Source organism: Ahaetulla prasina, chromosome 13 (assembly GCF_028640845.1).
Source record: "Ahaetulla prasina isolate Xishuangbanna chromosome 13, ASM2864084v1, whole genome shotgun sequence".
Classification (NCBI taxonomy): domain Eukaryota; kingdom Metazoa; phylum Chordata; class Lepidosauria; order Squamata; family Colubridae; genus Ahaetulla; species Ahaetulla prasina.
The window spans coordinates 21,512,639-21,640,752 of record NC_080551.1 but is presented as its reverse complement, the minus strand read 5'-3'; the positions used below and the strand labels follow the sequence as shown (position 1 = coordinate 21,640,752).

Sequence of the window (128,114 nt, the reverse complement as noted above, 5' to 3'; positions counted from 1 at the left end):
ATGATTCCAATAAACACCCCCAATTCCTCTCATTTAACCTCCTTCTCCCCCACCTCCCAATTTCATTGTATTTGGGGTTTTATTATTGGCTTGTAATGAACTTCTAATGAGCCAATCCATCTTAATAAGCACTAGGTGTTCCAACATTCACTCTGCCATTTTAAATACTGTTTATTCCATTTTGTTTTAACCTCCCACTTGTCAGTCATGCATTTTTAATTGGATGTTGGCTTTTTAATAGTTGCCGACAATTCTGGAATTCATTCTGAAGGACAATGTGTAAATATTTAAAACATTTAATTGGTTGTTTAGATTATTCCATGGTGATCACCCAGTCACGACCTCTAGTGAGACTGTACTGAAAACCTAAATCGGTATTTGTAAACGAGCACCTGTGCTCGGTAATTAATATATGCAGAATTTATGCAAATCTGCCTCCTCTTTTGAGTTGCATTTATTTACTTTCTTTCACAATTCACACGTGGCTAAATCCCAGTCAAACCAACTAGGTCTGGCACAGGTGTATTTCTTCCCCTCCTAAAGCTGATTTTAGCCTGTTCTTTAGAAGAGGCGAGAGGTTTTTTATAATTTCTTTTTTTTTTGCCTTTTTTTAATATAAATTTTATTCAAATAATACAAAGGAAGTATAAAAGAAGCAAAGATAATACAAAAGAAAGAAAAAAAGAAAGAAAAAAAGAGAAAAGGTGTAAAAAGAAACAATAAAATCAGAAAAGGATCCCAATTTCTTTGCCACGAATACAAGTACAGATAGTTCTCAATTTACAACAGTTCATTTAGTGACCAAAGTTACAACAGCACTGAAAAAATAGAATAGAATAGAATAGAATAGAATAGAATTCTTTATTGGCCAAGTGTGATTGGACACACAAGGAATTTATCGGTGCATATGCTCTCTGTACATAAAAAGACAAGATACATTCATCATAAGGTACAACACTTAATGATAGTCCTAGGGTACAAATAAGCAATCAGGAAACAATATCAATATAATATAAATCGTAAGGATACAAGCAACAAAGTTACAGTCATACAGTCATAAGTAGAAGGAGATGAGTGATGGGAATGATGAGATTAATAGTAGTGCAGATTTAGTAAATAGTTTGACAGTGTTGAGGGAATTATTTGTTTAGCAGAGTGATGGCGTTTGGGAGAAAACTATCCTTGTGTCTAGTTGTTCTGGTGTGCAGTGCTCTATAGCGTCATTTTGAGGGTAGGAGTTGAAACAGTTTATGTCCAGGATGTGAGGGGTCTGTAGATATTTTCACAGCCCTCTTTTTGACTCGTGCAGTATATTCAATGGAATTCAAGGTTGGTAGCAATTGTTTTTTCTGCAGTTCTAATGATCCTCTGAAGTCTGTGTCTGTCTTGTTGGGTTGCAGAACCATACCAGACAGTTATAGAAGTGTAGATGAGATTCAATAATTCCTCTGTACAACTAGATCAGCATCTCCTTGGGCAGTTTGAGTTTCCTGAGTTGACGCAGAAAGAACATTCTTTGTTATGCTTTTTTGATGACGTTTTTGATGTTAGGTGTCCATTGTAGGTCTTGAAATATGATAGAACCTAGAAATTTGAAGGTTTCTACTGTTGATACTGTGTTGTCTAGTATTGTAAGAGGGGGTAGTATGGGAGGATTTCTCCTAAAGTCCACCACCATTTCTACGGTTTTGAGTGTCTTCAGTTCCAGATTGTTCCGGTCACACCACGAGGCTAATTGTTCAACCTCCCATCTGTATGCGGATGCATCATTGTCTCGAATGAGACCGATCACTGTTGTGTCAGCTGCAAACTTCAGCAGTTTGACAGATGGATCGTTAGAGATGCAGTCATTGGTATACGGAGAGAAGTGGGGAGAGCACACAGACTTGTGGGGGCCCCTGTGCTAATTTTATTTATTTATTTATTTATTTATTTATTAATCAAATTTCTAGACCGCCCTTCTCCCGAAGGACTCAGGGCGGTGTACAGCCATATTAAAATACATAGATAGACAATGAATTTAAAATAAATTTTAAAATGAAATATTTAGCCGGCCAATTGAACTAAAAATAATAAAACCAATTAAAATCAGTATAAAATTTAAAATTTAAAATTTAAAAGCTAAAAAATCTAATCCAGTCCTGCGCACCTGAATAAGTGTGTTTTAAGTTCACGGCGGAAGGTTCTAAGGTCCGAGTTGGCGAAGTCCTGGGGAGCTCGTTCCAGAGGCGGGAGCCCCGCAGAGAAGGCCCTTCCTGGGTGTCGCCAGGCGACACTGCCTAGCTGGCGGCACCCTGAGGTCCCTCTCTGTGAGGCGCAGGTCGGTGAGAGGTATTCGGTAGCAGAAGGCGGTCCGTAAATAGCCCGGCCCTATGCCATGGGCGCTTTAAAGGTGATCACCAACACCTTGAAGCGCACCGGAAGGCCACAGGTAGCCAGTGCAGTCTGCGCAGGATAGGTGTCACCCGGGAGCCACGAGGGGCTCCTTCTATCACCCGCGCAGCCGCATTCTGGACTAACTGCAGTCTCCGGATGCCCTTCAAGGGGAGCCCCATGTAGAGAGCATTGCAATAATCTAGGCGAGATGTCACGAGGGCGTGAGTGACCGTGCATAGGGCATCCCGGTCTAGAAAGGGGCGCAACTGGCGCACCAGGCGAACCTGGTAAAAAGCTCTCCTGGAGACGGCCGCCAAATGATCTTCAAAGGACAGCCGTTCATCCAGGAGGACGCCCATACATAATTGTATAGGTACCTGATGTGATTCTGCTTAGCTTCACCTGCTGTGACTTAATGTCACTTAAAAGTGACTTCAGGACCATTTTTCACATTTATGACCGTTCCAGCATCCCCATGGTCATGTGACTTACATTGGAATGCTACGCTACTGGTTTCTATTTATGACGGTGACAGTGTCCCGGAGTCATGTGATCCCCTTTTTTGACTTTCTGACAAGTCAAGTCAACAGGCGCCAGATTCACTTAACAGCTATGTTACTAATTTAAGAACTGCAGCGATTCACTTAATAAATGTGGTGCGAAGTCATAAAACGGGGCAAAGCTTGCTTAGCAAATTTCTCACTTAGCAACATACATTTCGGGCTGTGGCGTTTCTCGCGGCCAGCGGACTCGCCACGAGAGGGTCCGGGCAGTCCCCGCGCTGGACGGAGTGAGAACGAAGACATGGAGTCCTATTCTCCTCGGGGTGAGCGAGCCCCGAGCTAGCTCGAGACAAACTCTTTTATTGAGGTTTGTTAGGGGTGGGTTACAGAGATTCAGAAGGCAAGCATGTGATCCTGATTTAACCACACATAAATTGACACATTGGCTTGGATATGCATATTATGGCAATATGTTTGCAAGCACAGCTGAGCAGGATGAATATTCTATGTGTGTAAGCAGTTTTCTTATCATGTCCGGTGTTACCCGGACAGGCTCTGTGGTTAGCGTTTCTGAGCAGTTTGCAACAGCAAGTGCGGGCACATTCCTACAGAACTTTTCTTGTTACAGAATGTTAAAAAAGTAGCGAGACATGGAAACATCACAGTTAATGGTTATGTGGTTGGAACAGGATTTGCAGAAATACACATACAGTGCAGACTTTGTCTGCTTGCTACTTTTTCTTGTACGTGGTCCGATTCTAACAAGAATCTACATCTACAAGTTTTATATTTCTTATCTAAGAGATTATATGGCTAATGCAAAGCAGAATTATCTGACCATTGCCATAATGATTCCCAACATCGGGCGCAAACAAGATCGTAAGTCAAGGCCTCCCTGTATAATTACACAGTCCTCTCTTGCTCTATGGTTACTTTTTTCTATTATCCATTATTCTTTTTTCTAAACATCTGCACTACTATTAATCTTCTCATCATTCCTATCACCATTTCTGCCCACTTATGACTGTATAACTGTAACCTTGTTGCTGGTATCCTTACGATTTATATTGACTTGTTTTCCTGTGACTATCATTAAGTGTTGTACCTTATGATTCTTGACAAACGTATCTTTTCTTTTATGTACACCGAGAGCATATGCACCAAGACAAATTCCTTGTGTCTCCAATCACACTTGGCCAATAAAAAAAATTTCTGTTCTAGTCTATTCAAAGCCACAAGTACTTTTCCCCCCATTTCATGGCTTTGCTGTCCAGAGCTCTCAATGTCCCAAAGGTGCTTTTTCAGGAGGCACCTGGACTTTCTTGTTTTTTTCGTTTGAAGACGTTTCGCTTCTCATTCAAGAAGCTTCTTCAGCTCTGACAGGATAGTGGGGAATGGAAAGATTTATATTCCTTGCAGACAGCTGGTCATTTGCATCCTCAAAAAAGAAAGAAAAAAAACCGAGAAAGCCCAGTTGCCTCCTGAAAAAGCACCATTGGGACAACCATGACCTGGATGACTGAGAATCTCTTAGAGCTCTCAAGGGTTAACTCGCAATTAGCCGCATTCACAAGACCAGCAAACCACGGTTGAAAAACCTCAGCCCTTCCCAGCACAAGCATGACCCCCATCCACCTACCCAGGTACCACACTAGGGCTTGCTTTGCCGCACCTCCCTCCTTATCCACGCAACCCCGGTACACGCAAGCCACGCAGCTCCCTGCATTCCCACGACCCACCAAGCCGGGGGGGGGGGAAACCGCAGGGAGGCGGTCCCTTCGCGGGACAGCGGGAGGAGGACACGCCTTCCACGGAACCCCGGTGCACGCAAGACCTGCAGCTCCCTGCATTCTCACGACCCACCCAGCCACGCTGCACTGCCTCCCGGGGAAAAACCGCAGGGAGGCGGTCCCTTCGCGGGAACAGCGGGCCAGGGAGGAGGAGGAGATTGAGGCCACGCCCTTCCCCGTGACGTTGCCGCGCGGGGTGGGAAGGAGGCCACGCCCTTCCCCGTGACGTTCCGCGCGAGGGGGAAGGCGCAGGCCACGCCCTCCCCCGTGACGTTGCCGCGCGAGAGCCGGGCGTGTGGGCGGTGCTTGCTGGCTCCTCCTCCTCTTCGTCGTCCTCTCCTTTCTCCGCTCTCGGCGGCCGCCTCCGGTGGGCTGGCTCTCGCGAGAAGGGAGAGCCTAGTTCTCGCGAGACTCCGGCGCTGCCGCAGAAGGAACCCGCTCCGCCGCCGTCGCTGAGGGGAAAAAAAAAAGGCAGGCGAAGGCGACGCCGAAGGGCGCCGGAGCCTTGTGTCGCCCGCCTCGTCTTCCTCCTCCTCCTTCCTCTTCCTCTCGTTCTGCCCTTCCCCTCACCTCCCCTCCCTCGCCGGCCGCCGCCCCCGCGCCCCCTGCCCGCCCTTCCTCCTCCTCATCTTCCTCCTCCGCTCGCGGACCCGCCGCCGGGACGATGCTGCGCGGCCCAGCCACCCTACCCGCGGCCCTCTCGCTCCTCCTGGCCACGGCGGGGAGCCTCTGGCCGACGCCGGTCGGCGCGCAGAACGGTGAGGGAAGGCGGCCCGGAGGGTGTGTGGGGGGAGGGGGGGAGGCCGTGAGGGGGGGACGAGGAGCAGACCTGAGGCGGTGATTGACAAGGGGGCGGGGCTCTCCGGGTGGGCGGGGCCAGGAGGGCCCTGATGAATTCTGCCTCTCGGCTCCTCTCTGGAAGGCGAAAAACCAGGCCGCCTGGATCTGGTTGGGGGATGGGATGGGATGGGATGGGAGACCACCAGGAGATCCCAAGCCTATAAAGGATAGGTTGGGAAAGAGAAAAGGAAGCCAGGGGTTAGGAAAAGCTGCAGGGAAGGCAGGTTGTCATCATTTCCCTCCCTTAGGCAATGGCTGAGGGTGGATCTGTTGCAGCAGAGGGCGAGGAAGGATCTGGAGAAATCTACCCAGGGTTTTTCCGGCAGGGAGCAGCTTTCTTTTTATCTTTTTGCAGGAGGGAAGGATAATGTCCTTGAAGCTAGCCAGGTTTGGGGAAGTCAAGGGGCCCACGTCATCAGAGCCTTGCACATTTATCTGCCCTAATCTGAGGCCCTCCAGATGTGCAGACATCTAGACTCTCCTGGCAATATCAGCTAATAGCTAAGGATTCTGGAAAGTGTAGTGACAGCACGCCCGGATGAAAAAGGTGGGAGGAGGTTTGGCGTAAGATCTTGGGGACTAGAGCCATTGGATGCCAGGGTAAATTGCCTTGAAGGTACTTCACTTCATCGTTTGCTTATTAGCTGGGAGAAGATTAAAGGGATGTGGAATACAGGAGCAAGAATGAGGAAGAGCTCTTAAGTTGTCTCTATTAGGGAAAGTGCTCTTTGATCATTGACAATAAGCCTGACCACCAAAAATCCAATGGCATTTATTGCTGTAGGGTTAGTAGAATAATAATAATCCTATACAGGTAGTCCTAGACTTGTGATCACAATTGAGCCCAGCATTTCTGTTGTTAGGTGAGACATTCGTTAAGTGAGCTTTGCCCCATTTTACGACTTTTCTTGCCACAGTTGTTAACCGAATCACTGCTGTTGTTAAATTAGAAACATAGTTACTAAGCGAATCTGGCTTCCCCATTGATTTTGCTGGTCAGAAGGTCGCAAAAGATGATTACATGACCTAGGGACACAGCAAAGGTCATAAATATGAGCCAGTCGCCAAGCATCTGAATTTTGATCACGTGGATGCTGCAGTGGTCGTAACTATGAAAAATGGTCGTAAGTCACTTTTTTCAGTGCTGTTGTAACTTTGAACGGTCACTAAATGAACTGTAGTAAGTCGAGGACTACCTGTATTGTTTTTAGTGACAGTCTGAAATTTGATTGAAAACTGCCCTCTATTTATGCATGCAGTATGTGAGCTCTTTAAAAATACAAAATTACTTGAATTTTCTTTAGAGGTGGTCAAGAGATTTTTGACCTGAAAGGCAGGAAAGATGTGGAAATCAGATATACTTGCTAAAATTTGCTACAGGGCAGTGCATAAAGCAGTTTCAGTATGTTCTAGATGTGTTGGAACTGCAGTTCCTTAGATTCCAAGCATGGCCCCAAAATGCAAGATTGGCTATTAACTCTGCAGGCCAGGACCAGGTCTCTGCATTGCCACAAAGCTGACTTATTAACCTCAAAATGGCTGGTCTAGCTTAGAATGTCCCTGGAAGCTGATGAAAGGAAGGCAATAAAAGATAGATAAAAATCTGTGGCAGTATCAGGAGAAGAGTTAGGGCAATAAGGAAACGATTAATGTAATAGTTTTATTTAGGTTTAATAATATGGATAGGTGGCAGCAAGGAAAGGACAGAACAGAAGTAAAGGGTCAAGAATCTAGAATACACAAAATATATAGTTATCAGCTGAAAAATTTGGAGAAAATCTGCTGCTTATGGACGACCAGAAGGTTTAGAAAAGATTTACAAAAAAATGTATTCTATGTGCCTTTTCAGACCGAAAGTCAGCCTTCTATCTTCAGCTGTTTACCAAGAATGAAATTAATCTATTGTAATGAACATTTTATAGCTTTTCTGCAGCCTTTCTCTTCATTCCCAAGCTTCTCCCTCCACCCAGCCCAAATGCCTAAGAATAGTTTAAGTATAAAGCAAGGAAACATGGCAATGAAAATGCTTAGAGAGGTCTATGTTGTAACTAAAGCATGCTTTGTTACTGATGTTAGTGGGATTCCTAAAGGAGTCTATGACACTGCTCTTTCGAATAGTGGGTGCATTCTGTTTGATCAGATAGAACGTCTGTATGCTTTGTGCTCCTTCACAACACAAGAGAGTTCTTCTCATAGGTTTATTATGGAAAATCTTTTCGGCTCCAGAGAACTGTGAGAAACATGAGTTTGCATTCGAGTGAGTGACACTTGTCAGTAGAGAGAGTATAAAATGAATATAGGAAAGCGCAGCATGTCCAAAGAAGATTCAGGAAATATTTTTGAGTGAGAAATGTTTCAAAGAGTGAGTCTTTTACCTCAGAGAGGAGATGAGCATATAGGAGCAATATCACAATTGAACACTGTAATAGAAAATTGATTTGTTATTTTGATACCAAATTATACCCTTTTTCCCCCTTCATTTTCTTCCCAGCATGACCAGTATTTTCCAAAAGACAGTTCTGAAAGTTATAGAATGTAGATTCCTGAATTCTTAATTTCAAACAAGAAATTAAAGGGGGAGTTGCGAATGGCTTTCATTTTTTCTTATACTTTTAGTAATTTGTAAAATTATATCAAAATTTGAAATGCTTTAAGTCAAGTTGATTGGAAAACAAGAAATTACTAATAAGGGAAAACCTGCAGTACTTGCAAAGAACCAGTTTGGACTGTTTATTTCATGTGCTATCATGCCAAATCTGAATTAAATAAAAGCAGAATTAGTACAGTAACAGAATTGTAGAGTAAGTGTTTAAGTCTTAAAATTGTGGTCTAGAAATTCATTGAACAACTTTATATGACTGATCACTTACAGGCTTTGGATATATTCCAATTTTCTGTAGATCAATAAAAGAAAGCCTTGTCTAGTTTGCCTAAATTTGGCAGTGTAAACAAGGAATGTTTCAAATCCTTTACGGTAGAAATATTCAGACTTTCCCTCTTTAGTAACATGGCAATAATTGGCTTTGATAGGATGAAACAGACTGAATTAGTGCAAAAGCTTTAGCAAAAGCTAATGATAATAAGCAGGTATCTTTAGAATAATAACTGATTTACATTGAAGGCCTTTCTTTCCACGCATTCATCTGACCTTGAAAATATTATTAGTGTGGATATTACTAATGTTGAAAAGAATAAAGATTTCCATTTTGGTCATTGTACTACAGGAGATTGCTATTAAAATTAAAATCTGTATTGTCTTGAGTGTAGCTGTTATAAGAGTTGTGGTCTGAATCAAAGAAAGGTTTAAATTAGGAGATTTGCTAAGTAATGTAAATTTATTATGCACCTTTCACAAAAGCTTCTTGATAGAAGTGGTTAAATATAAATTCTATTCATTCTATGACTTATATTTCAGTTGTGCTGGTTCATAAGCACCAAATGTATCTATTGCTCTCGGCTTCCCTGTGAAACCATATTAAAGGATTAGCCTCCCAACTCATTTTGAACAGCTCAACTTCCTGCTAACTGATGTAGGATACACAAAGCAAAGGAAGGGTTGTGTTTGCATTTTTATTAAGGCTATGCATATTTTAGCAGGACCGTCAGAACAGAGGGATAATGGCTTAGCAGGATCGTATAGCTACACACAGGCCTGTATTATGATTCTGCAACATTAACATTATCCAGCACAGCTTTTAGTGAGATGATGCCTTTGGTCACATTAATAATTTAGTATACTGACTATAGCCCATTTCATGACTTTCTGTACAGAACCTGCAGACAAAACTGCATTAAGATACATCATGTTTGGATTTGGATTTTTGTTAGAGGCTTTTTTTAGAATGCTTTTCTGCCTGTAGAAATTATTCATCACCATCTTGAAGAAACTAATTGAAGCTAATAGTACAAACTATCCAGAGTATTCAAAATTATTAAATAGGTATAGCGCTAGTCAAGATTAGAATACTCAGAAACATTTACCTTACTTACATTTGCAGCATTCTGTTCAATTGCATTTGGCAGAGTTTTCTTTTTATCAAAAGAGAATAAAACTCTTATCATATCTAGGTGGGGTTTCAGAACCATAAAAGCAAAAATGTGGTGGATATTGAATATTACAGCACAATGCATATATGTGTATAGCTGTACCGGTTGAGTTTTCACCAAATTAGGATTTAAAATATAGTTCTAAAGTTTTACTGTAATTTTTTAAGACCGTAGGGTCCCATCCTTCACTAGTTAGAAGACCAGAAATTTTCCAGCAGCTACATTATTAAGAAGTTATCAACAGTGTGGAATTAAATCAGCAAATTTCTTATACCTTTCTTGGCACCAAATGTGAAACTGGAAATGTGACAGGAATGATTCCTGATCTCACAGGGAGATGCTTTGTGAAATGGGAGGCAAAAGCTGAGTTCTCCCTTGGCTGATATATACTCTGTTGATTTCCAACAATGCTTGGCTTACTTCATGATTGAACACATATTGGAATATGAGGAAAATGACTGTCTTTAACTCTCCAGGGTGACTCCATGTATGAATAAGTAGGTAACACCTTCTACGTTATCTTGAAATATTTTGCCATCTAGTTTAGGTGGTGTTTGACTAACAGAAAACTAATCTTATAACTTAGGTAATTGGTAATCTACTGTAGGTGTAATCTAGCTAATTAGATGAAGTGAGAGCTAGTTGAGTGTAGCGGTTAAGGCATTAGGCTAGAAACCAGTAATCCTTGAGTTCTGATCCTGCCTTGGGCACAAAGCTAACCCACCTGGACTTGGACAAATGAATTCTTAGTCATTACAAAAAATCCCACTTGTACTATTTTGGCTCCAGAGCTTGAAAGATTTAAAGGAATTGAAAATGCTGATTCAGTTCTTGAGGGGTAGAAATAGAGATCTACATGGCGTGGGATCATTATTTGGTGTGTGACTATAACAGTAGCATGATTGCCTAATTTTCACATCTTTGTGGTCCATTTGTTTTTAATCAGCCTAAATTTATGGTAATACAGCAATTATTGCAACACAAGAGTTCTTTAACTGTTGGCTGCTATAAGATGTTTAGGACAATTTATCTGACCTACCATACATCCCTCTGGGCTTGAAATAAGAGGCGATCAAACCACAAGCATTGTGGAGCAGTGGTTATAATAGAGAGCTTTTTTTCTAATCCCAGTGTTAAATCCAAAGGAGATAATAAAGGAGAATTACTGAAGAATTATTGAAAGAATTATTGAAAGGGAATTCCCGATAAGACTTAAGATGTCCACCCAGTTTTTAACCTCCTCCCTTGGAACTATTATTATTATTATATGGAACTAAGAAAAAATAGACTCACCTCTCTTTCTGTCGCAGACTAAAAATCTGTAAAATTTGATGGCTTGTCTCCCTTAAACCTGGCTTTTTTGCCAATCTCACTTTTCTTCTTTTGAACTCACACTATAACCACTGTTGTAGATGGGCATGTCTCTCTTTTTGTTTTTGTTTTGTTTTTTGTGTTTTCTGCGATTTCATTTGCTTTCTTTATAAGATCTGTTTTTTTTTCCCCACTCCCCACCCCCACCCCCGTTCATCCATCATGGCATTTCTGCTGCCCCTTTTCCTCTCTAGCTGGGTTTGTCAAGTCGCCTATGTCAGAGACTAAGCTCACAGGGGACGCCTTTGAACTGTATTGTGACGTGGTTGGGAACCCCACCCCAGAGATCCAGTGGTGGTACGCTGAAGTCAACCGGGCTGAATCTTTCAAACAGCTGTGGGACGGTGCTCGAAAGCGCCGTGTCACCATTAACACTGCCTACGGGGTGAATGGCGTGAGCGTGCTGAGAATCACTCGTCTTACCTTGGAAGACTCTGGGACATATGAGTGCAGGGCGAGCAACGACCCCAGAAGGAATGACTTGAGGCAAAACCCCGCCATAACGTGGATACGAGCCCAGGCTACTATAAGCGTCCTTCAGAGTGAGTTCAGTTCCTCAGAGCAGTAGTGCTGTAGTCTCTAGAGGCACTCCCAGAGATCCTCATCCCCCTCCAACCTCTCTTGTGACCCTTAGTATCACCACTGATTGTCTTTGTTGCGTGTGTGTGTGTGTGTGTGTGTGTGTGTGGTGGGGAAAGGTGTGTTGATTTCTTCATTTGTGGACGTGTCAAGTGTGTTTTTGCCACCTTCTTAATGTGTCTCCTCCTTCCTAGGATCAGAAATATTGAGGAGAATCTTTGAAACTGTCTTCTAGTTCCTCTGAAAACAAGCTGGTATTGGAATGTTTGTTTCCTTTTGCTTTTATTCCTTTTTATTTGTTTATTTTTACCTTTTATAGTAGGCTTTGTGCTCTCCTAGTTTCTCCATGAGTGCCTTTTCTATTTTGCGTTAATTCTTAACCTAACAATTTCTTTTTTATTATTATTATTTCGTTTATTGGGATATCGTGGAATTGCCTTCCTTTTCTTCTTGGTTTTCAATCCATAGACTCTCTTCTGCAACCTTTATTGCCTGAAAAATGTTGAATTTTCCCTTTAAGTCAGAAGTTGCTTTTTATTAACAACATACATACCGAAACTTCCCAAATGTTGAGTCTCTGCTTATAGTACTGGTACTTTCCTTGGTGTATCTGAAGCCTATTGGTTACTTACAAATATAAGCCTTTTCTTTCTCATCCCCTTCATGTAACACTCAAGTTATGTCTCCTCACATATAAAGCTAAATTGCATGGGGTGATCTTGTAAGTGACTTATTTATTAAACCATTGACTCTATTAGAAGGCTTAGAAATCATGATTACATTCTAAAGTGTTGTCTGAGGTGGTTTGCACAGAGAAACAAGCCAATGAATCGTACTGCATTGCGAAGCAAGCAACAATAAAGAGTTAATACGTACCATCACAGGAGGATTTTTATTATGAAAGGCGGCATATAAATTCTTACAATAAAGATGAATATTTGGCACACATTAAGTTTCACGTTTAGGAAAGATTGGACAATCTCTTGGGGGATTAGGCAATTAACATCTACTAATGCTAATGGATTACTTCCTGATTCATAGGAAAATTATCCTAAATACTGGGAAGCCAACAATGGAAGGAGAACTATTTCCTCTAGTTGAGGCCTGTAAGCTTCCCAAATATCTTGATTCGTTTTGTGTCCATTGTACAGATTTCCAACAAACGATTTCCAACATCGTTTTGTTCCCTAGAGCTGCTGTTAGAAACCTTTCTGTCCTAACATTTATGCTGGTAAATCTGGCAGTTTGTTTGTTCTGAGGCATACATAATGGATCTGCATCTGCCTTTTTGAGATTTTTATCCATTAGAATAGAATAGAATAGAATAGAATAGAATAGAATAGAATAGAATAGAATAGAATAGAATAGAATAGAATAGAATAGAATAGAATAGAATTTTATTGGCCAAGTGTGATTGGACACACAAGGAATTTGTCTTGGTGCATATGCTCTCAGTGTACATAAAAGAAAAGATACGTTCATCAAGGTACAACATTTACAACACAATTGATGATCAATATAGCAATATAAATCATAAGGATTGCCAGCAACAAGTTATAGTCATACAGTCATAAGTGGAATTAGAGTAAACCCATTAGAGGAATGAGACTTGTAGGACATTTTACAACATGGTTTTTAATACGGAAATGGGTCCTTTCTTTCTTTCTTTCTTTCTTTCTTTCTTTCTTTCTTTCTTTCTTTCTTTCTTTCCTTCCTTCCTTCCTTCCTTCCTTCCTTCCTTCCTTCCTTCCTTCCTTCCTTCCTTCTTTCTTCTTTTGCCAGGCCCATCTCAATTGAAGACAAGGCTTGCAAGAGACATTGATCTTAAAAAGCAGGCAAGAATATATGGGAAGTAACCTTGATGATTATTATTATTTTTACCTCTCAGTGGTATCAATTCCCTGCTTTCTTTTACTATAACACTATTAATCAGTTAAAAAGATCCAGAGGAGTCTGGCAGCACCTTTTCCAGCAAGGAGATTTTATTTAAAAACATATATTTTTGTAAACGGCAGCTCCATCAGATCCATGCCTTGGCTAAATCAATCTAATCATAAACACCCGGTCTGTAATGTCAGCACTCATCAAAAGAATAATGTCAAAAGTAAGGCATTACTTAACTTTTAGAAGCTTTTAGAAAGATAACTTTTTTCTGCAATTTACCTTCTATATTGGTATGCACATAAAAAAATAGTTACATTGAGTAGGACATATGTGTATCAGAGTGGAGTGGTACTGTGTATCAGAGACTGATGTGTGAGAAAAAATTGCCCACACAGTATAGGAAGTATTGGGTAAATGAAATATTCAGTAATAAGGTGGAATTCTTTATTTTTTCTTATTTGTTGTGGCTTCCAGCCTTCTGGGCCATGCAGTGAAAATAAATCTGGTAACTTAATCTGGATTTCTGATCATAATGCTGTACCATAAATGTTTTTTGTGTGTGTGTGTGTATAAACAGAATAGTACAAAGTATCCATTTATTAGGATAGAAATGCTTTGTGTATGATGCTTTGTTTGCACAGCATACAAACTCCTATTATAAAAGACTTAAAGAATTTCCTGCAGTATGTAACTACAACTGATGAGGAACGCATACAAATCCTTTTTTTTTTAAATGAGACAATGCTTCTCTAGTTAAGAATTGACAATAAGAACAGCTAACAGTAGAGGATTATTTTATTAAAAATCAAGAATCAGTTATGGGTAATGCTGACATATACCTTATATGCAATTATTAACACTTTTAACAACTAAGAGAAATACTGGATGGTAAGTGTGATTTTCCAGTAGTAGTTGCATGCTTATCTTACTATCAGTTTTATATTACCATTTTGCTAAAATGCATCAAACGGGATGCAATCTAAAAACTAGTTTTCTGAAAGCAATTTTTTTACAATATAGCAGAATAATTTTTTGAAACCCAAAATTCTTAAAAATACAACTGCTTCTATTGCCCATTTCTAGGAGATAAATACTCTCTGGTCGCAAAGTCTTGTGTAATATTTTCCCATTTACTTCCTTTTGCCTTGTTTCTAATTCTTATTTTAATAACTGATAGGAAAATACAATATCACTCTTACCTAGTCCAATGTCCTTCAAATATATTTGGACTATAATCCTCCTCATTTCTAGCCAATATGGTTCTTGGCATCAGGTTAGAGAATGCAAGGCTGATTCATACATTTCTATGTTGGGTGGAGTTGTTTGTGTTCTTGACAAATATTATTAGGGGCAGTATTTCATATTGCATATAGACACTCTTCATCAAGTGCCTCTGTCTACCTTGCATACTTATTTAAATCAGTTTAATCTGAATGGTGAGTTTATGAGGAAATGTTTAACTCATTAATGGAAAAGTGATGGAACTTTCCAGATAAATTTGAGAGGAACTCTAGTAATGTTTTCCACTGAGGGTGAGATTTCCTAGTGTTCAGGCTGCAGTGAGAACAAATAAATGAATTGTTCCATATGGGCAACTTTGGGAAATCATGTTTCCCTTTTCTGGACTAATTGAAGAGCTGCAGTTGAACATTTTATGATTTAATTAAATTTGCTGATTTTTTTCAGTCTAGAATAAAGCCATATTAAACCTGAATATAACTTATGTTTATGGAGGATAATTCTCATTTGAGAGTATTAGTAGATAAAGATTTTCGTGGATTTGGTCACATAAATTCATGGATTTGGTAATACAGGTACAATCTTATGCTACTAACAAGACATGTCTAAATCTCTCCTATTCTCTATTACAGTAACCAGCATGTTTATCCTGCCACTATTTTCTCTTCCTGAAGATAATACGTATATGTCAAGAGCACCATAAAATCAAATATATTTGCAAAACATTCCATGCCAGAAGTAAATCATGACAAGTCTTTCAAATTCTTACACTATTCCTTTATGCAATTATTTTTAAATAGGGTGGTATGGCTTTGTATTACATCTTTTGAGATGCTGGCATGGAATAAATGCTTAGCAATGGGTCTTTTAAAAAGGAAAAAAAAAGAATGTTCAGATATTTTTGCTCTACCAGTACTTGGTTTAATCCCACAGTCTGTGCCTGAACCCATGTAATTGCAGAACAAAGATTATACTGTTGGATTGGATGGATTCCAAAGATCTAAAGTATAAAACACAGCATAAATAATAAAGGAAGGATAGAAGATTGCATATCCTGATACACATGAAGTACATTTTGACCTGCATGGTGATATGTTCTTGCTTCAAAGGGATTCGTGTGGGACTGTGTATCAAGATAACACACGTTCCTTAGTTGAAGGACATGGGAGTTTCGGTTGGGATAGCAATCCATTAGGAATGTGACCACTTTCTACCCTGGAAGGCAAAGTGGCTGTGTACATTTTCCAAAGCACCCGAAGGCCAGACAAGGAATAATGGATGGAAACTGATCAAGGGGAGATTCAACCTAGAAATAAGGAGAATTTTTCTCGCAGTGAGAGCAATCATGTCACATCAAATTTGTTCTTTGAAGCGAAGCAATGCCTCGGAGTTGGATTTATGATGGGTGCATTTACTTGGAGCCTGACAAATCAACCCATGGAACAGAAGTTGCTTTCAGAAGTTGTGGGAGCTTCATCACTGGAGGCTTTCAAGAAGAGACTGGAACAGTCATCTGTCAGAAATGGTGTAGGGTCTCCTGCTTGGGTGGGGTCATCCTTGTAGATGACCTACAAGGTCCCTTCCAACTCTGCTAATCTGTTGTTGTTGTTGTTATAATATAACCCCATGTAAACATCCAGGAATCTCTGCCCAAGCCTTGCAAAAGACCTTGCTGCTTTAAGGACTTGAACATGTAAATTTGGTTTGCTTCCCTGTGCAGTTCCTCTTTCAAATACTACATAATCTGAATATAGATCACAGGAAAATCCACATGTTAATTGGGGGAAGGGTTTCAACCTCTTTTCTTTTTTTTCTTAGGTAAAGGGGTTGGTAGAAAAGGGATCCCAAGGAACACAACAGGGCTCTAAGAAGTTAATGCTGTTAGGGGCAAGGCAAACTCTAAGAAAGGGGAGCAGGTGGGTTCCTTACTCATCATTTTATATAGGAGTCCTCTGTAGCACAGAAAACGAGAAGAGTAGATTGGCTACAAGACTTTATGGTTGCTGCTGATTCCAAAATGGTACCCGCTCTAGTTTGGGGCATTAGCTAAATAAACTTTGTTTCCTGTCTGTTTCATCAGAGCTCAAAGTCGGTGTTATGCAATTGGTGATTTGAAATTGTCTTCCATTATTGAGAGGCTGAAGAGTGTAATGGCATGGTTTTCTTTGCAAGCTTCCTAGAAGACTGGCCCTGCTAATACCTGTTTGGTGGGGGTGGGGGGGAATTCCACATACAGCATTGTATCCTATTAGATGTCTTTCTCTTGCAGCAAGATTCTTCAATCTAGAACGATATGTGAAAGCACCCAAAGATCTGATTTTTAAAACGGATTAGACTGAATGCTTGCTATGTGTTCTTGTGCTATTTATTTTTAATTTCCCCTTAGTTAGGCTAAAAAACAAAAGAATACCAAAATATATTCCTTTCTTTTCTTTTTTATTTATTTATATAATATTTTTTTTTTTTGCCCTTTTGTATCAGTAGACTAGTCCTTGTGTTTTTTTTCCCCTCCCTTACTGGTCAGCTGTTCATTGTATGCCTTGATGCCATCTGAGCTAGTAAAGTTGTTTTCCACGTGTAGTTCTTTTCCTCTCCCAACTCCTCTGCCATTTAATTGTGCCACGTATAGGACATTTGAGCCGGGTGAAAACTGACAGCCCTTTTAATGTGTCTCTTTTCCTCTAGAGCCCCGGATCAATTCCAGTAATGAGGTCACCATTAGCTCCCCTCCAAGTCCTATCATTCTACAGTGCAACCTCACGACCAGCCCTAGCCCCCTCGTTCACAGCTACTGGGTGAAAAACGGAGAAGAGATCCCAAGTACCATAAAGAACACAAACACGACAGAATACAGGTAAGTCTGGAAAGCGATTTTTTCCATCTCTGAAAATTCAGTGACGCTTCCGCGGAAGCAGCTGAACAAAATGTAGTAGCCGAGCACCTCTTAAGCATCAAAACTAGCAATTTTAGCTAAGGAGGTTTAGATGCTGTGCTTATCCAATTCTTCAAGTCTTTCGTAGAATGACATTAAGAAATAATATCCAAAACTTTACAAGGTGGGGATGAAGCCATGAATTATTTATTTTTTTAATCCATTAACAAGCAGAATACAGGTTCGACTTACGACCACAACGGAGCCCGAGATTTCTGTTGTTAAGTGAGACATTTGTTAAAGTGAGTTTTGCCCCATTTTACGACCTTTCTTGCCACCGTTGTTAAGTGAATCACTGCAGCTGATAAGTTGGTCACACGGTTGTTAAGCAGATCCGCTTTCCCCATTGACTGCTATTCAGAAGGTCGCAAAAGGAGATCACGTGACCCAGGGACACAACAACGGTCATAAGTATGAACCAGTTGCCGAGCGTTTGAATTTTGACGGGGATGCTGCAACGGTCGCAAGTGTGAAAAATGATTGTGTCACTAAATGAACTGTTGTAAGTCGAGGACTACCTGTACATTAAGGATACGCTCACTTTAAAGTCGATCCATCCCAACCCAACTTTTTTTTAAAAAACAGTTTTAAAATAGTTCAGAACTTGCGTTTCAAAAAGGGAAGATCCTATTTAGAGTCCCCCTTGGCTCTGTAAAATATTAGGGAAAGCACTCTTTTCAGCTCTGAGGCTTTATTCCAAACTTCATTTGGAAGTTTTCCAGCAAAGAAGCTGATACAAGATCTTGAATATTTTGGACTGCTTTTTATTGTGTTACCCAATAACCTGGGAACAACTGAGCCTTGATGTCTTCGTAAACCTGACTGATTTGTCCCCAGCGATCCTGATCACTATTTTTTTTTTCTTTGCAGAATCTCAAAGGCCAGAGCTGATGATTCAGGGGAATATTGGTGCGTATTTGTATTTGCTGGCTCCCCAGTAGCAAATGCTACAATAGAAGTGAAAGGTACCCATACTTCTTAATTCATTTCCTTTGTCTTCCTCTTTAGCTTGGCTTCTAAGATCCTCCTCCTGCAATTCCCCATGGAACACTTTTATTTTATTTAATGCTTCCAGGTCACAGTCTTCACAGCTGATGAGTGCTTACCCCATCCTCATAAATTGGAACGTCTAAGAAATTGTTTTATCTCCTGAATACCGCCAAAGCCAAATGTAGAAAATGCAAAATAATTCTAGATGTGTCAGTACTGTGCCTTCTTTCTATAGATTTTTATTTTGCTTAATGAGCTACTTGGCCGTGTTCTAATCTAACGGATCTTTTGAAGCTGCTAAAAAGGGTATCCCAGCTGCAACTTCCTGCATTTTTCTGTAGGAATAAATGCAATGTCTTCCAGCCTTGTCCTAAATTGTTCAGGACTTTCTGTTCAGGAGAAGATGTAGAATTATCTTTCTTTTCGGAATGAGAGCATTTTTTTGGCTTTATTGCTCCATACTGTTGTGCTGTTCAGTACAATCTAATTCCACATCTGAAGGCTTTTCCCCCCAAACTTTTTTAGACACTGTTGGGTTACAAAATCCAGAATTGGACACGAATGTTCTGCGGATTCTCCCATTACAGGAGATTTACATAATAGTTCAATATGAAATGGAAGGAAGCTCTAAATAAATAACCAGTGGCAAAACTGAATATATTAAGCCACCGGAAGGCCCACCGCTGTGCTTTCTTGAATTTTGAACAGTGGGTGACGATTTTGAATTTCATGATACAGGGTTGTGACAGTTCTATAGAGGAAACAGATTGAATTATACACTGCTCTTTTTTCTCTCCCTCCCCCCCCCCCGCTTTTTTTTTTTTTTTGTGCCTGTTAGCTTCTCCTGATATTACTGGGCATAAGCGAAGTGAGAACAAAAACGAAGGGCAGGAGGCAATGATGTATTGCAAGTCTGTTGGCTACCCACATCCAGACTGGACGTGGTACAAAAAAATCAACGGAATGTCTGTGGTGAGTAGAAGATCAAACTCCACTAGGTAAGCTCAGCTGTTGGCTGAAGTTTGCAACACGTGGCCAAGGAATGAAACTATTCCAGTATTTTTGCCTCCTAACCGCAGATACTTCTCTCTTGTTCTGCAAATGGCTTTTTGGAGGGTGTGTGTTTGTTTCTATTTGTTTATTAAACTTGAGATATATAAAGATCAAAATCGGAGAGGTCTTAAGAGCAAAACCAGGTATGGTCCCTGCAACAGATGTTTAAAAAGTGTTATTTCTAGGCAGGAAATTTCTTGCAGATGACCCTGCTTTCTAATGCAAAACAAGAATCCAAACATCCAATCGCATATAGTTTCCCTCCAGCCTTCTGCATCCTCTTCTGACTAGCCTACTGTCTTTTTCGGAGTATAAGATGCACCTTAGTTTTTGGGGAGGAAAATAAGAAAAAGGCTGATTGGCAGGTGGATTGGTCTCCCAGAATACCCCCAATCAGCTGTTCCCAGAGGTGAATTTTAGCAATAGGTTCCTTGGTTGTGAGCTCTGTGCCCTGCTTTTTTTTGCTTCTTTTTTCCTGCCTCTGAAACTCTGTTTCAGAAAAAACTTTTTTCTGCTTCTGAAAGCCTCCAAAACAGAACTTCAGAAAAAAAGTCTCTGAAGCTCTGTTTGGGGGCTTTTTTACTGAAGCTCTATTTGGGGGCTTCTTTTCTGAAGCTCTGTTTGGGGGCTTCTCTTCTGAAGCTCTGTTTGGGGGCTTCTTTCAACTTCTGAAACCTCCATTTGAGAAGCTGGGCGGGGCTACATTCAGAGTAGAAGACGCACCTAGATTTTCATCCTCTTTTGGGGGGGAAAAGGTGCGTGTTATACTCCAAAAAATACGGTAAGTTTGCTTGCCCCCCCAGAATTGTTCCTCCATGGCTATTTGAAATACAGGTAGTCCTCGACTTACGACAGTTCGTTTAGTGACTATTCGAAGTTACAACGATACCTTCCAAAAAGTGACTTGCAACCATTTTTCACACTTAACAACTGTTGCAGCATCCCCATAGTCACATGTTCAAAATTCAGAAGCTTGGCAGCTGACTCATACTTATGACAATTGCAGTATCTCGGGGTCATGTGATCCCCTTTTGTGACCTTCTGACAAGCAAAGTCAAATTCACTTAAAAGCCACGTTATTAACAACTGCAGCGATTCACTTAACAACTTGCTTAGCCACACAAATTTGGGGCTCAGTTGTGGTCGTAAGCCAAGGACACGGCTCTATACATGTCATCTTCCACCACAAATGAACTTAAGGCAGGAGAGCCTCAGCCAGTCGAATGATTATGCGAATGAGCTTGCCACGCTTCTCTCATGCCCAACTTACCAAGTTTTCAGAATGAAGAATATTAAGCTCGTACGAAAGACGGGATGTGGGCATATAACAGAATAACTGGTAATTTTGCTCTGGATTACCCTTTTCTCATTAGATCATTGACAATTCTTCCGGTCGCTTCTTCATTAACAACAAAGAGAATTACACCGAACTCCGTATTACGAACCTCCAGATCAACGAAGATCCTGGGGATTACGAGTGCAATGCCACCAACTCCGTGGGCACCGTCGCCGAAATTACCATCCTGCGTGTACGCAGCCACTTGGCTCCTGTCTGGCCCTTCCTAGGAATTCTGGCCGAGATCATCATTCTTGTGGTTATCATAGTTGTTTATGAGAAAAGGAAGCGGCCAGATGAGGTTCCAGACGGTAAGTTTCTTCCACACCGCTGTGTTTGCCGGGAACCAGGCTCTTCTTCTTTTTCCTTGGGGAGCCTTCCTTTTAAAAAAGTTGGTGTTACCAACCCATACTTCCAAATTTCGGGCTGCTGAAGACTACTGGGAAATCCTTGTCCCTCAGTCCTTGACAGAGGAGGTACTGAAATACTTCTGTCTTTGAAAAGGCTCTGTCAAATGAGGGAAAATCAGGAAGCCCAGGCAGTTCAAATGAATATAAAAATTTGTTGCGAGCTTATGATCTCGACAAGAACCTGAACAACTAACGGTCAAGGGAAATCAGTGGGAATGAAAAGTAGAAGGAATTCAAGGTGGGCTGGAGTTAGCAGGTCTCTTGTGGGCATGAAGGGACTCGAGACTTATGATGTGTTTGACTCCTCCCTCCCTCGAGCTCATCCTGGTCCTGTCCTACGGACTTCTTTCTAGCATGTGAGACATTTTAAAACAACGTTGCTTGTTACTAAATTCACCCTGCCTAAATGTAGCTTTGGTCGGATACATACTGTGCTGTCTTGCTAGAGGGAAACCAAAACAAAAAAATAAGTATTTTTCAAACTAATTGATAAAACTTTTTAAGATCTCTTGACTGCGGATACTTGCAACCTGCCTTTTGCATGAGTAAGATCTAATGCTTTAAGTGACTAAAACACATCGTAATGGAAAGCTTTTGCTCATACTTGCATTTGAAATGGTAGAGATGGGTAGGTCCACTGAACCCCACAGACATCCCATAACTATGCCGTAATCTTCTGCTTGAGACACCTTGGAGGGAGCGAAGCTTTCATCTTAACTTTCTTCCCCCACTGAACGTAGCCCATTCTTCTCAGTATGATTGTTTCTTTCCTATTATTATTATTTGTGAGGGAATAGAGGGTCTATCCTACCTTCTAACTCAGTGTTTCTCCAGCTTAGCAACAATAAGATAGGTGGACTTCAGCTCTCAGAATTTTCCAGCCAGCTTTGTCTAGCTGGGGAATTCTGGGAGTAGAAGTCCACCCATCTTACAGTCACTAAGGCATAGAAACACTCCTAGCTGACAACTAGCTGCCTCTGTGGACCTTATTGTCACAGGCCATAGAGCACCGAAAATAAATGGCATCTTTCTTTTAAATGGGGAAATTATTTTAGAGATAAATTGTTGTTAATTCCCATCTAACATCTTGAATAAGATGTTCATGACGTAAGGGCTCATGTAGGCAATACAAGACATTAAATTGCAAGTATACAGAAATGAACACTGCCTAAACAGTGCGATAATTCTGGACTAGCCATTTAAGTGAAGAGAAAATTTTTAAAAGCCTGATCCTGCCGATAACAAATGCTGAAGGTGTCATAGTGGATTCCATCTGACAGCCCTGTTTTTGCACAGCCACCTTGGCAAAGCTTTTTGAAATAAGCAGGTCAGAGGGAAAGCTGCTTTCGTATAAAAATGGGCCAGCATTTTTATTATATGCACAAAGTCCAGTAATTTATTTATTTAGGAAACTTATATTACCTCCTACTCGTTCACAGCGACTCTAGGAGGTTTACAAGCAATAAAAACATAGTAGAGAAAATAAAATAAAATCAAACAATAACCCCCACTTCCAATAATGGCAGTTTTTGTTTTTCCAGTTTCCAAAAGTCTATTCCGGCTTGGCTATTCATTTTAGCTTGATCAACTGGAATATAGTCTATATTCAGAAATATACAAGTCAATCTTTTAAACAGTTCCCAATCCCTCTTTTTAAAAAGGCCCTTTTCTATTTTATTGTTCTGCTTCTCTAGTTCATCCAGCAGTAGCATTAACCGTGTTAACCATGAGAGCTTATACAGTGGCTCAAAGAAGATTGCTTGCTTGTATGTTTGTCTACTACTACGGACCAATGCAAGTTCTTTCCATTCAGCCAAAGGAGGTGGGTGGAAAGGATTGTCTGTTTCTGCCACAGCTTCCTGGGCAGACAACTTCTTGATAAGAAAGGATAGGGTGTGGGCTGGCTGGTGGGGATGGGGAGTTGCTAAGCCTCTTCACTTGTTAGAAGACGCAAAGAGAATTGAGTTGGCGCCAGCTTTCAATTCGGCATGAAAGCAGTTGTGCATGGTCTTCTTTTGAAGTGATCGTTTGGTTTGGTTTGACAGCTGGATAAGCATTTGCTGACGCTGGACTGGTCTCCCGTTTGAAAACATTTCTAGACAGATGCATGTGCCAGGAATGTGTGTAGACATTCTTGAGAGTCCCTTTGGTCTTCTCAATTGCTTGAAGAGTTTGCTTCCTGACTGTGACAGGGATCTGGTCTTGGGACAATGGGGATAGCCTTAAGGGATGTATTTTCCTCGCCTTTGCCATTGAAGCTTCCTTCTAAGCCTTGGAACTTACCGGAACTTCCTTCTTGAGTTTCTGAAGAACTTAATTTCAAGCCTTCCTATCTCGGGAATGAATGGCTGTTTGTTTGTTTGTTTGTTTTAACCGTTTCAGTTTTTGCACTAACTGTCGGAAGAGAGAATATACTAACAATCCGAAGAAGCCCGCTGGGTCAGTACTCCCACACAATGATTAAAGCCAGGAAATGCTGAAGGAGAACTTAAAGCCTAAAGCCCTCACTGGCTCATCCGTGGGTGTGCTTCTTTAGGTTTAAGGCCACACAATGCATCCTTGAGTCACTTGTGGAAGCCAAATTCTAGCCAGCAGATGAACATAGAACAAAGAACTCGAGACAAACATGCACCCATTTGTCTTGTTTTAAATTTATATGTAATTAATTCAGAGAAAGATGATTAACAGGACCGCTCCTGATGCATTATGATTTTTTTCCAGCTGCAGTGGAGGATATCTGAATCGGGCATCCCCTACGTAGATGGGGGCACATGATTAAACAGAAATGATTTGTGAATAACAGTTACGCGTAGCAGTTAATTCATTGTCCGACTTTGTCACAGTGAGCAATTAATATCAGGTCCAGGCCTGCCATCCTCATTGCCTGCAGGATCCCATTTTGAGCATCAAAACAAAGAATAGGAAAGCTAGAAGCCACCCACGGGTAGACCTCGACTTGCAACAGTTCATTTAGTGACCATTCAAAGTTACAACGGCACTGAAAAAAGTGACCTGTGTCCAGTTTTCATACTTACAACCATTGTAGCATCCCCAGGGTCATGTGATCAGAATTCAGGCACTTGGCAATAGACTCAGATTTATGACGGTCACAATGTCCCCGGGTCATGTGATCCCCTTTTTGCCACCTTCTAACAAGCAAAGTCAATGGGGAAGCCAAATTCACTTAACAACCATTTGATCAATTTAACAGCAGCAGCGATTCACTTAACGGCTGTGGCAAGGAAGGTCATAAAATGGGGCAAACTCACCTAACAAATGTTTCACGTGGCAACAGAAATGTTGGGCTCAATTGTGGACTTAAGTCGAGGACTACCTGGATTAGACAATGCAATTAAACAGATAATTTACTATGGATACATACACGATATATTAGTGATTCCGAGGGTGTGAGGTTAATCTCCTGGTTTAATCCATCTATGGCACCTATGTCTACTCCATTTTTTTGGAACTGCAGCCTCCAAAATTCACAGCCAACTTGCTGAAAAAAACAATAATAAATTTCCCTATATAAATGGCCAGGACTTGACTGTAACTCTATTTTGAGCTCAGGGCAGCATCCAAAGGCACCTCCATCTCCGACAACACCAAATCAGCATAAAAATCTAAGGTTGCTTTATTCAAAAGGAATGTTTCGCTTCATTGTTGACATATTTATGCTTTCTTTCTCTTTGTGGCATAGTTGCATGCCATGTGTGGAGAGTATTCTTCGATTTAGCTCTGTTCTGATGGTTTTGAGAATCAGGCTGGCCTCAGTCGGTTCCTTCTGCATTCCCAATGACAAGGCAGACTGAATTGGGTCCAGGTGCACCTGAGACATCCTATTATCACCTGGGTTATTCTCAGTGTAGTTGATGTTCCCTATGTGAAAACAGCCATTCATTCTTAACCTTGACTTTCCAACGTCCCACATTTTGCTGTTTCTTGGAGCTACCCTGAGGAATTTCCTTCTTGGCTTATCTTACGTGCAAGTCAACAGCCACTGATTCAGAGAGCACAATATCCTGCAAATTTTGATGTATATAACACATACTCGCTGCATGCTTTTGCTATGTTGTGTTGAAGTTTAAAAAAGCAGTGATGCGTTTCTGCAGTCATTGCTTATGAGACAGGCAGAGCAGGTCTTTGTGATCGTTTCCAATAGCTCACTGGGCTGTAGCTTTTGTTACACAAACAGGGACATGCTTTTGTGTTGCAGTCAAGTGGTTACTTTCCCTTCCTCTGGTCCTGTTCCTTTCTTCAAAACAATTTATTAAATAATTTCATTGTATCAAGTCTAGTGTATGTATGATGGCTTCAGTGGGAAACATAAATCTTTCTATTGGATTAGTGATTAATCAACAAACACGTGCTTTTCTAGACGATGTGTGTACGAGGAAGTAAAAACTTTAGCTGGTTTTCTTCCAGCTCCTCTCTGTGTTAATTTTAACCCAAGCCAAGGTAGCATGTTGTTTTCCTGTTTGAATTGTTTTGCAAGTCGGAATAAAATAACAGAATGCAGGATTTTCTTTTCTTGGCAGGGCAGCTATTCCATTTTTACTGCATTTTGTACTACGATTTTTCTTGGCTTAATCCTGGTTATAAATAATAATATGAAGAAAGCAATTTAAACAGTCCTCTTTTCCTTCCTTTCTTGTCACTTTGGCACTCATCTAATCGCCTTAGCAAAAAAGTAGGTTATGCTTTGTGCTTTGCTTGCCTGAAAGCAGAGGAATTGTTTCCTGCCACTGAGGTTTTCTTATATGCAAAACGCACAAAAAAGCCAAAGCTTCATGAGCAGCTTTGCCCTTTATCCCAGATGTTAATTTTTATAGACGTTCTTTCCAGTCACTCGGATTGATAATGGCCAGAGGTTGCTATTGTTAAATACCAGTAATGTCTCCGGTGTCCCCATAGGCAGATTTCCACAGAAATCCTGTCCTTAAAAAACATATTTTCTAAAGGTTCTGCATTCTTGCCCAGATTAGTTGTTATCTGTGGAGTCCTTGGTGCTTGCTTGTTTTCTTGCAGACATTTCATTTCCCAACTAGGTGCACTGAAAATGTTATCCAGTTGGGTAATGAAACGTCCTCAAGAAAACACCAAGCCCAGAGAGCACCAAGCACCCCACAGTTCAAACCTGAGCCACAGAATTCTCTTGCATTGGTTAGTTGTTACCTTTTACCCACAGGGTCCTGTCCTGTGCTAGTCCTTACTCCCACCTCACTGTACCCGTGAGACACTCTGACACATGAAGAGTTGGCTAGTTCTCAAAAGATCTTTTCTGGTATATCGAAGTCTGTTGCTAAGGCTGCAAATCTCTCTGTTTTGTTAACTCTTTCCTTTTAATCTCTTACTAACAACAGCATTCAAGCAGGGGAACGCTCCTGGCTAGGTTTTATGATGATGTTGGACCAGAGAATTCTAAATGCAATTCAGTCTTAAAAACACATTTTTAAAAAATATTTTGTGCCTTATCCTATCTGTGCCTTACCTTATCCTAAAGAAATTGGAAACCAAGTTGCCAAGGTAGAAGACTTAAATGAGTACACACTCCAACAGATAACTTATTAGAATTCCTACAATATTAAATCTGCTAACTTTCACCTGAAAGCCAAATCCTTTCATTTATTTATTTTTTCTTGGGTTCAGGCTGTTGGATCAACCCTCCCGAATAAGGCTTTCTCCTTGTTCTCTTGTTTTTTGTTTTAATTTTGGGTACATAAGTGCAGTTACCAAATATGCTATGCTTATATTACTCCATATCTTGTTAGTTTATTTGAGTGCGGCAAGCATAAACATTAATATATTGTGCTCCTTATTGGTGTATTGCAGAAGTACTTACAAAGTGGAATACAACATAAAACCTGAACCACGCAATAAAATCTAGAGAATTTTCATCAGGCCTTGTCCCTTAATGCTTTTTCAGAATTGGTTGTATGAATTGATACCCGGCTATCTTCATTAAAAATACTATTTATGTATTCCATGCATTTCATTCTATTGATTCAATATGCCGATCCTAAACGCTGTTTATCAAATGTCACGTCAAAGCTTCTGTTTTCCGTTCTGATACCTGATTTAGAAAGGAAAGGAACGGATCTTTATAGAGTATCTTGAAAACCTAAAACTGAATTTCCAGTCTTGCAGTTGATATGAACTGTGCTTAGAAGTCATTTTTTGCCTATTTGATGTTATCTGGAATACTGTTTTGCTCTTTATATAAATGAATTCAGACCACTTAACTTTTTCAGATCTTTCTTTTGCATTAAAGTCATTTTTTTCTTATAAAAAATAAACGTTCATAGATTCCAGAAATACAAAAATGTGCATATTAGATTTTATATAGCTTTGTATTTTGCATGTGTTTGTCATGATATATAAAGAAAACATTTTGTTCTTGAAGACTTGCACATATATGCGCATAGCTAGTATGTTTCTTTTAAAGTCGGAAAAGACAGTTCTATAAAGATTTTAATATGTTGCACATATGTGCGTTGTAGCATACAATTGGGCCATTTATAGGAAATGTCCCCTAAATATTTTTTTTGGTATGTTTATTTTGTGCATTTGGGGCTATTGAAATGTTAATCAAATTATTCATAATAATTTCAAATGTTCTTGGCTTTTACAATAGTTTCCCCTGAAATATCTGTATTTTTTGCCTTTTGTCCGTCCTCCTTCTAAACAATAATATCCAATTTAATGTGATAGCATAATCTTCTGTAGGTTAGTTTTTACATGAAGTCCTCATTTAGCAACCATACGTAATATCAGCAACTTTGTTAAATACAGCGTTCACCAAGTGAAACCATAACGGAGCTTACAATCTGGCTTCTGCTTTCTTTCGCCATATATGCCTGGAAAGGCCACAAATGTAAAGATTGGTCCTCAAAGTACTTTCTCACCGCTGTCGTAACTTTTGAACCGTCGCTAAACGAGGCAGCCGCTAAACGAGCACTACCTGTCGTATTTAGGATCCTAGTTGGCATTGATTTATGGACCTCTGCAAGAACACCCACTTAGCAACTGTGCATGCAATGTGGCCTCTCTAGGAAAAAAACGGGCATTTGATTCCTTCTCTTTTCACGCCGTGGCTCTTTCATTGGGAAGGTGTTGCTAACAGAAGGAAGAGGTTCCTTCATTCATTTCCCCCCCACCCCCCACCCCCGTTTCTAATTTTTATTTTGCTCTTTCCTCATCAGGTCATGTGACAGGTCAGAAATAAGAGACCTAGATCTAGACTGAAGAGGGGTGTGGGGGGAGATTTCCAGATCTAGGTCTCTTGAGAACATCTATACATGTGTACAATAGCTCTTCTATGCTAGGGAAGTACAGAAGGCAGACTCCCGATTATAGATTCCTACTTTATAAGCCCTTCTGTTCCTTTGGCAGAGGAAAAAACAAAACAAAACCAGGTTTAAAATAAAATTACTGATTAGGCTGGTCTTAAATCTCTTCTACCTTCCCCTGAGCCTAAGCAAAGTTCCTAAACCTCATTTTTTTTGGAAAAAAAACCTGACTGTCCCACTTTTATACATATTTCTGTATAGGATTTCTGCTTGTCAAGTGCAAAAATTCAGCTTGAGTGGTGTGGCCTAGAGATGGAGCTCTCACCTCAGAATCAGGAGGTTGCGAGTTCGATCGTAGATTAGAGGCAGATATTTGTCTCTCTCTGGGCACAATGAGAATATATACTCAATGCTTGGAATGCACTAGCTGACTCTGTAGTTTCTTCCCCAAACCCTCAAAACTTTAAGCTTAAATTGTCCACTGTTGACTTCACCCCATTCCTAAGAGGTCTGTAAGGGGCGTGCATAAGTGCACCCGCATGCCCTGACCTAATATTCCTTTTTACTTACTCATTTCATGTATCCAAATTATGTTTATACTTTTACCTGTTATCTTATATATCATTGACAAAATAAATAAATAAATATTCTGAACAAAACTCCGCATTGGCATCAGGAAGGGCATCTGGCCAGTAAACGCTCTGCTAGCTCCATTCAGTAGCCCAGACTCTATCCCGCAAGGGATTATGGGGGTCCTTAAAAGAAGAAGACGACGACGATGATGATGTAAAAATTCAGCTTGTTATTTAAAAACAAAAAAACCCAAGATGGCTGCTTGGAAGGCTTCATAGAAGCCGTCCTTTCTTTGACATGCATGTGTTCTTCAGAGGTCCTGCATTTCGGTTGCGGACTAATTTCTTTTTGTATCCTAGAGCCGATGTGTAAAAATGAGAAGTTGGGAGTCTTTAACTTGATGACGTCAGTGGAATGAATGCAAGAGAGGCAACTCTGGTCTGATTGGATGGAGCATAGGGAACATTTCTTAACCATCCAGTTCAAATGCTAGCAAATTAGAGAAATTACTAGAACCTGCTGAGTAATATTGTGATTTGTCAGTTACTATGACTTCTTTTTTTTCCCCCCTTTCAATTGCATCATTCCTTTAAAAAATGGTGGTAAGTGAGATGCTTTGCATGCTTTGGAGTTTGTTTATTCTCCGCTTCAGTCTATACAATGCACAGTTCATGACATTAACACTTTTCCTTAGTTTTCTTCATTCCCACCCACCACTAATTTGGACTTCAGTTTGCTATCGAACCTCCATTTTTTCTAATTTGTTCCATTCCTTTTTTTTTTTTTATTGCTTTTATTTCCACCACCCCACCACCCTCCCTTCCTATACTTCCGTTTCTCCCCTTTTCTGGTCAACTTCTCTAGGGCTCTAGTCCTTCTTCTTTTTTTCTTTCTTTTTTTTTCCCTTTTTTTGTCTTGTCACGTCCTGTATATGGTGGGATCGGATTTTTGTAAAGGTGCCGTAGCTGACCCAGGAGCTATTGACCGAGAAAGGCTTTCTATAACAGCCACGCTTGACTTGACTGGACATAGAAAGGAGAAATGGCCATCTCGCCAGTCCACGATCAAAGAGTTGCATGTCAACCGAACCGCCCCCCCCTCCCCTCCCCCGAGCTCTGCCAACCTAATGCATTCATGTTAGAGCATCCATCTTGCTTTCTCATGTAAAGTCCGAACCCAGTCTTGTTCCATTTGTAAGCTCATTCTTGTCCCACCTCCGTGTTTGAGGACCGCTCTTGTCTCAGGTGGCATAAGTTGGAGCTTTGTTCCGAATGCGTTGGCCAAACGCTCCCTTCCCCTGCCCCCTCCCCCAAAAAACCCTCCCTTGTTTCAGGCTGCTGTGATTGAAGCGAGGTTTCGAATGGCAGAATGGTGGTTTTTGAACACGGAACTAACCCTAACCCTGCTAATTCCTGGGAAACGAAAACTAAGGATGTTCCTGAATGTCAGCACCAGCAAAGCTTCTATATTAGAGCGTCTCTCTAGCTTAGGCTGCCTTTGAGATCTTTGGGTGGGGGGAGGAATTGAAAGATGTTTGTCGGAGGGGCAGCTTAGTTCTTTATCGTAATGTGCTTTCATGTTTCCAAACCTGATGTGTCTCTGTATATCTCCATTGTATATACAGCACATTGATGTCTGATTGTCCTTACTAGTCCTAGTTCTCTGTACCTTGTTCTGGTAGTTTGCTGTGAGTAGCAGACTTCTGTAGACACTGGTGTGTTATTTTGACTGTCCAGCTGTTAGTTTGTGGTTAGCTCTTTTCTTTTTCTTTTGTTCTTTTGTTCTTCCTTTTTTCCCCGTTCTGGTAACTGTGCTAGCGGTGGCTTAGCCACTCCGTTGCCTTAAAGATACTGATGGAGTAATGTTCAGCTTGGGCCAACATTACTCCTAGTGTGTGCTCATGCAGTTGCTTACACTGTTAAAGACTGTAGTTTCCATAAATGCTTTGTGTGCCTTAAGTCCCCTTGTGGAATCCTGCTGAGTTTGTATCCAAACCACAAATTTATAAGAAAACGTCTTCTTTTTTTTAGCTTGCCAACTATCTATCAATAAATAAACTAGCAATGTATTGCAGAAAAGGTTGCCAACAGAAGGTATTCTTATGGATTGGGAGTTTTTTTAATTGCTTAAAATGTGCCTCTCTTTTTACTGGGTGTAAGGTAAAGTACAAATGAAATAAAGTACAAATGAGTTGATCACGAAGAAGCCTACATGAAAAAGGATTATTATTATTTTCCTAACTTCTAAAAATTTATAAAGGGACAAATTTCTGGCCCCCCCAGGTAACAAGCTGCAGTGTCTGTGATGTGTAATAACTACTGGGTAATATCGTTTGTGTATGAAATCACAACAGAAGCTTGCTGCTTTTGGAAGGGCTGCTTTGCGTCAGTCAAAATTCTGAAATATTTTATTCAGGACTTCGAGCAAAATGGCCGAAAGAGACAGGAATTCACACCAAAAAAATCATGTACCAAGCGTTTCTGGGGAGAGTCAGACGGTGGGAAAATAAAGCATTGATTTTAGAAACAAACAGCAGGATTTTACAACTGAAATGTTGGTTTGTCTTCTCATCTCTCTCGTAAGATTGAACCACTGGAATTTGGGGACAAGATGAGTTATATATCCACATTTGCAAGAATCTGTCCACTTAACAGTTGCATTTTTCAATGATAAGCATTCAAAAAGTGTTGACTGAAATGATTTTGAACCAACCTACTTTGTCATCTAAACTCAAATCCAGGAGAGAAAAAAAAAACCCTTCATGAAATCTTTGCAATTTCAAACGGAATGGCCTTTTAGATAAAGCTCTTTATTGGTAGACAGTGATCTTTTGTACTTATCCCACAAAATTTTACCTTAGAAACTAAAAGCTTTTTTTTCCCCTTCTCTCTTTCCTTCATTGGAACACCATCCATCCTCTTGCAGATGATGAACCAGCTGGGCCAATGTAAGTATTTAATGGACCTGATCTTCCTATCGCAGTCGGTTTTGTGCTCTTAAATGTTCCATCTTTCAGGCAAGTATATATGAAGGGAAAGCAAAATATTCCAAGGCAGGAATGAAATCCGGCAGGTTCTGACATGTTCTGGGGAACCGACAGCGGAAATTTTGAGTAATTTGGAGAACCAGCAGATACCACCTCTGGCTGGCCCCAGAGTGGGGAGGGAATGGAGATTTTGCAATATCCTTCCTCTGCCACACCCACAGAACCGGTAGGGAAAAATTCTGAATTTTACCCGTGCAATGAAGGATTGTTCTTTCGAGAGTTAGCATATAACGAACACTTCCACATTGCAGAGAAAAGTCCTGGGCGTCACCCAAAAGCACTGCTTCTCAATCTTGGCCATTTTAAGATATGTGGACTTCAATTCCCAGAATTCCCCAGGGATGTGACATTCAAGAAACTATCACGTTGGATCTTTTTGTTCGTTTGTTTTTGTTTGTTTGTTTGTTTACTCTGGCCTTTTAAATCTCATTGCAGATCAGTCGAGATGTTTTTGCATATAATCTTAACTGTCAGAAATGGGAGGAACAATAGAAGTGGGGATGTCAGTGGGGTTGCCATCTTGAACAGAGTTATTTTGGGGAGGGGGGAATTACATAGAACAAACTCTTGAGAGTGGTGCTTTTCAAAATAACAGTCTTAAAAAATAACTGGGACAAAAACCAGTGCCATTGTACACAAGTGAATGTGATTGTAAATGATGCATTCAGCTGCCACTAAAATGATTGTTCTGGGAAGCCATCTCTGTTCTGTCTACAAGGTTTTACAATGGTTTATATCAGTGCTTCTCAACCTCAGCAACTTGAAGATGTGTAGGCTTTAACTTCCCAAATTCCCCATCTTAAAGTTGCTGAGATTCAGAAACACTGATCTAATGGCTCCTTTCCTTTCCTTTCCTTTCCTTTCCTTTCCTTTCCTTTCCTTTCCTTTCCTTTCCTTTCCTTTCCTTTCCTTCCCTTTCCTTTCTTTCTATCTTCCCTTCCTTTCCTCTTTCCCTTCCCCTTCTTTCCTTTTTCCTCTTTTCTCTCCTTTCCTTTCTTTCCCTTCCCTTCCTCCTTTCCTTTCCTTCCCTTCCCTTTCTTTTCTTTTTCCCTTCCCCTTCTTCCCTTCCCTTCCCTTCATCATGTGGTAGATATTGTTTTGTTCACAACTTCATTTCTCCCAACTTAATTTGGATGTCATTTTGTTTTTGTAGGAAAACTAATTCCACAAACAACCATAAAGATAAAAATCTACGCCAGAGAAATACAAATTAAAAGCAGTGCTAATGTAAGTTTGTATAAAATGTTTCTCAGAATTGTGTTCTCATATTTATTTGGTTACTTATCCACCCCTGGGTTTTTGAAAACGCAAAAGGGCTAAATATAATTTGCATAAGTCTGGAGTTATCTGTATATCAGAAGTTATTTGCAGGTTAAGAAGCACTAATGCTGAATAGAGTCAGCCCTTCTCCTGAATATTTTTTTTTACACATTTTCGGCTGGTAGGACAATAAAAATCAGACCCACATCACACCCAGATCGGGCACATCTATACAGGATTATAATGATCCGGTGTGGGATGCTCTTTAAAAAATATTGGTGAGCCTTTTTAAAAAACAAACAAACAATGACTCCACCTTTTTCATATAAACAAAGAAAACCCATTATTTATGGTTTTTATAAACACTGACACAGCTTTCCTGACAACAACCAACTTGTAACAAAAGCTTGTTTTTACATTCTCCCATTCTCTCTATTTGTGTTCAGAACTCCTTTTTGCTGATTTCTGAGAAAAATGGGGAGGGCCTATAATTTTGTTCTAGCTTATGGCAATTAGGAATTTCAGTCATCGCTAATTTGTGATTTGTTTTTCAGAGCTTTACGTTTGAGAGACTGATAGAAATGCCACCTGCTAGACTGAATATCCGATGGTTGATTTACAAACTCCATTTTTCTCTGATGCTTTTCTTTGAAGTGAGCAATGGTAACTGTCTCAAGCATGCCTTATTTAGCTGATACTTTTACTAATGCTTCAGAATAGAGGATGTAAACTATTCTGGGCTTGATGTGCTGTGGGAATGTTGCTTTTTCCCCCCCTTCGAGAACATTTAAGTATTACAAGTAAGAAGTCCAATCATGCATGCAGCAAATCTCTTTTTTTTTTTTAATTTAACTGTAGCTGTTAAAAATTAGCTCTGAAATGCACCTGCTGCCATCTAGTGAAAACCTTTTGTAAAGTACAGCGAAACCTAAAATATATACAGTATATATTTATATTTGGAGGGTGGGGAAACCAAACTACAGTGAGTATTTGACTTTTAAGCTGCTGAATTCATTCCTGATATTGTACGTATGAGAGATTTATGTCCAAGTATGTAGGAGGAATAATGTAAATCTACATTTGTCCTAAGGGCTCAATCTGTACAGAAAGAATGACATATCCTATAATTATAAAGTGCAGGATTTGGGGGTAGTCCAGAAGATGACGAAAATGGAATACAGTGAGACGCTTTTCGTTTATATACATATTATAATGGCTTTAATTTTGTTTTTCCTTAAATTATGTATATTTCTCATCTTTTTTTTTCTTTTTTTTTGCACTGATGGGTTCACAGTCTTGTATATTCAATTCAGGCCGAATTTTATAATTTCTTCTCTCTTTTTTTGTTTGTTTGTTTTAATGCTGTTGGAAACAGCATCACGGCATGGTGATATTCTATGCAACTGGTTTGTTTCAGTTTTGACATTAATTCATGTTGATTTAGGATGACTGTAGAATCGCAGACATTACTGGGTTCTTAGACTATGGGCGTACTTGTAGATGCATGAAACTCGTGGTGTGTAAAATTGTTGAAGTGCAACAATAATGTATAAAAGGGATTCCACTGTTTTTAAAAATAAAACCTAAATAAAACCTTAGCTCTGGGACCATTTTTAAATTGGAATGTTCCTGATCAAATGAGGTGGCTTCGTGTCATTCTTAGTCCTTTACTGTCTCCTCAAACAGTTTTATCAAATCAAATCTTTCTTGTCAATGCACAACATGTGTACAATGAGATTGAATGAGACTCCCTTGGTAAAGGCCCCCCCCTCCCCCGAAACACAGAATATATCTCAATAACTCAATAAGTAAAAGAACCCAGATAAGTAATAATTAGCGCACATTCCCATATACATATGTGTATATAACATTATATTATATTACACTGGTATGAACATGTCACACTAGCCCTGCAAGTCTATCGTATTAAACCTAATTGTGGTGTTACGTTACGTTCACAGATAAGAGCTATTTTTCAGCCTATTTGTTCGGCTGGCTTCTATATCTCCTGCCTGATGGTAGGCCACAACATTGGCTTGCCTGCCATCCGGGATTACGATTGCAATATGGGCAAGTATATATATTTTTTAAAAATGCCTAAGGAGTCAGTTTGATGTTGTGGTTAAAGAATTGGCCTAGAAACCAGAAGTTGGTGAGTTGCAGTTCTACTTCAGGCAAAATCCCCTGGGTATTCTTTGGGTCAGTCTCTTGCTCTCAGCCCAGCCTACCTACCTCACAGTATTCTTTTTTATTTTTTAATATTTTATTAATAATTCAAGTTTCAAAAACAAAAACAATGGACATTGCTCGACGTCTCTGGTTTCTACCGTTCACGTCTAATTTGAATTAATAAATAATATATTCCTTACTCCATATACAAGCTTACATATATCCTACTTCATTACATGTCAAGTATACAATATTACTTTCTAAACAGCTATACACATATCCAATAAACCTATATTTCATTCACGAGTTCAATATACATTGACATATGTATTTCCAGACATTCACTAGTGCTAATTCTTCCTCTTGTCTAACCATTCGTAAAATTTACTCCAGATTTCATAATACATTGATTCGCTTTTATCTTTGAGTTCTAAGGTAAGTCTATCCATCTCTGCACAGTTGAAAATTTTACATATTACTACTACTTCTGAGGGTATTTCTTTACACTTCCATTTTAGAGCAAATGCTAGTCTTGCCGCTGCTAATACATGTAATGTTAAATAGGTTACATTTTTATTGTATTTACCATTTATCATTCCCAATAAGAACAATTCTTATTGGGAAAGGGTAAGGAAAGAGGAGTAAAGAAGGAAGAAAGTAGGTAGGTAGGTGGGTAGGGAGGAAAGAAGGAAGGGAGAAGAAAGGATAGGAGGAGGAGAAGAAGGAGATAGAGGGTTAGAAAGGATGGTAGTGAGAAGTGGGAAAGAGGAGGGGAAGTAGGAAAGCGAGGAGAAGGTGGTGGGGGAAGTTTAAGAAGGATGAGAAGGGAAGAAAGGATTAAAGGGGGGAGTGGCAGTCGAGCAGCCCTGACTGAGTATAATTTGAGTATAGGACTGATTGTTGGATAAGTGATTGTATTGTACACTGGTCAAATTGTGGGAATTATTATGGAAAAATAAAAAAAATTTGCAAAAAAAAAAAAAAAAGAACAATTCTGGCTTAACTTCTATTTTGACCATCAAAAATCTCTTCTAGCCAACTCTTTATTTGCTGCCAAACTACCTCGCAGGATTGTTGTAGGGCAAATAGGGATGGGAGCATGACTGCTTTGAGTTCTGTCTAAAGTGATATTCTTACTTTGGAAAACATCGCTTTTCAGAGCGGTGGGCAACAAATTTAAAAAAGGCTGGATAAAAGAAAAATCAAAAATAAAAGGGAGTGTATATTCATATTCCATTTCTCTATAACTGTCTGGTTTGGTTCTGCAACCCAACAAGAAAGACACAGACTTCAGAGGATCATTAGAACTGCAGAAAAAACAATTACTACAAACCTGCCTTCCATTGAGAATCTGTATACTGCATGAGTCAAAAAGAGGAGTGTGAAAATATTTACAGACCCCTCGCATCCTGGACATAAACTCTCAACTCCTACCCTCAAAACGACACTACAGAGCACTGCATACCAGAACAACTAAACACAAGAACAATTTTTTCCCAAATGCCATCACTCTGCTAAACAAATAATTCCCTCAACACTGTTAAACTATTTACTAAGTCTGCACTACTATTAATCTCATCTTTCCCATCACCCATCTCCTTCCACTTATGACTGTATGACTATAACTTTGTTGCCGGTATCCTTACGATTTATATTGATATTGATTGGTTCCTGATTGCTTATTTGTACCCTAGGACTATCATTAAGTGTGGTACCTTATGATTCTTGATGAACGTGTCTTTTATGTACACTGAGAGCATATGCACCAAGACAAAATTTCTTGTGTGTCCAATCACACTTGGCAATAAAAAATCTATTCTATTCTATGACTATCATTAAGTGTTGTACCTTATGATTTTTGATGAACATATCTTTTCTTTTATGTACACTGAGAGCCTATGCACCAAGACAAATTCCTTGTGTGTCCAATCACACTTGGTCAATAAAGAATTCTATTCTATTCTCCCCACCCTACCCCCTTTTCCAATCTCATCTAAGACGGTGCCTTGCCCTTTTTCCATGCGAGCCCTTCCCTTGCCCTTGGCTTGGCGTGTTTTGTTCCCTGCTGTGGCTCTGTCACATTTCTCGGGCTTCCGTTCCTCCTTCCACCCAGCTGCTGCGAATCCCTGGGGCCATGTTGAGCAGCCTCTTGCAAGCTGCATTGAAAAACTTCCCTCTGCCTTTGCAGAAAATGACATTTCGCTTCTCATCTTTCTGAATAGACTCAGCATGCATTAAGATAAAACATCTATTCTGGGTATTTCCAGGAAGCATTTGAAAAGCCAAGGCTAACATACTTGTAAATAGAGCATTCTTTGCTGCATGTCTTGCATGTTCGCTCCTTCCTTCCTTCCCTCCCTCCTTCCTTCCTTCCTTGCCTCCCTCCCTCCCTCCCTTCCCTCCCGCCTTACTTTATTCTTTCCCTCCATTTTTGTCCCTTTTTTCTTCCTTCCTCCCTCCTTCCTTCCTTCCTTGCCTCCCTCCCTCCTTCCCTCCCGCCTTACTTTATTTTTGTCCCTTTTTTCTTTCTTCCTTCCTCCCTTCCTTCCTCTAATACAAAAAAATAAGAGATGAGTATATATTTATAAGAAATAAAAGAAGACCTGTGATTAAGATAAATGTTCATGGGGGATCAAATTGTTTTTTTTTTAAAAAAACAACCCAGATCACATAGAATCACTCTTGCATCCATATAGAGATATAGAGGGTGTGTGTTTTATCAAAATGCATTTGCATCTTTTTTGACCAGTGAAATTTCAGAGATAATAAAAGTAGTTTAAGTAATCATGATTGGTGTTCCTTGTCTGGTCAACCTGGAAGGACTGACACAAAGGAAAACAGGCCAGTAAAGAATAAACATGTTAAGTTCAAATTTAGACCAATAGAATATCAAAGTGAGCTGAATCATTTATATCTTACCTTATTCCGGAAAATGGGCTGAAACCCTTTTAAGAACAGAACAGAATAAGAGTTGGAAGGGACCTTGGAGGTCTTCTAGTTCAATCTCTGCTCAGGCAGGAAACCCTATTTCAGACAAATGGATGTCCAATCTCTTCTTAAAAACACCCAGCGTTGGAGCGTTCACAAGTTCAGGAAATTCCTCCGTAGTTCTAAGTTGCTTCTCTCCTTGATCAGTTTCCACCCATTGCTTCTTGTTCTACCCTCAGGTGCTTTGGAGCAGGGGTCTCCAACCTTGGCAAGAACTCTGGGGAGTTGAAGTCCACAAGTCTTAAAGTTGCCAAGGTTGGAGACCCCTGCTTTGGAGAATAGCTTGGCTCCCTCTTCTTTGGGGCAGCCCCTGAGATATCGGAAGACTGCTCTTATGTCTCCCCTAGTCCTTCTTTTCATTAGAGTATAGATACCCAGTTCTTGCAACCGTTCTTCCTATGTTTCATAAAGTAACATAAGGGTTGAGCCCTGGGCTTGGCTAGTCCAGCCATCTGTTCTCCCAATGAACAACCAAGCTTCTCGGGTGGTCTTCAAAGAAAAGCCAGAAAGTTTGAAAAGAAGCAACTTTGGGGTCTTCCGAACAATTGCTTTCTCCAAGTGAATTCCCCTGCATGAAATTTCGACCAAAGTCAACACTGAATCTGGGAATCTGGCTCCCCCATTGACTTTGCTTGTGTCAGAAGGTCGCAAAAGGAAAATCCCTTGACCCAGGAACACTGCGACCGTCATAAGTCTGAACCAGTTGCCAAGCATATGAATTTTGATCACGTGACTGTGGGGATGCTTCAGAGGTCGTAACTCTGAAAAAGTCACTTCCCCCCCCCCCGCCTCGTGCCGTTGTAATTTTGAACAATGGTCACTAAAGGAACCATTGTAAGCCAAGGACTTATCTTCGGCACCCGCAGCTCAAACGAGCCAGATTCCCTTAACAACCATGTTACTGACCGATCAGCTGCAAGGATTCGCTTAACAGCCGAGGCAAGAAAGGTCATAAAATGGAGGCAAACCTTCACTTAACAGATGAGTCGAATGCAGAATGAAGGACAGCAGCTCCAAACCACGAGGCTCTTTCCTTTGTTTTGTTTGATTGACACACATCACAAAAGCTTCTCGTGGTGCCCAAAAGACACAAATTTGACAAATTTTCTGCCTGGGCTAAATCAGGAGTAGAGGACAGAACCAGCCTTCCTCGCTAGGTGGCGCTGTCGCATCTCCCAGGAAAATGTTATTTCTGCAGGCAACTTTTACCGCTAGAATAAATATGGAAGGGAAAAAGAAAGCTAAGTTTCCAGCTCAGGTGACTTTTGCTAATAACAATAACTGATGCGTTATCTTTTTTTATTTTTGCAGGTCTCTCCTTTGGCTCCTGCTTTTGCTGGTTGCTTAGCCATGCTAGGCTTTGATTTTAAGACATCCCACCCAAAGTGGTGTCCTCTTCTGGTCTCCCTGAAGAGCTAGGGTTAATGAGATCAGGGAAGAAAGCTTGGACGATGGACATGCCCTGACTTACTAAGATCACTACGTGAGGACTGTACCACACTGAAAGTCACTGGTCTCCTCTCCCTCCCCCCCTCCCCGTGTGTGCGTGTGTAAAGGAACAAAATCCAGGCTCAAAATACTCAGGGGAGAGCTTCATACTCCAGGAGATGGCAATTCTTCTTCCCTCCCCCCAACACACACACACACACACACACACACATTCCAAGCAACCAAACCATCTGATTGCTTCTATCTGGACAAGCACAGGGAGTCATTCAGCAGGACTTCCATTCATGCACTCAGCTTCTGCAGCTTCTGACAATAATGAGAGAGAGAGAGAGAAACATTCATATGCTTTTCCAAGATCTCTCCTCTCCTCTCATCCCTTCCCCTCCCCTACTCTACCTTCCCTACCCTTCCTTCTCTTACCTTCCCTCTCTCCTTCCTTCTATCTCTCCTTCCGTCCTTTCTCTCTCTCTCTCTCTCTCTCTCTCTCTCTCTCTCTCTCTCTCTCTCTCTCTCTCTATATATATATATATATATATATATATATATATATATATATATATAGGTCTTTGGTTGTTCGGGTTTTCTCCCGTGTAAAATTGAAGGTGTCTTGGCGACGTTTCAACGAAGTCTCATTCGTCATCCTCAGGCTTCAGCTTCGTGCTTCTGGGAGCAAAAGCACGAAGCACGAAGCTGAAGCCTGAAGATGACGAATGAGACTTCGAAACGCCAAGACACTTCCAATTTTACACGGAGAAAACCCGAACAACCAAAGACCTATATACAAACACCCGTGAAACCTCAGAAAACAAATATATATATATATATATATATATATATATATATATATATATATATATATATATATATATATATATATATATATATATATATATATATATATATATCTACTATCCCACTCTCTAATTTATTATTTACATCTATCTATCATTTATCTACATTCCATCCATCTATCTATCTATCTATCTATCTATCTATCTATCTATCTATCTATCTCTATCTATCTAATCATCTATCTACTATCACACTCTCTAATTTATTATTTACATCCATCCATCCATCCATCCATCCCTCTATCTATCTATCTATCTATCTATCTATCTATCTATCTCTATCTGTCTGTCTGTCTGTCTATCTATCTATTATCTCTTTTCTCTCTTCACTTCCCTTTTTGCAAAAAAAAAAAAAAAATTCCCGCACGCACACACACACACCTTGGAAAGCCCCTTCCAACGGATGGTATGATGATGATTCCACCAAAATAAACTGCTCTCTGATCCCAGGTAGTTCATCTTAAAATAGTAATTTATGCCCTGGTTGAATTCAGGCTCACGTGGGCTGAAGGGAGCTAATGCTTTCTTTTCACCCTCTGTTCCCGGCCCACCTTTCCTTTGGAGAAGTTTCCCCGTTTCTTAACTAGGTCGATCAATGATGATGTTTACTCGACGTGCTTGAATAGCCCAAATAAAGATTCTGTAGCTGAGTTTGCCCATCTCTTGACACTTGGCTAGGGCAGACCTTGATTTCCTTCTGTGTAGTTAGCCCAGGGTGCTGATCTGCTTAGCTCCATGTCTTGCTTTTCAACCATCACGTTAATCTTTGCAAACACCATCCTTACAGGAAAGGAGAAGACAAGTCAGAGAGGAAAAAACCCCATTTTTTCTCTCCAATGCATAGGGGTTGAAAAAGCAATGCTGAAAAGGGCCTTGTTTGGAGCGAGTCACAGGAAGCAAAGCTTGGAAGGAAATGTTTTAAAACAGATTATCTTCCTTTTCCTAGTTATTATCACCAGTAATGGTTCTGCTGCGCTCTTGGCGAACAATTGAAAGATGAAAAACCCGGTACAGTGTGCGGAGGGCTATTTCTATAAAGCCTTAGAAAATCGATAGATTGAATAGATGGCATAATGTTTTTTTTTAAAAAAATGATATATATTTTTTGATCATCTAGTTTCAAAAGCTACTTTGCAGTGGATTCTAATTCATGCTTAACAACGCTGGGCCTACGAAGTCCCGTCTCGCCTGGTGGCAACATGGGGACATCTAACAGGTTTTCATGGACACGATCATCTCTTGCCTTCATCCAAGGAGTTTTCTCAGCTTCCCCATCTGCCTACACACACACACACACACACACACACACACACACACACACACACACAGCCAGAGATCACCTAGTGGTGTCCCATCCAGGAAAAAAACAAACACCTCCTTTGCTTTTTCCAAGATGAAATAAGGTCAATGAAGTGCCGTTCCTTAGCTCGGGGGTGTTGTGGTCCGCCAGCAGCCTGTGAACCTGGCAGCGGAGTCAGACAGTAAGGAGGCTGGGGAGGATGATGGACCAGTCCTGGAATCGGGGGAAGGCTCCGATGAGGGATCTACCACTTTACATTGCTTTATACCCCACTCTAAGCAGTTTACAGAGTCAGCCTCTTGGCCTCTAACAATCTGGGTCCTCATTTTACCTACCTCAGAAGGATGGAAGGCTGAGTCAACCTTGAGCCAGTCAGGATTGAACTGCTGGCTGTGGGCAGAGTTTGCCTGCAATGCTGCATTCTAAGCACTGGGAAGGAAGGAAGGAAGGAAGGAAGGAAGGAAGGAAGGAAGGAAGGAAGGAAGGAAGGAATAGCACTTAATTTTATATATCACTTCATAGTGCTTTCCAGCCCTCTCTAAGGGGCTTTACAGAGTCATCCCCTTGCATCCAACAATCTGGGTCCTCATTTTACCTACCTCAGAAGGATGGAAGGCTGAGTCAACCTTGAGCCAGTCAGGATCGAACTGCTGGCTGTGGGCAGAGTTTGCCTGCAATGCTGCATTCTAAGCACTGGGAAGGAAGGAAGGAAGGAAGGAAGGAAGGAAGGAAGGAAGGAAGGAAGGAAGGAAGGAAGGAAGGAAGGAAGGAATAGCACTTAATTTTATATACCACTTCATAGTGCTTTCCAGCCCTATCTAAGGGGCTTTACAGAGTCATCCCCTTGCATCCAACAATCTGGGTCCTCATTTTACCCTCCTCAGAAGGTTGGAAGGCTGAGTCAACCTTGAGCCTGGTGAGATTCGAACTGCCAAATTGCTGGCAACCAGTGATCAGCAGAAGTAGCCTGCAGTACTGCACTCTAACCACTGCGCCACTGTGGCGCTTTTAATTTTAATTCTTAATTTTAAATAGTTTATATCAGTTGTATCAGACAGTTTCATATTCAGAGGGCAAGAGAATTAGTACTCACAGCTCATATCATTTTTTTTTACCTATGAACAATGGTGTGTATAACATCATTCTTTGTCTGATGTTTCTTGCATCTTCCTCCCTCTGAGAAATGAAAAAAATACTTACATTTTTCCTCCAAGTAACCTCATCTCAAGGATCTATTATACACTAGAGTGCAGAAAAATTACCCGAAGCCCATCAAGATATTAGCTAAGAATGGTAGCTGCTATTTTGCTCTCTTTTAAGGTATCTTTTTTTTTTTTTAATGGGATCTAATTTCAAACAGAGGCATTTATTTATTGCTTTTCCATAAGCTTTCTCAGCACTCTTTTCTCCATTTTCAAAATGTGTTTCAAAATGAGCTTAAAAATGTGTTTGGTGATGCCACCTTGATATCAAGGCAGAGAAGAGCAACCAGGATGATTAAGGGACTAGAGACTAAAACATATGAAGAATGGTTGCAGGAACCGGGCATGGCTAGTCTAATGAAGAGAAGGACCAGGGGAGGCAGGATAGCAGTCTTCCAATATTTGGGGGGCTGCCACAGAGAGGAAGGGGAGTCAAGTTATCTTCCAAAGCACCTGAAGGCCAGACAAGGAATAATGGATGGAAACTGATCAAGGAGAGTTTCAACCTGGAAATAAGGAGGAATTTTTCTGACAGTGAAAACAATCAATCCGTAGAACAGAAGCTGCCTTCGGAAGTTGCGGGAGCTTCACCACTGGAGGCTTTCAAGAAGAGACTGGACTGCCATCTGTCAGAAATGGTGTAGGGTCTCCTGCTTGGGCAGGGGTTGGACTAGATGACCTCTAAGGTCTCTTCCAACTCTGTTAATCTAATCTAAGCCTGTCAGGCATTTGCTAATATTTGAAATGTAATGTGGAAACATTCAAGATACATAGAACCTAACTTCCTTGATCATCCCATGGGCTTCCTACTTAAGGCAGGTCTAGAACTCATACCCTAGATTCACGTCCTGGTTAATAGGTTTATTTTATTTTTTTACCTTTTAAGTGGGACCCCAAATATTTTTCTTAGGAGCAGGGCAAAATCACTGGAATACACAATGGGTTTTGATCTCCTACAGTTTGAATCTCTTATCTTTTTTTTCTTTTTTTTTGGAGACCAGAATTTCCAAATTAAAAGAGAAGAAATAAAAGGCAGTTTCATTTTAGGAAGATTGCGATGACATTACCTCCTTCTTAAAGAGTCCAGAATGATACAAGATACCTTTCACCCAAAACCATTGGTCACATGGAGGGACGTGTAAAATAAAATAAAATAAAATAAAATAAAATAAAAATAAAAAAAAACTTGGAAGAAATACCATTTTTACAAAACATTTATCAGATGCTCAGAACTGTTTTGAGATGGCCAGATGGAGCTTCTGCTCGCTCTCTTTCTCTCTCTCTCTCTCTCTCTCTCTCTCTCTCTCTCTTTTGGTCTACAGAAGAAAGCAGATTTTTGAATCTGATTTCCTTTCCAGCCACTCAGAATGGTCATTCTGTTGATGTCCATGTTGTGATCTTATAAAATGGGCTCTTATGTTCATGGTAAGCAGAGATTCAAAGCAATGAGAATTTCCATGCTACCGTGTTTCCCCGAAAATATGACCTCCTCCGAAAGTAAAGTCCTAGCTTGGTTTTTAAACGTGCACTCAATATAAGCCCTACTCCCCCCGCCCCCCCCAAAAATAAGCCATAATTAAGATCCCACCCACTCCAGGGTGCATGGGTAAAAATTAATCTAGGGTGGGGATGGGAGAGTGGAGCTGCCCTACTACTTACCTTCGGATACTTGCGGCCAGGCCTCGCACGCCCTGACTCCACCTGCTTTGTTGGCCCATTTCTTCTGCAGCTGGCAAAGCTTTCTTGGAGGCCTCTGTAGCTGCTAACCCAGAGCGCTGTTATCAGTTGCAGAGACCGTCAGAAAAACCTTGCTGGCTTTGCCAATTGAAGAAGTTCCCGAAGGCCTCTGACACTTGCGATGCGCGCAAGTGAGGTGAGTCAGTGGATGACATTCCATCCCCCCCGAATATAAGACCTGGTGGCTTTTTTTGGTGGCAAAAAAATATAAGACAGGGTCTTATTTTGGGGGGGGGGACATGGTATTTTCTCTCATCCTTTTGTGAATTTGCTCTCCCTCCTTCCCCAACAAAGTTGACTTTGTACATAATATACAAATGGATGAAGACTATTGCTTGACATAGTGTAAGCCGCCCTGAGTCTTCGGAAAAGGGTGGGATATAAATGCAAAAAAACCCAAAAAAACCCCACTGCCTCTAATGAGAGTGACTTTAGCAAAGTGTGGCGCAAACACGTCCCACAAAATAATCACCTGGCAAAATTTGGTTGGCATGATCTTACATAGCACTAATGAACGGAATGCATTCGAAGATCAAACTCTATTCGGCTGTTCTGGAAGGGTCGCTGTAGCGGCTGATTGCGGAGCCATCAATCCTGACTTTCGTTCTGTTGGCTCGTTTTATTGTGCCACAGATTCCGTTGGGCGAGTTTGTGTCGTCGATGTGTTTTTAGACAGTGTGAAACTGCCTAGAGTCAAACCCCCAACTGTGGGAGTGACTCCATTTCATAAATAGAAATAAAAAGAAAACTCCTTCTGGCCAAACAGATCTGGTGAGAAACTGAGAAGCTGCAAATCTGTTTAATAAATAAATAAATAGCCACCATCCCTCTTCATTTTCATATGCAAACACACACACACACACACACACACACACACACACACCACACCAACTGACTTTTCTTGGACAGCCTCCAGCCTAGCATAGAAGCAGCATCTCAAAAGTCTTCCTTTGTGATCTGGCAACTCAACCTTATACTGAGCTCTCCATGGTCCTGAACATCAATTTGATAAGTGAGGTCAGAGGAGGAGGAGGAGGGACGAGGAAGAAGAGAAAGCGGAAGAGGAGGAACAAGATGAAGAAGAAGAGGAGGAGGAAGGAAGAGGAAGAAGAGGAGGAAGAAAATGAAGATGAAGAGGAGGAGGAGGCAGGAGGAAGAAGAGGAAGTGGAAGAGGAGGAGGAAGAGGAGGAACAAGATGAAGAAGAAGAGGAAGAGGAGGCAAGAGGAAGAAGAGGAAGTGGAAGAGGAGGAGGAAGAGGAGGAACAAGACAAAAAAGAAGAGGAGGAGGGGGGAGTTTTCTTGCAGACGTTTCCTTACCCAACTAGGTAACATCATCAGCAGTATCACCTAAGAGTAGATTCATGATTTGGCCAAATGTTCTATTTGTTTTTTCTTGCCTGGACACTGGAAGGTAAATGGCTTTGAAATATCTATTTTAATCCCCTCCTTTTTCCATTGGAATCGCTGTCTTGGCGTCTCATTTCTAACTGTTCGCCACAGAGTGCACGAAAGGGTACTAAATAACCTCTCCAACACTTTATAGATGATTGCTGTCTTGTTGTTCAGATGGTAATTGCATCACTTGGTCCAGAAAGAAGAATATCAGGTGTTTCAAATGCCAGGTACTAAAGTAATAGCGAATAAATTATGTAAGATTAGCTAGATTATATAGCAATCAATTACAGAGATGGCTATCGGGAGCCTGTTCAAATTGGCATTCTTTCACCCATTGGACATCAGAGAAAAGGAAGATCATAAATCACCCACAATAGAGATTTCCCCAAAAAGCCACTATCCAAAAATATCCACTATCCAAAAAGCCACTATTACGGGACCGTCTACTGCCATCTTCTATCTCCCAGCGACCGGTGCGTTCTCACAGAGAGGGACTCCTTAGGGTGCCGTCAGCCAAGCAATGTCGACAGGCGGCCCCCAGGGGGAGGGCCTTCTCTGTGGGGGCTCCTACCCTGTGGAACGAACTTCCCCCTGGACTTCGTCAACTATCCGACCTTCGGACCTTTTGCCGCGAACTTAAAACCTATTTATTCCGTCTAGCTGGACTGGCTTGATTTTAAAATTTTTAATCTGCTTTTATGGATTTTAAATTTTTGTAAATTTTTATAGGGTGTTACTGTATTTTAAAATGTTTGGCCAATCGAATAAGTTTTTTAAGGGGTTGTTCTTAATATTATATGTATTGTTTTCTTTGTATTTTATTCTGGCTGTGCACCGCCCTGAGTCCTTCGGGAGAAGGGCGGTATACAAATTAAAATATTATTATTATTATTATTATTATTATTATTATTATTATTATTATTATTATTATTATTATTATTATTATTATTATTATTATTATTATCCTTTTTTACAAATTGTCCTATATCCGTGATGGTGAACCTATGGCACACGGGCCACAGGTGGCACGTGAAGCCATATTGGTGGGTACACGAGCTCAGCTACAGCCAGCTGATTTTCGGGCTTCTGGGCCCACTGGAAGTCAGGAAACACACTGTTTCTGGCCTCCGGAGGGCCTCCAAGGTGGTAGAGAAGGCCTGTTTTTCGCTCTCCCCAGGCTCCAGAACCTTACTAGGAGCTTGGGAAGGGTGAAAAGGGCCTTCCACCCGGAGGCCCTCCAGAGGCCAGAAACGGCCCGTTTCCTGACTTCCAGTCCCACTGGAAGTTAGCAAATGGGCTGTTTCCAGCCTCTGTAGGGCCTCCTGGGGGTAGGGAAGGCCGTTTTTGCCCTCCCCAGGCTCCTAGAAAGGCTTTGGAGCCTGGGGAGAGCGAAAAACAGGCCTACTGGGCCTGTCGTGCCTTTGCATGCCAAAGGTGGGGGGACCATGGGGGGGGGGTTGTGCAGGCATGCGTGGAGGGGCGGGGGCGCATAGAATTCTGGGTGTGGGCACGCGTGTGATGCCCCCAACACTCCCTCCACTTTTGGCACGCGATAGCAAAAAGGTTAGCCATTACTGTCCAATATTTGGGGAAAAATATGGAGCATCCCGAGCCAGAGAGACATGCGGAGAAACGGGTCCAAAATTTAAGCTCATCCAAAGCTTTGTACAGGTAATCTTTGCTCAATCACGATTGGGACCAGAATTTCCATTGCTAAGCAAGGCGGTCGTTAAGTGAACCATATGGTCATATAAGTGAATCTTAACTCCCTCCCCGCCTCGTGGATTTTGCTCGTCTGAAGAAAAATCTCAAACGGTGATCGCACAATCCCCGGATTGCCACAACCACACTCAGCAGTTGCCGAGTGCCTGAATTTTGATCCCGTGACATGGAGATGCAGCTGCAACCTACAGTTGTTAAGTGCCAAGATTGGTTGTAAGTCACTTTTGTCATCGCCGTTATAACTTCAGACACAAAACAGGTGGTTGGAAATCAAGGACCGCCTGTAAGCCAGTTGGTTCGCACTTGGGTGTATTACAAAAAACACACACTTGCAAGCCTTCTGCAATTCCAGGTGTTTTCCAAGAGCAAGGGTGTTAAACTCAAGGCCCAGGGGCCAGAGCCGGCCCATTGGGTACTTATATCTGGCCCTGGGGGCTGCCCTGGAAATAGCAGAAGACCGGCCCATGGTGCTTCTGCCAGCAAAAATAGAGCTCCGTTTTCACTGGCAGAGAATTGCAGGAGGCCGTCGCAGCTGAAAACGGAGCTTGCAAGGGCCACATGTGGCCCTCCTGAGCTCCGTTTTCGCCGGCAGAGCAGGAGTGCTATTCAGCAGGTTCTGACAGGTTCTGGAGAACCGGTAGTGGAAATTTTGAGTAGTTCGGAGAACCAGCAAATACCACCTCTGATTGACCCCAGAGTGGGGTGGGAATGGAGATTTTGCAGTATCCTTCCCTGACAAGCCCACCAAGGCACGCCGACCGAGCCACACCCACAGAACTGGTAGTAAAAAAAAAATGGATTTAACCACTGCGGCAAAGGGTTGCAGGAGGCTGTTGCAGCTCTGGAAGACCACTCGGTCCACCACAGGCGCGCCCCCCCCCCCCGAAAGGAGTGACACCATGCTGGCCATGCCCCTGGTCACACCCACACCCTTGAGATCAAACACAACCCTGATGCAGCCCTCAACAAAATTGAGTTTGACACCCCTGTTCTAGAGTAACTTGGAGGGGCTGTCAAAAAAAAAAAAAGTCGAAAAAGGCCTGCTCTAAGCACGCCTCCATTTTTATATTAGTTGTGGCCACTCCCTTGACTTTCTGGCATCCCCTCCAGGAGTGACCAGGGGTGAAATGCTCCCGGTTCAGACAGGATTGCCCGATCCGGTAGCAATGGCGGCAGGTGGTTCGGAGAACTGGTAGCAAAAATCCCTGCCCCCCCCCAATGCCCAACTGAGCTGTGTGATCATCAGAGTTTTTTTTAAACTTTTAAAAGCATATTTTCTTCGGTCGAAAAAAATGCTTTTAAAAGTTAAAAAAAAAACCTCTGATGATCGCGCAGCTCAGCTGGGATCGTCAGAGGCTTTTAAAAGCACTTTTTCTACAACCTCTTCAGAGTTTTTTTACTTTTAAAAGTAAAAAAAAAAGTTGGCCACACCCACCCAGACATGTTCCTCCCCCCCCCCCCCCGCCCACCAAGCCAGTAACAAATTTTACATTTCACCACTGGGTGTGAACCATTGCAAGTAAGCATTGAAGGTATTGAGTTTTAGGAGTGAGGAAAGCCTGGATGCCCTTCAGCCAGTCTCTTTCTCAGCCCAGCCTACCTTGCAGGGTTATCGTTGGGGGGGAGGGAATTGGAAAAGAGCTTGCTGGAAATATAGAGGGAAAACAATCGCTTTTTGGAGCGGGGCAGCGGGGAGGGATCTGGTCCTCTCAATATGTTTGAGGTTTTCAGAAAGCTAAGGGAGGGATTACTTTTTAAGCAACCCAAATAGCGAGTGGGATTCCTCAAATGTTTGCTGGAGGAGTGGGGGGGGCGGGGCGGGGGGGGGGTTAAACAGAGACCCCTTTCCTTCCCCTGGAACGAGTGATTTCTAAAGCTCTAGACTAGAGAGACAAAGAGACAGTTGAGTTAAAATTGGCACCTAAAGGACAATCTAAACCCAGGTCCTGGGTGTTACCAGCTCTCTTTTTTCCTTCTTTCTCTCTTTCCTCCCCCCTCCCTTTTCTTTTTCTCTCATTCTCTCTCATTTTCTTTCTCTCTTTACACATCTCTCTCTTTCTCTCCTTCTTTTCTCTTTCCTTCCTTCCTCCCTCCCTCTATCAACCTTTTCTTTTTCTCTCATTCTTTCTCCCTCTCATTCTCTCATTTTCTCTCTTTCCACATCCCTCTCTTTCTCTCCCTCTTTTCCCCTTCCTTCCTTCCTTGCTTCCTTCCTCCCTCCCTCCCTCCCTCTCTCTTTCTCTTTCTCTCTCTCTCCCTTTTCTTTTTCTCTCATTCTCTCTCATTCTTTCTCTCTCTCTCATTCTCTTTCATTGTCTCTCTCTTTCCACATCTCTCTCTTTTTCCTCTTCTTCCCCTCCCCTTTAATTCCCCTACCTCCCCACAGGGCCGAGTGCTCCCCCCACCCACTCCAAGGTGTTGCCCCTTTAAGAAGCCGGGCGCCGGCTCAGGTAGACCCAGCCGATTGGACGCGGGGACTCCAGTGGCAACCCAATCGGATCTGCCGCCTTCCTGAATATTCCCAGGCTCCGGAGCTGCTGCCTGAACCCGGAGAGATGGGAGCCAACAGCAGCAATGATGTAACCCCAACCGGGGCGCGCAAGTCCTGGTGATCGCCGGCTTCTCTGCGCCCTGCGCCGCCGCTTTGGATCCGAGCCGCCGCGTGTGCGGCTGTTGCGCCCCGCACCGCCGCCCTCCCGCCTCTCGCCCTCCTCCTCCCCATCATCCTCTTCCTTGTGACGATGTCGCCTTTCGGGAAGAAGCAGACGCGGCTCCGGGCTTGTCCTCGGGGAACCTCCCGGTCGAGATGTCCCGGCGGCGCCTCCGGCTCACTGGCTTCCTGAAGCGAGGGCTCGGTGGGCCCCTGAAGGCGGCGGCCCAACACCCCCACTGCTAGCCGGGAAGGGGGGGCCCGCCCCCCTCCGCCTGGAGGGAGAGGAGGAGGAAGGGGCGGCTTCCCTGGAGGGCTCCGCGCTTTCGGCTGCCGGCCCTGCTCCTCGGCCCTCATCCGGCGGGGACCCCACCTCCAAGTACCATCCCAGCTAGCAAGGAGATGACGAGCGCAGCGTCCGGACAGCTGGCGGCCGCCCCTTGAGCCTGGCGCTGGTGGGGGGCCGGCCGGCCGGCCGGCGGGGAGAAAAAGGAGAAGAAGAAGAAGAAGAAGGTTGGCACAGCCGGGTCTCCCCTCCACGTCTCCGCCGCCCTCCAAGCTGCGCCCACCGCCTGGGGCTCATCGCCCGACTCTTCGGCACTCGGCTCCTCTGGCTCCTCCTTGCTCGCCCCGGTCGGGTCCGCTGGACCCGACCATGGATCGCTTGCCGCCGTCGATGCGCAAGCGGCTCTACAGCCTCCCGCAGCAGATCGCGCCCAAAGCCTCGCTGATGGACGAGGAAGAGGAAGAGGAGGGCGGCGGGGACGGCGGTGGTGGCGGCGGCTGCAAAGATGCCCGGCGCAAGAGCATCCGCCTGCACCCGCTTTCGCCCTCGGCGGCCGCAGGAGCTTCGGTGGACCCGTCGAGGCCCGACCCGGCATCCAGAGCCTCGGAAGGCGGCCCTGCGGAGAGCGCAGAGGCGACGGCCGGCGGGCTTGGCCGGCCGAGCGCCAAGAGCAGCACCAACGGCGACTGTCGGCGTCTGAAGGGCAGCCGCTCGTCTCTGGCCGGCCGCCACCCGCACGACTCGGGCGAGGGTCGCCGGCTGATCGGCCACGAAGGCGAAGCCGCCTCCCCGGGCGACGAGCGGAGCCCCCCGGGCCTGGCGGACGCCCCCACTGCCGCCGCCGCCTCCTCCTCATCCTCCACCCCGGCGGCCGCTCCCCGCCAGGACGCGCCGCCCGACGCGGCCTTCGTGAAGGTGGAAGGCACCGGGGCGTTGGGGGACCAAATCAGCCCGGACGACGAGCTGCAGCTGGGCCAAGCCGGCTTCATGCAGCGCCAATTCGGCGCTCTGCTGCAGCCAGGCGTGAACAAATTCTCCCTGCGGATGTTCGGCAGCCAGAAGGCGGTGGAGAGGGAACAAGAGAGGGTCAAATCGGCAGGTTTCTGGATCATCCATCCTTACAGCGACTTCAGGTAACCGATCCAATGCGGCGTGAATTCGGAGTGAAGCTACCGGCGGGAAACGGGCGTGTTGCTAGGGCACTTCGATGCCTTTTGCAACTTTCTTGGCAAATTAGAATTAGAATAACAGAGTTGGAAGGGACCTTGGAGGTCTTCTAGTCCAACCCCCTGCTCAGGCAGGAAGCCCTATACCACTTCAGACAAATGGTTGTCCAACCTCTTCTTAAAAACTTCCAGTGTTGGAGCATTCACAACTTCTGGTGGCAAGTTGTTCCACTGATGAATTGTTCTCACTGTCAAGAAATTTCTCCTTAGTTCTAGGTTGCTTCTCTCTTTGATTAGTTTCCACCCGTTGCTTCTTGTCCTGCCTTGAGGTGCTTTGGAGAATAGCTTGACTCCCTCTTCTTTGGGGCAGCCCCTGAGATATCTGAACCTTATTATCATGTCTCCCCTAGTCCTTCTTTTCATCAGACTAGACATACCCAGTTTCTGCAACTGTTCTTCATATGTTTTAGCCTTCAGTCCCCTGATCCTCTTTGTTGCTCTTCTCTGCACTCTTTCTAGAGTCTCAACCTCTTTTTTACACTGTGGCAACCAAAACTGAATGCAATATTCCAAATGTGGCCTTACCAAGGCATTATAAATTGGTATTAACACTTCACGTGATCTTGTTTATGCAGCCTGGAACTGTGTTGGCTTTTTTGGCAGCTTGCCGGGTTTAGTTTGAACCCTGTCTGTCTGGCAGGCCCTGGGAAATCCAAGAGGGGAAAAAATCAGGAAATAGGTCACCTTTTTTTCTTATGAAAAGCTCATCCAAAGCGTACCCCCTTTTCATTAATTAGCTGGAAAAGGGGTCACTTAATTCTTGAGTTTTGGCCACCGGAGACTCCATCAGGTGGGGTTTATTCCACCCATAACTGAGGGTGGGGGCGGGGTGGACTCTATCTTCCTAACAACCCTGCAAGGTGGGTTGGGCTGTGTTCTCAGGAAGCAGGGAAAAGGACTTGAATTGGGTTCTCCCATCGAAATGAATTCCTTAATCCCCGTGAAAAACTTTATTCAGTGCGGGCAGAATCTTCTCTGCGTTCTTCTAGTAAAAAGTGGGGGGGGGAGACAAGGAAAAAGGCCTTGGGGGGGAGAAGAAACACAGCCAGAGGGATAAACCACAGGGATGAGGACAATTGTGGGGCGCGACAGTTTTATGCAATGCTGAAGTGTAGATCAATTTTGCTCCATCTTGGCAACTTTGTGATGGGTGGACTTCAACTCCCAGAATTCCTGGGTGCGGAAATGCACCCATGCTGGCTCGGAAATTCTGGGAGTTGAAGTCCGCACATCTTAAAAGTTTATTAGCAAGTTGGCTGGGGAATTCTGGGAGCTGAAAGCCACACATCCAATAAGACCCATTGAACCTTCCTTCCTTCTACTTGTCCAATATATTCGGTTCCTTCAAGTTCAAAAATTCAACCCTCTCCTGCCGGATTTGCTTAACGAGGACATGATTCGCTTAACAACGGTGACAAAAAGGTCATTAAGTTGGGAGCGATTCACTTCATTGCCTTGTTTCACAATGGAAACTCTGACCCCAGCTGTGGTCGTAAGTCCAGGACTACCTGTATTTAAGGCAGGCTTTGTTCATCCATGGGAATATTTTCAATGTGAAATTAAAAAGAGATTCGTTCCTCACCTGTCTCTTTAGACAAGCATCAACAGATTAACAGAGTTGGAAGGGACCTTGTAGGTCATCTAATCCAACCCCGCACCCAAGCAGGAGAGCCTACACCATTTCTGACAGAGGGCAGGCAGTCCAGTCTCTTCTTGAAAGCCTCCAGTGATAAAGCTCCCACAAGTTCCGAAGTTAACTTCTGTTCCATCGGTTGATTGCTGTCACCGTCAGCAAATTTCTCCTTATTTCTAGGTTGAATCTCTCCTTGTTCAGTTTCCATCCATTATTCCTTATCTGGCGTTTTAATTTTGTTTTAGGATATTTTTTTTTCCTTTTCTTTTCTAGTCTTCTGTTTTGTTTTGCCTTGTTTTGTTTTTGCTCAACCAAGAGCCCTAATTCCCTGGGATGGAGAGAAGTTAAGAGGAAAGTAGCGGCCAGAATTAACTTTGGTGGTGTTCTATTTTATTTTATTTTTCCCATTCAGCGTCTGAGCCCCAGGAAACCTAGGAGGGGGTTACATTTTCTTTTTTCTTTTTTTAAAGTAGAATTACCTGGTTGCAGAGCAACCTTATGCTGTGCAGTCCAACTTTCCAAGCCATAAGGGACGGTTTAACGTGCCGTCAAGAGCCCAATGGTGTTGATTTTAATTACAATCGGCTTACACAACAACTTTGCCAAAATGAAAGAGGCAGGCGTCCGGGGCTTTTAATATGTAGGTTGAAAGAGGGAGATGCCTTTGAGGTTTAAGAAATGAAGCACGTGATAGAAAAAATATTTCATGGATTCCTTCCCCTGTCCTGCTTGCTCTCTTTCAACCAGAATTGCCCATTTAATACAGGTGTTCCTTGACATCGCAACCACTGTTTGGCTTAACACCTAAATCGCTAAGCTAACTTGACTTGCAATGTAGCTGTTCCTATTGGTGGCCATGGGCCAACTCGCTGCGGGACAAGAGTTACTATTCATATCAAAGAAATGGTGGAACGGAATCATTAAGGAAAGGAAGCGTAAGGAAGGACACAATGAAATGTGAATGGCGAAACTTAAAATAATTTTGATTTATTTTATGTCATTACACACATTCCTTGTGTGTCCAATCACACTTGGCCAATAAAAAATCCTATTCTGTTCTGTTCTGTTCTGTTCTGTTCTGTTCTATTCTATTCTATTCTATTCTATTCTATTCTATTCTATTCTACGCTACGCTACTCTACTCTACTCTGTTCTGTTCTGTTCTGTTCTATTCTACGCTACGCTACGCTACTCTACTCTACTCTACTCTACTCTGTTCTGTTCTGTTCTGTTCTGTTCTGTTCTGTTCTATTCTATTCTATTCTATTCTGTTCTATTGCATTCCATTCTATTCTGTTCTACATCATTACATAATGTAATGATGATACAGCGAGTTGGCCGTGTTGAGTTGGCCATGGCGAGTTATAAATATATATAAAGTGCTTCGCTTAACAGCACCATGCTAAAAAGGTTGTAAAATTAGGCACCACTCAAGCACCTTGCTTAACGATGGGCGTTCTGCCCTCCCTCCGTTGTAGTCATAAGCTGAGTATAAGAAATGTCGGAACGAAAGATTTGGTTATGTCAGGCAGAATGAGTTTTTGGTGCTTCCTCTGAGCTGGGTTGAAGTTGGTTTTGGGAAAGAAGATGAAAACTTAATGGAAGATGGCTGTGTTAGTGCTACTAACACAGGCAAAGCCTCCCTAGTCTGAAGCAGTGTATCTGAAAAATAGTCATTATTCACTAGGAAGCTAGTCCTGGGCTAGGATTGTCTTCTTCAGATGGGAGATTCATGTGGTGGATTTCTGGTTCCCCAAACAGGGATAATAAAAGCCTTAGTATCTCAGCAGGTCTGTAATGCCCATTAAACGGGACAACTCCCCTTATCTGCAAATAGAATAGAATAGAATAGAATTTTTTATTGGCCAAGTGTGATTGGACACACAAGGAATTTGTCTTGGTGCATATGCTCTCAGTGTACAAATGCTGTTTAATATTCTTTTTATCGCCAACCATCCCCACAACCTTCTTGAGTTGACCGGATGGCCTTCAAGGAGGAAGAGAGCTTTATAGCCCAGCCTTCCTTCTCTCACTTCCTGGATGGAATCTGTCACAAACACGAGCGAGATGACACTTGAAAGCTTTCTTATTTACTGGACCTCGTTCTGGATCACGGAGACACCACTGGTGCGTTGGGGGGAAATCCTGATATTGGGCATTGTAGGTGGGAAGGTCCCCTATGAAAATGGGCGGCTGTTTCTGGGTTGCTCTGTCGGAAGTGAACAAAATGCTTCCTTCTTTCCTTCCATCTTCCATCTCTTTTCTTTCTTCCTTCCTTCTTTCCTCCCCTCTCTTCTTCTTTCCTTCCTTCTTTCCTTCCTTCCCTCCCTCCCTCGCTCGCTTGCTCTCTCCCTCCCTCCCTCCTTCCTTCCTTCTTTCCTTCCTTCCCTGCCTCCCTCGCTCCCTTCCTTCCTTCCTCCCTCTCTTTCTTCTTCCTTCCTTCCTTCTTTCCCTGCCTCCCTCACTTTTTCTCTCCCACCCTCCTTCCTTCCTTCTTTCCTTCCTTCCCTGCCTCCCTCCCTCCCTCCCTTTCTTCCTTCCTTCCTTCTTTCCATGCCTTCTTCCCGCTTTCTCTCCCTTCTTTCTCCCTTCCTTATTTCCTCCCTTCCTTCCTTCCTCCCTCTCTTTCTTCTTCCTTCTTTCCCTGCCTCCCTCACTTTTTCTCTCCCTCCCTCCCTCCTTCCTTCTTTCCTTCCTTCCCTGCCTCCCTCCCTCGCTCCCTTCCTTCCTTCCTCCCTCTCTTTCTTCTTCCTTCCTTCTTTCCCTGCCTCCCTCACTTTTTCTCTCCCTCCCTCCCTCCTTCCTTCCTTCCTTCCTTCCTGCCTCCTCCTCCCTCCTTTCTTCCTTCCTTCCTTCTTCCATGCCTTCTTCCGCTTTCTCCCTTCTTTCTCCTTCCTTATTTCCTCCTTCCTTCCTTCCTCCCTCTCTTTCTTCTTCCTTCCTTCTTCCTCCCTCCCTCCTTTCTTCTCTCCCACCTCCTTCCTTCCTTCTTTCCTTCCTTCCCTGCCTCCCTCCCTCGCTCCCTTTCTTCCTTCCTTCCTTCTTTCCATGCCTCCTTCCCGCTTTCTCTCCCTTCTTTCTCCCTTCCTTATTTCCTGCCCTCCTTCCTTCCTTCCTTTCTTCTCTCCCACCTTCCTTATTTCCCTCCCTTCCTCCTTCCTTCCTTCCTTCCTTCCTTCCTTCCTTCCTTCCTTCCTTCCTTCCTTCCTTCCTTCCTTCTTTCCATGCCTCCCTCCCTCTCTCTTCCTTCCCTCTTTCTCTCCTTCCCTCTTTTTCCTTTCTTCCTTCCTTCCCACAGTCTTTTGGTCTTTATGAAATACGTTAAAGTTGACTAGGGTGGGCAAAAAAACCCTATATCTATATATATATATAAATGCATGTCTCCTTCTCCCTAACCTTGGGAGCCCAGGTGAACTAATGCCCATGCTTTTAGTTAATGGCACTACTCAGAAAACACCTCTGGAATTAGCAACTGGAATTCCTTGTCGTAGACTAGACTGATTGCAGCTCCTGGCTGAGAATTTAAAAGGCAATTGGTCACATTCATAAGGGATATTAATCACCATCAATTATTAGCAGCCTTGAGAGCAAAAAAAAATAGATCATGCATATTCAGTAAGTCTCGGAAGATTGCTAGTTAGTCTAACGGTGAGCCTTTGAAGTCCTCCTGGAAATGCCTAGTTAGTCACGGAGAATGACAAAGCTTCTTAATATGCCAAACCTCTTTCTTCCTCAGGTTTGATGGACCAAAAGGATCAAAGGTGTAACCCAAACTTGAGACACATAAGAAGCAACCCTCAGTGCCCAGTGCTAACAGGACCCATAGATTAATAAGAATAATAGGAATAATCTCTGGATTAATAACCCACTGGAAGGACAGCCCACCATCAGAAGTCTACTAGCACCTTTCCCAACTAATAAATTCTATTAAAAGCTCAAGAAAGCTTTGTAGAATGGAAAAGATCGTGGAGGCAGGGAGGGAAGGAAGGAAAGAAGGAAGGAAGGAAGGAAGGAAGAGAAGGAAGGAAGAGAAGGAAGGAACGGAAGAAGGAAGGAAGGAAGGGAAGAAGGAAAGAAGGAAGGAAGGAAGGAAGGAAGGAAGGAAGGGAAGAAGGAAGGAAAAAAGGAAGGAAGGAAGCTTGGGATATGGGTGGCTGCTTCATGCTCCCATTCCCTTCCCGTCCCCTCCCTTCTCTCAGCTCCTGTGATCCAGACAGGAGTGTATACAACTTTTCTGAGTAGATTATTATTATTTTTTAAGGAGACTCCCAAAGTGACAATTTAAACCAGCAGTTAGAATTCCTATCATTAACTGAGTGTCCCCATGGAGAATTTTGGAAAGTATCTATTGTTTATTTAGTTTTAAATTGAATTGAAATTAATCTGGTTTTGCATGTGGGATACAGCTATTGGATGTGCTTTCTCTCAACACACAGCTAAGTTGCTTCAGATCATCGGTTTCCTTTGGGGAAAGGATCAGGTTCAAAATGCCACAGCAGCTGGAGACGGGGAAGGTAGTTTGGACTAGGGATTAAAGTACCAGGCTAGAAAATGAGAGAAGGAAGGAAGGAAGGAAAGGGAAGGCAAGGAAGGAAGGAAAGGGAAGGCAAGGCAAGGAAGGAAGGAAGGAAGGAGAGGGTGAGGAAGCAAGGAGGGAAAGGAAGGGGAAGGAAGGAAGGAAGGAAAGAAAGAAAGAAAAAGAAAGAAAGAAAGAAAACAAAGAAAAAAGAAAGAAAGGAAGGGAAGAAGGAAAGAAGGAAGGAAGGAAGGAAGGAAGGAAGGAAGGAAGGAAGGAAGGAAGGAAGGGAAGAAGGAAGGAAAAAAGGAAGGAAGGAAGCTTGGGATATGGGTGGCTGCTTCATGCTCCCATTCCCTTCCCGTCCCCTCCCTTCTCTCAGCTCCTGTGATCCAGACAGGAGTGTATACAACTTTTCTGAGTAGATTATTATTATTTTTTAAGGAGACTCCCAAAGTGACAATTTAAACCAGCAGTTAGAATTCCTATCATTAACTGAGTGTCCCCATGGAGAATTTTGGAAAGTATCTATTGTTTATTTAGTTTTAAATTGAATTGAAATTAATCTGGTTTTTGCATGTGGGATACAGCTATTGGATGTGCTTTCTCTCAACACACAGCTAAGTTGCTTCAGATCATCGGTTTCCTTTGGGGAAAGGATCAGGTTCAAAATGCCACAGCAGCTGGAGACGGGGAAGGTAGTTTGGACTAGGGATTAAAGTACCAGGCTAGAAAATGAGAGAAGGAAGGAAGGAAGGAAAGGGAAGGCAAGGAAGGAAGGAAAGGGAAGGCAAGGCAAGGAAGGAAGGAAGGAAGGAGAGGGTGAGGAAGCAAGGAGGGAAAGGAAGGAAGGAAGGAAGAAAAGAAAGAAAGAAAGAAAGAAAGAAAAAAGAAAGAAAGAAAGAAAGAAAGGGGAAGAAAAGGAAGGAAAGGGAGGGGAAGAAAGGAAGGAAAGAGGGAGGGGAAGGAAGGAAGGGAGGCTAGGAAGGAAGGAAGGAAGGGGAGGGAAAGGAAGGAAGGAAAGAAAGAAAAGAGGGAAGGAAGGAAGGAGGAAGGAAGGAAGGAAGGAAGGAAGGAAGGGAGGGAAAGAAGGAAGGAAAGAAAGGGAGGGAAGGAAGGAAAGGGAGGAAAGAAGGAAGGAAGGAAAAAAAGAAAAAGAGGGGAAGGAAGGAAGGATGGAAGGACGGAAGGAAGGAAGGAAGGAAGGAAGGAAGGAAGGAAGGAAGGAAGGAAAGAAAGAAAGGGAGGGGAAGGAAGGAAGGAAAGGGAGGGGAAAGAAGGAAGGAAGAAAAGAAAGAAAAAGATGGGAAGGAAGGAAAGAAAGAAAGGGAGGGAGAGGAAGGAAGGAAGGAAGGAAGGAAGGAAGGAAGGAAGGAAGGAAGGAAGGAAGGAAGGAAGGAAGATCGGTAGGTTTGAGCAGACTTGACTGATTAGCTGAATCTATTCAATGGTTGATGGTGTTGCCATCTTTGAGGGATTTGATTCCAGATGACTTCAGGGACATATTGATGTGGTTTTCTTGATAGCAGGAAAGAGGTGGCTGGCAGCTACCTTCTTCCAGAGTTTGGGATTTTTCTGGCAACCTCCCATCTAACCAGGTCAAACCTTGCTTTGGTTTTGGAGATTCTGGGAGTTGAAGTCCTCCAGGCTTAAAGTTGCCAAGGTTGGAGACCCCCTGCTTTAATGTACATTCAGCAGCTCACCGTCTATGTTGGAAACTGAAGCCAAAACATGTTCAATTCCAGCTCTGTTCCATAACTATGTTTGTCTGGGCACAACGGGAATCATAATGCCCCCCCCCACCCCCCACCCCCGGAGACCCTGCTGGTTAGGCAGGGCTGGCACAGGAGGTGTTCTTCAGACTTTATATCTGCTCTTTAAACGTTCACACTCTGCATATTTGGTCAATAGACACAGGCATGCAGATAACCTCCGTCAAGGAGGTCTCGGAATGCTTCCCAGCTTCTCTAAATGGGGAAAGCGGTATCTTCCGGAAGCTGATAAAGCCACATTCTCAAGACTTCTTGTCTCCATCTTAACAGCCCTGATTTCTTAGCTCCCCACCCCAAGCCCAGCTTCCTGGCAAGGTGACTTCTCTCCTTACCCCCTAACCCCCGCTGGCCATTGGGACTCAACTTGGCAGCCCCCCGATATTTGATTTCAAATAATTTAATAGCCCATGTCATCGGGATCTGCCCCCAATTTTTTTTTTATTGCGGGATGTCGCGATTTTAGCGAAGGAAGGAAAGAAGGAAAGGCGGAAGATGGAGGAGGGAGACAGAGAAAGGGAAAGGAAGGGAGGGAGGGAGGGAGGAAGGGAGGAAGGAAGGAAGGAAGGAAGGAAGGAAGGAAGGAAGGAAGGAAGGAAGGAAGGAAGGAAGGAAGGAAGGACGGAAGGATGGAAGGACGGAAGGAAGGAAGGAAGGAAGGGGAGGGAAAGAAGGAAGGAAAGAAAGGGAGGGGAAGGAAGGAAAGGGAGGGGAAAGAAGGAAGGAAGGAAAAAAAGAAAAAGAGGGGAAGGAAGGATGGAAGGACGGAAGGAAGGAAGGAAGGAAGGAAGGAAGGAAGGAAAGAAAGAAAGAAAGGGAGGGAAGGAAGGAAGGAAGGGAGGGAAAGAAGGAAGGAAGAAAAGAAAGAAAAGATGGGAAGGAAGGAAAGAAAGAAGGGAGGGAGAGGAAGGAAGGAAGGAAGGAAGGAAGGAAGGAAGGAAGGAAGGAAGGAAGGAAGGAAGGAAGATCGGTAGGTTTGAGCAGACTTGACTGATTAGCTGAATCTATTCAATGGTTGATGGTGTTGCCATCTTTGAGGGATTTGATTCCAGATGACTTCAGGGACATATTGATGTGGTTTTCTTGATAGCAGGAAAGAGGTGGCTGGCAGCTACCTTCTTCCAGAGTTTGGGATTTTTCTGGCAACCTCCCATCTAACCAGGTCAAACCTTGCTTTGGTTTTGGAGATTCTGGGAGTTGAAGTCCTCCAGGCTTAAAGTTGCCAAGGTTGGAGACCCCCTGCTTTAATGTACATTCAGCAGCTCACCGTCTATGTTGGAAACTGAAGCCAAAACATGTTCAATTCCAGCTCTGTTCCATAACTATGTTTGTCTGGGCACAACGGGAATCATAATGCCCCCCCCCACCCCCCACCCCCGGAGACCCTGCTGGTTAGGCAGGGCTGGCACAGGAGGTGTTCTTCAGACTTTATATCTGCTCTTTAAACGTTCACACTCTGCATATTTGGTCAATAGACACAGGCATGCAGATAACCTCCGTCAAGGAGGTCTCGAATGCTCCCCAGCTTCTCTAAATGGGGAAAGCGGTATCTTCCGGAAGCTGATAAAGCCACATTCTCAAGACTTCTTGTCTCCATCTTAACAGCCCTGATTTCTTAGCTCCCCACCCCAAGCCCAGCTTCCTGGCAAGGTGACTTCTCTCCTTACCCCCTAACCCCCGCTGGCCATTGGGACTCAACTTGGCAGCCCCCCGATATTTGATTTCAAATAATTTAATAGCCCATGTCATCGGGATCTGCCCCCAATTTTTTTTTTATTGCGGGATGTCGCGATTTTAGCGAAGGAAGGAAAGAAGGAAAGGCGGAAGATGGAGGAGGGAGACAGAGAAAGGGAAAGGAAGGGAGGGAGGGAGGGAGGAAGGGAGGAAGGAAGGAAGGAAGGAAGGAAGGAATTGCAGGATTTGGGTTTTGATAGTCTAGAGAAAAGAAGAATTAGGGGTGACATGATAGCAGTATTTCAGTATTTGAGGGGTTGCCCGAAAGAAGAAGGGGGTCAAATTATTCTCCAAAGCACTGGAGGGCAGGACAAGAAACAATGGTTGGAAACTAACCAAAGAGAGAAGCAACCTGGAATTAAGAAGAAACGTCCCAACAGTGAGGACAATTAAGCAGTGGAAAAACTTGACTTCAGAAATCGATCCTTCACTGAAGGTTTTTAAGACGAGACTGGACAGTTATTTATTTGAGATGATATAGGTTCTCCTGCTTGAGCAGGGGGCCGGACTAGAAGATCTCCAAGGTCCCTTCCAGCTCTATTCTATTCTATTCTATTCCTTATTCTACTCTACTCTGCTCTGCTCTGCTCTGCTCTGCTCTACTCTGCTCTACTCTACTCTACTCTACTCTACTCTACTCTACTCTACTCTACTCTACTCTACTCTACTCTACTATATTATTCTATGGAAGGAAGAGAGGGAGGGAGGGAGGGAGGATTTTGACTGGAGAATGGAAGAATAAATCCTTTCATTACCCACTATTCACTCAGGCTGAAGAAGCTTCTTGGATGAGAAGCGAAACACCTTCAAGTAAATAACAAAGTCCAGTTGCCTTTTGAAAAAAGCACCTTCTTTCTTCTTCTTTTAGTTCAGTGAATTAGGAAGTTTACCTGCCTGAGCTGCCTTGTCAGGTGCTCTCTGGAGGTTCTGGTTTTGAGAAAAGCTTTGTCCAGTCAACACAGCACCTGCATATCTCCTGCCAAGGTCCATCTTCCTTCCTCTCTAGAACTCAGAACCAGAGAAGAACTACCCTCATTTGCTTTTGTTTCTGTGTTTCTTCGGCTTCCGAATGGCAAAACGCACGATGTTTGTTGACTGCTGAGGAAGCCACTATGTGCCCCTTCTGTTAATAAGGAGACATATTTTACCCCGTGCCAACTTTCACAAACTAAACCATGTGTTCCCTTCTGGCTTGGCACGGTTGTCCTTCTGTGGGTTTTATTGGCCCAGATGAGGCCTTCGCAAACATGCAACGCAACCGACCTTCTGCCGGTTGAGAGAAGCCAAAGAGAACCAGGATTAGAAGCTTCCAGGAAGTTCTGGATGTAGAATTCACCTCTGCCATTGATCTAAAGCTAAATTTCCACCTTTCTGTTATTTTTGTCTATAAACCTCAGCATTTTTAAAAACAGGATTTGAATGTATGTTGGTCACAAGGCTAGGCGGCTTAGTGGCTAAGATGCTGAGCTTGTCGATCAGAAGGTTGGCAGCTCAGCGGTTCGAATCCCTAGTGCTGCCGTGTAACGGGGTGAGCTCCTGTGACTTGTCCCAGCTTCTGCCAACCTAGCAGTTCGAAAGCAGGTAAAAAATGCAAGTAGAAAAATAGGGACCACCTTTGGTGGGAAGGGAACAGCGTTCTGTGCACCTTTGACGTTGAGTCATGCTGGCCACATGACCACGAAGATGTCTTTGGACAGCGCTGGCTCTTCGGCTTTGAAACGGAGATGAGCACCCCCCACCAGAGTCGGAAATGACTAGCACGTATGTGCTGGGGGAACCTTTACCATTACCTTGTTACCTTTCACAAGGCAAAGAAAAATCATTAATGGGTAGAGAAAATGCAAGCATTACTCTTGATCAAAATTCAAACCCTGGGATCCTAATCTGTTCTTTTTAATTTGTCCCCCGTCAATCTCTCCTTTTGGCTGAAATTGTCCTATTTTGTTCCTAATTTGGCCAGTGGAAAATACAGATTTATCCGTCAATCTGATGCCAGCCGGGTGGCGGGACAACCTAATGGAATTGGCAGCTGCTGCCTTTCACAGTCTAAATGTTTCTCTGGGTGGCCGCACGTTGGCTTTGGGAACGAATCTGCTGGGAGACACCACGTTTAACAAGGTGGTGCGTGTAAGCCTGCTGGGAACAAGCTGCCATGGAAAAGCTGGCTTGTCGAAGATGCAAGCCAAGGCAAGAAGGTTGGTCAAGCCCATCAGGGATGGTTGTCGAGAATGATCAGACTTAGTATGTTAAAACAGGGGTGTCAAACTCGATTTCCTTGAGGGCTGTATCAGGGTTCTCTTTGACCTCAGGGGGCTGGGGTGGGCATAGCCAGCTCGACGTCACTCATGTTAGGGGGGCACCTATGGCGGCCTGAGTACTCTGCCAGAGAAAATGGGCTCCCAAGCTCCGTTTTCGACTGAAAAGGCCTCCTGCAACCCTCTGCCAGCGAAAATGGAGTTTTGTGGTGGCCCACCCGCTCTGCTTGGTTTTCACTGGCAGAGGCACCCTGGGCCAGTCCTTTAGTGGTTCCAGGGTGGCTCCATGGGCCAGATCCAGTTGTGGGATTCAACCAGTTCGTACCACTTCGGGAGAACCGGTTGTTAACTTTCTGAGCAGTTTGGTTGTTGGAAGAAATCATTAGGGCAGAGAACCGGTTGTTAAATTATTTGAATCCCACCACTGGCCAGATCTAAGTATCCCGTGGGCCGGATCTGGCCCATGGGCCTTGAGTTCGACACCCCTGCCTTAACCCATTGCAAAGGCAGCAATTTTTTGACTGACTTACTGGAGAGTAAGCCTCAGTGAATCAATCCAGCCCTTTATGTTTTCCTAAGTAAACTCATGTGAACTTCCCTGTTAATCCATTACCCCAGTTGTGAATTATAATTACCTTGACCTCCTGCCTCCATCATGGAGATGATCCATGAAAGAAATGTGTTGATAGGTTGATGGACGCCACTTAGAAAACCCACTAGATTAACCCGACTTTGCAATCTTTAAAGAATCTGGAGAGAGAGCGAGAGAGATCTTCTCCAAATTTCTCCAGGAATAGTTCAGCAAAGCAAGTCCCATGTGCATTACTCAATATTTGGGCAACAATTGCCAGGATACAATACCGCCTACACGCGTCTCGGCATCAAGTCCCCCGTTTTTGGCTCATGCGGTTGTTGTTGTTGTTTTCAAGTGTTTGTTTTGCATTGCAGTGGGTACAGTTGTGTCATTTAGAAGGTGAGCCCTCTGTGATGGGCTTGTGGGTGTTGAGCAGGGGCTTGAATTTTCTTTTGGGTGGGGAAAACCTGGAAGCTTCAGACACCTTTAACACCTGCAACAACAACAACAAAAAAACCCTCCAAGGCTTCAGTTTCCTCAAAGTTCCATTTTATTAGAGATGTCATATTGGCTCATCTGGGAAAACCCGAATCTGAAAGCTTCCAGGTTTTCCTCACCCAAGTGAAAGTCCAAGTCCCCGCCCAACACCCACAAGTCCATCACATGGTCCAATCAATACACCGTCCCAACTGGAGATGCTTCCCAGTCACATCCTTCCAGGTGCAGGGCAAGATGTCCTTGACTCTCCGAGAAAGGAATGTTATTATGACTACATATCACCCAGGCTCCATACAATCCCCCCTCCCAGTTTCTCCCAGTAGTAAATGGGACAGGCCTGAAGAGCCAATGAAAAAGATGGCTTCCAGGCCTGACACCAGGGATGGGCTGCTGGGGGTACTCAGGGGTTCAGGAGAACCTCTAGCTAAGATTCTGTGCAGTTCTGAGAACCCTCAAAGCCCACTCCTTGCTGGCCCTGCCCATCCCTCTTCCCTCCCAGGAGTCTTCACACCAGAGGAGGATTTCAGCAGGTTCTGACCAGTTCTGGAGAACTGGTAGCAGAAATTTTGAGTAGTTTGGAGAACCGGTAGTAAAAATTCTGACTGGCCCCGCCCCCATCTATTCTCTGCCTCCCAAGTCCCAGCTGATGGGGAGGAAATGGGGATTTTGCAGTATCCTTCCCCTGGAGTGGGGAGGGAATGGAGATTTTACAGTATCCTTCCCCTGTCATGCCCACCAAGCCACGCCCACCAAGCCACATCCACAGAACCGGAGTAAAAAATTTTGAAACCCACCACCACTGCCCCAAACGACCCGTTTTTAATGCAGATAAGTGCAGGGTGTGCACGGAGGCTGAGTGAGGGTGAAAAATGGGCCTGCCAGAAGTTTGGGAAGGCCAGAAATGGGCCCGTTTCTGGCCTCCAGAGCCTGGGGAGGCCGTTTTTGCTCTTGCCTTCTGGCAGCTCTTCTCCTGCGTGCATTAGGAACAGGCTCCTCCTGTTCCTCTGCCTCACTACTATCAGCCTCTGGAGGCTCTGGAGTCTGCACTTCACTCCCAGATGGCCCTGGCCTCACTTCAGCCTCATCGCTCTCCGAGTCTCTTGCCAGCTCCGCAGGCTGCTGATAGACCACAACACCACTGTTCTACAGTAAACATTTTCAGAAGATATGAGTTAGAATAGAATAGAATAGAATTTTTAGAATAGAATTTTATTGGCCAAGTGTGATTGGACACACAAGGAATTTGTCTTGGTGCATATGCTCTCAGTGTACATAAAAGAAAAGATACGTTCATCAAGGTACAACATTTACAACACAATTGATGGTCAATATATCAATATAAATCATAAGGATTGCCAGCAACAAAGTTACAGTCATACAGTCATAAGTGGAAAGAGATTGGTGATGGGAACTATGAGAAGATTAATAGTAGTGCAGATTCAGTAAATAGTCTGACAGTGTTGAGGGAATTATTTGTTTAGCAGAGTGATGGCCTTCGGGAAAAAACTGTTCTGGTGTCTAGTTGTTCTGGTGTGCAGTGCTCTATAGCGTCGTTTTGAGGGTAGGAGTTGAAACAGTTTATGTCCAGGATGCGAGGGATCTGCAAATATTTTAAATAGTTTAGGAGAGCAAAAAGGTATATGACCACTATAGGGCTATTTATCTGGTCTTCAAACTCCAGCAGTGGCTGGCTTTATTGAAAAGATAGCTTGTCGTGTCAGGCTACGATTGACTTAATCAGTGGTTCCTTACTATGAATAGAATATAAAATAGATGCGGCGTGTTTCCTTGAAAGGATTACAGTGTCGTCAAACGCTGAAGAAAATAATCCAGGATGAATTTTTTGTGAAATGTTGGTAAGGCTTCGTTTTGCAAAACCTTCCTACAGTTGCAAAAAATTCCCAGCAGGCTGCAAAAATCTGTAAAAATGCTTTTGCTGACTTGGGCCTCTCTTTCCCAGTTGGGTCCCTCATTTTCATCGGACCAAAGCAGGGGATATGGTTTTTGAGCAGAATGAGATTGAAGCAGCAGAAAGAGGCAATCCGTACTTATTATTCAGGTATACGGTTTCGATGTCCTGGGATGTGTAGGAATGACCTTGGAAGTTGCAGGAGATGAGATGCTGTCTAGGGCAGGAGTCGCCAACCTTGGCAACTCTATGACTTGTGGACTTCAACTCCCAGAATTCTTCAGCCTGTTGTAAGTCAGACCACCTGTAATTCATTCAGGGCTGAATCTAAGCCAGTGGTCTGCAGCCTTGGCAACTCTATGACTTGTGGACTTCAACTCCCAGAATTCTGGGAGTTGAAGTCCACAAGTCATAAAGTTGCCAAGGTTGGAGATCCCTGGTCTAGGGCAGGGGTGGGAATCAACCAATTCAGACCGGTTTGGGCGAACCGGATGTTAATTTTAATCTGGTTCACCAAACCGGTTGTTCCAAGGACTGGCTGACCCCATCCACCCCTCCCCTCCCATCCCAGGAGTCTCTAGGCAGCCCGTTATGGAAGCCAGTTAAGTGCAGGGCACACACAGAGGCTCTGGGAGGGCAAAAAATGGGCCTTCTAGAAGTCCAGAAACAGGCCTGTTTCTGGCCTCCGGAGGCCTCCGGTGCCCAGGGGAGGCAGTTTTCACTCTCCTGGAGGCTCCAGAAAAGCCTCCAGAGCCTGAGTAGGGCAAAAATGCCCACCCCCCACCATGGTGCAGGAGGCTGAATAGGCCACGCCCCCATGGCCATGCCCACCCAGCAACCGGGCAGCAAACCGATTGCTGAATTCTCACCCCTGGTCTAGGGGATGGTCAGATAAGAGACAGCTTAGCCCTCACTGTATATAAAGGGAGGAGAAAGAGACTCCGAAGGGACCCTCCCTAGATTCTCAAGTTGTATAGGTGTCAGCCCTGGAAGCCATCTTTTTTTTTTTTTTGGATCTTCAGGGCTGTCACACTTAGTGCTGTAGGAAACCGGAAGGGAGGATTGCATGGAGTGGTAGAGAGATCTAGCCAAAGCAATATTCTTTTTTCCGGGAGTCAAGGACGTTCAGCCTGCACCTGGAGTGGCGTGACTAAGAGTCCATCTCCAGTTGGGATGGTGGATTGATTGGACCGTGTGATGGACATATGGGTACAGGGGGAAGGGACTTGGACTTTCCTTTGGGTGGGAAAAACCCAGAAGCTTTCAGATTTGGGTTTTCCCAGATGTGCCAATATGACATCTCTATTAAAGTGGAACTTTGAGGAACTTCTAGCCTTGGAGTCTTCCTTCATTGTGGATGTTACTTGAAACCTTGACAATAGTACATGGTTACAGATGTTCAGACTGAACAAGGTAGCCTTCATAAAATTAAGATTCTGTTAATATAGACTTAACAATTAAAATAGAATTAGCTCATTTGGTCATATTTCCTTTCTGGTCTACATGGGAAAGGCTGTCATTAATAGAATAATAGCTTTAGAAGGGATCTTGGAGGTCTTCTAGTCCAACCCCCTGCTTGAGCACACAAATAGCTGTCTTTTTTAAAAAAATCTACAGTTTTGGAGCATCCATAACTTCTGGAGGCAAGTCGTTCCACCAATTAATTGTTCTCACTGTCAAAAAATTTCTCCTTAGTTTTAGGTGGGTTCAAATTTTTCTTTCTGAAAAATCAGGTGCTCTTCTCTTCTTTCCTGGTCCAGCATCAGTAAAGAGAAGATCTATCATCAAAGACAAAGTCAGAGGTGGTATTCAGACGGTTCGCCCGAACCTATAGCGGAAATCACACACACACACCGTCCCGGCTCTATGCTGTCCTGTTTAGGCACGTTTCTGAGGCTGGGTGCATGCGCAGAAGGCTAAGCGCATGCACAGAAGGCTAAACGCATGCGCAGAAGGCTGGGTGCATAGTGGAAGGTGTACACATTTGTGCCAAAGGCCAGGCGCATGCACAGAAGGCACGCACCCATTTGCGCTCCGTTAGGGAAAGTAAGTGAAAACCACTCCTGGACAAAGTGTTAATGAAACATTAACATGATGCTCCCTAGGTGGCTCAGTGGCTACGACACTGAGCTTGCCGATCAGAAAGGTCGGCGGTTTGAATCCCTAGTATAGGTCTCCTGTGCGAGCAGGGGGTTGGACTAGATGACCTCCAAGGTCCCTTCCAAGTCTGTTACTGTTACATATCATCCATGGAGAGAGTTAAGTGCTAACTAACTCACTCCACTTTCATGACCTTCCTTAGTGTTTGAGTAAGTACAGGAAGGAGATGAAGAATCTTCTTCTTAAAAGTTGTGAGGATGGAATTAAATCTAATCAAGTTTTTTTTTAAAAAAAAAACAACCAACACAAGTCCAGTCTGGAATTTCCTTAGAAAGAAGCCTAGCTGTGCGTTGTTGAGGGTTTTTTTTTCTTCTTCTTTTTCTTGGCATGAAAACCAAAAGAATACAAAACGAGCATCTCTTTTAAGAGGCTTTCATTTTTATGATGAGAACCGCTTTGGAAAGAATTGAATGCGATGTTGCCAAATCTGGCCCATGACTAATTGATAGCTGAGCCAGAGGGATTTAATGCAGCTCATATCTGTCCTAGAGCATTAAAGAGGATGAGCTCAAAGTGAACGGGAGAGGAGTATGTTTCTTGGGACAGGATGCCTTACCATTGAAGTGACTGTCTGTGCTTGTTGGTGTCAGGGTTCCAAGTAACACCCCCAACGAAAGAAAACTCCGAGGCTTCACTTTCCTCAAAGTTCCATTTTATTTGAGATGTCATATTGGCACATCTGGCAAAACCCAAATCTGAAAGTTTCCCGGTTTTCCCCACCCAGATGAAAGTCCAAGTCCCTGCCCAACATCCACAAGTCCATCACATGGTCCAATCAAGAATCGTTCCCACTGGAGATGCCTCCCAGTTCCCGCCCTCCAGGTGCAGAGCAAGATGTCCTTCCTGTCCTGAGAAAGGAATGTTATTTTGACTACATATCACCCTGGCTCTATACAATCCCCCCTTCCAGTTTCCCACAGTAGTAAATGGAGCAGGCCTGAAGGTCCAACGCAAAAGATGGCTTCCAGGCCTGACAGTTGGGATATTATGCAATGACAGGTCCCGTGTCTCCTTTAGGATGAGTAGTTATCAAGGTTCCCCGCTGCTCTCCCATCTTGATTTCGGTGGGATTGGGTGAGATTGGCAACAACTCCCATCATCCGTGCTGGGTAGGAATTATTGGGCCTAAGTTACTTAGAAGGTGTCAGATGGGACTTTGCATGTTTGCTCGCCCTGGTTTCTGGCCTGCCGCAGCCCTGCGTGCCAGTCCATGGACTGGAGGTTGGGGTCCCCTGTGTTAAGGTACACAAGGGCTCAGAAATGTAGGTTTCCCAATGTTCTAGACGATTTACATTTAGGTAGGAACGTCTCTGGGACATGCGCTCCTGGGAATATGATCATACAATCTACCGGGTACCAAGTTGAGAGATTAATGAGAAGAAAGAGATGACACCGGGATGCCTTATGCACAGTCACTCATGCTCTCGTTACCTCTCGCCTGGACTACTGCAATGCTCTCTACATGGGGCTCCCCTTGAAGAGCACCCGGAGACTTCAGCTAGTTCAGAACGCGGCTGCGCGGGTTATTGGGGGAGCGTCTCGGGGCTCCCATATAACACCTATCCTGCGCAGACTGCACTGGCTACCTGTTGTTTTCCGGGTGCGCTTCAAGGTATTGGTTACCACCTTTAAAGCGCTCCATGGCTTAGGACCGGGCTATCTACGGGACCGTCTACTGCCGGCTTCTATCTCCCATCGTCCGGTACGTTCCCACAGAGAGGGACTCCTCAGGGTGCCGTCAGCCAAACAGTGTCGACTGGCGGCCCCCAGGGGGAGGGCCTTCTCTGTGGGGGCTCCGACCCTGTGGGACGAACTTCCCCTCGGACTTCGACAATTACCTGACCTTAGGACCTTTCGCCGCGAACTTAAAACTTATTTATTCCGTATGGCTGGACTAGCCTGATTCTTATTTTTATTGGATGGGTTTTTAAAATTCTGTGATTTTATGGGGAAGTACGTTTTTAATATTTTGGGCATTTAAATTAGTTTTTTAAGGGATGTTTTTAATTATTGTATGTATGTATATTTTATCTGCCTGTTCACCGCCCTGAGTCCTTCGGGAGAAGGGCGGTATACAAATTAAAATATTATTATTATTATTATTATTATTAATTTTACTATGTAAGTTTCAAAGCATGGGGTTTTTGGCACGGGGGTGGGGGGATGGAGAAGCACCCTGTAAGAACCGTAAGATAGAAACCATCACCATGCAGGCAGGCAAAAAGGAAGGAAGGAAGGAAGGAAGGAAGGAAGGAAGGAAGGAAGGAAGGAAGGAAGGAAGGAAGGAAGGAAGGAAGGAAGGAAGGAAGGAAGGAAGGAAGGAAGGAAGGAAGGTGGAGAAGACAGAGAGAGAAGGGGAAGACAGGCAAGGAAGGAAGGAAGAGAAGGAAGAAAAGAAGGAGAAAGGGAGAAAATTAGTCTCATTCTATATTGGTTTCTGGTATGACTGTAACCAAATTTGGCTCTATGTTGGCTTGAAATTCAGTCCAAATTAGCACAAGAATCATCAGGAGATGTTGGAAGAAAAGTACATGGGAAGGCTGATTCTGGGGGGGAAAGAAAGGCTTTTAGTTTCCCCAGAAGCTTCATTTGTGACTGGAAAAAAAAATTAATCTGAGAACTTTCGGCTCAGCCCTAAAAAAAAAAAGAAAGAAAGAAAGAAAAGAAAAACCCAGCAAAACACTCCAGATTACCTGGAATTAATGTGGCTTTTGTGATATTAATATTTCAGAGTGTTGCCTTTTGACATGGTTGGAGATAAATCTATACAGTTTCTCCCTGGTTGTAAAACATGGAAGAAATTTATGGAAACATGGAAAGATTTATATAGATATAATTATAAATCGGGAGCAAAAAAAAACCCAAAAAACAAAAGTCCTTGTTAAAAAAAGAAATAGGGTCTTTTGGTTATGTTAAAGTTGTATAGCCGTTTGCAATTTGGAGAAAATATTCTAGCTTTAATCTCCTTTTTCAATATTAAGGAATGGTGCAAATGTCTGTGGGCTTTTATCTGAGGAAGTAACCAGGCAGAACAATGGAAAAGCAATGTTACAAATTGGGGCAAAATATTCAGAATAATGTCGTGCATTATTCTTTCATTTGCAGCCACACAGATTCTTTGTAGACAAACACACACACAAATATCTAGCAGGCCTAGATAATTTGATAGGAAATGTCTGTTTTGACCCACTTTGCTCTATAGCTTAGATATAGCTTATATATGCATTTATTAAAAATATCATTGTTAGATTTCATCTTCAAGCATTAAAATGCACACCAATATAAAAGGAAAAAGGAAAGAGAATGACAAATTAGAAACGACAAAAATATACATCAAACAAACATAACAAAAGTGACTTCCGACTTTCTTTTATTGAAGAAATATTAGCAATACAACCACCTTTCTCAAAGTTTAAACAAGTAAGCCCAATCTACAAAATAGCCTTAAAATATCAATAGTTGATGTACTAAAAACAACAACCAGTATTGGTAACATGTAATTTCATCTAAAAAGGTAGTAGGTGACAAGAGGAAAATTAAGATCAATTGTTGTGGGAAAAGGATAAAAACGCTAACCCTGAAAGCAAGTTCAGGAACTACATGTGTGCTCTGATGGATCTTGGTTCTTATTTCTAAGTCCTTGGTGCTCTCTGAGCTGGCTTGTTTTCTTGCAGACATTAGAAGGGAGTGGAGATTGCGGGGAGGAGGAGGAGGAGGAGGAGGAGGAGGAGGAGGAGGTGGAGGAGGAGGAGGAGGACTGTGGGGACCTTGGTGGTCTCTGAGTTTGGTTGTTTTCTTGCAGACATTAGAAGGAGTGGAGATTGCGGGGAGGAGGAGGTGGAGGAGGAGGAGGAGGAGGAGGAGGAGGAGGAGGAGGAGGAGGTGGAGGAGGAGGAGGAGGAGGAGGAGGAGGAGGAGGAGGAGGAGGAGGACTGTGGGGACCTTGGTGGTCTCTGAGTTTGGTTGTTTTCCTGCAGACATTTCAGTACCAAACTAAGTAACATCATCAGTGTTTGAAGGGAATGGAGTTTGCTACTTTCTAACTCTGATCATGTTACCTAGTTTGGGAATGAAACATCTGCAAGAAAACATCCCAGCTCAGAGAGCATCAAGGAGCCCATAGTTCAACGCTGAGCTACAAATATTCCCCTCCCTTGGTTATTTCTAGGTGCTCACCTGCTGTCATTTGTCCAGTTTGTGGACAAAGTTGCTGCCTTTCTCAGGTCTTAGATGCCATTGGTGTCTTCTTCTCATTTGACCCATGTCTCTGCCTTGCCCTCTAGGTTCTTTTTTTTAATTAATTTTTTTTATTTTTTCCAATATAAACATACATATTTTGTGGACGGTACATTGATTGGATCAGGTCTTTTTTATACAACGTTAACAATAATAATACAAATCGTATGAAGAATTCTAATCTTCCAACTTCAAATAATACTAATCTCATTTCATATTCCTTTTATATTTTCCCTTTAATTCATTTAAGCGTAAATAATATTTCTTCGCACACTGTCTATATTATCCCTTAGTAAATGTTGTCATTGAATATTTTAAAAATCACTCATTATTCCACCATAACATCAATATCCCAAATGTATAACACCAGTTATTAACAATATTCAATCCACCACGGGAGTATATCTCAAAGTCCCCATCATTTCTAATCCTTAATATTTTAAATTCACAATATCTTTTAACACACTGTTAATATTAGTAAGGTAAAGATAAAGGTTCCCCTTGCACATATGTGCTAGTCGTTCCCGACTCTAGGGGGCAGTGCTCATCTCTGTTTCAAAGCTGAAGAGCCAGCACTGTCCGAAGTCGTCTCCATGGTCATGTGGCCGGCATGACTAAAAGCCAAAGGCGCACGGAATGCTCTTTCCTTCCCACCAAAGGTGGTCCCTATTTTTCTACTTGCATTTTTTTTACGTGCTTTCGAACTGCTAGGTTGGCAGAAGCTGGGACAAGTAACAGGAGCTCACCCTGTTATGCAGCACTAGGGATTCAAACCGCTGAACTGCCGACCTTTCGATCGACAAGCTCAGCGTCTTAGCCACTGAGCCACCGCATCCCCTGTGTTAATATTAGTACTTCAGTTAAATTGTCTAATCTTAAATTACCATCTACGAACCTAAAATTAATTGGGGTTGTGGTGTTTTCCCTTTTTATTAATATACAGTATTTTCTCTTTATCCATCATCTCTTAGTCTTTCTAAAATTCCATCGTTTATTTATATATTTTTTTGGTCAGTCTTTTATCTCTCTCTCTTGTCTTACCCTCTAGGTTCTATTGGGACCTCACCATGTTGCTCCTCATGGTTGGAAACCTGATCATCATTCCAGTGGGCATCACCTTCTTCAAGGATGAGAACACAACCCCATGGATTGTCTTCAACGTGGTCTCAGATACCTTCTTCCTCATTGACCTGGTGCTCAATTTCCGCACGGGGATTGTGGTGGAAGACAACACGGAGATCATCCTTGACCCCCAGAGGATTAAGATGAAGTATCTCAAAAGCTGGTTTGTGGTGGATTTTATCTCGTCCATTCCGGTAGACTACATTTTCCTGATTGTGGAGACCCGCATCGATTCGGAGGTGTACAAGACAGCCCGAGCTCTGCGGATTGTCCGTTTCACCAAAATCCTCAGCCTCTTGAGGCTCTTGAGACTGTCTAGGCTCATACGGTACATTCATCAGTGGGAAGAGGTAAGTCAAGACGGAGTAGCCATCCCAAGCGGGACAAAAGGAAGAGGTGTGGAGAGATCTGTATTCTGTGGTGAGATATACTGAACACAAGGATGGGTTTTTCTGGATCTATTTACACCACTGGTGGAATTCAGACTTTTTTACTACTGGTTCTGTGGGCGTGGCTTGGTGGGTATGATGTGGCTTGGTGGGCGTGGCAAGGGAAGGATACTGCAAAATCCCCATTCCCTCCCCACTCCTGGGGGAAAAGATATTGCAAAATCTCCATTCCCACCCCACTCCAGGGGAAGGATATTGCAAAATCTCCATTCCCACTCCACTCCAGGGGAAGGATATTGCAAAATCTCCATTCCCACTCCACTCCAGGGGAAGGGTATTGCAAAATCTCCATTCCCACTCCACTCCAGGGGAAGGATATTTCAAAATCTCCATTCCCACTCCACTCCAGGGGAAGGATATTGCAAAATCTCCATTCCCTCCCCACTCCAGGGGAAGGATATTGCAAAATCTCCATTCCCATCCCACTCCAGGGGAAGGATATTTCAAAATCTCCATTCCCACTCCACTCCAGGGGAAGGATATTGCAAAATCTCCATTCCCACCCCACTCCAGCGGAAGGATATTGAAAATTTCCATTCCTACCCCACTCTGGGGCCAGCCACAGGTGGTATTTGCTGGTTCTCCAGAACCTGTCAGAACCTGCTGGATTTCACCCCGATTTACACAGATTTCATTCCAGGGAAGCCCTAAAACACTGCCTTACACACTGTAAGCCGCTCTGAATCTTCGGAGAAGGGCGGGATATAAATGTAAATTTAAAAAAAAGTCTTTACTCCAGGCTAAGTTGGCTGGGAATTCTGGGAGCTGTAGTTCCAAACTCTTTGGAAGGCACCCCCAGATCAGCCAAGATTTACAAGGACTTTTTAAGTTCATTTAACCGCCCTGAGTCCCTTGGGAGATAGGGCGGTATATAAATGTGATTAATAAATAAATTTAAGATTGGATTTAATAATCTAACAAGAACCCATTCAGATAACTTCGTGGAGGTATTATATAATGTCTGGTCTTCTCTTACTTCAACATCTGTTAAATCAATTTTGCAATTCTGGGGCTCCCCTAGTTCTTCAGCTGCAGGGGCTTCTGGGCTTCTGTCCAAGTCCTGCCCTGAAGCAACCACTCAAAGTGACTATTTGTCCGCTGGCTCTGTTGCTTCTCAATTTGGACTTCGGATGAAATGTGATCTTGGCTTCTCCTCTCCAAATGTTTATATATATTTTTATATAAATTGCCTGATATGTTCTTGACATGTATATGTGTATATTTATATTTTTTGTAGGTCTTTGGTTATTCGGGTGCTCTCCCGTGTAAAATTAGAAGTGTCTTGGCAACGTTTCGATGAAGTCTCATTCGTCATCTTCAGGCTTCAGATTCGTGCTTCTAGGAGCTGAAGCCTGAAGCTGAAGCCTGAAGCTGACGAATGAGACTTCGTCGAAACGTCGCCAAGACACTTCTAATTTTACGCGGGAGAAAACACGAATAACCAAATACCTACATACAAACACCCGCGAAAACCTCAGAAAACAATTTATATTTTTTATATATACATACATACACACATACATATATATGTCAAGAACATATTAGGTAATTTATATAATTATAAGCATAAACTGAATACATAAAATAGATACAAGTAGAGGAAACATTGGGACAGGGATGGAAGGCAGGCGGGTGCTCTTATGCATGCCCCTTACAGACCTCTTAGGAATGGGGTGAGGTCAACAGTAGATAGTTTAAGGTTAAAATTTGGGGGTTTTGGGATGAAACCACAGAGTCAGGTAGTGCATTCCAGGCATTGACCACTCTGTTGCTGAAGTCGTATTTTCTGCAATTGAGTTTGGAGCGGTTCACTTTTAAGTTTGTATCTATTGTGTGCTCGTGTATTGCTGTGGTTGAAGTTGAAATAGTCATTGACAGGTAGGACATTGTAGCAGATAATTTTATGAGCTATGCTCAGGTCATACCGAAGGCGGCGTAGTTCTAAGTTTTCTAAGCTCAGAATTTCCAGTCTGGTGGCATAAGGTATTTTGTTGCGAGCGGAGGAGTGGAGGGCTCTTCTTGTGAAATATTTCTGGACACGCTCGATTGTATTAATGTCCGATATGCAGTGTGGGTTCCAGACAGATGAGCTGTATTCGAGAATTGGTCTAGCAAAGGTTTTGTATGCTCTGGTTAGTAGTGAAATATTACCGGAGAAGAAGCTACGCAAGATTAGGTTTACAACCCTTAATGCCTTTTTGGCGATGTTTTTACAGTGGGCTTTGGCACTGAGATCATCGGATAGGAGTCAAATGACTCTCCTAGTTGTGTCCTTCTTCTGAGCAGCTGAGGAGAAAAATCAATTACCGGGGTGGATATTCTGTAGGCTGAACTCAAAGATTCAACTCTTTGGAGGAAACGTTGAAATCAAATTCACTGGTAAAATATTCACATGAGTTGTTCCTGTCCTGTTCTGTCCACTCCTCCTCCCATCCCCCCTCTCCAGAAGCCGCAATCTGGCTTTCCACCAGAGCTAGGACAGTGTCTGATTTCTGAAAAGGCTAATGGAAGGATGGGTAGCGCATAATAGGCTAAAAATCAAAGGTAAATATTTGAATAACTTCATTGCTGCAATATGGAGCGGAGGTGAAGGCAGGAAGGTAAAGTGGGTTTTACCGTCTTAATCTTGGTAACCGCGGTTTCGAATTCCATGGGGAGCTCTGTGATTAGACAATTTGATAAGGGGCAGATGGATATATAGCCTAGAACAGCGGTGGGCTTCAAATAATTTTTTACTACCGGTTCTGTGGGCACAGCTTGGTGGGCATGGCACAGCTTGGTGGGCGTGGCTTGGTGGGCATGGCAGGGGAAGGTTATTGCAAAATCCCCATTTCCTCCTGATCAGCTGGGATTTGGGAGACAGAGAATAGATGAGGGTGGGGCCCGTCAGAATTTTTACTACTGGTTCCTGGTTCTCCGAACTACTCAAAATTTCCGCTACCGGTTCTCCGGAACTGGTCAGAACCTGCTGAAACCCACCTCTGACCCGGAGATAATAAAACTGGAGTTTGAGTAAGTTTCATGGGTGGATTTAAGAAGGACCACGAAAGGATTATGAAAGAGGCTGACCACTGGTAGATCTCTTTTATCAGTGGCTAAGACGCTGAGCTTGTCGATCAGAAAGGTCGGCGGTTCGGCGGTTCGAATCCCTGGTACAGGTCTCCTGCGTGAGCCGGGGGTGGGGGTTGGACTAGATGACCTCCAAGGTCCCTTCCAACTCTGTTACTGTTGCAAAGACATTCAGTGCGATTTTGGCTTCTAATAGGACAACAGAGTGAGACTCGAAACATCGGATTGGTGAGGACTGATAAGCCGGGAAGGAAACGTTTAACATGGTGTGATTTTTCTTTCTTGGGTCGGGGCTGCTGAGCACACGCACACATGCACACATGCACACACACACACACACACACGCACACACGCACACAACCAGGATGGTGAAAAGGCCTGACTTTCTCCCACAGGAACTTTTTTTTCATGTTTTTTTACATGGAAAAAAAACCAGGTTTAATAGCAGCAAGGGGGGACCTCTAGCTAAGATTCTGTGCAGTTTGGAGAACCCCCAAATCCCACTCCTGGCTGGCCCCGCCCAGCCCACCCCTCCCCTCCCAGGAGCCCCCACACGTCCCGTTTTGGATGCAGGTAAGTGCAGGGTGCGCACAGAGGCTCGGGGAGGGTGAAAACCAAGCCTACCAGAAGTTTGATACTTCCGGAGGGCCTCCAGAGCCTGGGGAGGCTGTTTTCGCCCTTCCGGAGGCTCGAGAAAAGCCTCCAGAGCCCGGGGAGGGCAAAAAACAGCCCCCCCCACCCTGCCCGTGGTGCAGGAGACTGACTAGGCCACGCCCACCATGGCCACGCCCACTCAGGAACTGCGCAGAGAACCCCTTGCTAAAAGTTTTGAAGTTCACCCCTGCCCTGTCCTAATTAAACAAGAACCAGCTCTTCCAAGTTCGCCCAGAAATTTCTAATCACTTAAGAAGAACAGGTGTCACTTTGGTTGACTTTTTTTTTTGCAAACCCCTTTTCTCCTTCTTTCATCATCCTTAGTTTTCCTTCCGTTCCTTGCTGCCTTGTAAGAATTCCTCTCTTAGCTGTTTCACCTTCAGGAGCGAGACAGGAGATGCCTCAGTCCAAAATGGCTTCTCTCCCTGAAGATATGCAGCATATAGCGCGGTGATGACAAATCTTTTCGGTACTGAGTGCCCATACTAGAATGCGTGTGCATGTGTGAGCACGCCGGAGTGCCGCAAACTCGAAGACCGGCTGGCCGGTGCACACATGCCTGTTTTTTGGCGGCTTTTTTGGCTGTTTTTTGGGGCATTTTCCAGTGCTCTGGCACCCGCGAAGACCAGCTGGCGACCACACGCGTGTTCACAGAGAGGACTCTGTGTGCCAACTCTGGCACGCGTACCATAGGTTCACCATCACGGATTAGAGTGTCTCTCAAAACTTCCGTCACTTTTAAGATGGGTGGACTTCAATTCCCAGAATTCCCCAGCCGGCGTGCTTAGAAGCCAACGAACCAATGGGGAAACTGCAGGCTTTCGGGATAATGGCATCTCAGCATTTCACATCCTTACATACCTTTTTTTTTTCCCAGAGCGACATACGAACTCTGTTGGCAGGCAGCAGTTTTCTGTCAAAGATGAGAATGACAGTTCACAAAACTGCGAAGGTGGGCAAAGGAGAGAGAGAGCTGATTAACCAGGCAATGTTACAATTAATGAAGGAGTTGTCAAGCAATTATTCATAGCCAGTGGAAGACAGATTGATCGTTCTGTCGTGTTTTGCTTGAATGAAGTTTCGGTTTTCAGCTTTAGTTCTTTTTCACTTTGCAGATGAAAAATAACAAGAGACCAAAAGCAGAGGAATCTTATTTTCAGGGGTGGTAAGGATTGTCCCAGGAGAGACAGCTGAGTGTAGTGGTTAGGACACCAGCTTAGAAACCAGGAGATTGTGAATTCTAGTCCTCCCTTAGACACAATACCAGAAGGGTCACCTTGGGACAGGCAGGCTCTCTCTCTCAGCCAATGGTGAAATCTGAACTGGTTTATTACCAATTCGCTGGCTGCGCATGCGCGTTGGGTGCCAAACAAACACTGCATGTGCACATACACAGTACGCACCATGCACCAAATGCAAGGTGTGCACATGCGCGCAGTGCACTCCCAAAGGAGGCATGCGGTAAGTAGAAAAGCACGCAGGTGGGGTGTGATCAGCTGTGGCACGCGATCTTTTTTTCTCTCTTAAAACCATTTTTTTTACAACCTAAACCTATCGCGCAGCTCAGCTGTGATCCTCAGAGCCTTTTTTTACCTTTTAAAAGCATTTTTTACAACCTATTCAGCCGAATAAGTTGTAAAAAAATGCTTTTAAAAGTAAAAAAAAGGCTCTGATGATCGCACGGCTCAGCTGTGATCGTCAGAGTCTTTTTTTTTTACCTTTTAAAAGCATTTTTTACAACCTATTCCTACCATTTGAGCTGGAAAAGCGAGCAAGCCGGAAAGAAGCAGCAAGCGGGCCAGCAGGTGACCGGGCGATTGGGTAGGCATTGACGGTGCCATGGATTTTTGTTACCGGTTCTCCGAACCACCCGCCGCCATCACTACCGGATCGGTCGATCCGGTCTGAACCGGGAGCATTTCACCCCTGCTCTCAGCCCTGCAAGAAGGAGGCAAGCCACTTCTGAAATCTCGCCAAAAAACCTTCAGGGGTTATCCAGTCACTAGAAGTCAAGACTGACTTGAAGACACACACACACACACACACACACACACACACACACTCACACACACATACACACGTTCTCCAGGAAGTCACAAAGCAGCCCAGCTTCTCAACATGCGAACTGAAAAAGGAGCACATTTCTACCTTGTATACAGCTTCAGTTATAAAGCAAAAGGTTTGGTGCCTCTTCTGTCATTATGTGAACAAAGAGCTATAATGAAATCCTTGGTGCTTGGTTGTTTGCTTGCAGAAGTTTCATTACCTGACAAGGTAAGATAATTGCTCCCTGTTTGTACAGTAATTTGCCCTGCTGGTGTTGGTGCGGATGTGGTTTTCCTCCTTGGTAGTTCCGTGATTAGGGTATTGTTTTCTGCTTATTTGTCTGGTGTTGATCCCTGCTTATCTGGGTTTAGGCTGCTGGAGGGGATGTGTGGTAGGGTACTTTTGTTTCCGTTTTATTTATTTTGATGGATTGATTGGTTGATTTGTATCCTACCTTTATTAGTTTTGCAAATAGCTCAAGACAGTGAACATATCCCACACTCCTTTCCCCTCTTCTTTTTCCCACAACAACAACCCTGTGAAGTGGGTTTGGCTGAGAGAGTGACTGGCTCAAAGTCTCCCAGCTGGCTTTCATGGCTAAGGCGGTACTAGAACTCACAGTCTCCTGGTGTTTGGCCCATAGTCATCCATCCTGCTTTCATGGCTAAGGCAGTACTAGAACTCACAGTCTCCTGGTGATTGGCCCAAGGTCATCCATCCTGCTTTCATGGCTAAGGCAGTACTAGAACTCACAGTCTCCTGGTGATTGGCCCAAGGTCACCCATTCTGCTTTCATGGCTAAGGCGGTACTAGAACTCACAGTCTCCTGGTGATTGGCCCAAGGTCACCCATTCTGCTTTCATGGCTAAGGCGGTACTAGAACTCACAGTCTCCTGGTGTTTGGCCCATAGTCATCCATCCTGCTTTCATGGCTAAGGCGGTACTAGAACTCACAGTCTCCTGGTGTTTGGCCCATAGTCATCCATCCTGCTTTCATGGCTAAGGCGGTACTAGAACTCACAGTCTCCTGGTGTTTGGCCCATAGTCATCCATCCTGCTTTCATGGCTAAGGCGGTACTAGAACTCACAGTCTCCTGGTGTTTGGCCCATAGTCATCCATCCTGCTTTCATGGCTAAGGCGGTACTAGAACTCACAGTCTCCTGGTGTTTGGCCCATAGTCATCCATTCTGCTTTCATGGCTAAGGCAGTACTAGAACTCACAGTCTCCTGGTGTTTGGCCCATAGTTATCCATCCTACTCTCATCGCTAAGGCAGTACTAAAACTCACAGTCTCCTAGTTTCTAACCTTTTTAACCACTGGGCCAAACCAGCTCATATTTGTAGGTCCGGTGTTATAATTTTCAGTTTTTTTCCTACTGCACTATTTTGGGAGGTATTTATCGGAAGTTATAGAATGGTTTGTATGCGTATCCCACCCTAAAATGATGGGAAACAGGCGTCAACATTTAGCCCTTCTCTGTTTGGGACTTGAGGTGCCATCAAAAAGGTTTGGGTGTGGGGGGGCAACAGGTTGATAATTGGTGGATGGAGACTTTCCATTTAACGCCTTCAGCCAATCAAAAGAGCCAGAAGTCACCTCCAATTCTGAAGTCCAGCTTTGTTGGCCATCAAGAGGTGTGAAGGTTTAAGAGGGGATATCCGGGTGGATGAAATTATTTTTTCCGAGCACCACTGTGAGAATAAGCAACTAAGAGACACTCGGTGGACACATAATTATCATCCTGTTTGCCAGATTAATGAATTCAAGGTTAAGCTCGGGGAGGAGACGAGCCTGTTATTTTCCATTTGCCTACCTTCAGGGGGAGGTCTGGGCAGGAAAATTATCCTTTCTCGCTTGATTCCCAGAAGTGGATTTCCCATCCCGAGCAGCATCTTCCCCACCCCCCACCCTCAACCCCCAGCAATAATATAGGTGATCATCATCTAACGGCCACAATCGAGTCTCAAAATTCACGTGGCTGAGAAAATTTGCTAAGCGGACTTTTGTTCCATTGGACCGCTTTCCTTGCCACCGTCTGTTCCACCCATCCCTGCTGTCGTTAAGCAAGTAACACGGTTGTTAAGTGAATCTGGCTCCCTCCATTGTTAAGGAGGTCGTAATAGGTGGATCGTGTGAAACCCACCTCAGACCCCCTGGGACGCTTCAACCGTCGTAATTGTGAATCAGTTCTCAAGCATCCGAATCTAAATCATGCTGACCACGCTGCAACGGTCGATAACAGTGCTGGGTTGCACCCGGTTCGGTGCGAACCGGTTTATCCGAACGTCATAATGGACGATCTGGGCATGTGCAGAAGCCAGCAAGCCAGCAAGCGCGCTCCCATAGCAAACTGGTAGTAAAGGTAAATAGAACCCACCCCCTGGGTCGTAAGTATGAAGAACGGTCATAAGTCATTTTTTTTCAGTGCCGTTGTAACGTCGAATGGTCACGAAGGAAACGGTTATAAGTCGAGGACTACCTGTATGTGATGGTTTAACAACTTGAAATGCTTGCAGTGGTAGAAGGAAGCTATTTCAAAGTGGGAAGACTCTGAAAAACAAAGTAGTTAAACCTTCTAAAATTTCTCTCCGTTATTTTTTTTTTAAATTATTATTTACATTTATATCCCGCCCTTCTCCGAAGACTCAGGGCGGCTTACAGTGTGTAAGGCAATAGTCTCATTCTATTTGTATATTTACAAAGTCAACTTCTTGCCCCCCCAACAATCTGGGTCCTCATTTTACCTACCTTATAAAGGATGGAAGGCTGAGTCAACCTTGGGCTTGGTGGGATTCGAGCCTGCAGTAATTGCAGGCTGTTGTGTTTTAATAACAGGCTATCTTACAGCCTGAGCCACCACGGCCCTTCTTTCTTCTTCTCTCTTGTAGAAAAGAGAAGCATTTTTAAATATGTTAATTTAACACTGAGAGATAATACTGTAATTTAAGGGCATTTCCGTGTCAAAAGGATAAAAAAACAACAACAACCAGACCCATTTTCAGCAATCAGCAGTAGTCTCGAATTATGACTGTTCCTTTAGCAACGGTTCAAAGTTACAACACAAGTGCACTCCTCACACTTACAACGATCGCAACATCCCTACCATGTCAGTGGGTTGCCGGATCACCCTTCACAACCTTCCCGGGCATACAAAATCAACAGGGGAAAAATCCTGTGATTCATTTAATGGCCACATGATTCGCTTAATGACGGCATCACAAAAAAAAAAGATGGCAAAATTAGGTCTAATCTCACGGTGTCTCGCTGAAGGATCGCCACTACTTAATGGATGAAATTTTGCAACCCCTATTGTGGCTGCAAATCGAGGACTGAAATTAAGCGAGTAACTGGAAGGGGCGGGAATATTAGGGGCTCTGATTGGGGCCTCAGAGCCACAAGCGGCACACCTGTATCTCAGGTGGCGTGATTTCTTGCCATGGGCTCAGGTGGGAGATGCTGGAAACCTCACTCCTCCATCCAGCCCCCCCCCCCATCTGCACCTCTGGCGGCTTGTCTGCAGCTGTTCATTATGAGTTTTCTTTTGGGAAAATCCAAATTGGATGGGTCCCCTGGAGAAGCAGGGACCAGGTGCTAGATCCCCATCTTGCAGTCAATTAACTGCTTTTGTGTGTGTGTGTTTCATTTCCAACCTTCATTTTCACCTCAGCGACAAATCCTGCTTGGTATTTGGAGAGAAACTGCTAACAACCTCGCTTCCTAGAGGTTTTTTTTTTTTTTAACAGCTTCTTAGCAGTAGATCTTGGATCTACAAGAGCCGACGTGTTGTTTTGCTTCCAAACAAAAAAAAACCAAAAAAAAAACCCCACGAAGCTACCCAGCCAAGGTGGTTTCTTAGATTAGATATGGGTAAATCCTGGGATGTGGTGGCTCAGTGGCTAAGACGCTGAGCTTGTCGATTGGAAGATCGGCAGTCCAGTGGTTCGAATCCCTAGTGCTGCCGCGTAATGGGGTGAGCTCCCGTGACTTGTCTCAGCTTCTGCCAACCTAGCAGTTCGAAAGCAGGTTAAAAAATGCAAGTAGAAAAATAGGGACCACCTTTGGTGGGAAGGTAAGAGCGCTCCGTGCACCTTTGGCGTTGAGTCATGCCGGCCACATGACCATGGAGACGTCTTCGGACAGCGCTGGCTCTTCGGCTTTGAAACGGAGATGAGCACCGCCCCCTAGAGTCAGGAATGACCAGCACATATGTGCGAGGGGAACCTTTAACTTTACCTTTTAGATCCTACTCAATGGGCTGTTTTTTTTTTTGTTCTGTCCTGCAGTTCCAGTGAAAGGTGGTGTCCAACGAGGAGAGATTTTGGAAGGCTTAGTACATACACCTTGGGCTGAAAATTTACTTGTCGTTTCCTTTCTCTTATGCTGTCACATATCATCAGGCACGTCCTGATTAAACCTTGCAAAAAAGCAATCTCTCTGGGACCAGAGCTGTGATTGTAGCAAGACTCTGCCTGTGTTGTTGTGAAATGATACTCATGTTTGCTCCTGTGCGGAGTGCAACACCGTCGACATGATTCCTATCCCATTCCAGGCAAATGGTTGTCTGGTCTCTTCTTAAAAAACCTCCAGTATAACAACTTTTAGAGGCCCAAGTGGTTCCACTGGGGGAATTGTTCTCACTGTCAGGAAATTTCAGAATAGAATAGAATAGAATAGAATAGAATAGAATAGAATAGAATAGGATAGGATAGGATAGGATAGGATAGGATAGGATAGGATAGCGGAGCTGGAAGGGACCTTGGAGGTCCTCTAGTCCAACCCCCTGCTCAGGCAGGAAACCCTACACCATTTCAGACAAATGGTTATCCAACCTCTTCTTAAAAATTTCCAGTGTTGGAGCATTCACAACTTCTGCAGGCAAGTTGTTCCACTTATTGATTGTTCTAACTGTCAGGAAATTCCTCCTTAGTTCTAGAATAGAATAGAATTTTTTTATTGGCCAAGTGTGATTGGACACACAAGGAATTTGTCTTGGTGCATATGCTCTCAGTGTACATAGAAGAAAAGATACATTCATCAAGGTACAACATTTACAACACAATTGATGATCAATATATCAATATAAATCATAAGATTGCCAGCAACAAGTTATAGTCATATAACTTATAGTCATAAGTGGAAAGAGATTGGTGATGGGAAGTATGAAACGATTAATAGTAGTGCAGATTCAGTAAATAGTCTGACAGTGTTGATGGAATTATTTGTTTAGCAGAGTGATGGCCTTCGGGAAAAAACTGTTCTTGTGTCTAGTTGTTCTGGTGTGCAGTGCTCTATAGCGTCGTTTTGAGGGTAGGAGTTGTTCTAAGTTGTTTTTCTCCTTGATTAGTTTCCACCCATTGCTTCTTGTTCTACCCTCAAATGCTTAGGAGAACAGCTTGACTCCCTCTTCTTTGTGGCAGCCCCTGAGATATTGGAAGACTGCTATCATGTCTCCCTTAGTCCTTCTTTTCATTAAACTAGACATACCCAGTTCCTGCAACCGTTCTTCATATGTTTTAGCCTCCTGTCCCCTAATCATCTTTGCGGCTCTTCTTTTTTTACATCGTGGCAACCAAACTGGAATGCAGGATTCCAAGTGTGGTCTTACAAACGTGTTATGATTTGGACCAGAAGTAACCTGTGCCAGATGGGTGGAGGGCTAGGTACTCGCTCAAAGCCGGCTCTTCTCCCATGGCCGTGACCTCTTCAGCGCCAGAGTCGGACGTTGACAAGAGGGAAGGGCCAGATTCTCCCACATTGCGGAGTTAGAGGAGGTGACTCATCTGGGATGCACTTGACGGGCGCACTGCTGCCTCAGCATGCCGGACAAAGCAGGGCTTTGTGCCTCGTGCGGATAGAAAATCCCTTGAAGAGAGAAGCGAGTGGGCTGAGCAAGCTGTTTATTCTTCACGCGCCTCCCCACCCCCCACATCCCAATGCTTTGGGGGGGAGGGCAGGGGAACAGCTGGCATCAGGAGCACAGCTGGCATCAGTGGGAATTCCTGCAGCCAGCCCAAGCTGTCGGCTCCGACTCTCAGAGACTCTTCCTTCCCTTCCTTCCCTTCCTTCCTTCCTTCCTTCCTTCCTTCCTTCCTTCCTTCTCTTCCTTTTTCTCTTTCTTTCTTTCTTTCTTTCTCTTCCTTCCTTTTCTTTTCTTCCTTTCTCTTTTTCTCTTTCTTTCTGTCTCCTTCCTTCCTTCCTTCCCTTCCTTTTTCTCTTTCTTTCTTTTCTTTCTTTCTTTTCTTCCTTCCTTTTCTTTCTTTCTTTCTTTCTCTTTCTTTCTTCCTTTTCTTTTCTTCCTTTCTCTTTTTCTCTTTCTTTCTGTCTCCTTCCTTCCTTCCTTCCTTCCTTTCTCTTTCTTTTCTTCCTTCCTTTTCTTTCTTTCTTTCTTTCTTTCTCTTTCTTCCTTCCTTTTCTTTTCTTCCTTTCTCTTTCTTTCTTTCTCCTCCTTCCTTCCTTCCTTCCTTTCTTTCTTTCTTTCTTTCTTTCTTTCTTTCTTTCTTTCTGTCTTTCTTTCTTTCTTTCTTCTCTCCCTCATTTATCTATCTGCCTGCCTGCCTGCCTGCCTATCTATCTATCTATCTATCTATCTATCTATCTATCTATCTATCTATCTATCTATCTATCTATCTATCTATCTATCTATCTATCATTATCTATCTATCATCTATATCAGGCTTCTTTGTGCCCATCACATCTGGAGGCAATTCTGGGCAGCTTACAAACATTAAAAGCCAATAAACCATTGAAGCAATAACAACTCATAATAATCATAATTTGCAATTAAAAAGACAAGGAGGAAGGGAACAGGATGCGCACAGGGTGGGGGAGGAGAGGGGAAATTTCTGAGCCAGAGAAGGTGACACCATCACACACACACACACACCCTGCATGGGTAGAAAAGAAGCAGGGGTGTCTTCAGGGAAGGGTCTAAAAAATGAACAAACCCCAGCCTCAAGCAGGTAGCGACTGTCATGCAATCCCAGCTCCACCTTTTCTGTCTTGCAGTCTTGATTTTTCTTTTCTTTTCTTTTTTTTTGATTCCCCTGTGGACCTCCCTGGAATGCAGAAGAAATTGGTTTGCTGCAAGAGGGCTGATGCAGCATAGCTTGGTCAGGATTCACAACAGAGGAGCAGGGCGGTTAGATTGCTGGCATGTAACCTTGTGCCCCGTACAGAGTGGGCACCAGGGGTGAAATCCAGCAGGTTCTGACAGGTTCTGGAGAACCGGTAGCGGAAATTTTGAGTAGTTTGGAGAACCGGCAAATACCACCTCTGGCTGGTCCCAGAATGAGGAGGGAATGGGGATTTTGCAATATCCTTCCCCCAGGAGAGGGTGGGAATGGAGATTTTGCAATATCCTTCCCCCAGGAGTGGGGAGGGAATGGGGATTTTGCAGTATCCTTTCCCTGTCACACCCACCAAACCAAGCCAAGCCCACCAAGCCACACCCACAGAACCGGTAGTAAAAAAAAATTGAATTCTACCACTGGTGGGCACATCAAATTCTCAAGGGGGTTTCAGTGGGTGGGATGATTGGGGCACCACCTTCCCAGCCAGGCCTTCCCCTCTCACCACCAGTCAGTAGATTTGAGTTTAATGTCAGAGTTCCAAGTAACACCTCCAAGGATAGAAAACTCCGAGGCTTGAGTTTCCTCAAAGCTACATTTTATTAGAGATGTCATATTGGCACATCTGAACTGGCTTGATCCTTTAAAAATTTTAATCTGATTAATTGGGGTTTTAAATTTTTAATAATTTATAGGGGGTAATTGTGTTTTAGTCTTGGCCAATTGAATGAGTTTTTTAAGGGTTGTTTTTAATATTGTTTGTTTTCCTGTATTTTAACTGGCTGTTCACCGTCCTGAGTCCTTCGGGAGAAGGGTGGTCTGTAAATTAAAATATAAATTAAAATATTATTATTATTATTATTGGAGAAACCCAAATCTGAAAGCTTCCAGATTTTCCCCATCCGAAGGAAAGTCCAGGTCCCTTCCCCCTGCACCCACATGTCTATCACATGGTCCAATCAATGCACCATCCCATCTGGAGATCCCTCCCAGTCACATCTCTCCAGGTGCAGGGTAAGCTGTCCTTGACTCTCTGAGAAAGGAATGTTATTTTGACTACATATCACCCTGGCTCCATACAATCCCCCTTCCCAGTTTCCCACAGTAGTAAATGCGGCAGGCCTGAAGATCCAATGAAAAAGATGGCTTCCAGGCTTGACAAGAAGTTCACAGGATCTTCTTGGTGGTCGCTCCTGACCCAGTGGGATGCCTTCTTCTCCAGGAAGTCCCCTTTGGCCCCTCATTCCTCCTGCCACTGATGTTCTCCTCCCCCTCCAAATGTCTCAGTAGTCCATAATTTCAGAAGGTTTCCCAAAGGTGCTTTTTTCCCCAAGAGGCAACTAGACTTCCTTCAAGACGTTTTGCTTCTCATCCAGGAAGTAGAATTCCTTCAGTTCTGCCTGGGTCAGAACTTGAACAAAAGCACCTTTGGGAACAACCAGGGATGACTGGGAATCTCCCCAATCATAATTTCAGAACACGTTTTTGCTACTGTTCGACATTTCTGCCAGCTTTGGGAATGCAGTCTCCTGCATCTTCCTGTTAGGAGCAAGTGGTTTGACCATCGTTGGCTGCCCCAGAGATCCATTTGCTAGCATCTTCCTTGGAACTGTTCTTCCTCTAAGGAGTTCTCCTTCATCAGGGATGGAACTGGGGCAATCTGTCTGGACAAGTGCTGTCCTTCCATTTCCTTAAACTTTAGGACCAAACTTTAGAGTGGAAGGCTTCCAATTTCCAGAATGGATGGTTTGATAGACCTGGAATGTGAGAAGGGAGTCAGGAATATACATAGCGGTTAACAGTAACAGAGTTGGAAGGAACCTTGGAGGTCATCTAGTCCAATCCCCTGCTCGCGCAGGAGACCTGTACTAGGGATTCGAACCGCCGAACTGGCGACCTTTTTGATCGACAAGCTTGGTGTCTTAGCCACTGAGCCACCTAGTCAGGCATTAACACATATGGCACCTCTGTAAAGACAAAGGCCATCAGTGGTTAAGTCTACCTAACTGTGTTCCTTTGGGCTCAAGCAGATACATGCTACAGAACATACATGCTTGAACAAGAAGATTGAATCTGTAAGACCTGCAGTTAAACCTTTCGTGCATTGAGATGCAGATGACTATCGTTAGAGGTACTAATACCACTCTATAAAGCCTTAGTAAGACCACACCTAGAATACTGCATCCAGTTTTGGTCACCACACTATAAAAAAGATGTGGAGACTCTAGAAAGAGTGCAGAGAAGAGCAACCAGGATGATGAGGGGACTGGAGGCTCAAACATATGATGAATGGTTGCAGGAACTGGGTATGTCTAGTCTAGTGAAGAGAAGGACCAGGGGAGACAGGATAGCAGTCTTCCAATATTTGAGGGGCTGCCACAGAGAGGAGGGGGTCGACCTATTCTCCAAAGCACCTGAAGGCCAGACAAGGAATAATGGATGGAAACTAATCAAGGAGAGATTCAACCTGGAAATAAGGAGGAATTTTCTGACAGTGAAAGCAACCAACCCATGGAACAGAAGTTGCCTTCGGAAGTTGTGGGAGCTTCCTCACTGGAGGCTTTCAAGAAGAGACTGGACTGCCATCTGTAAGAAATGGTGTAGGGTTTCCTGCTTAGGCGGCGGATTGGACTAGACGACCTCCAAGGTCCCTTTCAATTCTGTTAATCTGTTAATCATTATAGCTGAACCAGCCAGACCTGCCTCCAAAAGCTCTTTGCCACCAGGAACCAATGTGCTCGGAGAACCAGGGCAGCTGGTCCCTACCTGAAGGGCAGCTGAGCAGACAAGGTAGGGCTTCTTTCTGGAACGAAGCACTAAAGAAGCGACAGGAGAATCCAATTTCTTTGCAAGCTGCTATTCTGAGCATCCATCGGTCTGATCTCCTGGCACTCCAAATGGAATTAATCACTCTGTGTGGGCGGGCTTTGCCCAAACAGTGGCTGATTTCATCTTTATTCAACCGGGAATATTGATAGGTTGTTTAGCATGTTTGTAGATACCTCAGGGTTTGCAGAAGGAGGGGAAGGAGGGAGCAAAAGAAGAAAGAGGAGGAGGAGGAGGAGGAGGAGGAGGAGGAGGAGGAGGAGGAGGAGGAGGAGGAGGAGGAGGAGGAGAAGGAGAAGGAGAAGGAGAAGGAGAAGGAGAAGGAGAAGGAGAAAGGGGAGGAGGAGAAGGAAGAAGAGAAGAGAGGAGGAAGAGGAGGAGGAGAAGGAAGAAGAGAAGAGAGGAGGAAGAGGAGGAGGAGAAGGAAGAAGAGAAGAGAGGAGGAGAAGGATCTTTTTTGATATTTGCTTCTCTTCTCTTTCATCTGTCATGGTTCTGAAAGCAGAGAATCAGGGTGTCCACAGGAGATGGTTCCAAAAAAATCAAAACGGTGACTGCGATGGTGTGATCCAAGTCCACCTCTCTCCACCTTTGTCTCTCGTCACTGTCTTTCTCTCACTTTCTCTCTCTCTCTGTCTCTGTCTCTCTGTCTCTGTCTCTCTTTCTCTCTCTTTCAAGTGTGTGTTATCCATACAATATACATTAAAAACAAGGACCTCTTCAATCACATCAACCGCATCAGAGGCCACATCAAAGGGGCCTCTGGTGGCTCAGACTGCTAAGACAGTCTGTTATTAACACAGCTGCCTGCAATTACCACAAGTTCAAGTCCCACCAGGCCCAAGGTTGACTCAGCCTTCCATCCTTTTATAAGGTAGGTAAAATGAGGACCCAGATTGTTGGGGGCGATAAAAGTTGACTTTGTATATAATATACAAATGGATGAAGACTATTGCTTAACACAGTGTAAACCGCCCTAAGTCTTTGGAGAAGGGCGGGATATAAATGCAAATTTTAAAAAAACCCAAAATTGTATCAAAAACATTGATAGTGCCCACGGGTCAAGCATAAGAAGCAAAGCCACTCCTGAGAGAAACATCTAGGAGAACCTCAACATGCATCTCCTTTATGTGGCCAAGAGTCATGCACCTTCTCCTCTTAGTAGCCGCATGTCCCCTGAAGCAAACCTTCCAAGCTGGCTCACTGCAAATTGCCCTGTGAATATTTGACACTAAAATGGGGCTTCTAAATAAATAAACCAGTTCTGCAACCTACCTAAGTACACTCGGTGTGTAAACTAGAGCACCACGAACCAGGCAGTACATTTAAAAATCCCTCTTTATCTTTGCAGACTTACATTTCCGAGTTGTTGTTTTTTCCCCTATACACATATACATAAAAAGCTGATAGTCAAGAAGAATAGAGAGTCGGCGTATAGAGAGAAATAGCAGATTTCTGCAAAAAGGTTAGAAAGAAAAATACATGCACACACAAAAGACTTCTGACTTCTTTTACAGCAGGTATAAATAAAAGTTGGCTTCAGCTTTTGCTGTACAATTGCAATAAACTTCCTTTCTATGACCCTGTAATCCCTTAATTTAGGGTAGAGTTGGGGCGACTAGATAGAGCTGAGCATTTACTGGCCAGATGCCCTTCCTGACACTTAGGCGGAGTTCGCAGCAAATATTTTTTGTTCTTTGCGACCTAGGAGAGAAAAATCTTCCACTACCTAGGATTGAACTCTCAACCTTCCAAGTGGAAGGTGAGCATCTTCACCACTAGGCCACCATGCTGCCCAATACAATTGCAACGGACTCTCCATTTTTAATACTCTTCAGCTTCCAAAAATTAAAGACTCTCCGCCTTTACGGATTTGCAGAAACTCCATTGCCCGATCTATTTCAGGATTCAGCTTCTCTTGCGGTTACCCTTCGAAGGGCAGCAACACTCACTGCGTGCAGGGTGAACTCACCAAGCGTCAGGAATTCAAAGACCTTCCCAACCATTTATAGCTTCTCCACCTTGGGGTGAAAGGCCCAACGGAAATCTCAAGGAATGAGCTGCACTAAAAGGAACCATATCATCAAATGCTTTTCTCTTATCTTCCACCTCAAGACGTGTGCATGCTTTGAGATGAGGCTCATCTGGGCTGTCAGTAGCTGCCTTTCTTATCTCCAGGCAGTGCAGGAACCTTGGCAACTATCTTCTCTCAAGGCCAATGGTGGCCCCTTCTAGCTTGCAGTTGACCAAATGCCCTTCAACTTTTCTCACGCACAAGAACCGTAGCCAGGGGTGGGCTTCAAAAATTTTAGCAAGGGGTTCTCTGCCTGGTTGCTGGGTGGGCGTGGCCATGATGGGCATGGCCTAGTCTTCCTCCTACACCATGGCAGGGGGAGGGGCATTTTTGCCCTCCTTGGGCTCCGGAGGCTTTCCTCGAGCCTCCAGGAAGGCGAAAACGAATGGCCTCCTCCAACTTCTAATTTCTACCTTTATTGTCTAACCATTTATAAAACAAACCCCACGTTAAAAAATATTCTGGATCTTCTTTATCTTTTATCTTTAACATTAACCTATCCATTTCCGCACAGTCTAATATTTTTTAAATTATGTTTTCATCTGTAGGAATTTCCTCATTTTTCCAATATTGTGCGTATACAATTCTTGCTGCTCTCAACACATATAATATTAAATATACAACCCCTTTGTTATATTTTTCTCCTAATATATACCTAACAGAAATATTTCTGGCTTTAGATCTGTAGGTTGCTTTATCATTTCCTCTGACCATGTATGTATTTTCGTCCAATATTTTATTTTTTTTTGCCTTTGGGCATGTCCACTGCATATAATAGAACGAGCCCGGCATCTGATTGCATTCCCAACATTTGGTTGACATGTTTTTAAACATCTTTGCTAGCCTTGCCGGTGGAAAATGCCACCTGTAAAACATTTTATGTAAGTTTTCCTTATGCGTAGTTGTCACTGTACACACGCAGCTGTTTTTACTGCCCATTTAGCTAAGGGCTAGACGAATATCCCCACCCTGGGCTAAGCTCCAGTTACAAATGCACACAGTTGCTCTTTTCACACCATTGTGTAAAAACCATTTTAAAAGCTTAACAAGGATCATCTGGCTCACACATCTGGCAAAGACAAACACAACATATGGGATCACAAATTAGCCCTTTTTTTAAAAAAAAAAAATCTTCTACTCTGGAGTGATGTTGAATGACGATCAAAACTTTGGAATTTGATCGTCTATCAGGCATTAACGGTTGCATCGTGCCTGCAGAATGATGAAAAAAATAAATAACATTGAGAAATTAATAATAATAATAACAGAGTTGGAAACCCTACACCATCTCAGACAGATGGTTATCCAATATTTACTTAAAAATTTCCAATATTGGAGCATTCACAACTTCTGCAGGCAAGTTGTTCCACTTATTGATTGTTCTAACTGTCAGGAAATTTCTCCGTAGTTCTAAGTTGCTTCCCTCCTTGATGAGTTTCCACCCATTGCTTCTTGTCCTGCCCTCAGGTGCTTTGGATAATAGCTTGACTCCCTCTTCTTTGTGGCAACCTCTGAGATATTGGAACACTGCTATCATGTCTCCCCCAGTCCTTCTTTTCATTAAACTAGGCATACCAAGTTCCTGCAACCGTTCTTCATATGTTCTAGCCTCCAGGCCCCTAATCCTCTTTGTTGCTCTTCTCTGCACTCTTTCTAGAGTCTCAACATCTTTTTTACATCGTGGCGACCAAAACTGAATGCAATATTCCACGTGTAGCCTTACCAAGGCCTTATAAAGTGGTATTAACACTTCACGTGATCTTGATTGAAAAAGGATTATTTATACCAGGTGTTAAGCAATGATTTTTAGAAATGTATAACTTATCTGTCTTACAGTCATATTCATTAATCGAAGGATGAAGTCTTATTTTCTTCTATGGCAGAGAGGTTATATTTTGTACAATAATATTTTGTAACTGATTGTACCCAGTCGGGTGGGATCCTTCCAGTTTAACAACTGGTTCGGTGATCACGTGCTTCGCTGTGCACGCATGCACAGTTTGAAGAAATCTTCACTTCCGTGTTTCTTCGGAGGAGATACACAGCTGAGGCGCGGCCGCGCAATATCAGCTGAGAGGATAAAGGTAGGAAAATAGCACGGGCAAGCGGGTGGGCCCATCTGATCGTAGGGCGAACCAGTTTGCTCCCAGCTGATCGTTGGAGCTACCGGTTTTCCCGAACCGGTCTGAACCAGTAGAATTCCACTCATGATTATAGATCATAGTACGACATTTATTAGTAAATTGGTGACTATCTGCAGTTTTAATATATAGGGAACGTTGTTGTTGTTTTTAGTTTGTCCATTCTTCCCTTCTCTTCTCTTTTTTCCCCTGGTTTTTAATCGTTATTTTCTAAATTTTCAAGGTTTAGAACATGGAACATCGAATAATAGAGTTGGAAGGGACCTTAGAGGTCTTGTAGTCCAACCCCTGTGCTCGAGCAGGAGTTTCTTTAGTTTAACTTCTATTTTTTAGTTCGTCGTTTGTTTTTTCCCCATTTGTTTTTTCTAAAATAAAGACTAAAAGAAGTGATTTGCTTGATAAAACACACATGCACACCCAAAAAAAAAAAACCTTAAAGAGATATATTTGCATCGGGGCAGGTTCTGCCATTAAAGAGAACGTCAATTGGTGATATCGTAAATTAATAGCAAAGAATATTTTATTTTCCAGAAAAGGTAATATCTCCTTTAAGTCAAGTTAGCCTCTTTCCTGTGCTTTTCTTGACAACAATACAAAAAAAAACAACCCCGGCTTGCTAGTGCTGTCTTCTAGACCAGGGGTCTCCAACCTTGGTCCCTTGAAGACTTGTGGACTTCAACTCCCAGAGTCCCTCAGCCAGCAAAGCTGGCTGAGGAACTCTGGGAGTTGAAGTCCACAAGTCTTCAAGGGACCAAGTTTGGAGACCCCTGGTCTAGACTGATTCTTCAGTTTTTCATTTTGCTTATCGCTCTGAACTTTCTTCATGGTCTTCCTTCTAAGTGCCTTACCAGGTTGGACCCTACTTAGCATCTCCACAATCAGCCAGGGCTGGTTAGCTGCTGCCATCTACTGTGATACTCTTGTTAGTCATTTTGTCCTTGTAATTAAACTTCCAGGCGTGGGAGAGAAACGCCTTTGGGTTTATCTCACATGCCAAAATAACGTAGCTTAGGAGTGTCGAACTTGATTTCATTGAGGGCCTCATCAGGATTGTGTTTGACTTTGGGCAGGGGGGGCATGGCCAGTTTGATATCACTCGTTTAGGGGGCACCTATGGTGGCCCAAATGCTGTGCAGTGGTGGTACTCAGCTGGTTTTTTTTATTTATTTATTTGCATTTATATCCCGCCCTTCTCCGAAGACTCAGGGCGGCTTACATTGTGTTAAGCAATAGTCTTCATCCATTTGTATATTATATACAAAGTCAACTTATTGCCCCCAACAATCTGGGTCCTCATTTTACCTACCTTATAAAGGATGGAAGACTGAGTCAACCTTGGGCCTGGTGGGACTAGAACCTGCAGTAATTGCAAGCAGCTGCTGTTAATAACAGACTGTCTTACCAGTCTGAGCCACCAAAGGCACCGGTTGTATCCGGTTTGGGAGAACCAGTAGCGGCGGCTGCAGGAGGCTCTGCCCCACCCACCCGGACATCATCACGTCCTGTTATTGATGCTCTGCGCATACACGGAAGGCTCTGCGCATGTGCGCAGGCTCACATTTGCAAACCGGTAATGAACGTAAGTGAATAGCACTCCTGATACTCTGCCAACGAAAATGGGTTCCCAAGCTCAGTTTTTGCTTGCGATGGGTTCCTGCAACTTTCTGCCAGTGAAAATGGAGCTCAGGAGCCCTCCCGAGCTCCATTTTTGCCAGCAGAGACACCGCGGGGCGGTCCTTTGTTTTTTCCAGGTGGCCCCACGGACGAGATCTGATCCCCCGGCCTTGAGTTTGATACCCCTGATCTAGCTGATCTTGGCGGCCGTTGGGTCCTGCTTTGATTTAGAAAGGCAGGCAGGCATGTTAGCTGCTCCTGTTTTTGAAAAACACACACACACACACACACACACACACAAACACACATATTCTGGATCAGCCCAACTTTGCGTTCAGATTTAATCTGACTCTTGTTTGGAAGGAGGATTTGGGTGATGTTATTTTTCCTAGGGCCAATAATACTCTGTTGAGAATCGCAAAGCTCCTGTCTCCCGGTGGCCTTTGTGAGTTGTGAGTTAACAAGTCGAAAGGGATGTTAATCCCGCCTTTTGCACAATGCGGTGCCTCTGCCTCCACTGACGTTTGTAGAGCGCTTTGAAGGAACAGTTCTACCTTGTGGACAAAACAAGTCCCTTGAAGAAAGGGATTGCCTGGCAACGGGGCAGATTTGGCTGCGATGTCCATGTAAATAAGTCAGCTGCGTTTCCAATACCTCCACACTCTGCCAGATCTATTTCTTCTCCAAGAGCTGGAGATCTCGCGGAGAAGAGACCTGCCAGTTCTGCTAGTTGGCAGCGTGGAAAGCCAGCTGTCTTGTCCATAGATGCCTGTGAGCCAAGAGACCATTTGTACCAAGGGCTAGGCCTTGAAAACGATCATCTCTTGGGCATCTCTTAAGCATTGCGAGATCCTTTGTTGTTTAAAAGAAGGCCGTCGATTGGATAGACTTAGTCTTGCTGCTACTTCAGAAGATGGTCTGGTAGTTAGAGAGATGAACTGGATTTGGAGTTTTTCGATTCCCCCATGGAGTCAGGAAGCTCCCTGGGTGAGGTCAAGCCAGTAATTCTCTGGCCTCCTGGCTGGTTGACTTGGTCTACCTTGAGAAGTCTATCATCCCAAGAAGATAACGGAGTCCACATCTCCATATCGTTGGCAGTGAACTTTCCCATCCTGACTTCTTCTTTTAGAATCTGTTTTTTCCCCCCAGGACTTTTTGCTTGGAGGGTTAGGTTTAGGATGGCTCTCCTTTGGTCCCATGGTTCTATCATGACAAGGAGGTATTATGGAAACTGATTGCACCTCTGAGGCTTACTGGTTAATCCTCTTCTTCTAGATCTTCCATATGACCTACGACTTGGCCAGTGCCGTGGTGCGGATCGTCAACTTGATTGGCATGATGCTGTTGTTGTGCCATTGGGATGGCTGCCTCCAGTTCCTGGTGCCCATGCTCCAAGAATTTCCAGGGGACTGTTGGGTTTCGCTGAATCGTATGGTGGTAAGTTGATGAAAAGGACGGACCAATTTGGCACTGGTGAACCACCATCTAGTACAGGGAGTAGAGTTCCCTGATTTTTGTCTAGGAGCTGGGGGGGTGTTCTCTATTCCATCAGCCACTTCCTTATCCCTCGATGAGTGCAAAAAACAGAATGTTCCACCCGTTGTAATTTCATGCACACCCCAGCAAGAGAAATCAATCTAAGTATATAACCTCTTTTTTTAATAAATAAAAAAAAGGGGGGGGGAGAAATCTAGATTAGGGCATGATTGCAGCCTAAAAACACTTTGTTTAGTGGAAGAAAATGACTTCCTGAATTGCAGGATTTGTGGTTTTATGAGAGGAACAAGAAGAAATGTTTTAAGGAATCATTATTGTGACCATCATATCTTCCTGTAATATGTGAGAGAAAGTGCCCATAATGTAGATGTTACTTTAGGGCATCTGCAATCAGGAAATGATTTTAGTCCCATTTAGAAATGAAGGAAGGAAGGAAGGAAGGAAGGAAGGAAGGAAGGAAGGAAGGAAGGAGGGAAGGAAGGAGGGAAAGAGAGGGAGAAAAGAATGAATGAATGAATGAATGAATGAATGAATGAATGAATGAATGAATGAATTAAGGAATTAAGGAATTAAGGAATTAAAGAATGGATCAATGAATGAATGGATCAATGAATGAACGGATCAATAAATGAATGGATCAATGAATATCAATGTATCAGGAGAGAGGATAAATAAATTATGTCCTTCCCTCCCTCCTTGGCTTCAAAGTTCTTCATATTTTGTGAATGAATCCTTTAGGTAGAATGGGAAGCCATGGCATTCAAAGGATGTAGTATGATGTAGTATGATGTAGGATGTAGCTTCCACCCATCATGGTGAATGGTTAGCGATCCGAAAGGACTACAGATCCAGTTTATGGAGCCATTTGGGGAAGAGAGGAAAGATTTGTTGAATTGGTTGGCAACTGCTTTGTGCTTGAGATGGGCCTGGCCTGGCTGAGTCTGCTCGGCTCCAGGTAGACTAAGAAGCAGAGTTGAGGTGGACCCAGAAGCAGCTGTCTGCTTCGATGATCTGGTCCCAAGTCAATCAGGGGAGAAAAAGAGGCAGATTGAAGGAGAAGTAGAGGCAGGGGTTGGAGTCAAGAGAGGAACCAGTTTGGAATCATTACATGCCGACAAGCAATCCAAGTCCAGCCCTCCTTTTATTCCATTAATAATGGTTACAGAGTTAGTAATTCCATGCTGGATGTTATTTGTTCATTTCAGTAAAATTAGTTTGAAACTTCAGAACATCAATGTTGCCTGTTCTCTTGACTTGGCCCATTTTGGGGGGAGTTCAGCTTCCGAGCACACAGGCTACTCTTGATTCCGAGAACATTTTCTACCTGACTTTTCAAGGACGTTAAGAAATGTTGACTGGAAGGAGCAGTTTAGAAGAAGATTGGCAAACAGAGCAGTTGAGCCCTTTCCCACTTAGCTAAACTTTGGATTTTGGGCCACACCGAAGTCCACACAGTAACTAAAAGTGACATTTGTCTTTTCAGGATAACATCCTGAAGGTCAGAAATGGTGACTCCAGGCAGCTTATAGAAGTTAAATCCCAAATACAAAACCCAATATATCATCACCTCCACCAGTGACAACAACTAGAGAAACCACTTGATGTATTCCATATCAGCAGTCACCAACTGGTGGCCCGTGAGAAAATTTTGGTGGTCCGCAGAAAAATTATTTCCGTTTTTTATATTGCACTAAATCTAAACTACAGCTCCTGGGCCAGATATGTGCAATGAATATTTGTGTTGCTGCAGAGAGTCTCCCCCTTTGGGGTCTTTTTGTGTGGGTCGGAGGGGGACAGAAATTCCAACTTGGAGTCTGCTTCAGTCTCCTGGTGTGGGGCTTTGGGCGAAGGCTGGAGGGAAGTGCTGGTGGTGGTGAAGAGCCGGAGGGCCTTGTTCCAGTGGGACCGCATCATGGCCTGGAACGGGCTGACCATCTCAGCCCGCTGAGCCTCCAGGCGCTGGTACCTGGCCTTGTACTTTCTCTGCTTGGAAAGCCTATGCTCGTAGTCCTCAGTGAGGTGCTTCTACTGAGCCTCCTTTTCAGCCAGATCCAATTTGAACTGAGCCAGCTGTTTTGCCAACTCTTTCTCGTGGTGGCTCCTTAGCTCCAACAACTGGGGCCTCTGGTGGCTCAACAGACCAATGCAGTCTGTTATTAACCCAGCTGCTTGCAATTACTGCAGGTTCTAATCCCACCAGGCCCAAGGTTGACTCAGCCTTCCATCCTTTATAAGGTAGGTAAAATGAGGACCCAGATTGTTGGGGGCAATAAATTGACTTTGTATATAAATATTCAAATAGGATGAAGACTATTGCTAACATAGTGTAAGCCGCCCTGAGTCTTCGGAGAAGGGCGGGATATAAATGCAAAAAAAACAAAACAAAAACTGTTTCCTGTTGGGGCCCTAAGGAGCCCGGGCAGGAAGGTGAAGAGTGACTGGCAGGGGAGGGATGAACAGAGGCCCTCCGGAACTCCATTTTTGCTGGCAGAGGGTTGCAGAAGGCCACCACAGCTGAAAAATGAGATCGGGAGCCTCTTTTCGCTGGCAGAGCACTCGGGCCACCACAGGCGCCCCCGACAAGGGTGACATCAAACTGGCCATGCCCACCCTGTCCACCTGAGGTCAAATACAACCCTGACACGGCCCTTAATGAGATGGAGGTTGATACCCTTGTTTTACATGCATACCGTGTGCCAGCTTGCAATCTCCTTTGTCCTCGTTCCTGCCGATTGCATTTCTTTTCATTTGAGTGTGTGTGTGTGTGTGATTGTGTGTGTGCATGCGCACGAGGGCGTGTGTACATATACAAGGAGCCACCCTATCTCCATTCTCCCAAGCGAAGAGCAGTTTCTTCCCCCCTCCCATCCCCACCAAAGTATTTGAATGGGCACCCAGCCAAAATAGCATTTGCCACCTCACCTTCTGGAGAAGCAGTGGTACAGATGTGTCATCATGCCTCAGGAACAATTTGTTTATTAAAAGAGGGGTCTATTTTTGAAGTGCCATGCCGCTCTCCGCAACTCCCCATGTGGATGCTGTAACAGAACAGGTAACAACCGAAGGCGGACCTGTGCAAACAGGTATGGTTGTAGGGGTTGAAAGCCATGGGACCCATCTTCCCTTTTTGGCCTTAAGGCTTCTGGGAAAGATCCTAAAAGCTGATTCCTGCTTTGCAAATCTGTTAGAATAGAATTTATTGGCCAAGTGTAATTGGACACACAAGGAATTTGTCTTGGTGCATATGCTCTCAGTATACATAAAAGAAAAGATACGTTCATCAAGGTACAACATTTACAACACAATTGATGGTCAGTATATCAATATAAATCATAAGGATTGCCAGCAACAAGTTATAGTCATACAGTCATAAGTGGAAAGAGATTGGTGATGGGAACTATGAAACGATTAATAGTAGTGCAGATTCAGTAAATAGTCTGACAGTGTTGAGGGAATTATTTGTTTAGCAGAGTGATGGCCTTCGGGGAAAAACTGTTCCTGTGTCTAGTTGTTCTGGTGTGCAGTTCTCTATAGCGCGTTTTGAGGGTAGGGGTTAAGAGGAGAGGAGAGGAGAGGAGAGGAGAGGAGAGGAGAGGAGAGGAAGGAACATGGCTTGTCTGAAGTTCAAAGAAGGAAAGGGGAAACCTAAAAATAGACGCTCAAAAAAAGTAGAACAAATGAAATCCAGAATGATGGATCTACACAGCCAGGCTGAGGAACTCAGCTGGTCTCAGCTGCTTCTAAGTCATGAATGAAAGAAGGAAGGTGTGATTCCGAGGCTGGGAGGAATGTTATTTATTTATTTACTTATTTATATTCAGATCAGAGGGCACGTAGAGGAATTTTTGAAGGGGGTTGAAGATACTTTAGGCTTTGGAAAGGAGGGTCTGTTGTGGGCTCCACAGGTGGCATACATAGCCATATCAGTGGGCACGCAAGCTCAGCTCCGGCCTCGCTAGGAGTCCCTGGAGGCTGAGGACAGCAAAAAACATCACTTCCTGTCCAACCGGAAGGAGGGAAACGGGCTGTTTCTGGCCTCTGGAGAGCCTCCGGGGAGGTGGGGAAGGTCATTTTCACCCTCCCCAGACTCATAGAAAGGCTCTGGAGCCAAGTGACAGAGAAAAACGGGCCTACCGGGCCGTCGCATGCCAAGAGCAATTGGGGATGAGGGGAATCACGCTCATGTGCAGGGGCAGGGGGCATAGAATTATGGGTGTGGGCACGTGCATGTGTGCTACCCCCCCGCCCCCCCTTCCTCCTGGCACGCGATGGCAAAATGGTTAGCTATCACTGCCTTAGATGTTTAAGGCATGTTTCTTCTTTGGATTCAGATGGCTTGAAAGTTTGAAAGTTCCTCAGTTTAGATCCTCCATTTAGATAATGTATACATCTAAACTTACATGAAAGGATTTTCATGGTGGTAGAGAAGGCGCCCTTGGATCATGCCGAGATTACATGTTGTTTCACATCTGTCTATTAGGACATCTTTGTGTTTGCTAAGACTACATTCAAAAGCCTCCCATATTTGTCCATTCTAGAACAGTCCTTCTCAGCTTCAATAACTTTTAAGATGTATGGACTTCAAACTCCCAGAATTCTTGTGTGTGGAGCTGACATTCACACAATTTAAGGTTATCATGGTTCAGATAGATGGAGTGGGGGGGGAGGGGTCAAACTCAAGGCCTGGGGGCTGGATCCAGCCTGCGGGTGCTTAGATCTGGCTCGCAGGGCCACCCTGGAAAGAGCGAAGGACCAACGCACAGTGTCTCTGCCAGCAAAAATGGAGCAGAGCGGGAGGGGGCACCACAGGCGCCCAACGGCACAATGTCATGCTGGCCACGCCCACTCTGGCCACGCCCAGCCCGGCCCTCCGAGGTCAAACACAACCCTCAATGAAATTGAGTTTGACTGAGATAGACTGATAGAGATACAGATACTTAGCAAAAAATGCAAGGCCAAGTTCCAAGAGGACCTTCACCAGACTAGGACAATATTCCAAGCAACACAATACCTTCCTTCCCACATGTCAGACTAGTGGCATCCATGGGAGTGGAAGTCTCCCCTCCCACCCCAAAAGGACAAAACTTTGATTGTGCTGTTGTGAGCGCCATTGTGTCTTTTTTCGACCTCCCCCATGGACACCATTGCTCCAAGCAGATGCTAGTCAAGTGCATTTTGAGAAATTAGAAAGAGAACTGGTTGCAATTGCCTCTTCTGACTTGAGATTCTCACCAGCCAACCCCGGTGCGTTCAAGCTTGGAACTAGCAAGGTATGGCAAGCCTGGTGTTGTGGCCTGTTGGCAGCCAGGAGAGCTGGCAGCAGAATTAGATAGTGAGGAGGTTGGGGAGGAACCTGGGCCAGTCCTGGGGGCTGGGAAAAGCTTGGACGAGGGCTCTGCATTGGAGGCAGAGAGGAAGCTAGACAGCAGTGAGGCAGAGGAACAGCTGGAGCCCGTTCCCACTGAGTGCATGCGCAGAGCTACCAGAAGACAAAAACAACTCATCAACTCAGCAGGGTCGACTCAGGAGTAAAGCCACACCCCTGGAGGTGATTGGCCCCTCCCATAGAAAATAAAAGAGGAGCGAACAGGGAGTGGGCTTTTGCAGGAAACCATTTGTTCGTTCTGTGACTCTGAGAGAGACTCTGTTCCAACTTTTGCCTTGTACTGTGGTTGGTAACAAGTTATGTGGCAGCTCGCCAGGCGAGATAAGGTCTGTGTTGAGAAATATTCTTTTGCAAAACCGTTTGGACAAACCTTGCTGACTGTGAATGAACGTCATCCACAGTCGTGTAAATAAAAAAGGTTTTGCCAGTAATTCCTGCCTCCTGCTTGTTAAGGGAGCCTAGGTCAGAACACCTGGTGGACATTTGACCCTCGCTGACCCTTCAGAGTTGATGGGAGTGGTGGTGGGGCACTGAGCGCAGGGAAGATAGTCCCACCTCACCCAAGTGTGTCCATCTCGTGTTGTGTAACTCTCGTCTGTCTGTCTCTTTAGAATGATTCCTGGGGGAAGCAATACTCGTACGCGCTGTTCAAGGCTATGAGTCACATGCTATGTATCGGCTATGGACAGCAAGCCCCAGTGGGCATGTCTGACGTGTGGCTCACAATGTTAAGCATGATCGTTGGCGCCACGTGCTATGCCATGTTCATCGGCCACGCCACGGCCCTGATCCAGTCCCTGGATTCCTCGCGGCGACAGTATCAGGAGAAGGTAAGTGGCTTCTTAGGTGGCTTTGATGAGAAGGTTCAGCAGCTGGATTACTCTAGGATCCGGGTGCCGCTGAGAAGCGGTCCAGGGAATGGATCCTTCTCATCAACTGTCCCTTCTTTTTTTTTTACTCCAACAACGAACAGAAAGGGAGCCTCCTGAAGCCCTTTCCAAGATAGCATGGAACAGATGAGGTTTGTTATAGCCACAATCCCATCCCACGAATGAAGGCTGCCATCTGTTTATTTATTTTTTCCTAAGCTGTCCTCTTGTCAAGGAACTCTAGGCTAATAATAATAATAATAATAATAATAATAATAATAATAATAATAATAATAATAATAATAATAATAATATTATTTTGCAAAAACTATCCAAGATGAAAAATTTGCAGAAAATTGTCCAGGGCTGCAAATGTGTTTCTGTTGATAGGTACACAAGATAAATGATAGATAGATGAGATAAAAGGGATAGATAGATAGATAGATAGATAGATAGATAGATAGATAGATAGATAGATAGATAGATAGATAGATAGGTAGGTAGATAGGTAGATAGATAGATATGGATGGATGGATGGATGGATGGATGGATGGATGGATGGATGGATGGATGGATGATGAGATAGATAGATAGACAGACAGACAGACAGACAGATAGATAGACAGATAGATGAAAGAGAGAGAGGACTAATTAGGTCATAGACAAAGGTTAACAAAGAGTGAAATGATAAATGATAGATAGTTGATAGATCAGATAGATAGCTGTGGATAGGTAGGTAGGTACTGTAGGTAGGTAGATTGATAGATAGATAGATAATATATATATAGAGGAGGGGGAGCTGTCACTCACAAGAAATATTTCTTTCTTTCAATTGCATTATCTTGTAAAGTCAGTACCATGGACACCATGCTGAATATATTCAATTTAAAAATAATGAGCTCAGTTCCCAATTAAACAGAACAATCTAAGAATAAGCAACACACTCCTTGTGCTACCAAATGCAACCAATCAGGAAAATGCTCCTTTGTTCCAACATACGTTTGCAGCAAAACTTGCCTGCCAACAACCCATGGAGGAGTCCTGCGTGACAAGAGCAGAAGGGCCAAAGCAGGAGGAAAGGGAAGCCAAATTAACGTGTTTGTTGTCTGTTTCGTTTCATGTTGGCAGTTATGAAATCCCCGTAACATTTTTTTTTTTAACTAGCGACAAGCAGCTCAGATTCAAAGCTTAATGGAGACAGTCTTAACTTTGCTTGTCTGATGACTCGAAACTCGACAGTGCTTGGCCCAAGTCAATCCTCCAATCCATTGATTGAGCAATGCATAAATTGGGGAGCTGAAACTCCAAACCCAACTTGGATATACCGTATAAATTAAAAGATATGCATTGGAGTAGCATTGGCCCAGTGGTGAAATCCCCTGAGGTTTGCCACCGGTTCCCGCACACGCATGCGCAGTGTGTGCTAAATGTGTGTTGCATGCGCACCACAGGCGCTACCGTGCAGCGTGGAAAAAGGAGGCTTAAGAAGGTAAGTAGAACAGCGAAGGAGAGGGGGACGGCTGTGCCGCGCAATTTAGATTCACTAGAAAGCAGGAGTTTCTGCTTTCTAGCGAATGTAAATTGCGGTGTACAGCTGATCGTCGGAAATACCGATTGGGATGAAGCGGTAGCATTTTTTTTTTACTACCGGTTTTCCCAAACCAGTAGCTTTTATTACTACCAATTCGCCCGATCCGGTGCGAACCAGTAGCATTTCACCCCTTACATTGGCCATACCATTGATGGATCTTTTAAAAAATATTTGGAAAACCTTGTGTGAACCAGTAAGAATTAATGCATAACATTCCCTCTGTGTGTGTATGAGTGTGTGTGTGTGTGATCAGATTTAGGTATGCACAATTCTGATCGCATCCTCCTGCTTTTTAATGATGTATGCCTCATTCTGTGGCCTGCCCAGCAGATAGGTTTAGTTCCATCTGTTGGTTCCATCCAATTCAATTTGTTAAAGATTTTTTTGTGTTTGAAGTCAACCCAGTGTGTGTTCTTTTTTCTGTGGTCTGCCTTCAATGATATTTCACACACACACACACACACACATTCCTTTTCTGATTTCTCTTTCTCTGTCGGACTGAGGAGGATGATAAGTGGGTAGAACTTAATTATGATCCTGTGTGGGAGACAGAAAGAGGAGAAAAAAAGGCACTGGTTATTTTCTTAAGCATAGAGAGATCAGATTTGAGCAACCAGTAGTGGAAAGCCAAACGTACTGGAATGCCCCACTCCAACAATATCAGCTAGAAATATTTGGAATTGCAAAGGAATCTTTTGGATGGAAGAGACAAATGGGTTTGAAAGAGCAAGGCCAGTCTTTTGAAGGCGGATTCTGGACAGACAGGACCCTTGGTTTGAAAGAGGGTGTTGTGTCTTGCCCGCTCTCACCGCAGCCGGGGCCTTCTTATCTGCTTCCGAATGCTGAGGAATGTCCTAGTATGCCTCCCGGCCCCAGCCCTGGCTCCATTCCCAGACAGGCTGAAGAGGAGGAAGCACCTCCCGGCCCCAGCCCTGGCTCCATGCCCAGACAGGCTGAGGAGGAGGAAGCACCTCCCGGCCCCAGCCCTGGCTCCATGCCCAGGCAAATGGAGCAACTAGACCCCTCCCCCTCCCCCACAGCATGTGAGCCTGAGGGAGGTCAACTACCAACAGCTGCCGACTGGAGTGACCCTCGCTTCAGAAGAATTGATAGGCAGCGGCGTCAGAAGGAAGGGAGGGGCAGGCCTGGATAAGTCATGGAGCCACACCCCATGGCCTATATAAAGGATCTGCTTTCTGGCAGTCTCTGAGTCAGGCAAAGTCGAACATATCTTGCTGAAGTCACTTTCTGGTCTCCTGCCTGCCTTGAGGACTTTGCTAGGACTTTGGCAGAGCTGCAGAGGCACGCCTGATTCGGATTTCCCTGACCCGACCGTCAGTGGAGGAGTGGGATACGACAGAGGGGTCAAAGAGGCCGTCTATATTAAAATTGAACAGCCTTGTCTCAATGGAGAGAGAGGGATTCGATGCCACCTATCTCCATGATGGCAAACCTACGACACATGTGCCAGAGGTGGCACACACAGCGCTCTTTGTGGGCACGCGCACCATCGCCAGCTGCTCTTCTGGTCTTTGCAAACACCAGAGCGCCAGAAAACGGCCTGAAAATAGCCAAAAAACAGACCATTTGGGGGGCTTTTTCTGGAGTGTTTTCAGGGCGTTTTCAGGCTGGGTTTTTTGGGGTCACTTTTGGCCCGAAAAACAGCCTGGAAAATGGTCCCAAAAGCAGTCTGAAAACGGCCGCAAACCAGCCAAAAATGGCCCAAAAACAGCTGGTCTTCGGGTTTCTGGTACTCTGGCGCACGCGAGGACCAGCTGGCTGGCATGAATGCGTGTGCTGAAAACCCAAAGACCAGCTGGCTGGTGCACACATGCGCAGTGGCCAGCTGGTCTTCGGGTTTTCAGTGCAATCACGTGCACAAACATGCGTTTTTGAGGGTTTGCTTGTACTTTATTTATTTATTTATTTATTTTGTCACACCTTATACACAAGCATAAGCATGAAAATAACTACATAATATATAAGCATATATATGAGCATAAGTATGTAATAACTATATTAATTGTATACAACGAAAGGAAACAATAAGACAGGAACGGTAGGCACTTTTGTGCTCTTATGCACGCCCCTTATAGACCTCTTAGGAATGGGGGAGGTCAATAGTGGACAGTTTTTGGTTAAAGCTTTGGGGAGTTTGAGAAGAGACCACAGAGTCAGGTAGTGTGTTCCAAGCATTAACAACTCTGTTACTGAAGTCATATTTTCTGCAATCAAGATTGGAGCGGTTAACATTAAGCTTAAATCTATTGTTTGCTTGTGTATTGTTGCAATTGAAGCTGAAGTAGTCTTCGACAGGAAGGACATTGTAATAGATGATTCTATGAGTTAAACTCAGGTCATGTCGAAGGTGGCGGAGTTCTAAATTTTCTAAACCGAGGATGCGTTCCGGTTAGGTTGGCCATCACTGACCTGTCTCCTGTTTGCAACACAGTCCTTTCAGCAGTTCCAAGAAGGTCCCACACCCATTTGTACTATTTAAGTGACCGCCCCCCCCAAGGACCCAGATAAACCTCCAAGTGACCTCAATGACTCTCAGAAAGAATGCTAACAACCAGAGGACTGCAAGGACTATAAGTTCTTCCATCTTCTGCCATTCAGTCAGAACTGAAGAAGCTTCTCGGATGAGAAGTGAAAACATCTTCAAGGAAACACAAAGCCTGCATTAAAGTTAGGTCAAAACCCCATCTTGATGGATCCTGTTTTCTCCCCTCACAGTACAAGCAAGTCGAGCAATACATGTCTTTCCACAAACTCCCAGCCGAGATGCGCCAGAGAATCCATGACTACTATGAACATCGGTACCAGGGCAAGATGTTCGATGAGGAGAGCATCTTGGGAGAACTAAGTGAGCCCCTGAAAGAGGTGAGCAGTATAAAGATGAAGGAAGCATAAGTCAAAGGTACCTTTGTAGCTCAGGGTTGAATTGTGGGCTCCTGGGTGCTCTCTGAGCTTGGTGGCTTTCTTGAAGATGTTTCAGGACCCAACTAGATAACATGATCAATGCTAAAGGGGGCACGGTTTATGGAATGGAGGAGGAGGAGGACGACGACGACTGTGGGGTCCTTGGTGCTCTCTGAGCTTGATGGTTTCTTGAAGACGTTTCTAATGGTGATGCTACTTACCGTATTGTTTGGAGTATAAGACACACTTTTTTTACCCCCTAAAAGTGGATGAAAATTTTGGTGCATCTTATATAGCGAATGTTGCAGTGGGGGGAGGGGAGTTGGTGCGGCGCCGATCAGCTGTCCTAGAATGGGCCACGGCAGCAGTGGCGAACGGGCCGCAGTGGTGGCGAGCGGGCCGCAGCAAACGAGCCACTGTGGCGGCAAACAGGCGGTGTCGAACGTGCTGTGGCAGCAAATGGGTGGCGGCGAACGAGTGGTGGCAAACCGGCCGCAGCAAACAGGCTGCAGCAAACGGGCCAGATGAATACCGGATGGATGCTGGGAGGCAGAGGCAGATTTGTTTTTTCTTGTTTTCCTCCCCAAAAAAGGTAGGTTTCATCTTATAGTCCGGAGCATTTTATATGAATATGGTATGAAAAATATGGTAGTTGGGTAATGAACCGTCAGAGAGAAACCCACCAAGCTCAGAGAGGATGGAGGCCAAAGGCGCTGAAAGAGCTTGAAACTGCCGAGGGCCTGAAACAATAGAGCTGCTTCCCATATGAGAAGAACAGATTAATCAATTTATCCGTAATGTGTTCAGGTTGATTAATCTACTGGGTGATGAAGCAAGAACCTCCCGTAGATGACAGAGGGAGAAGAGGCCAAGGAGCCTTATTTAAACGTTCGGCTAAAATTCCCCGTATCTCACAGGATGTTTCTGCTTCTGTTGGGGTTAGGAGATCATCAACTTTAACTGCAGGAAACTGGTGGCTTCCATGCCTCTATTCGCCAACGCCGACCCCAATTTTGTCACATCCATGCTGACCAAGTTGCGTTTTGAGGTCTTCCAGCCAGGGGACTACATCATCCGAGAGGGCACCATTGGGAAGAAGATGTACTTCATCCAACATGGGGTGGTGAGTGTGCTCACCAAAGGCAACAAGGAGACCAAACTGGCCGATGGTTCCTATTTTGGAGGTACAGGAACATATTTCCCTCTCTTGGTTATAGCAAAAACAAAGATCCCAATTGTTCTAACTGTCAGGAAATTCCTCCTTAGTTTTAGGTTGCTTCTCTCCTTGATGCGTTTCCACCCATTACTTCTTGTCCTGCCTTCAGGTGCTTTGGATAATAGGTTGATCCCCCTCTTCTTTGTGGCAGCCTCTGAGATATTGGAACACTGCTATCATGTCTCCCTTAGTCCTTCTTTTCATTAAACTAGACATACCCAATTCCAGCAATCATTCTTCACGTGTTTTAACCTCCAATCCCTAATCATCTTTGTTGCTCTTCTCTGCACTTTTATTAGATCTTTTTTAAAAGAAAAAAAGGCACCTTTGTGACAACCATGACTTGGATGACTGAGAATCTCCATAGACATTTGGAATTAATATCTATTTATGCATAAGTAAAAAAAATAGGTCTCCCACAGGTACAAGGTGAGAGCCCATGCCTTCAGACATGGTGGGTGCTTCATCACTGGAGGTTTTTAAGAAGAGACTGGACAGTCATTTGTCTGAAATGGTATGAGGTCTCCTGCTTGAGCAGAGGGCGGGACTAGAAGACCTCCAAGGTCCCTTCCAGCTCTATTCTGATCTTTCATTGAAGTTTTCAGTGCTTAGTTGTTTGATTGAATCTCTGATTTGTATGCTCCTAGCCTCTAAATGTAGCAAGCTACTACGTACTACTTATGACTATTACTAGATTACTCGCCCTTGCTTATAGGCCTCTGAAAAGCCAGGTGTCCGTACCACAAAATAGCCAAGGTATTTCTTTTCTTCTAGAAATTTGCCTGCTGACTCGTGGTCGGCGCACAGCCAGCGTGAGAGCCGACACGTACTGCCGCCTCTACTCGCTGTCGGTGGACAATTTCAATGAAGTATTAGAGGAATATCCCATGATGAGGAGGGCCTTCGAAACGGTGGCACTGGATAGGTTGGATCGCATTGGTAAGTACACAGAGAGACAGAGAGACAGAGATCTGGTATTCAGAAGATACTAGACTGAATACTGGAGGGTCACTTCTGTTATTGCTGCTGTGGGTGTTAAAAGCCATCTAAGGTTGAGGGTCCCATCTCCAAATGATTCCCTGGCCTCCATTCTTCTTTTCTTCTTCAGCACAGATCAGGTTAGGAGAGCATTAATGTGGCATCTTGGAGCATGTGAGATGCAGAGAAGGACATGAGACAAGATTATGAAGAAAAGTTCTACTGATTATGGCTGAAAGACCACCTGGTCTTGCATCTTATTTCCACCCAAATGTTCTCAGGAAGTTCATCAGTAGGGCTCAGGGGCTCTAGTCTTCTTCTGAGGACCTCCAACAATTATAATCAATGATATTGTCAGGGTTCCAAGTCACATACCCATAGCAAACAAAACTCTGAGGCAGGCAAATTCCTCAAAGAATAGGTTTATTGGATATGTCATATTGGCACAGGCTGGTGAAAACCGACTCTGAATATTCTCATGGTTTTCACCTAATTAAAAGTTTGTCACTTTCTCAAAACAATCAGTCACCTTGTCCAATCAGGATACTGTCCAGTCGCTAGGTGACTCCAGTCCCCTCCTTCCGAGCACCTGCAGGAATGTCCTTGATTCCCAAGAGAACGTATTTTGTTTTGACCACATCTCCCCAACTATCTCTATTCCCCCTCCCTATCCCTCGCCTCCGGTGTGTCACCACTGAAGTCTCAAGATGGCCTCAGTCAGGCAAGCTTCAAGGTTGACAGATGTATTGTAACCTGTAAACCTGTGGCTTTTGTATCCCTATTCTGATTTCCAATGGAAATGAATCTTCTGCAGAAGAGGAAGCTTGACTGAGATGGGGGAGAAGAGCCACCCCTGGTGTCTTATCTGGTTAGTGGCTCCTCAAGAAAGCTCCTCATTGTCCTCTTTCTTCCTTTCAGGTAAGAAGAACTCCATCCTTCTCCATAAGGTCCAACATGACCTCAACTCGGGTGTCTTCAACTACCAGGAGAACGAGATCATCCAACAAATTGTGCAGCATGACCGAGAAATGGCCCACTGTGCCCACAACGTCCAAGCGGCAACAGCAGCAGCAGCATCAACTCCCACGCCTGTAATTTGGACCCCGCTGATCCAGGCTCCTCTGCAGGCCGCCGCTGCCACCACTTCGGTAGCAATAGCGCTGACTCACCACCCACGCCTTCCCACCGCCATTTTCCGCCCTCCGGTCTCTGTTCTGGGTTCTCTGGGGCAGACGCAAAGCCAGACTCCGAGGCGTTTGAGGAGGCTCCATTCCTTGGTGTCTTCTGCCGGACCTTCCATCGTGGGTTCCCCATCGAGCACGCCATCCCAACAGCACACGCCAGGGATGGAAACCCTTTCCTCCTCCTCCTTTCAGATCCAGCAGCTGGCTGGGTTTACCGCGTCAGCCACCCTGGGTCCGTTGCACCGGTCCTTGGCCAGCTCTCCGTCCGCTGGGTCGACGCAGCAAAACCTGGGCAGCCCAACATCTGCTGGACTGGAGCAGCTGTGTCCTGGGCCGCTGGATTTGACAGAAGGGGCCGCTCGGCAACAGGCTTCAGACACCAGCTTTGGCCCATTCCAGAAGGCTCCTCCGAGTTCGCCCCCAGCCACCGCTCCCACCTCATTCCCTCAACTCTCTTCAAATTCCCCCGTTAGTCCTTGCAGCCGCTTGCAACCTACGGGCAGGCCCCACTCCACAGGGCAGCTGTTGCAGCTCTCAGGAACTGGAGGGACCAACAACTTCCAGTTGCCCCCTTCATCCAGTTCTCCCTCCTCTGGCTTACGCCAGTTGTCCCAGGCCTCAGGAGGCCCCCCTCCTGCCTCCGGCCCCACCCAGCCAAGTGCATTAGGCCCTTCCGCTGAGCCGGCCACTGTTGCTCAGTTGCACCAGGAACGGTCCTCCTTCGCTTCCCTGTCTCCCCCAAAGCCAGGTCCTGTACCCCCACCCTTGTACCCCCTACCATCAGGCCTTAGCCCTCCCAGTCAAAGCCTGCCCCCCAGGACTTTCCAGCGCAGCCCGTCTGGGGCGCTGGGTTCTCAAGGCTCTTTGCTCCTGCCTCAGACCTCCAGCTTACCTCCCCAGGTGCTCCAACCTTGGAGTCGGCCACTGGTTTTGCCAGGACGATTAACCCAGGACCTCAAGTTGATCTCCGCCTCTCAACCGTCTCTTCCCCACGAAGCAGCGCAGACTTCAAGCCCGCATTCCTCCTCCCGGGAGTCTGTTTCTAGCTTCTCCTCGTTCTCCGGAGGAGGAGGAGGAGGAGGAGGCAATGGCAGTGACATCGGGGGAGGCCCCAGACCTCTGGGGAAGCCATATTGTTCGGGGCCAGGACGGGTCACTCTACCACGCCAGACATCCTCAGGTTCTCTGCCCCAACCTCCAGCATTTGCCATCTCCTCCTCTATGCCCTCTGCCGAAAGGAAAGGATCTCTACAGCTGAGTGGGGAGCAAGAGCCCATCCGCTCAAAACTGCCTTCCAACTTGTGAGATACTCCTTCTCCCACCCCTCTCTTCTGCCCCGGCCTTCTTTCCTTCCATTTCACAGAGCCCCTTTTCTTTCATGTTCCGCTTTTCAGGTCCCAGCAAACGTTGATGCGCCTCGGTTTCTTTGAGTTTAATAACGAGATAAAAATAAGAACAAGGGCGATACACACACACACACACACAAGATAACCAGGTATTCTTAGAGCTATAGATTTTCAGTCACTTTCTTTTATAGAATATTTTACTACACGGAGCGAGAGGTTGGAAAAGAGTCACGGGATCGATGCGGAAGCGATAACGTGGCGATCATGACGTCTTTCGCTTCCAGCTAACTAAATTGTTTGTTTTTTTTCCAATGGAGAGATTCCACACCCAGATTGGCCTTCAACGGTCTTTTCTCAGTAGGGGCACCCCCTCTTTTTTCCCCCTCCCATTACAATCTGGAGTATTTCAGTCTTCGGGGTTGTACCCACTCAGGTTCTCCTCTAAGGAAGCTTCAGATGGAGAATTCTCCATCATCCAGGTCATGGTTGTCCCAAAGGTGTTTTTTTTTCAAGAGGCAATTGGACCTTCTGGTTTGTTTGTTTTTTTGGTGTTTTTTTTTTTTTTGGAAGATGTTTCGCTTCTCATTCAAACAGCTTCTTCAGCTTCTTCTGGCTGGATGGGGTGTGTGTGGAAATGGAAGGATTTCCTCAGGGTGAACACAGACAAACCTCCAAGCGGCCTCCACGACTCTCTTAAAAAGGATGCAAAGGACCAGCTGTCTGCCAGGAATATAAATCCTTCCGTTCCCCACCATCCAGTCAGAGCTGAAGAAGCTTCCTGGATGAGAAGCGAAACGTCTTCGAAGAACCAAAACCAAGAAAGTCCAGTTGTCTCTTGAGAACAAAAAGCAGCACCTTTGGGATTTCAGATGAGATCGTGACACAAAATAAGGATGAGAAGACAAAAGGGGATTTTCCTGTCAATCTCTTTCTTTAAAGCAGTGGTTCTCAATCTTTATAGTGCTGTGACCCCTTTAATACAATTCCCCATGATGTGGCGACCCCAACCATAAAATTATTTTCGTTTTGAATTTATCGCTCCTGAAGCCGTATTGGCTAGCGATCTGAACTGCTTGCGATTGCCTTGAGGACGGAGGCATTAAAGCGGAGACTCCTCCCCTATGAAGTTTATCGCGCCTGAAGCCAGATTAGGCTAGTGATTGGGAGTGATTGCAGCTGGCTTCAGAGGGAGACATCAGAGCAAAGATTTCTCTCTTTTTTAATTCATCGCCCCTGTTCGGCTAGTGATTTGAAGAGCCTGCAGCTGGCTTGTGGAGTCAACCATTGGAGTGCGATTCTTCGACTCGCAAGTATACTTCCCATATTTCCGATGGTGTTAGGCGACCCCTGGCAAATCGTCATTCGACCCCCCAATGGGGTCGCGACCCACAGATTGAGAACCGCTGCTTTAAAGCTTCCAGGGGTGTGGGCAAAAATAACAGAATAACGGAGTCGGAAGTGACCTTGAAGGTCTTCTAGTCCAACCCGCCTGCTCAAGCAGGAAACCCTCTACAATTTCAGACAATCCTTGTTCCCTTGAGGGACGTGAAGTTGGTTCAACCGAGCCTTGAAGCAGTGGTGGAAATTAAAATACCTCGAGGTTCCTAGCAAAATTGTCACATTCTAGTGGGAAGATCTGAAGTCCTGATCTAGATTTCAACGCCCCCCAATAGTGCAGAGATATGGTGCTTTCTGGTTCCTTTGGAGAGCATCTGTTTTTTCTCTTCTGCAATGCAAGAGATAGCCACAGTGTAGCTGAAAAACGAGCATAATCCTTCTAGCTTCCTGCATTTTTGCTGAAAAAGGACATTTTTCCCTCCCCCCTCCAACGTCTAAATCCAAGAAAAAAACAAAACAGCACATTCAGCTGCTCCAAACTTCAGAGCTTTCAACGTTTAGAGACAAGGGAAGTCCATTAAAAAAACAGGAAGGGGGTTTAAATACAGGTGGTCCTCGACTTACGGCCATTGGTTTTTAGCAATCGTTCAAAGTTAACAACAGCCCTGAAAAAGCCCATTGACGATCAATCCTTCCAGCGTCCCCTGGGGTCGTTTGATCAGAATCCAAGCTCTTGGCAACCGGCAATGTATGGACAACCTGTTGTAGGATCGTGTGAGTGCCAATTATGGCCGACAAGCAAAAGTCAAGGAGGGAAGTTTAACGCCTATGTGATTCACTTAACAACCGCAAGGGTTTGCTTAGACATGGCAAAAAGGTCATAAATCAGGTGTGACTTGCTTAACAGCCGGGGCAAGAAAGATGGAGGCAAAACTCACTTAACCCAGGTCTCTCTTAACAGCAGAAATGTTGGACTCGACGGTGGTTGTAAGTGGTACGTAAGCTGCTGTTCCTCCAGGACTAAAGAAAATCCAAAAGCTAGCAAAGCAATTTGTAGGAAGCTGGGCGAGATACACCACGGCCCCTTTTCCGCCATTACTAAGGAATCGCCACTGCATCATGAAATAACACCGTGAGACCCACATGCATACCGAAACCAGAGGTGGGTTTCAGCAGGTTCAAACCAGTTCTGGAGAACCGGTGGCGGAAACTTTTGAGTAGTTTGGAGAACCGGTAAATACCACCTCTGGCTGGCCCCGCCCCCATCTAGTCTCTGCCTCCCGAGTCCCAGCTGATCGGGAGGAAATGGGGATTTTGCAATAACCTTCCCCCTGGAGTGGGGAGGGAATGGAGATTTTATAGTGTCCTTCCCTTGGAGTGGGGAGGGAATGGAGATTTTATAGTATCCTTCCCCTGGAGTGGGGAGGGAATGGAGATTTTATAGTGTCCTTCCCTTGGAGTGGGGAGGGAATGGAGATTTTATAGTATCCTTCCCCTGGAGTGGGGAGGGAATGGAGATTTTACAGGATCCTTCCCCTGCCATGCCCACCAAGCCAAGCCATGCCCACAGAACCGGTAGTAAAAAAAATTGAATCCCACCACTGACTGAAACCTTTTGAAAAGCTGAGACCTGAAACGCATTTTTATTATTTCCAGGTTGTGCGAGTCCTCCCCTAGGTTGTATTTTTATTAAACCAGACACTTTGAACGTGTCCTACGATGTGAGCAATAACACACGCGTTCCTTCAAAGCCTGAACTAAGTTATGAGTTCCCTGCGTGACCCACGTGAGATGGAGTTTGGCTACCTCTTCCCAAGGGAGTCGGGTGTCTTAAGATACGGACCCGTGATAGATAAAAACCAGGGTTTCTTAACCTCAGCGACGTTAAGATGGGTGGACTTCAACTCCCAGAATTCCCCAGCCAGCATGGGGGTTGAATTCCACCCATCTTAACGTCGCCGAGGTTGAGAAATTTTGGATAAACCAAGCAAGTAGGCAGCTAGTTTTATCCTAGGTGTGATGTCATCACTTTGTATCATCAATCCACATCTATCCCTTTTTACTTCCCCGCCTTCTTTCGCCTTTCCTGTCTTTTCCCCCGTGAGGCTGGGAATCTGGCTATCTCCTTAAGAAAACAAAAAGATGATGAAGAAGAAAAAGAGCCATTGTCACTTGGAAGTCCTGCGCTTCTAATTCCCGAGTTATTCCAAGTTTTCTGCCTCTGCAGAGAGCGAGAGTCAGGAATTCAACGATCCCTCACAAGGGTTGCCAAGATCCATACGGGGACAAATAGCACTGATTCTTTCGGCAACTCTGGGCTTTCTCTAAATATTTTGCTCCATTTTATACCAAAATAGTATAGGGAGGCTGTCTCCCTCCTCCCTCCCTCTCTCTCTCTCTCTCTTTTTTTTTGCACAAAAGAGAAAAAGAAAAAAAAATATTTCCTTCAAAGACGAGCAAGAAATCGACTCTTTAAAATGTGCCTCTTAATCTTCGAATGTTTGCCCCGAGAATATAGCTAGCTTCTCCTGCTTCAAATGCTTTTGCTAGGTGGGAACTGAAATGTAAATTAAGCTTTGGTCTTCCTTCAAGGTTTAAGAGTATTCTAGGGAGAGGGAGGTCTTTTTTTCTAATAAAAATGAGAATGAAAGAGCTACAGGAGTGTGTGTGTGTGTGTGTGTGTGTCCGTGCACAGATATAGACATTCAGTGTGGCAGCTACTAAGATTGTCGGACGAGCAGGTACAAAAACAGCCAGGGAAGGGATCAGGTGAAATGCTCCAAATTCTGCTACCAGTTCGCTTCGCTACCAGTTTGCTTTGCGCGCGCATGTGCAGTGCGTGCCAAACACATACTTCATGCGCTATTGCACAGTACTGAAAAAGGAGGATTAAGAAACCTTTTCTGAGTCTTTAAAGATAAGTAGAACAGCGAGGGGGAGGGAACAGCTGTGCCATGTGATTTAGATTCGGACTTCCTGCTTTCTAGCGAATACAAATTGTGTGGCACAGCTGATTGTTGGAAATACCGGTTCGCCTGAACTGGTAGCATTTATTACAACCGGTTTGGGCATTTCTCCCGAACCAGTAGCATTTATTACAACCGGTTTGGGCAAACCGGTCCAAACTGGTAGCATTTCACCCCTAGAAGGGATTGAAGCCTGGGGAAATGGGCCTCTCATCAGTCAACAGGAGTGCTGATTTACTACCAGGTTATCAAGTACTTAGGAAGCGACGGGCTGGGCAGCACAAGCAAATGACAGCCAATGACTTAGTAGCCAGCCATCAACACACACCAATCAACATCTAAAAAGCCACATACAACAGGCACCGCATAAATGCCACATACAGAGCAGCACATACTCTGCTGGAGAGAAGTTCTCTGAAGATAGCATGAGTCTGAAAGCTTGGAAGACAAAACCTCTGGTCCTGGGGACCGACCCAAATCTGATCATACATAATAATAATAATAATAATAATAATAATAATAATAATAATAATAATAATAATAATATTTTAATTTGTATACCGCCCTTTTCCCAAAGGACTCAGGGCGGTTAACAGCCAAATAAAACAACAATCAAAATACATACTATACAACTAAAAACAATAGTTAAAAAACTTATTTAAATTTGGCCCAACTTTTAAAATACATTCAAAACCCCTATAAAACTAATTAAAATTAAAAAACCCATAAAATCATCTAAGATATTAAAATTTCAGGCCAGTCCTGAGTGAGAAAATAGATATGTCTTAAGTTTGCAGCGAAAGATCCAAAGGTCAGGGAGTTGTCGAAGTCCAGGGGGAAGTTCGTTCCATAGGGTGGGAGCCCCCACAGAGAAGGCCCTTCCCCTGGGGGCCGCCAGCCGACATTGCTTGGCTGACGGCACCCCAAGGAGTCTCTCTCTGTGAGAGCGCACCGGTCGGTGGGAGGCACATAGATGTATCAATAGTAATATCAATAGCATTTAGATTTATATAACGCTTCAAAACGTTACAGTGTCTTGCCCCCAACAATCTGTGTCCTTAGTTTTACTGACCTTGGAAGGATGGAAGGCTGAGTCAACCTTGAGCCAGTCATGATCGAACTCCTGGCTGTGGGCAGAGTTTGCCCGCAATACTTCACTTTTAACTACTGCGCCACCGTGTAGTTCCGTATGTATAGGCGGGTGTATAAAACATCCACCAACATTGGCTTGGCTTGAAGGCGTCGTAGACAGCGATGCTATTTGGCCGTGCGGACTGAATCTGGAAAGTGAGGAAGTAGATTCAGAGTGGGTGACCTTGCTCCTGTCAATCTCTCTCCCCGCCTAATCTACCTCACAGAATTGGTGTGAGAAGCCTAACCCTGATGAGCTATAATCCTATCTCTCCTGCTTTGAAACTGTTTCTGAGCAGCTGGAATGATAATCTGTCTCCCATAAAAAACGTGAGTTGATAAGCTGAAAGCTTTATTACAAAGAGGTTAGCTCTACTTTATTCCAATATTTTTATGGAATTTGCGCACGCTCGTCGGTAATATTTCTGTCCCTCTACGTAGCTGGCGCTTCAGAATTTCACACAACCGCCCCATTATGGAGTGGGAAGGGACCAACTCTGCATCCTTTGCTGGAAAAATCACAAGAGATACTTGTTCAGTCTCTTCCCAGGGATGGGAAACTCAACTCCATGGAATGGATAGGATTTGTCCACACTTCTTGGTAATATTTCTATCCCTGTAAACAGCTGATCTTCAGGATTACAATTTCTCAGTTATATATATATATATATATTATTTGCATTTCTATCCTGCCCTTCTCCGAAGATTCAGGGCGGCTTACACTATGTCAAGCAATAGTCTCCATCCATTTGTATATTATATACAAAGTCAACTTATTGCCCCCAACAATCTGGGTCCTCATTTTACCTACCTTATAAAGGATGGAAGGCTGAGTCAACCTTGGGCCTGGTGGGACTTGAACCTGCAGTAATTGCAAGCAGCTGCTGTTAATAACAGACTGTCTTAGCAGTCTGAGCCACCAGAGGCCCCTTGGAATATACTTGGAAGGGACCAACTCACCCCTCCCCTCCCCGTGCTGGAAAGCCATGACAGGTGTTTGTTGAATCTCTTCCTGGAGACCTCCAAGGATGGAGAATACCATCAATTCCACCCTTCTTCTTCTTCTTTGGGGATCCTGCTGGCAATCCTATATAAAATACGCTGTTGAGTTTTGTCCAAACCAGTCCCTTAGGTTTTGAAGCCATGATGTTCTTCTTCTGCCTGGACCTTTGTCTGCCTTCCATCTTTCCTTGGAGGATTAAGTGAAGGGCCTCTGGTGGCTCAGCAGACTAAGTCTGTCTGTTATTAACACAGCTGCTTGCAATTACTGCAGGTTCAAGTCCCACCAGGCCCAAGGTCGACTCAGCTTTTCATCCTTTATAAGGTAGGTAAAATGAGGACCCAGATTGTTGGGGGAAATAAAAGTTGACTTTGTATATAATATACAAATGGATGAAGACTATTGCTTAACACTGTGTAAGCTGCCCTGAGTCTTCGGAGAAGGGCGAGATATAAATTCAAAATTTTTTTTAAAAAAAAGATGGCATATTTTTCTGGGTGTCGCATCGCATGTCCGAAATATTCTAACTTTTGCGTTTTTTTATGGTTTTGATCGGCGGTTGGGTTTCACAAATTCTTACCACCTGTTGGCTGTGCGTGGGCCTTCCACGCATGCGCCCGCCCTTCCATGCATGTGCTTTGCTCGTGCGCACACCTTCTGAGCATGTGCTTTGTTTGCACACGCACCCAGCTTCAAAAAACGTAGCTAAATAGGATAGCATTACACCAGGGCGGGTGGGCTGATAGCACCCGCAATTGCCACTATCTGTTGTGCCTCGCCCGCCCCCCTCTCCTCAGCCGGGCCCCTCCCATCTCCTGTTATCTGAGCCAGAGACTGATAGTGAAGAAGAATGGCCTGGCATGCTTCCAGCCCCCAGCCCTGGCACCATGCCCGGACAGACTGAGCAAACAAACCTCCCTCCTACAGCGTGTGAGCACGAAGCCAGCCACGAGCTAGAATTGCCGGCAGCTGAGCAGGAGGACAAAACGTGGACAGATCCCCGCTTCCGGAGAATGGAGAGGCGACGTCAGCAAAAGGAAGGGAGGGGCAGGCCTGGATAAGTGCTGAGTCATGGAGCCACACCCCATGGCCTATATAAAGGATCTGCTTTCTGGCATTCCTTGAGTCAGGCAAAGTCTCATCTGGTTGCTGAAGTCACACCTTGGATTCCTGCCTGCCCTGAGCACTCTGACAGGAATTTGGCAAAGCTGCAGAGGCTTCGTGGCCACGCTTCATACAGACTTCCCAGACCCGGCCGTCAGAGGAGGAGTGGGACACGACACTATCGGTTCACCTGCACCGGTATGAACCGGCTGAATACCATCTCTGGTTTTGATGATTTCCCTTGGCTTTTCCAGGCGGCTTATTCCGCACAAAGACTCCTCAACGCTTAGATAGCTTGATTTAACAAAGATTCCCTTTCCCACGTTCTGTTTGGTAACCTATCCATCCTAAACACCTTTTGATTTAATGAGTTACAATGCTCTGCGGCGGATGGAGACTGCAGTTGGATTCTCTGCCTTAGTAGGAACACGTAGACCAGGAGTTTTCCTTCTTTGTAATGATGCTTCTCACTAATGCTTCTCATTGGGAAAGGGACTCTTGTTCCCCCCCCCACCCAACTGGTCTCGTCCTGTCATTCTCCAATTTAGCTTTGGGGAGGGGCATTTCCACAAGCGAGCAGCGCTGCAGCGGCGGCGGCTCCCTCTGCACAAAGCAAGCAGGGATTTCCCCGAAGTGCCCTTTTGTTTCTGTCTCCTGGCATGACGGATGCCACTTCAAAGTGGAGCCGCAGCTCGGGAGCTGCCATAGCTCCATGGCAACGGTAAGAGGTGATAAGCAGGCCAGGTCTCTGCAGCCGATTCAGGCACTGGGGCATTAAATTGTCCAAAGGATACACATGCACGTTGAAAGAAAGAAAAAAAACACCTGCGTTTGCACGACCTATTATTTTTTTTTAAAAAAGGGAAGTTATTTTTAAGAACTCAAGAGTCCAGGAAGAGAGGAGAAAGCAAGATAAGAATAAAACAAGGCAAGGGAAGTCTTAATATGGTAGGAAATCCAATATGATGGGATAACAGAGTTGGAAGGGACCTTGGAGGTCTTCTAGTCCAGCCCCTTACTCAAGCAGGAAACCCTACACCACTTCAGACAAATGGTTATCCAACCTCTTCTTAAAAAATTCCAGTGTTGGAGCATTCACAGCTTCTGGAGGCAAGTCGTTCCGCTGATTCATTGTTCTCACTGTCAGGATATAGAATAGAATAGAATAGAATAGAATAGAATAGAATAGAATAGAATAGAATAGAATAGAATAGAATAGAATTTATTGGCCAAGTGTGATTGGACACACAAGGAATTTGTCTTGGTGCATATGCTCTCAGTGTACATAAAAGAAAAGATACCTTCATCAAGGTACAACATTTACAACTCAATTGATGGTCAATATAAATCATAAGGATTGCCAGCAACAAAGTTACAGTCATACAGTCATAAGTGGAAAGAGATTGGTGATGGGAACTATGAGAAGATTAATAGTAGTGCAGATTCAGTAAATAGTTTGACAGTGTTGAGGGAATTATTTGTTTAGCAGAGTGATGGCCTTCAGGAAAAAACTGTTCTTGTGTTTAGTTGTTCTGGTGTGCAGTGCTCTGTAGCATCGTTTTGAGGGTAGTAGTAGTAGTAGTAGTAGTAGTAGTAGTAGTAGTAGTAATCATTTGTGTTGTAAATGTTGTACCTTGATGAAGGTATCTTTTCTTTTATGTACACTGAGAGCATATGCACCAAGACAAATTCCTTGTGTGTCCAATCACACTTGGCCAATAAAAATTCTATTCTATTCTATTCTATTCTTAGTTCTCAGTTGCTTCTCTCCTTTTTTTATTTTGTTTATTTTTTATTTATATATTTGTCAAGCATGTATAAGATAACAGATGTAAGTATAAACGTGGTTATGAATACAGGAAATGGATACGAGTAAATGGGGACAGTTTCCAACCCATTGCTTCTTGAGCCAAAAAACCCATTGGATTGTAAAGGTGGAAAAAGCTGCCTTCTAAGTAGCCAAGTTCATTTTTTTTTCTCTCTCCTGCTCCGAATGCCAATTCAGGCGCCTGCGGACTAGGAACCTGAACTGCAAACATTATCACTGCAACCACAAGAGGGCGCAAACGTCTTTCCAAAAAGGACAATATTGATTTTTAGTAACAAACGGGGAAGATCCCGGTGATTTCGGAGGCTGCCCTGGTCCTCCAGTATGCTGGCTCTGCGGCCAGGTAGAGCCAAATTCAGAGGCTCCACCTCTCGCTCCACCTCTCCCACCTAATCCCCTCTGTTCTCTGACGCCCTGCGTTCTGAATAGCAACGGAGAAATGGGTTTGGCTTCAAGGGCACCAAAATTTAAAAAAAACAGAAAGAAAAAAAAAAGTGGAGCACTTAAAATACCAGTTGCTGTGACAACACAGCAGAGGATGGAGCCGCAGCTAAGGCTTAACAGCTGGGAGACCAGAGCTAATTAAATACCAGCCTGACAGAGAAATTAATAGATGAGAGATGAGACTTGTCTAAATCTGCAAGCTTCAGATTGTGGACTCCTCTCCTTGTTTCTCTCCTCCTTTCCTTTCTTTCTCCCTTTCCCTTTCTTTTCTTTCCTTCTCTCCCTTTCTTTCCTTTCCTTCTCCCTTTCTTCCTTTCCCTCCTTTCCTACTCCCTTTCCTTTACTTCTTTCCCTTTCCCTTCTTTCTTTTTTCTTTCCCTCCTTTCCTTCTCCATTTCTTTCCTTTCCGTCTTCCTTTTCTTCTCCCTTTTTCCTTTCCTTCTTCCTTTTTTTTCCTTCTCCCTTTCCTTTACTTCTTTCCCTTTCCCTTCTCCCTTTTTTCTTTTTCCTTTTCTTCTCCCCCTTTCTTTCCTTTCCTTCTTTTCTCTCCTTTCCTTCTCCCTTTCCTTCTTTCCCTTTTCCTTCTCCCCCTTTCTTGCTTTTCCTTCTCCCTTTCTTTCCTTTCCCTCCTTTCCTTCTCCCTTTCTCTTTTCCTTTCCTTTCCCTTATTTTTTCTTTCCTTTCCATTCCTCCCCTCCCCTTTCTCCATTAAGCTGGTGGGTTTAGTGCTCACCTGTAAGGCCACAGACAAATAAGGTGATGGGATCCTGGGCAAAATAGATTTTGGTGAAGGGTTTTTTGTTTCTTTGTTTGTTTTGTTTTTTGGGGGGGGATTTCCAGTGAAGGAGGGCTTCATCTTGGACCCAGATTGTTGGGGGGGGGAGAGCAAGAGGCTGACTCTGTAAACCGCTTGGAGAGGGCTGTAAAAGCACTGTGAAGCGGTATATAACTCTAAGTGCTATTGCTATTGTAGAAGGGTCAATGTTAGTTCCAGCCCAGTCTTCCATGGCACTGAAAGATCCATAATTTCTAGCAAGGCGATTTGGTTTTTACGACATTACATCTTCATGCAAGATGATGCCATACATACTACATCAGGGATAACGTGGCTTGAGAATACTTACCTTGAGTAAAGGGAAGCCTCCTTTTGTAGCATCCTCAGAAATCTCTCGGAAGAGTGAGGGGAAAACCCTGGAAAGCCACTGCTCTCAGCCACTGATTGATCATCAATTGTGTTGTAAATGTTGTACCTTGATGAATGTATCTTTTCTTTTATGTACACTGAGAGCCTAGGCACCAAGACAAATTCCTTGTGTGTCCAATCACACTTGGCCAATAAAATTCTATTCTATTCTATGATTGGTTTTTTGCAAAGAGACGCCTTCCGTGTTGGTTAGCCTTCGATTCCCAAACCTAACTGACCGAGATAATGGTTGAAACCGTACTTAAATTTGACTTCCTTTGCCCTGTAAAGTTCGGCACCATCAAGGAATCTTGATCACATTAAAAAAAACAAAAACCCTTTGCTGATCCTTCTTGATTCATGGCTCTGGTTTCAGCATTCAGACGAATGACAATGAGAAACAGCCAGAGCTTGTGCCCAGTTTTCGAAGAGCTTTGGCTAGAAGTATTCAAGCACCATCAATTTCACAGATTACTTAAGGCCACACCCTTTTTATTCCCTTAAACCAGGGGTGTCCAAACTTGGTCCCTTTAAGACTTGTGGACTTCAACTCCCAGAGTCCCTCAGCCAGCAAAGCTGGCTGAGGAACTCTGGGAGTTGAAGTCCACAAGTCTTAAAGGGACCAAGTTTGGACACCCCTGCCTTAAACCGTCCCCGTCCCCCCCCCCGAAAATTAGGTGAGCATGTTTTATTAGAAGACACTGAAATATTTTCCCCTCCAGGTAATGCAAAAAGTCTCCCTATAATAAAGCGTATTTTCAATAGAAGATAATTATCTGTAACTTTAAGATCGAATTGTGCAGCTTTTGGAGGTCTCTGAGCTTGGTTGTTTGCTTGCAAACATTTTATTACCCAAGTACGAAGCATCATCACGGTGTGAGTTTGGGTATAAGCATTTGTGCATCATGCACAAAAGTAAAAAAGAGAAAACCCGCAAGAAGAAAATGAAAAATAAAAATAAAAATAGCACATCCCCTCCAGTAGCCCAGATTCAAAGAAGCAGGGATTAACACCAGACAAACAATCAAACAAACAAACGAACAGAAAACAGTACCCTAATCAAAGAACTTATCAAGGAGAAAACCATAACCCTAACAACACAGGCAGGGAAAGCTACTGTAATAAACTGGGAACAAATCCTACACTAATCACACTGATGATGTTACCTAGCTGGGCAATGAAATAGCTGCAAGCAAACAACCAAGCTCAGAGAGTGCCAAGATACAAGAACCTTTCTCTATCAACTTCAAGAAAACCAGTTATAGAGTTATACATAACTCTAGGGATTTATTTACCTTAGAGGGTGGGTGGGTGATTTCTGAAACAGACTTAAAACTGTATTCCTTAAAAAGGTAAAGGATCCCCTCGCACATATGTGCTAGTCGTTCCCGACTCTAGGGGCAGTGCTCATTTCCGTTTCAAAGCCGAAGAGCCAGCGCTGTCCGAAGACGTCTCCGTGGTCATGTGGCTGGCATGACCCAACACCAAAGGCTCACGGAACGCTGTTCCCTTCCCACCAAAGGTGGTCCCTATTTTTCTACTTGCATTTTTTTACATGCTTTCGAATGGCTAGGTTGGCAGAAGCTGGGACACGAGAGCTCACCCCATTACGCGGCCCTAGGGATTCCTATATTAAACCTTTAAAATTGTTAGTACTGATTTGCATATATCGTGCCCACTTAAAGAGAGTTATGATCCTGTCACTCGCAGCAGCAACTCTAATCTAAGAAGCTTCCATCCTGATCTTCTCATAGCAGGTGGGGCTGCTAAAAGGGGAAGGCAAACTCTTAAAACCAACCAACAAAAACTCTTGACAAAATTGGAACTGAGTTTAGATTTTTAAAAAAAGTGTATTGGATACCCAATACCAAATAATAAACATGACAGTATTAAAAATGTAGAGAGTATACAACAAATACTACAGAAAAATAATGTACAGAAAGGTAGAAGTTTACAGCAGTCTTCAGAATTCTCCTACATCAGAACTGTAAAGCCATATACAGGAGTCTCTTCTGCCCCCCCCAGCCCCCCACCTCCCCACCCCTTTTATTCAAGTGGAGGAGGCTGCACAGCGCAGCCATGAGGCTACAAGATACACAATGTCGCAAATTTAAAATCACAAGGTATGTAAAAAAACAGTGTTAAAATGTAAAAAGTGCAATACATATTATACACTGGCTTGAATAAATGTTTTCTTATTATTATTTTTTTGATTCAACTTTTAAAAAACCAACTCTGAACAGTTGCTTTATTATTAAAAATATTCCCCGCCCCATCCCACCCCTCCCCCTCCCCAGACTCATGGCGGTATCAACAACGTTATTCTTGATGTTCTACGAAAGTAGCAATATAGTATAATATAACAAGGAACCCACCAATGGGAGGAATACTGAATATACAAGGTGATGCTTCTTTGGGTCTAGTGAGAGAGAAAGGCACACACCTGTGGAAGCAGTGTGTGTGTGCGCGCCAATTAAATTCACTGGATGCGGCGAGAACTCCGAAGATAGAAAAGACTCCATACTCTTGGCTATGAAAAAGGATCTGTACAATGACAAAATGCTCATATACAAAAACACTTTTGGCCACCAGAAGACCCAGCTAATGTCATTGACCTTCTAGATGCCTGTCTTGTCTTTCTGCCAAAGGGTGGAATCCGGTTACTGTCAACTCACCCTTGATGGACACACAACTTTAGATCACGCCCCTACGGTTCCGATTCAGAAAATTTCAACACTTGTACACATTTGGGTGTTTAAAGTCCTCTTTTAATATCTTCTAAGGAGGCGAGAGAGTCTTTAAAAAGATGCTTCTGGTTTGTGAGGGTCGGGAAGTGTGTGGGTGGGGGGGAGGCCTTCGCTCCTAGTAGGGAAACTGCTCTCCAACCTCCAAAAATGCATAAGAAGACCATCTAGATCAGGGGTCTCCAACCTTGGCAACTTTTAAGACTTGGGGACTTCAACTCCCAGAGTTGAAGTCCCCAAGTCTTAAAGTTGCCAAAGTTGGGGACCCCTGATCTAGATGCAGGTTGAGGTGTGAACCTTTCCACTCCTTGGATTTAATCAAAAGCTGGTCACCCTTTTATTATTATTATTATTAATTGCTTCACCTCCAAGCAAACAGGAGGATCACATTAACTCACTAGAATGAAAACATGTAGTAGGCAGAAATTTACACCCTAAGTGTAAACAGCATGAATTGTCTCTTGAAGGTTACTGTTGGAAGACAGGGCACTGAGTAAGGTGGTCTACTTGTTAGTTTTCATGGCACTTCTTATATAATTGCAAA

At 44.1% G+C, this 128,114-nt stretch overlaps 2 protein-coding genes across 2 annotated transcripts; both read left to right on the top strand.

Annotated features, from left to right (window-relative positions):
• The first annotated feature begins 5,042 nt into the window (after positions 1-5,042).
• NPTN (neuroplastin) lies at positions 5,043-35,156 on the top strand. The gene is made up of 9 exons (XM_058155830.1): positions 5,043-5,427; positions 11,122-11,469; positions 17,315-17,483; positions 18,432-18,526; positions 19,390-19,523; positions 20,978-21,251; positions 32,138-32,159; positions 33,412-33,485; positions 34,073-35,156. The coding sequence occupies exons 1-8, from the start codon at positions 5,334-5,336 to the stop codon at positions 33,470-33,472; spliced, it is 1,197 nt and encodes a 398-aa protein (XP_058011813.1). The 5' UTR covers positions 5,043-5,333; the 3' UTR covers positions 33,473-33,485; positions 34,073-35,156.
• A 16,482-nt stretch (positions 35,157-51,638) lies between these two features.
• On the top strand, positions 51,639-113,791 carry HCN4 (hyperpolarization activated cyclic nucleotide gated potassium channel 4). Its single transcript, XM_058155829.1, has 8 exons — positions 51,639-52,402; positions 74,828-75,251; positions 98,119-98,280; positions 104,338-104,556; positions 108,923-109,069; positions 110,052-110,292; positions 111,099-111,263; positions 112,221-113,791. The coding sequence occupies exons 1-8, from the start codon at positions 51,639-51,641 to the stop codon at positions 113,789-113,791; spliced, it is 3,693 nt and encodes a 1,230-aa protein (XP_058011812.1).
• Positions 113,792-128,114: the final 14,323 nt, after the last annotated feature.

Coding starts and splice junctions, on each gene's coding strand:
- NPTN (XM_058155830.1), top strand. CDS start 5,334: ATGCTGCGCGGCCCAGCCACCCTACCCGCGGCCCTCTCGCTCCTCCTG. Junction 17,484..18,431: donor ACAAACACGACAGAATACAG/GTAAGTCTGGAA, acceptor TTTTCTTTGCAG/AATCTCAAAGGCCAGAGCTG. Junction 19,524..20,977: donor AAATCAACGGAATGTCTGTG/GTGAGTAGAAGA, acceptor TTTTCTCATTAG/ATCATTGACAATTCTTCCGG.
- HCN4 (XM_058155829.1), top strand. CDS start 51,639: ATGGATCGCTTGCCGCCGTCGATGCGCAAGCGGCTCTACAGCCTCCCG. Junction 98,281..104,337: donor TTTCGCTGAATCGTATGGTG/GTAAGTTGATGA, acceptor CTGTCTCTTTAG/AATGATTCCTGGGGGAAGCA. Junction 110,293..111,098: donor CGATGGTTCCTATTTTGGAG/GTACAGGAACAT, acceptor CTTTTCTTCTAG/AAATTTGCCTGCTGACTCGT.